Source organism: Paroedura picta, chromosome 18 (assembly GCF_049243985.1).
Source record: "Paroedura picta isolate Pp20150507F chromosome 18, Ppicta_v3.0, whole genome shotgun sequence".
In the NCBI taxonomy this organism is placed as follows: domain Eukaryota; kingdom Metazoa; phylum Chordata; class Lepidosauria; order Squamata; family Gekkonidae; genus Paroedura; species Paroedura picta.
The window spans coordinates 16,814,217-16,955,069 of NC_135386.1; the positions used below are offsets into that span (position 1 = coordinate 16,814,217).

General features: G+C 50.0%; 2 protein-coding genes and 1 long non-coding RNA gene across 13 annotated transcripts; 1 reads left to right on the plus strand and 2 right to left on the minus strand.

Annotated features, from left to right (window-relative positions):
• Positions 1 to 32,487: 32,487 nt before the first annotated feature.
• RGMA (repulsive guidance molecule BMP co-receptor a) lies at positions 32,488 to 55,638 on the plus strand. 3 transcript variants are annotated; one of them, XM_077317636.1, is made up of 4 exons: positions 32,488 to 32,640; positions 38,526 to 38,641; positions 50,360 to 50,871; positions 52,921 to 55,638. In XM_077317636.1, the coding sequence occupies exons 1-4, from the start codon at positions 32,627 to 32,629 to the stop codon at positions 53,596 to 53,598; spliced, it is 1,320 nt and encodes a 439-aa protein (XP_077173751.1). In that variant the 5' UTR covers positions 32,488 to 32,626; the 3' UTR covers positions 53,599 to 55,638. The 3 variants fall into 3 exon arrangements, with proteins under 3 accessions (XP_077173751.1, XP_077173753.1, XP_077173752.1); XM_077317637.1 differs by lacking the exon at positions 32,488 to 32,640 and adding an exon at positions 33,235 to 33,253; XM_077317638.1 differs by lacking the exon at positions 38,526 to 38,641 and having other exon boundaries at positions 32,523 to 32,640.
• Positions 55,639 to 60,937: 5,299 nt separating this feature from the next.
• Positions 60,938 to 104,584, minus strand: CHD2 (chromodomain helicase DNA binding protein 2). 9 transcript variants are annotated; one of them, XM_077318269.1, is made up of 39 exons: positions 103,554 to 104,584; positions 93,738 to 93,957; positions 93,108 to 93,194; positions 92,285 to 92,350; positions 90,229 to 90,287; positions 89,468 to 89,587; positions 88,653 to 88,802; positions 87,769 to 87,902; positions 86,997 to 87,222; positions 86,082 to 86,182; positions 85,235 to 85,279; positions 83,693 to 83,868; positions 82,924 to 83,048; positions 82,079 to 82,295; positions 81,161 to 81,250; positions 80,444 to 80,634; positions 79,670 to 79,858; positions 78,997 to 79,159; positions 78,739 to 78,891; positions 77,534 to 77,605; positions 76,709 to 76,858; positions 74,587 to 74,735; positions 74,402 to 74,498; positions 73,770 to 73,862; positions 73,277 to 73,450; positions 72,899 to 73,074; positions 72,272 to 72,313; positions 71,747 to 71,886; positions 70,858 to 70,996; positions 69,962 to 70,112; positions 69,349 to 69,471; positions 68,881 to 69,009; positions 67,651 to 67,788; positions 66,757 to 66,891; positions 66,382 to 66,560; positions 66,046 to 66,145; positions 65,372 to 65,582; positions 64,007 to 64,256; positions 60,938 to 63,685 (listed from the first exon to the last, which is right to left on the minus strand). In XM_077318269.1, the coding sequence occupies exons 1-39, from the start codon at positions 103,613 to 103,615 to the stop codon at positions 63,352 to 63,354; spliced, it is 5,556 nt and encodes a 1,851-aa protein (XP_077174384.1). In that variant the 5' UTR covers positions 103,616 to 104,584; the 3' UTR covers positions 60,938 to 63,351. The 9 variants fall into 9 exon arrangements, with proteins under 9 accessions (XP_077174384.1, XP_077174383.1, XP_077174391.1 ...); XM_077318268.1 differs by having other exon boundaries at positions 88,647 to 88,802; XM_077318276.1 differs by lacking the exon at positions 93,738 to 93,957 and having other exon boundaries at positions 88,647 to 88,802.
• A 2,052-nt stretch (positions 104,585 to 106,636) lies between these two features.
• Positions 106,637 to 120,615, minus strand: LOC143828138 (uncharacterized). Its single transcript, XR_013227521.1, has 5 exons — positions 120,202 to 120,615; positions 117,552 to 117,622; positions 116,695 to 116,765; positions 112,968 to 113,019; positions 106,637 to 106,979 (listed from the first exon to the last, which is right to left on the minus strand). It is a non-coding gene; the product is annotated as an uncharacterized LOC143828138 (long non-coding RNA).
• Positions 120,616 to 140,853: the final 20,238 nt, after the last annotated feature.

Genomic DNA, 140,853 nt, shown 5'->3' on the forward strand with positions numbered 1-140,853 from the left:
GAATTTCTTTCTTATTTCTGCCATTGGCCGTGGGCCTGGTAGAGCAGCTCTGTTTTACAGGCCCTACAGAATTTTTCCACGTCTTCAAGCCCCGGCCCCGGTTGAGACCAGTTTGACATCCCCAAGGTTCTTGAGCAGGTTCCGTTCACTCAATCTGAAGTCCCTTTGGAGGGTGTTTCACGTTCTCTTTTAGCAGCAAGATATATTGTGTGGAAACGTGGTTTGCAGGCATATTCAGCAGGACTGCAAGCATGAAAAAGTGAAACTGAGAGATTAATCAACTCAAATTTTAGTTGATTCACCAGTGAGGGAGCAACCTGAATGGGCGAGGGCAATGAAATCTGCAATTCATTATAAACCAGACTGCATTAAGGGCTCGCCTATTTAATCCGACAGATATGAACGACAGACAGACAGAGAGAAAGACCGATAGATCCATTTCCCATTTCATTTTGGACTCATGGATTACCATAATAGGAAATGGATTTGGGCAATAAATTCCTTCCTCCCAGAAATTGCAGTTTTTATGCTCCTCCTCTGCCAATTTTGACAATATGGAAATGTATCTTAATATATATCTTAATATATGTTTTATATTAATGAACTGGGGAGAAGACAAAAAAAAAAAAAAAGCTCATTTTAGGAGATACTCATGCCCCACCTGGAGGTTCAAAACCCTAGGCTTAATTTTAGCTGATAAAGACAGGAGGAAATCACGTTTGCCAATTGGAAAAACAGATCAAAACCAGACACCTCTCAGGGTTGTTGTGAGGATAAAATAAGGGGGGGGGGAGACTGTTGCGTGAGGCTCTTGGAAGCCCCCATTCAGGAGAAGAGAGGAGGCTTAAACAAAGACATAAATAAAACCCAGCACTCACACAGGGACAGAAAGAGGATCCCTCAGTCCCGGACCTCTGAAATAACAGTTGTCAGCTCGACAAATAAGTAATTCATGATGTGTGGGGTTTCCTTTTCCCCTGCTGGAGAAATATTATACTGCCACCGTACTCAAGGATGGCAGCCGGCCAGGGTCGCAGTTCGCTTTGCAAGCTTGTGCTTCCAGCTCGCCACCGTTGCTGAATCCTTAATTCCTGGTCAAGGCAACCTAATCAGCAATAAATTAATGCCAAGCAGAACCAAGACCCATATTGACAAAAGTGATGCAGCGAAGCCCCTGAAAATGCTGAGCCCTGCGGGAGCGGGTTTCGATTTGGTTTTTCAGCAAAACAGGCTCAAGAGGAGATGGGAAAGAGCTTGCATGCCTTGGAGGATTTGCAAGGAGGTTGTGGCTCTTTGGATACCCAAAGAAGATGTCGTATTTGGGAGACACGAACAATTCAGCAGCTTGGTTCGTGCAGCTTGCCAGTTACGAAGAGAGACCTGAATTTTCGTGGACCCCCTTGAAAATTCGTTGGTCAGTCTATGGGTGTTCGGCAGGTGGTTTAACTGTATTCCTTATTACATTACAATTGAAATCTGTGCATGCAGGTCCCCACACCACTCAGTTGAGGCCTGCTACCTTTCTGCATGACACCTTACAGTTGTGCCTTCTGGCATTGGGGAATAATATTTATCCCAGGCTAATTAATCCTGCGTCAAATATTTCTGCACGCGACTTCTAGGAAGGCTAGATGACGGGATTTGCCCTGGAACCATTGAAAGACGATGGAAAGGTTAAAAGGACGTGCTTTGTATGCAGTTGACAAGGAAACTGCTGGAGGACTGCCTCTGTGTGTAGTGTTTGCTCGTGATCTCTTACAGATAAGGGGGACCATTCTCCAGAGACGCCAGGCAAGCCACTGCCTGGGAAGCAGCACAATGAGTGGAGGAGAGATCCCCCCACAGGGAACTCAGTGTGCTGCCTGCAATTATCATCCAATTCGATTTGACTTTCTCCCGACGGGTTACACCGAAGTGGCTCACATCGTTCCCCCACATTATCCTCACAACAACCCTGTTGGGTCAGTTTCGTCCGAGGAGTGTGTGACTTGGCCCTGATTTCTTAGCAGAAAGGGATTTCGAGAAAGGTCAGTTTCCTAGCTTGTGGCCACATCCATTAAGATAGGAGGGGAAAGGCTGCGGACCCCCTCCAGAGCTCCTGTGATCCCCCAGGGGTCCATGGACCCCTGGATGGAAATCCCTGGGGCTCTCATCTCTCCCAGAACAGATAATTCTCCTATTTCTTATCAGGCTTAATGTCAAGAAACAAAATGAGAGCAGGGACTCATGCAGAGATGCTGAGGGCACTCTTTGATCCCAGAGCATTTTATTCTGTTGTGTGCTTGAGTGTGTGTTTTGCTAGTTCCCTGAAGTGCAGATGGACACCTGTTGTTATTCTGCACTTGGGATGGAAAATACTCCACACATGGTCAGAGATATCCTGGTCCTTTTAAAAAGGGCTTCATATGTTCCAGGGCTGAATCTCTGAACGGCAAGTCAAGGCTGGCACGTTAGGGGATGAGGCTCCCTATCCGTTGATTGATTTTGGTTTCCCCTGATAAGATTTTTTTAAAGCACAGTTTACTGCATTTCAGGGTCTGATTAGAGCTAGTCTCATAAAAACGGAACAGCTTTTATCAGCCATCACACGGCTTAGAGTCTGTAATTCCCTCAGCTTCCGCTCTTAACTGTTTCATTGCACACACCAAGTAAGCTAGAGAGGTTTTGAGCCAGAAATTATTTCCTCTGCTTCGGAGAGAATCATAAAGAGAAGAAGAAGAAGAGCTGTTGTTTTTTTTTTTCATGCCCTGCTTTCAACTATGCAAAGCAGCTTCCAATTGCCTTCCCTTCCTCTCCCCACAATAGACGCCCTGCAAGGCAGAGGGGGCTGAGAGAGAGCTCTTAGAGAATTGTGACTTCCCCAAGGTCACCCAGCGATGATTGTCCTAGCATCACCCAGAATCAAACCCCGTTCTCCAGTCTCTCCGCCCTTCTTAACCACACCACGCTGGCTCTCCTTCTTGTAATATTCAGTATAAGATTCACTCTAGATGCTCCCTCCCTGTCATGCATAGCCTCCACGAACCTCGGTGAGCTCTAGGCATCCGTCACATTGTGGCAGAAGCACTGACAGTCCTACCCTGGAGGAAATTCACAGCTCTGTGCCTGCGTAGGGGTTAGGTGACGGAGAAATTCATCCTGCGAAAAAATAACAGAGCTGGAGGGGGGGGGAGGAAATGGGAAATGTTTCTTTAATGGGGCCAGGTGATCTCGGCAACACAAAGATCAAATTACTTTCCCAACCCCTGGGGATACTTTTGGGAGAGCAGGGATGCTTGGAAGTTTATTGATAAGCAGGAGTCGCTTTCTCTGTGTTTCTTCTTACGGTTTTCATCTCTGAGTCGCTTCCCCTGTATTTATCTGAGCTGTCTGCTGGCAGGCAGCTCACCTCAGCGCCCTGTGGGTTTCTCAGCTCCCAGCCACAAAATGGGTCTTGATAACAGCAGTTCACACCGAACGTGGAATATTATTCCGCAGCTCTTCCTGGATCGTGGGGGAATGACATAAAGAAATTGCTCCTACACCCTGATTCTCCCTGGATTCTCTCCCCAAGAGAGGCCTGGTGGCTTATAGCCCTATCCTTTCTTCTCCTGCTTGATCCTTGAAACGACAATCCTTTGAGGTAGGCCAAGCAGAGAGTATGCAACTGGTCCAAGGTCATTCCACAAACTTTTGTTGCAGGGTGGGGATTTGAGTCCAGGTCTCCGAGATCGTAAACACATCTTATGATCACTGTACCACACTGGCTCTCAAAGAACTGTGAAATCCACACTGTAATAGGAACATTAGGAGAGCATCACAGAAAACAGCTGAACAGCCAGCGAGTCGAGCAGACTGTTTATTTCTTTATTTATTGGAGTTTGTGCTCAGGTTAGGGTTAGAAAAAGTATGGGTCACGGAGTGGAATTTTTAATTTTCCTGGATGTATTCGGCTTGGGAAAATGGGTGTGACATAGGTAGGAATGGCCAGGGAACATTTCAAGATTTCTTCCCATTGTAATACTTGAAAATATCCAAGACATGTATATATTTATATTGGGGTTTGTGTTCAGTTTAGATCAGGGAAAGTTTCAAGATTTCTTGCCATTACAATACATGTAAACATACAAAATAAATTCAGATTTATATTGGGGTTTGTGCTCAGCTTAGGTTTACGGTTAGCTAAGCTAAGGGTCAGGGAATGGACTTTTTGATTTTCCTGGATGTTTTCTGGCTGCACGAGTCGTTGTGACAAAATTAGGAATGGCCAGGGAACATTTCAAGATTTCTTTTTTTAATATTTTATTTATTTTTATTGTATATAAAGTGCTTACAAAAAGATGAAAGGGGGGAAAAAAACAACCAGCTAGCAAAATAATAGTTGATACATGTGAGAGTATAGTCTGTTATTATCTTTAAAAGTACATATTCAGTTCACATCGCATGTTAGTCCTAACCTAAAAGTTACTGCTGTCTTTCTTAGCAAAGTAATTGTTGATACATATGAGAATATAATCTGTTATTATCTTAAGTAATATATAGTCAGTTCCCATCGTATGTTGGCCCTATCCTAAAAGTTGCTGCTGTCTTTCCCAAGAAAGACCAGGTAATTACTCCACTATTTGTCACTTTCTTCAGGTGGTCGCAAAAGATGGAATTGTGCTCCTTTCCATGATGTATCTGCTGGCAGGACATGGAATTTTTGTGCTTCTTGATCCACCAAACTCAGCAGCATCGCCTGAAGCTTTTTGGGTGGAGTATTTCTTGCAGCCTTACTGTCAGAGCCCACAAAGATGTCTCTTGGTTGCTTTTTGCGTGCGGTCGCCTTTGAGTAGACTCTGTATACTTTGTCAATCCGAATTTCTACCTCCTCTAAGTAGTCTTGCAGGCTTTCGGTGATTTTCCTTCCTTAGGTCTGTTTTCCCAAATTCTTCCGAGACGCCTTTGATTTTTACACTCCTAGCTTTAGATTCTACTTCCAAGGCTTCAGGTCTATCTTCTACCACTCTCTCTCACTCCTGTTGATTAACTTCCAGACATTGGATTCTCATTTGGTGTGTTGCCAGCTGAGTTGTGTTTTCATCAGCTGTTTTTTTCAAACCGTCGATTCTCTCTGAGAGCTCTTTCTTGGTATCTTGTATTTCCTTTTCAACCTTTTTGACTACTTTCAGTATCTCTGAGTTGTCTTTGTATAACAAATGAAACATCTGTGCATTAGTTAAATTTTCCACTGCCGTAAACAGTCACAGATCACAGACGCATCTCACGAGAGTTCAGGTGATGAGAAATGATCAGTTAGTTGATGTCCGTATTCTGTCAACAACACCCGCTGATCTCTCCTTAACAAATTCTAAAGTTCTTTCTTTTGTTTGTTTTAACGAGTGTATTTATCTGGCTTGCCTCCCGTCCAAAGAAAGAATTCCCTTGTTAAATTGGTTAGGGGGGAAGAAGGGGGGCAGTGCCTGGCTTTAAGAAAGAGGAAAGCAAACAGAAAACTCACAGTCTTTGCATTGTTAATTCATCAGACTTCGGCTCTTAAGCTGTAAAGAGGTTATCTGGGAAGAATGCAGGATTTTATGCAGCTGGGCGTTTCAAGCTTGGAAATTTGTTTATGACAAGGACGCCATTATGGCCTTGAACACAGGCAGTGGTGATCCGGAGAACTTAGTCTCCATGGATCTGTAGGACCCTCAGGATGCCATTCCTGGTCCCTGGGGCGACGAGCGAGCGAGATTTGCGCATCCCGCTCAGGTCAGCCAGGTGCTTCTGCTCCTGGCCCTCTGCTTGGCTCAAGAGCTCGTTACAGAATGGACTAGCATGGCGCCATCTTTAGTCGTCTCCCCCATTTCAAGATTTCTTGCCATTGCAATACATGTAAATATACAAAAAATTGGCGTTTGTGCTCAACTTAGGGTTAGGGTTAGGGTTAGCTAAAGTATGGGTCAATGAGTGGACTTGGGTAAGTCATTTTGACTTAGTTAGGAATGGCCAGGGAATGTTTCAAGATTTCTCACCTTTGCAATACATTTAAATATACAAGAAAATATATAGATTTATATTGGGGTTTTTGCTCAGCTTAGGGTTAGGGATAGCTGATGTATGGTTCAGAGAATGGACTTTTAATGTTCCTGGATCTTTTAGGAATGGCCATGGAATGTATCAAGGTTTTTTTTAACATTGTATTACATGCAAATATACAATAGAAGAAGAGTTGGTTCTTATATGCCGCTTTTCCCTACCCGAAGGAGGCTCAAAGCGGCTTACAGTCGCCTTCCCATTCCTCTCTCCACAACTGACACCCTGTGGGGTGGGTGAGGCAGAGAGAGCCCTGATATCACTGCCCGGTCAGAACAGTTTTATCAGTGCCGTGGCAAGCCCAAAGTCACCCAGCTGGCTGCATGTGGGGGAGCGCAGAATCAAACCTGGCATGCCTGTTTAGAAGTCCGCACTCCTAACTACTACACCAAACTGGCTCTCTTTAAATTGTATATTCCATCTATTCAGAACATGTACAGTGTCCATTAATTTGTCATGGTACTGAACCATGAAGAAGCAAAGGAGAGAATGAAGAAATCAGATCAGTTGGCCTGTGTTTATTTTTTAAGAAACATGCTTGGGGTCACGATTGAGCATGGCCGTCCTGAATCCGGAGAACCATTTCCGATTCGTCACTCCTCCACGTGCAGGCAGTTGGGTGACTTTGAGCCATTAACAGTTCTCTCAGAGCTCTCTCGGCCCCACCTTCCTCACAGGGTGTCTGTTGTGGGGAGATGAAGAGAAAAATGTCTCCTTGAGACTCCTATGTGTAGAGAAAATACCAGCTTCTGTTCTTCTTCTATGTAATGGCAAGCCATCAGCCCTTGCAGCAGGCAGTATCTCATCACCCTGTGCTTTGAACTCTCTGCTAATTCAGTGGAAGCCCTTCAAGAACACAGCGTGAGCCACCCAGCTGACGTGTTACAGGTTAATTGCTCAAGATTCGGTTTTTATTTTGAACTCAGGGGAGGCCCGAGGCCAATCCTGGGCAGAGAAAGCGATTTCGATTAAGCCTGCTGAAAATGAATTCCGTGTTATCCCCCTTTATCGGCTCACCATAATCACCGACGGGAAGAAAATAAGGAAGCCGGCGGTGTACAATCGCCCTCATTCTGGCCCGAGAATTCCCTGCTGTTTTCCGACTGGCGGACATCCTTTGCCCGCAGAAAGAATGGGGTCGCCCACCCCTCTTTCTCTCGACCCTTTCCCCAGTATGCTGCTGCGGCCAAGCTGACCTCTGTCGACCCCCACATTGAGAGCAGGAAAGTAGAGAACAGGCAGGGAGGTTAGAGGGCTGAGCCACAAAAGCTGGGAGGGGGGAGGCAAAGAGCCACTCTCTGCTTTTGCGAATGGAATTGTGAAGAGGGGCAGGTGCCCAATGAGTTCATTTGTCCTGTGCAAATCCCCACGGTTATTCTTTCCCCCGAAATAAGGAGGAGGAAGCTTTTGTCTAGCTTTGTGCAGAGCTGACCCTCCCCCCCCCCCCGGCTTCTCATTCAGAAGGATCTCTGCTCTGGTCTTCGACATTTCCTAATAGGCCAGCTAAAATCTGCGGGCCACTGAGACCCCAAGGCCGGGCATGGGGGGGTGGGGATGTTCGGTTTCTGCAGTGCCACGCTTCCCAAGAACAGGACTAAAATGGTGTTGGTGAGCACGCAAGGGCAAGCAAACAAAATCAGGTCCGTCCTTCCCGTTCCAAAATAAAATCCCATCAATGAATCCTGAATGCATAGAGAAGTAGGGGCCATATTGGAGCATTCACTATATTGTTTGTATTGTGTTTTAAGCTAGAATCGTAGAATGATAGAGTGGGAAGGGGCCATGCAGGCCATCCAGCCCCACCCTCTGTTCATTGCAGGATCAGCCTCAAGCATCCAGGAGAAGGATCTGTCCAGCCGCTGCTTGGAGACAGCCAGTGAGGGGGAGCTCCCCACCTCCCCAGGCAGCCTATTCCACTGCTGAACTAGACTCCTAGAATCCTAGAGTGGGAAGGATGAAAACCTGGCAGCTCTACTTGAAACACAGCATGTGAGTTTCCTGTGCATTACTCATCCGTGGGACCACAGAGGCACATCAGAGCTGGATGCTCCCTTTGAATCTTTTGATTCAAGGAGGCCTTGGAGGGGACTCATGTGGAAGGGGAGAAGAGAAGACATCTTGGCCACCACCTCATTGTTTATGGACATGCCACCTGTCGCCTTCTCCTAGGCTCTGGCAGGCCTCAATTAGGATTCTGATCTGACAAGGGACTGGCTAAGAAGAGTGACAAGCCCTGGGGCCATTTTCTTAAAAATATGCAGTGTCTTTAGGGTTGGTGGGGACACATCTCAGGGGGGCTGCCTGGAACAATGGAATCCTTTTGTGATGTCACAGATTTTGGAAGCAGTGAGGCAAAAATGCTTGACCTTGGTGAGTGTCTCCTCACAGTAAGTGCTTTGGGGAGCGGAGGGCCTGCGGCACATAAAGGTAGCCCGGGGCAAATCTTAAGTGTTATTCACTGCCTCCCCTTAAAAGAGTACCCTGAAGAAGGGGGCAGCCACACAAGCCATGGCCTGGAAACCTGTTCCCTGCAAAACTACCAATACAGAATATAAGGACTAATTTGCAAGATTCAGTGGGGAAAACTCAATTTCCGTTTGCTTGGAAGAAACAAAATTGGCAGACAGAAAGACACAGACAGATGGTAGGTAGGTAGGTAGGAAGGCAGATCGGTAAATAGGTAGATTGATACATCAATACATAGATACAGCAGTGCTTCGATATATTGATACATCAATACTTCAATATATTGATACATTGATACATCAATACTTTGACACATCGATACATCAATGCTTTGATGGTAGAAAAGAGTAAGAGTCTTGTAGCACCTTAAAAACTAACCAAATTCATGGCAAATATACCTAAGTTATCTGAAGAAGAGAGCTGTGACTCACGAAAGCTCCAACCCAGCCAGAAATTTTGTGGGCGTTTAAGGTGCTATTGAACTTTCCTACTGCTGCAAACAGACAGACAGACAGACAGATGCTGTCAGCAGATGTAATTTTGCCAATACTAGGGAATTAATATTGAGAGAGAGGTAACTGGTAGCACACTAGGATCTGGGAGAGACAAGTTCAAATCCCTACTCTGCCATGGAAACCTTTTTGGGTGTACTCAGGCCAGCCACATACTCTCCAACGAGCCTACTTCACAGGGTTGTTGTGATGATGAAAAGGAGGGAGGAAGAACGATGCCAACCTGCTCGAAGTCCTCGGAGGAAGGATCAAATTGAAATCTGCTGAAATAAAGGAATAAGAGGGAAATCTATCCCAAAACAGGATGGCATTGAATTCGCTTTCAGAATTTACATTGTGTACTCAGACCCCAGGGGCACAGGAAGTTTTCCCATCCCCTGATGCTGGAATAGTTTAACAGGAGATGCCAGGGATTGAGCCTGGGACCTTCTGCATGCCAAGCAGATGCCCTCCCACGGAGCCAGGGCCCCTGTCCTCCCCTCCCCTAAGCAAGAGGCTATAGATTTGCATAATTTGAATAGCAGTCCCTACCAATCTCAGCATGGGCCTTGTTCACGCCTTGGGGAGTCCCTCTGCATCAGATCGGGAGCAAAATGAATCCACTCGACCAAGTCAAAACTTTCTCCCTTCTCCTTCCCCAGAAGGACATTTCTCATCTATGTCTGCGAAATGTCCCTCCATGCTGTTTGTTCTGGGAATCTGCGATGCGGGGTTTGGGGAAGTAAGGGAGGGGGGATTGTTTTCACAGCTCAGTCCCCCACCCACCCACCCACCCACCCCCCGCAGCTGGCATTTCCTCGGGCGATGATCAATTTCAGCCGAATTCAGCTGTTGGGGAAATAATGGATTCTTTCCAGCCGCCAACACAATTTGGGAGATTCCATTAAGAACGTATTAAATCAAGGCCCTCCACCCACCGTGCCTTCGCGATAATTAAATATCCGTGCGGATGCGTCGCAGTGAATCTTCCCCCGGTGATTTGCATGGTGGGTTTTTTTTTTGGGGGGGGGGAGAGGGGAGAATAATTATTCTGACACATAATTAGCTCTGCTGCCATGTGCTTCTCCTCAAAGGGAAGTGCAAATTTCTTCCTGGGATTCAACATCACGGATTAAGCGCTTAATTATTTGAGACACCCGGCTTATTAATAACATGGCGCTCTAGATTCAGGAGGGCCAGGCCTGTGAGATTTGCAGAAGATGTCTTCTATGACTCTTTAGTCTCCATTTTGTAGGGAAGAGTGTGTGTCCCCCCCCCTTTGCCTAAGACCAGATCTCTGGGTTGCCATCTCCAAGGTGTACGATTCCTGGAGGTTTGGGGGTGGAATGTGAGAAAAGTGGGGTTTAGGATGAGGCAGGATCTCGGCAAAGTCAACTGGAGGTCAGTTGTAATTCCAGGAGATCTCCAGGGCTCACATGGAGGTTGGCGACTGTCAAAACCCTAGTCTGGAAGTTGTCATGGGAACTTGGGCCTTGGCTAAGAGGCATTTCCAGGAGAAAAGAGGCGAGCGAAGAGAGAGCTATCTTCAAGGGCTGTGCTGTGTAGAGTATGATACAGTAGTCCAACTTGTGCACTCGGGAGCCCCTGATTTAAATCTCATAATTTCCAATGACTACCCGTGTGACCGAAGCTAGGTCGCTCTTTCTTAAAGATAAAACTGACAGCTACGGTCCCCCCTCCCCTCGAGCCATTTGTCTCTTCAAGTTTTCTAAAAAATAAAACGAGCCATAATCGCTTTGGAGTCACTCGGGATTTGGCCCTTGGCCTCCTCCTCTATTTCCCCCCACTCTACAGTGTCTCAAAATGTTTCTTGACATTTGTCTTCCCCCCGCGCAGTCCTATACGCAGCTCCCGCAGGCTGAGCATGCACGATGCTATGAGTTTAGGCCGGAGCAACTCTGCGTAGGATCACACTGTTCATTCGCCGTTCTGAAGGCTGACTGCCAAAGATGCTAAATTGTGCCTGCTACTTTGCTAGCTGAAAAGAAAAAAGCAGATCTTTCACCCATGGAAAAGATGTCTATTGAGTCTCTTTTATTCCAGGCGGGCCCAATGGGGAATGTGGGAGAAACATCCTAGAGAAAAGAGAGGCGCATGAAAGAGATCAAAACCAGACCCTTTTCAGGAGAGATTCTTTCCGGGGCCTATTCTTTGCCCGGGACGCCTTTGAACCCCGGCTGTAAAAATCTGTGAGAAAGCCGGCATCCCTGAGCCCCGGCACCAGCAGAGCCTGCCAAACGGCCCCGAGACGCCTGTTTGCTCACAAAGACGGCGAGGATGCTCAAGAATGCCCTCTTGCAAATCCAGTCTTTTGGGGAGATGCGGCTGTTTTCCAGTGTCCTTCCTTAGGCATCTGGGATGAGAAGGCCAACAAGTTGGTGAGAAAGGCAAGTACCGTGTCCAAGGGTGTTGCAAGAAGAATCCCAGGCCTCTGAGCACATAAATGGTGCGCCCAGCCCTTTGACTGGCTGTCTCTTCCTTTGAGCTCACAGCACTAAAAAAAAAAAAAAAAAAGTCATGGTTCATTATCCAGATTAATACCCTGGTCCACAGGCTTGCCGTTCATTCACAGCCTTTTCTCTCACTGAGCCAGGGGTCCCTATGCAATCCAGAGCAAAGTCCCCCCCCCCCTTCTCTCAACCCATTTACTTCAGCGGGCTAAGAGGAGGGGAACTTGGCATAAGATTGCGCTGCTCTGTCTGCTCCTTCCCGTTTTTCTCCCAACTTCCCTCCGAGTTGGCATCCTGGCTTTCTTCATTTTATGTTGGCATGTGCAAGATCTGCAGCGTGCATGAAGGAGCAGAATCTAAAGAATGTCCCACAGGGGGCATTAGAAGTGAAGTGTAATTTGCATAGTTAGATCAGGAATTTTGTTTTTCAAATTATCTCCTGCAGTGTCCTGATTGGCTCAGTGGGTTACTTCCTGCTCTTTGGAGCCCACTTCCTCCCTGCTTGCCTCCAGAACAGGGCTCTTCTGATGTTCTTATGTTCACTTCAGGCATTCCTCAGAAGATGCAGGCAAGATCAGACCTTTACACCCTGCCCTGAAGAATCCACTTCCTACCCTTTAATCTTTTAATATTCTGTACCATCCAGCCCATTGAAGAGTTCTGGCGAGGCTGAAAGCTTGCACAATTCTTAGGATCCATTTGGTGGGTTCTAGTAAAAAAAAGATTACATCTACATGGATTTCATTCTTGTTTTCCACTTCAGTTCACCTGGGAGCTCTATGGAGGAGGGAGATTCGAACCTGGATCTCCCAGATATGAGTTTGAAGCTCTAAACACTTTTCTTCGGTTCACCCCCTGCGTTATCCTGAACAACAAACCTGCAAACTGCAAACCATGGAAACGAAAGCAAAAAAGGAATAACAGAAATCAACATAAGATATAAAGGGGTCGGAGAAGGATAGGTAAAAAAATTAAAATTAGGGGAAGTATACATTTTGGGGGAAACAGCACTCCCCTCTGAACACAACAATGGTTTCTCACACTGTATTGATTGTTTAAAATATACTTTTTTTGGGGGGTGGAGTCATATTGGAGGTGCCCAGCAAATAAGGCCAGTTCTTATTCATATATTCCGGCACTACCCCTGAAATGCAGTTCTTTTTCTGGCATCCCGTGGATGGACTAATTCAGGAGAGGACAGGGTGTCACCTAGCAGCAGACCGTGAGATCATCGTACTTTGTTATGCAGAAAGGCCGAGAGATTTCCTTGACCTGCCGCAGAAAAAAGCAGGAGCAAACTGAGGCGAAGCCAAAGCCACCAGCACTGACAGGGTGGGATCAGAACGCCTGAGAACTCAAGACTTTCTCGCCCAACATGTTTGACATCAAATGAACACACTTGCCTGGCTGTGATCTGGTTTTGTTTTTTTTTATCACGTCCCGGAACTTACAGAAGAGAGTTTATCTTCATGGGACTTTTTGATTAGATTTCATCTTGCCTGTTTAGCCAGCGATACTCCCTTTCCACGTGCTGCACTCTCTTCTTCATGGAAACAAACAAAGTGCTTAATGCAATTACCCCTGGAATTTCCTACCGTGCCGGAAAGCGGGGAAGCTCAAGGCACAAAACGCAGTCAATTAAGCAAAGAAATTAATGATTGCCACAGTAAGGTAGCCCTGGCACGACAATTAGACAATTCGGTGGTGAGTCTTCAAAAGAGGAGAAGCCCGTAAATCCGGGGGGAAGCCCCACAGGACCTGCTTTCGAAGTATCCCTGAAACTCGAGCTCCTCTAGTGCAGTGGTTAGAGCAGGGGTAGTCAAACTGCGGCCCTCCAGATGTCCATGGACTACAATTCCCAGGAGCCCCTGCCAGCGAATGCTGGCAGGGGCTCCTGGGAATTGTAGTCCATGGACATCTGGAGGGCCGCAGTTTGACTACCCCTGAGTTAGAGCATCTAGCTACAATTTTGGAGACCCAGGTTCGAATCCTGACTCTGCCAGGGCAACCTTGGAACAGACGGTCTCTCTGCCTGGGCTACCTCGCAAGGTTGCGGTGAGAGTCTGAGGGGAGAAGGTGTAGCTATAGAGTTAGGTACAGTCTTGAAGAGCAGTGAGATTAAAATATCCTGGATCAAGGGATGTTTGTGAGATCTCTCACATGGAATCAGCATGCGTTCAGTTTAGATAGATCTAGAGTTAAAGGTCTGTGAGAGATTCCTGGACTTGGCCAAGACTATACCAGTTCTGTAGAAGTGTGGAAACAAGCAGAAAGAAGAAAGGGACAGTTTCCGATGAAGTTCATAATTCTAAAAGGGAGCTCTCTCCTAACTCAGCCCTTCCTGAGGGTCTGGGAGATTTTTCAGAGGACAGACATGGAAATTTGCCAACAGCTTCTTGAAGCGCCTTCCGCTGGTTGCCTAGCAAAGCCCAGAGCGCATTGTCTCCCATGCCATGGCTATCCCAGGAGAACTGTCCATCCGGCCAGTATGGGACTGAGCAAAGCCCAAGAGGCTCAGGAGACCTCCAGGCCACACCTTGAAGTTGGCGACTTCTGCTGATTGTCATAGGCAGTCCTGTGCCAGACATACAAGACTTAAAATGGTGGAAGGAAGGAAGGAAGGAAGGAAGGAAGGAAGGAAGGAAGGAAGGAAGGAAGGAAGGAAGGAAGGAAGGTAGGAAGGAAGGAAGGAAGGAAGGAAGGAAGGAAGGAAGGACATGGAGCACAAAAGTTGCTTTTAAAAGAATGAAAAATTGGTTCTCAAATGGCTGCTTTCTACCTTTTGTGCTTCCATGCTTGCAAGTCTCCAGGTATGCCTGGAATTGATCTCTGGGTGCTGTCGATTAATTCTTCCAGAGAACATGGCAATTTTGGAGGGTGTATGCGATGGCCTTGTCCCCTGTTGGGGTCCTGCCCTCCCCAACCTCCACTCTCCTCCTGCTCCCTCCTGAAATCTCCAGGAATTTCCCAATCTAGAGTTGGAAATGCTACCTGTGTGACCTCCCCCCTGCCCCAAGACCAAACCTTCTCAGTCTGTTTGGAATCCCCCGAGAACAAGACCTGTGGAATGTCCCAGCTGGGGTCTTCATTCCCCACAGGTGTGTGACATTTTATTCTGGCCTGGCAGAACTGTGCTACACTGGGGTGAAACATTCTACATGGAGAAGAGAGGTGGAGGGGCCTCCTCTGAGTAAACACCTGCAACTCCACCGAGCCCCAGGTGGGGGGGAACTGGCGGGTGGGACTAGGAAGCCACGTGGAGGGCAATCTCTACTGCTGAGAAGCCCTGAGACGTGAACGTCTGAAAAACAGTGGCCAAGCAAAGCCAGCCCAGCAGATTGGTTAAAGTCATAGGATCACAGAGTTGGAAGGATCCGTAGAGGCCATCTAGTCCAACCCCCCAGCTCAATGCAGAATCAGCCAGGAAGGAAGGAAGGAAGGAAGGAAGGAAGGAAGGAAGGAAGGAAGGAAGGAAGGAAGGAAGGAAGGAAGGAAGGAAGGAAGGACAGAACATGGAGCACAAAAGCTGCTTTTAGAAGAATGAAAAATTGGTTTTTATACCCTGACTTTCACCTCTGAATGTCTCTTTCCTTGAAAGCTGTAGCCATAGTAGCTGTGACTTGATGGGAAACAAATATTTCTTTCTGTAGTATGGAGAGGTATTTCTGGTGACACTTACTGGCCTATCCTTCCTTCCTTCCTTCTTTCTCCTTCTTTATTTCCTTTTCAGACCCAGTGCAAACAAGTGTATACTTCCCCTGCCAAAGCACAGTCCACAAAGTTGGGGGGACCCCCCTCTTGGTAGCAAAGGCTGCAAAGTGGCCTTCTTGACAACAGATCCGTCTCTTGTGCGCCTACGTTTGTTCTGCTGGGAACCGGACAGAGCCTTCCCATCACAAGCTCCCCCCCCCCATCATTCACCCGGCCAGGTGACAAGGAACTCTGCGTTTTACTGCTCGAGGAGGCAACAAAACAAAAAAATTCTCCTCCGAATGCGGGACACCAAAGAGAAGAGGACTCTTGTTTGTTCCTCCGGGTGAGAAGGGCGTCCGTTTCCCACCAGGGAGCCCCCTTCTTTGAGCTACAAGTGCCGGCCGCATCTGACATTTCAATAGGAAGGGGAAAGAAAAGGGGGGTGGAGAAGCAGGCCAAGCACAAAAAGACCAGAGAAAAGGGGAATTGCACAGAGAGAGACACACAAAAGTCCTGCCCAATTTCATGGGATTGGCACGTCCCTCCCGATGTGACATCTGGGAATCTGGAAAGTTCGCGGAAGATAAATCGGAGATAGGGGAGTCCTAAAAGAAGAATCCTTTCTCCCCCCTTCTTTGCAAAAGCGATGGGACATGTCAAAAGGGAAGGGCCTTCTTTCTAATAGGCTTTGCTTTATTTTGCTGCCTGCCTCACTTTACTTCCTGGAGTCGCTTTAGAGTCTTCTCTGCTTCTGCATTTTGTCCTCGCTGTATGGTGAGTTCGGCAGAGGGCCAAAGGTCACCCTGAGCACACAAAAAGTCCTTCCCCATCTGTAAAACTACAAACGCTGATGATTTGCTTCATAAATCTGTTGAAAGCAGCAAAGTAGCATTTTGTTATGCAAAGATAGGGGATGGATACAGGGATTGTATCACTTCTGGGCCAACCTGGCCATCTGTCCATTTCCAGGAGCAATTCAGAACTTGTGTTTAGGATCCGAAATGGCTTGGGAGCAGGGTGCTTAAAGGATGGTCTCCTCCCAAAGTGGGGAAGAAGGGATGTCACTTCTGGGTGATGCTCTAGGAATTTTCACCTAATCTCTGTGGTGATGACCATAAAGCCAGGAGAAAATGCCTAGTGAGTCTCTATGGAGGCCATTTTTTCCCACCCACTTCTCCACGGCAGCGATCAGGGGATGAGGTGGGAGTTCATCTGCATCAGGGGCAAACAGCAAGCCCAGTATTTGAGAAGATAAAATGGGGGGCGATAAAATAGTGGTCCCCGGGGGGTGACGAGAGAAAGGCTGGGATTTTGGAGAATGCACTAGCTAGATCAGGCATTCTCCACCAGGGCTTCATGAAACCTAGGGTTTCTTGATGGCCTTGGAAGGGTTTCTTGGGAGTTAATTAATTTAAATATATATTTTTTTAATTTTAAATGTTCATGTCAACATGCCTCCCCCCCATGGCCAATGATGGACCTAGTGGGGGTGGGGAGGGAAGGGGCCCCAGGTGGGCATGCGCACAAACCATGCTTGCTAACCACCTTGTGCACGATTGCGCCGCTTCTGGGGTTTCTGGAAGCCTGGAGAATATTTCAGGGGTTTCTTGATGGTAAGAAGATCGGGAAAGGCTGGGCTACTAAAGGCTTGCTCGTGGCTCATTTCGGCGGAGTGATTGGGACAGTCCGGACTGGCAGTAGCTTCAGAGCTTTCTTGACACAAGGAATTGGATGCTGGGAAGGGGGGCTCCGAAAGGCACCCAGAGGAGCAAAATAGCTCCGCTGCAGACATTGCAGGGTGGGCGTCTTCGGCAGCGTGCCTCTTGCAGGTTCATTGTGGTGCCAAATGACGTTGAGGGCTTAGCTGGATCAAGGAGCCTTCCTTGTTGACTCGAGGGCTTAACACGGTGGATGCCACGGCCTTCGACACACTCACTCAACAAGCCCTTGCAAACGGCCTGCTCAGCGTGCCAGGATCCGAGGCGAGGCAGCAGAGGGGGGCGTAGAGGAGGCGAGGGGGGATTCCCAAAGGGCAAAAAGGCTACAGTGCATGCAGCCCAGAAGGATGGAAGGAGGATTAGCTGGAGGAGAATCAAGGACAAATATTTGCCTTTGGGCTGTGCAAACTGGGATAGATTCAGGCGCTCCTTCACTCCACGCCAAGAGAGAGAGAAGAGCAGATATTTTACACCCTGCTTTTTACTACCCAAAGGAGTCTCAAAGCAGCTTACAATCGCCTTCCCTTCCTCTCCCCACAACAGACGCCCTGGGAGGGAGGTGGGGCTGAGAGAGCCCTGAGAGAACTGCTCTGTGGGGAATGCTTCATCAGGACTGTGACTAGCCCAAGGTCACCCAGCTGGCTGCGTGTGGAGGAGCAGGGAATCAAACCCGGCTTTCCAGATTAGAAGCCACTGATCTTTATCGATGACACCATGTTGGCTTACTACCCGAAGAAGAGGAAGAGGAAAGCTGTTTATTATAGCAGCCCAATTCCCCTGGAGAAAGTGGCAGATTGGGCTGGTGGATTTATGGGATCCTAACCCCACTGCCCTCCCTCCACTCTGCACATCCCCCCCCTGAAGAAAACTCCAGGATCCCCCAAAGATGGATTTGGCAACCCTATTCCCTGGGCACCTCCCTAGTGGGAATCAGGGAGGCAAAAATGGTGGGGATTTCCTACAGTTCCCCTCCAATAAAATGTGCTGGCTTCTTAAGCCTTGGCATCCGCCAAGTGAGCAGAAGAACTTGTTTGATGCACAGCCTCTCTCTCTCTCTCTCTCTCTCTCTCTCTTTCCCCCAGGCGAGGTGACACACACCATGTCGAGGAAGTCCGGGCGTGGAGTCTCTTCTGACCCCGGTGACACCCAAGGAGAGGCGAGCCGGACATCTGGCACCTTTGAAGTCGCAGTCTGTCGTGAGCCTTCTGCCCAAACCCCAAAATTCTTTTGTTGGCTGCACGATAGGGCAAGATCCGCCAGGGCCTGTCTCCCGCAACAGGGAGGCTTCCTCGGAAGGAATGAGGAGAAAGAGCAGGGAGGAGGGAGGAAGGTAGGTCTCTGCTGGCGTGCCGAGGAAACAAACAGGAGAGCCCCACCCAAAACAGGTCCAGCCACCTCCATCCTGGCAAAAACAGGTGTGTGTTAGCACACCTGCAGTCATTCAGTGATGGTTGCGTTATCTCGGTAGGTTTGGTCAAGAAGCTCTGGTTGATTGTGTTGAAATATGCCAGTGTGCATGCCTGGGCAGGTTATGAGGAGTGTCCTGCAGGGGGCGTTGGAGGAGATGTGCATTTGGCATAGCTGGGTGAGGAACTTCCTGGAATTTTTCAGATATTCTCCTCGGGTGTCCTGATTGGCTCGATGGGAGATGCCTCCTCCCTCTTTGCTCCCAGAACAGACCGCGTGAATGCAGAACAACAGTTAGACAGTTAGCTAGGGCTCTATATCTCTCCTCTTTCTTTGCTAAGTTGTTTCCCTTCTTAATACAAACTATTTTATTATTTCAAGCAGCCTGGTGCTTCACCCCTCTTTGAACATCTGTGAGTTCTTCCAGGTCAAACCTTAAATTCCTCCCCTCCCCTCCCCACACACACACACACACACACACAAAATGCAAATCAGAAAGCCTTCTTCCTGAGACTCAGATATCTGTCCTGACCTGGGAAGCCTCATCCTGTCAAATTTGGGAAACTTGGTCATAACAGCTGAAAAAGGGGTTTTCTTACAGGCCGAGAAATATTGCAGGGTAGATCAGCTGGCGTGTTATCTGCAGGTGTTTTACTCTGGTCCAGAATACCAGGGCAAGCTACATAGTGCAGGAGGGAAGCTGGGGGATCTCTCTCTCTCCACCTGCCAGCTGCATCGCCGAAATTAATTGCACATCAGAAGAACAGCAGCTCTCCGACGGCTAATCTCCCTGAGTTAGCCTCTATCAATCTTCCATGAGCCTATTAATAAACTATAATAGCAATATACAAAGAATAATTGTCCATCAGCTCAAGCCGAAGGATGGCAGCGCAATCAAAAAGACGGTGAATTATGGATCGGGGGGGGGGGGATGACAAACAAAGATGACGGCAAGCTCGGGAGACTTTGCCATGGCAGCATTTGGCTTCATGAACCGGCTGGCTGCAGCCTGCTATGCAAAGGAGGGGCTGAGCACCCACTGCTTGGAGACTAAATAGCTTCATTGAGAAGAGAAACAACTTCGTAAAGAGAGAGGAGAGAGAGAGTCCTAACAGTCTAACTGACAAATTGTTGTCCTGGAATTATATTTGACTGAGGCCTCGCCCCTCCCCAATCCCTCCGTTTCTTGGCTCCTCCCCTAAATCTCCAAAACTTCCCCAGAGTTGGCCACCCTGGATTTCCAAATGCAGAAATCTCCGTGGTCAGGTCAGACCATTCCCAGGCTGATTTGAAAGGTCTCAGGGCAAAAGGATGGGAGCCGGAAGAGGCTGAGCAAGGTGTCCAGGCTGCTAAAAATTATACTAAGGCAGTGATAGGCAACGTGGCACCCAGGGGCCCCACAGTCTCCACACATTTGCTTCTTGGTACTCAAAGCAATGAGCCAGTTCTGGCTTTCCTTCACCTTCAAAAGCTGCGGGGGACATCCATTCACAAATACCTCCCCCCCAATTATGGGAAGATGGTTGACTTGAGAAATAGGGATGCCAGTCTCCAGGTGGTACCTGGAGATCCCCTGGAATTAGAGCTCATCTCCCCAAAGGAGACCCAAAGCATCTTACAGCCTCACTTTCCCCATCCTCAATTTTACCCTCATGACAACCCTGTGAGGCAGGTTCCCCTGGTAGTGTGTGTCTGGCCCAAGGTCCCGCTGTGAGCTTCCATAGCAGAGTGGAGATTTGAACCTGGTTCTCCCAGCCATGTACCCACTAGACCACATTGTCAAGAGAACAGCCACTGTGCCATGTTCCCAGCCTCAATTCCTCGGATTTCGGAGTGATTCCCGAACACAGGATGAGCAGAAGGGGTGCAGGGTCTCCACCAGCGAGAGAGCGAACGACCGCCACCGCACATCCCTCCACCAGCCCATAATTTATTCCGCGCCCCAAATGCAATTTCATTTAATCAAGAGTTATCGTGCCTGCCCTCTCCTCTGACAGTAATTTTTGCTTCTGGGGTTTTAATGCGATATAAACAACCGCCCGGCAGCCACCCGAACGGAGAATTCCTGCAGATCTGCCCCCAAATATTCATATTGGCCTTTTCTGATTGCTTTGCTTGTTCAGGGGGCTCGATTGGGGGAAGGAATCTTTATTTCCAAAATGAAACGATGCTGTCTCAATTATTAGAAATATATGAGGCCTTCGGAAGGGGTGCCGCTGCTCAGCTTTTTAAATGTGGTTTGGAAAAAGACAGTCCTGCCACTGAGTCAACAAAACTGATCCCCAAACCTGGCATAAAGCAACAAGGAAAAAACTAATCAAGATTAAGGGTCATCTTTTCTGATCTGATCTGGTCAGAATTTAGGGTGAGGAAATTCCTCGAGATTTGGGGGCGGAGTCTGGAGAGGGCGGGGTTTAGAGAGGGGCGGGACCTCTGTGGAATACAATGCCACAGACTCCACCCTCTAAAGCAGCCATTTTCTCCAGGGGAACTAAGTTCTGCAGTAGGAAGATCTGTTGTCATTCTGGGGGATTTCCAGCTACCACAGGAAGGCTGGAAGCTCTGTCCAAAACCCCAGTCCTGAGAGACTACCGTGGAAAGGCCAAGCTGGGAGAGGGAAATGGGTGTCTGCTAAAGGGCCAAACAGAGACCCGAATGGCCAAAGAGTTGGAAAGAAGTGGGTGAGAAATCCAAAATGGCATCATCGTTAGAAAATTCAACTAGGGTCTGGGAGACCTGAGTTCGAATCCCCATTTTGGCATGGAAGCCATTTCTGGGGACTCTCCAGGTAGAAGATTCCAGGGAACCTATGAGCCAGAGATAACAGCTTCTGCCCCCATGTTCTACCCTCCAACAACCAGATGGCTTAACAGAAGCCCCTTTAAATGCTGATGCCTAATTGCCTGTTATAATGACCACGGTCCTTTATCAGCTTGCCTGATCAACACTGCAGCCCTCTAAGCCCTGGCCATCAACTGTGGCATCAGTGTCAGCGACAACCTGAAACTCAGCTAATGTGCATATATTTCCATATTGCAGCCAAGCAAACAGAAGGGCCATCCGTCAGTCACATTGGCAAGGTCAGCACAGTCCTCAGCAACAAGGGCCTCCACGGTGGGCTGTACCGAATTGTTATTGATCTTGTTTCTTGACCTTCGATGCTTCTGCATTCAGAGAAGCCGTGATTGGAAATTCTGACCCGTCAAGGGTCCCTGCTCAACAAAAGCAACTTGTTCAAGATGGACCATGCAGAGAGGGAAAGCAGCAGTCTTTGAAAAAATATCTTCCGAGGAATTCTCCGGCTCCGATGCAGGAAACATCTGGGCACGGTGTAAACACTCCCCCAAACTCACACCTCTTCGATGACCCCATGGCCAGAGAGTGCACCGCCAAAGCGACTGTCAAATGCACAGACGTGCGCTGGGGAAGCTTCGTGCCCCGTCAGCATCCCAGCATCCTGTTTGGATGATCTGGATTATCCTTCCGAAGGAAATCACTGCCTTTTTCCTTCACACCCTGCTGATGCTTCCAGAGATATTCCCGCGGTAATCCGGCTGATTGGGTAATTACAGGACAGGTTTGCAGGATATCCTCCGCATGGGGCAATGCCGTCTGCAGTGATTCAGTCTCCGAGATGCTAAGAATAGCACTTGGGTGTGACCCCGAGCCTACGCCAGCATCTCAGGCCAGTGCCCCAAATGCGTTCACTGGAGTTAGATTATCTTCCCTTGCCCCAGGACGGGCAATTAACGGCAATTTTCTGGCCTGCACCGCCTCTGAAATCATTACGCCTCAAAATCACCGGCATTGCAGAGCGGGAAAGGAAATTAATTTATTTGCCACAGTTTCATGAATCAACGGGGTGGAATTTGGGGGCGGGAGGGGCTGGTGCTGTTGCCTGCCCCGTGTGCAAATGGCACCTTTCCCCTTATAACTCCGCAACAAAAAAAGCACTGGAGGCAAAGAACCAGTAAATTGTGACACAACACTGTTATAATCTTGGAACACAACAGCAATGTAGCTCTTACTGGTCTTTTAAGAACAATACTGTTGAGGTACTCCTCTGCAGCCTTCTTCGGCAATCCCTCCTGCCCCTAACTGGAGCTGCTCCGTCAGCCCATCCAACATCCTGATTCCCACAGCAACTAGAATACCCGGAGAAGCCAGAGGATTTTGGAGCAGCCGATACGATGCGACCGGGTGGAGCCTGGCCTGTAGGTGTCTGTGAACAGGGAGGGAGCGTCTCTGCAGTTGCAGCTTTGCATGACTGGTTCAACCTGCTTGTTTGTCAACAAAGAGGCCACGATGCAAAAAGCCTTCTCCAAAGGAAGCCGGGGCCCTCAATGCCTTTGCTCTTTCAAGGGCCCTGAAAGATCACTGTGCCCAGATGGTCTTATGAAGCTGAGGCCTTCCTAAGAACATCCGAGGAGCCCTGCTGGATCAGACCAGGGGTCCATCTAGTCCAGCCTCCTGTTTCACACAGGGGCCAACCAAGTCCTCTGGAGGGTCAGGGTATTCTAAATGCTTATTAATAATGTTTTCTGTTTAAAAACATTAAAATAAATTATTATAATAATTATTGATTCATAGCCCATCCTTTCCCAGGGACTCGAGCCGGGTAACAATATTTTTAAAAACAACAGGACACTGTTTAGAAATGCTATATATTAAAAACAGAATAGTCCTAACAATTTCTGTCCTTGTAGCAGCAGGGAGAGGTATTTGAACAGGGAGGCCTGGCAGGATAAGCTTTGTTTTACAGGCCCCGAGGATCTGTCCAGGGTCCTGCAGGGCCCGGATCTCGCCCGATTCCACCAAGCCGGGGCCAGGGATGAAAAGGCCCTGGCCTGGTTGAAGCCAGTTTGATATCTTCGGAGCCAGGGATCATGCGCAGGTTTTTGCACTCTAGATCTTAAGTTCTTTGGGTAAATATATAAGAAGAAGGGAGCCTGTCGATACGGTTAAAAATTATCATTTGAAAAAAGGAGAGTTATCTTTCTGCCCTGAACTGGATAGCCTAGACTAGCCTGATCTTATCAGATTTGGGAACTTAAACAGCATCAGCCCTGCTTATTTATTTGGGTGGGAGACCTCCAAGCGATATTTTGCCTTGAAAACCCCCAATCGGCTGTACCTCGGCTGGGCTTTCCTCTGTCACCTTTCTCAGGTCTCATTGCTTTTACAGGATTCCTCTTCTGGATTCATCGATCTAATTTCAGGAATAAAGTGTGACCTTTTTTTTTTAAGGCAGAATATGAGATTTGCCTTCCCCCCCCCCCATAATCGACAGGGACGTCTGATGAGATTCCGGGGGCTTTCTGCAGATTAAACCTGCCTTTCTGGTTCTTAATAGTGCTCCATGGTGGTTCGGTGTTGCTCTGAGATGAAAATGTGTTGGGGGGAGGAGACCATCGGTATTTAACTGGGGGTCTTAATTTGAGCTTAAGGGGCTTCTTGACTATTTTCCCGCGGCCATTGTTCAGGGCTTGGCTCACAGCATGCTGGCTGCCAATTATGCGGCCTTGTCGATTCTAAGCACCCTCCTCATTTCATGCATCATTTACACTACAGCCTTCCATCTGTCATTTTGCAGCATGTGTGGCCAGGAGGAGCCCTGGGCAATGGCTCCCTTTCACTCTCTGCTTTTGCTTCAAGCTTCTAGTCCTCAAGGTGCTGGAGGGACCTGCAAGCCTGGCTCCACGGACTCCCACCAGGGCCGACTCCGTAACTCTGCACAGAACGCTCTAGAAGGTCAGTGGTGGTGGTGTGACCTTTGTAAAGGAACTGTGGCTCGTTGGGAGGGCCTCTGCTTGGCATGCAGACAGTCCCCGGTTCAATCCCTGGCATCTCCAGTTGAAGCAGGTGATGGGAAAGACTTCTGCCTGGAGAGCCACTGTCAGATTAGGGCAGCTGTGTGTGCTGGTGTGAGTGAGAGAATGAGAGACAGAGAGAGCATGAAAACATTACAGTTTGCCTTGGCTAGTGAGGATGATTTTTAGAGCCAGCATGGTGCAGTGGTTAAGAGCAGTGGACTCTAAAATGGAGAAAATGGAGAATACCTCCCAGGGCATCTGTTGTGAGCAGAAGAAGGCTCAAGGGGGTGGCAGGTGACAGTGGATGAGTGAGAGGGTTGTGAGTGTTCTGCATCGTGCAGGGGGTTGGACTAGATGACCCAGGAGGTCCCTCCCAACTCTGTGATTTTATGATTCTGAAAGGGGAGGCCATGGTAACTCCTTTGCATTGTGAAGAGCAGGGTATAAGAACCAGCTCTTCTTCTTGAGAGACATGGTGGTTAAAGCATTACAGGGGGAGATGCGTTGGAAGCTCCTGACTTCCCATCTTTGTGCCTCTCCCTCAAGTGCTGCTGATCCCTTCCCTTTTCTTTTGCATGCTCTGAAATCTGTACTTTATTTTATTTTGGCACCGGGTAGGCGGTTGTTTGCTGAACGGGGGATTTCACCCCCAAAGAGATGCCTCCTCAAAGCATCTTCTCGATTTCTATTAACACGACGAGACTATCTGCGATGGCTGTTAATGAGGAGCTTTTAAATACCACGGCACGTCCTGGTTCGTAAGGCCCCAGATTTGATCTCCCTGGGGGGGGGGGGGACTCCACGGAGAGCTTCGGTGCCTTCACCGGGTCAGCGAGCAAACATATCATTTGATAATTTAATTCATTCTTCGGATTAATGCGCGCCACCTCTTCGCCTCACCAAGATTGCGGCACGAGGAGGCCCTTAGAAGCCAGAGGCGATCTTTTTTGACACGATAGGGGCCTTGTTACCCACGGCACACGCTCTTTCGTCTTCCTGTCAACTCTGGCCGAACAGGGTCGGCAGGTTTCCGGAGCACTTTAAAGAACCTACCGCGCTTGTTTGTCCGGGAATGACAAGGTCTGTCAACCACAGGGGTGTGATGCCTGACAGCATATGCACTGAACAATTCAGGACATTTATTTTTCCCCCACCCCTTGAATTGTTTATGGCGTGTATTTGTTGGCGGAGTTTGAATGTGCAAAAGAGCAGAGCACCAGACTGCAAAGAAGGGAGGGGATGTGTGGAAGCAAGGTATCTGTGGGTTCCCAACCTTTACAGCCTATATTCTGGACTGATTCCCTCATTTCTGACCCTGACCCATGCTCTAGAGCAGGGGTAGTCAAACTGCGGCCCTCCAGATGTCCATGGACTACAATTCCCAGGAGCCCCCTGCCAGCGTTCGCTGGCAGGGGGCTCCTGGGAATTGTAGTCCATGGATATCTGGAGGGCCGCAGTTTGACTACCCCTGCTCTAGAACCCTGCTTTTGAATTTCCCTTTGGATTAGACACTGTGAGTGTGGTTCATGCACCATCTGGACTTTGAATGGCTATTCTGGCAAACCTGTGTCTTCCCACTGTAATCCAGGACATGTCGGTCCTCGTCGGTAATCTCTGGACCATCCATTCCCAGAAAGGAGTGCTATCCCTTTAAGGGTTTTTCAGGAAGTGACATCACAGCAGCACCAATGGCGGTTTTAAAAATTCTCCCACCAACCACCAGGGGCAGGAGAGCTCCACTCCCAGCAGGCAAATGGCAACCGTAGCCTGGCTTACTACCAGCGGGTATCACTTCCTACCACTAGCCCAACAAATCTCTGCCACAACGTCTTTGGCATGCAGGGCCACAAACCCAGGAGGCTAGAACAGGCGGACCTTGCTTGGGGTGATGAGTCCTTTCTAACAGCCTTGGTTTGAACGGAAGGAATGGCGCCGCTTTCTCAAAGGGGATGCTAATGACACTGCTTTGAGAAGGGGCGAGGGGACCCCCTTGGTGAAGCCATCGCAATTGACTGGGAAGCCGCTAAAAAGATGCCGCTCCGGTGGCTGAGTCAGTATAATGCACAACAGCTGTGCGCTCTGCCGTTCCCATATGCTTTGGCGGCTCCTAATTTGTGTTTTAATGGCGAGGAAATGACGGAGCACGACAGCCCAAATCAGTGAATGGGGCCCTGGCTGCCTTGTGCGGGGGAGCTTTGTGGGAGTCTCCTCGGCCCTCTCTGGGAGGGGTAGCGCTGTACACAATGACACGTTGTGCTTTTGCCAAGGTTGGTTTGGATGGATTCAAGAGGCAGGCCTGCTGGAAGCCAGGCTGGGGCCTTGTTGTTGAACCCTTGAACCCCTCTAAAATGTTAGATATTTTAACTCTGCATGCAAGGGGATTGGGGAGGGAAAGGGTTAAGAGAAGTCTTTCACTGGGGTACATTTGGCAGTGCCCCCACCTCACTGGCTGGATGCAGAGCTTCTCTGGCTGGTGCTGAGCCCGTGTTGTCGTTAAGAGTGTGGCCTCTGATCTGATTTAGACCAGACGGCCCAACAGAGCCTGCTAAGTGATCTTCAAAGCTGTTTAAAGGGCTCGCTGTCCCTTTAAAAGCCTCCCGCAAGCAACACGCTTGCCCCCAAGGCATTTAAAGGGATTGCAATCCCTTTAAACGCCTTTGGAACTTGTCTATATTCCGGATTTTTCAGGGCGGCCATTTCAGGGAGCTGAAATTTGAATCTAGCCTAGCCAACCATGGCAAAAGTACACTGTAGCATTGTGTATCCCTCCCAGCCTAACCCACTCCACAGGGTTGTTGTGGCGGGGATGCTGTGGAGCAGAAGAAGAGGATGCCAGGGAATGACGGGAAAATAACGATAAGGTATCGTTGCTTTTCCTGATCGGATATACCAAAAGCACACCCCTAGCTTCATACCTGGGTCTCTCAGAGCCCCTCCCCACCCTCTTAACAACCACACAACCCTTTGCACTGAAAGTTAAATCCGCGCAACTGAATGGGTTAAATTTCACCCCAGGAACCGATGCACAGTCTGTGCTCCTTTGTGCAGCACGCCGAAACGTTTGCTCGGAGCACCCGGCAGCGTTTAAATACAACGGAAGTGGGTAATTACAACTGAATTAGACGGGTCATGTTTGGAAGGTCAAAGTCATAACGATGGCGAGAAATGCAGTTGCTCATGCCAGCCTCAGCAATGGCTCATGCTCTCCTTCTCCCTCTTTATCCTCTTGCTAGAGGCACATTTTGCCTGGATTGTTTGCACCTGCAGCATGGTGTCTAGCGTCTGCTCCGCTGATATGCTCCTTTCCTCTTGTCACCCCGAGTGCGGACATGAGGGCGGGAGGCCACCTGGGCATAGGTCATGGCGGGATCAGAGTTGGGCATGGCCCCTGGCCCGAGACTCCGGTTGGTCTGTGTTTGCTTGTCCTGTTCCCCAAGGATGGGACCTGCACATGCTCCTTGGCCTCGTGACCCGAACTGAGTTAGGGTGACCAGTAGGAACGAAAAGCCGGTTGAATAAACCAATTACGATAACAAAACCAATTGAAAAAGGAAGGCAAGAGTGCCAAAAATTCAGCAGAGCCCTGTGCATGGCTCTGATAGCCACCCAAAAAAATCCCGTCAGCTGGCAGTGATTCAGACACATTCCAACTCATGAGGTGCGGGCACACCCTGACGAAAGGCACTGAACATTCTTGTCTCCTTTCGCATCCGTGGTGCCGCGTCTCTGTGGGCAGAGAGATGGCCGAGGGGGCTCGTTTGGCCCTAGACAGGGATTGACAACACTGCTGAGAATGTAAAAATGTGCTTCCCCCTCCTCATTAAATGGAGGTGCTGATGGGGTTCAGTGACAGAACACGCGTTTGACGTGCAGGAGGTCCCCGGTTCGATCCCTGGCTTCCCCAGTTGGAAGGAGCATGCCAGGGGATATGGGAAAGACTTCCACCTGAGACCCTGAAGAGCAGCTGCCAGTCTAGCAGATGATCCTGACCTCGATAGGCCAGGGCTGGTTCTTGGATGGGAGACCACCAAGAAAGGCTCTGCAGACGAAGGCAATGGCCAACTGCCTCTGCTTCTCAATTGCCTTGGAGTCTTGGATGGGAGACCACCAAGAAAGGCTCTGCAGACGAAGGCAATGGCCAACCATCTCCGCTTCACACTTGTTTTGAAAGCCTCTTGCTGGGGTCGCCAAAGGTCCTGGATGGGAGCCCACCAAGGAAGCCTCTGCAGAGGAAGGCAACGGCTAACCACAGCTTCTCACCTGCCTTGAAGATCCCTTTTTGTGACCCGCCCCTGCATCTCATAACAGCCATGTTGTGGTTGGCCCATCACCTGCGTCAAGAGTTTCAAAGGCGCCTACAGGCTCGAAAAGGCTGGAGACCCTGGTGCTTCCCACCCCCTGCAACCATGTGGCTGGAAATGAGCATCCAGTCGTTCACCCCAAAGGAAGGTTCCTGTGACATACGGAAGATCCAAACAATTAGCCCCACACCTGTGGCCATCAGCTTTTCCGCAGTACGCAAACAGTTATGGCACAGATCCTCCGAAAAGCCCTCCCGGGGGCACCAGCCTCACGTTCAAAAGGCACCTTGTTTTCCCAAGTAATGAGGGTTAAAGACGGCAGCCTTAATTTCTCAATCGCCTTGGCAACGCTAAACAGATCGGTGCGCCTCAGAGGGGGCCGGGTGCCACCTTGAATGTGTGTTAATTTGATTGAGCGCCAAGGATGTTAAGTCACCTGGAGGCGGGAGGCGAGGAACTGACAGGTTCCCCTTGGAGGACGTTAAACCACCTTTTCTATTTAATGCATGAGCTCAAACGGTGTTTCTTTTGGGCTGTTGTTATTCACTCCAGCCTGGGAGAACGCAAAAGGCCTCATGCTCCCTTTATGGATTTAATCAGCCAGAAGAACACAGTGGGAAAACTAGGCCTTCATCCTCACTCTCTCTCTCTCTCTCTCTCTCTCTCTCTCTCTCTCTCTCTCTCTCTTTCACCCGTAAGTCATCACCTGTATGGCTTGCCTTGGCAAAGTTTGAGGCTGAAAAGAAAGAGAGCAAGACAGCAAATCAACTTGTCCGTGCAGGTTGCGGCGTGTGTACCATACCCGGCGCATTTGTTTGCCGTGCGTGCATACCTATAGACAACAAGGGCGTTGTGGGATCCTTCGTAACATGGGTCATTCATAACGCCCACGCCTGTCAAAGTCACACTGGGTGTCTAGCGATAAGGGTGTGTGCCTTTACGAGTCTCGGTCTCTGTGTGCGCTCGGAATACCGGGGGTAAACAAGATAATTGTGGCAGACGGGTGAATTCGGTAGCATCGGTAGGAAAGGAATGTGTCCCTGTCCTTTCCCCCAACTCCTTTCAGCCCGATTGTTTCTCATCTACTAGGATGGGGGGAAAGTGTTTTCCATTTCAGCTGCGAATAGTCCATTTTAAATTCAGCGGGTCGCCCTGCTGGTCTGAAGCTGGACAAATTTTGAATCCGGGGGCACCTTGAAGGCCAACCGAGTGTTGTTCAAGGTGTAAGCTTTCGTGTGCGGGCCCACATCTTCAGATAAGTTCAGGTGGGTCGCCGTGTTGGTGTGAAGCAGCAGGAGAAAGTTGGAGTCCAGGGACAGGGTGGTATGAAAAGATCTCCTTCCATGAAAGGTCATGGCCATGCAACTCTGGCCAAGTAGAAGACCTTGAGCTGGGTTGCCCTCCTTATGCCAAGGCCTGAGCTGGGTTCATCTTCCCTCTGCTGGCATATGGGTCAGGGCAAATAGTCGCAAACAACACAGTCATGGTTAACAAACTATTGTCTGGTGTGAATCACCAGCTTTTGCTCAATCAGTAGTCGGTTTCTGTCTATAAAGTCCGCGGAACTGAGAGGGCGTGCCCTCCGACTGAGAACAGAGACAATTCATTTGTCGCCTTTATAAGCCTCATTAAATTGGGCAAGGTGAGGTGTTGTTTTTTGTGTTTCTTTTTGCTATCTTCTAGATCATTGAGATCTTTGTCCAAACCTACGTTTAAAAAAAAATATTCTCAATTTCCTCATCCGTTTCTAGCCCTTTATTTCTCTTTTGTATTTATTTAACCAGGGATTTCCTGTAACATATTCCTCAGGTGCTGTTTTGCTATCGACAAGCATACCGTGTCTTTTGTCTGATTGCTCTGGTCTTATTCTGTAATAAATTGGCCTTGTTGGGAAAGAATAATTGAAACAACTTCCTTACTATGTTTTCTCCAGAGGAAGGGACACTGCCTCTTCCTTCCTTCCTTCCTTCCTTCCTTCCTTCCTTGGATGGGATTTTTGTGGATTTAGTGCCGATTACATCTTGTGAGTCTACACAATCCCTGTATAAAATCAAAGTTATTTCAAATCGAAACAAGAGCGTTCAACCTTTTTAAAAAGCCTTATATCTTAAAATCATAAGCCAACAATGAATATCAATTATTAAAATAGACTGTAGGGTTGTCTTTACGGGGTCGGAAGGGGGGTCATTCCATCTAAAGTATAGCATCTCTGCTTTTCGGGAATCATAGAATCATAGAATCATAGAGTTGGAAGGGGCCACAGAGGGCATCTAGTCCAACCCCCTGCTCAACGCAGGATCAGCCCAGAGCATCCAAAAGCATCCAAGAAAAGTGTGTATCCAACAGAATCGGGCAGAGAGGCCCACAGAATTAGACGTTACTTCCGGCCTCAGCCTCAGGCCGGGTGGAACTATCCAAGGTACTGCAGGGCTATGGCAGATAATTCCATCATTACGGGGCCAGGATCGAAAAGGCCCTGGCTCTGGTTAAGGCAGTTTACCTCTTTAGGGACAGGGACCCTGAGCAGGTTTTTTCCGCCTGAGCACAGCATCCTACGGGGGAAGGTCCTGCAGAGGCCATGGTCCCAGAATGTTTTCTCCCTGCCCCAAAATACTGGGACTTGAGGGCATTCAGTGAACCTGGTGGGCAGTAGCTACAGGGCAGACACAAGGAAATAATTCTTTCCACAGTGAGTGCCTAAAACCCCACTGGGGTTTCCGTGCAAAAGACATTCAGAAGCAGCCAGACACAGCCTGTTCTCCGTAACCACTTTGGTATTTTCTACCTTAAATACTAACCGGGGCCAACCCGGTTAAAATTCATGAGAGATTATGAGATCACACTAACCTGCTTTTTTTAGGTCACAGGTAGAAGAAGAATTGTTTTTTCGTGCCCCTCTGTTTACTACCTGAAGGAGTCTCTAAAGCAGCTTACAATCACCTTCCTTCCTCTCCCCGCAGCAGACACCCTGAGAGGTGAGTGGGGCTGAGAGAGCTCTGAGAGAACTGGGGTTGGCCCAAGGTCACCCAACTGGCTGCGCGTGGAGGAGGAGTTGAGAATCGAACCCAGTCCTTCAGGTTAGCTTAAATAGTGTTAGGCACGCTCCTCTTCACCTGCAAATATTGAGGGGGGTGATAGTAGTAGAGACCTCCTTTACAAGGTTGTTGTGATGCCAGTCGGAATCTAGGCTTGGACTGGGGAGACCCGTTTGGGTAGTCCATGGGGAACCCAGGGCTTGTCACCTTCTGTCAGCCTACCCTACCTCACAGGGTTGTTGTATGGGAAATTGTTATGTGTAGAAGGCTTCACAGTATATTTGATATATTTTTTAATTGCGTTGCTCTCTGATTTTCACCCGTTTTTTCATGCTATGCGATATAATGATTCTCAGTCTTATTGGTCATTCAAGTCACCCTGTTTTTTTTTCCTGTCCTAGCCTGTGTTTTCAATGTTCTCTTATTTTAGCAGCGGTATCAACAACTGCTTGCTGGTCTATACTTTGGTTTCATGACTTAGATTTTATTATTTTAACCTTTGTATGATTTTTATGTTCTGAGCCAGGGAGGGGCGGCCTAGCAATTAGACAGACAGACAGATGAATAAACCTAAACCGTGAGCACCATCTCCCATATCGGTTCTGACGTATCCCCCAGCTTCTGCATCACAAATCTTCATTTCTCCCCTCTCTGTTTTCAAATCCCCAGCAGGGGCAGAGAAGAGGGTTAAACTGGCCCTGATTCTGGGCAGGGAGGTGTGACCCCCACCGCAAGAGCCTCTATATTCCCTTTTGTGAGGGGGGGGAGGTGAGTTTCTATCAGTGAGCAGGCATCAGGGATAGACCCCCCCTCTTTCTCCCGAGCTGCCTGCATCTTCCACCCCCCTGCCCCCCCCGCCCAAGAGCATCTAGGCGAGACCCCCGCCTGGCTCCTCTTGGCTGCTGGGGCTCCATCTACACTGGGAAGTGAAGCGGTCTCACCTCCCACCCACCCACCCACCACACACACAGACCCCCCCCCCCACTCTGGCAGCCGGGATTGGCTTTCTGCGGCTGCTCTGAGAGGGGAGGGGGTGTCGGAGGCGCTGCACGCTGAGTTGGGGGGGGAGCTGGAGCGAAGACCATTCCGCCACCCCCCCCCCCTCTTTTTCCGATCCAGGGAGAGCTGGGTTGCAGCCGCCTCCCGCCGTCTCCTCTCCCCCCAGGTGCAAACGCCCATGCAGCCGCACAGGTAAGCCCCCTGCCCAGGGGGGATTTTCCTCTCCTTGCAATAATGGTTTTGGGGAGGGCAGTTATTGGAGGAGGGGGGTCCGTTTACCCTGGGCAACTTTTAGAATTGCATGCAGCCCCTTCCCTTCCTTGATTGACTGGCCCTTGCAACCCCCTCCTGCCCAAGACACCTGTTCCGTCTCCCTGATTTGGATTTGCTTCCCCTCCCGCTCCCGTTTACACAGAGAACCTGTTGAGGATCTCGTGGCCACCTCCTCGCTGGCAATTTGACCCCCCCCCCGCTTCCTTGGGTGGCATCCCCCCTTGCACACAATGGGTTTACTCCCGAGTAAACTCAGCCCGCGCACAGATTGGCTTTTGATTTTTTTATTTTTCCCCCTTTTTGCACGTTTACTCGGCCGTAAATCCCAGCCTTTCAGCCGGGTTTACTCCCGAGTCGGCGCAAGACAGAGCTTGCTACCACAGCCTCATGAATGGCAGAGATTTGGGGGTCTGCTCCGCATCGTTCATCATGGTTTACTTCAAAGGAGGCACGCCGGATTAAAAGGCTGCTGGTCTGGGAGGCGTTCCTAGCGGGTGGACTTTCCTTCTGAACTCCTTGGTGTGTCTTACTTGTGAGTAAAACGTGCGCAGGATCAGGACCTGCGCAGGCCGTGATCCTAAGCATACTTCCTCGCGTGCAATTTGGGTTCCCTTGGATCTTGCTCTTAAGGGACTGCAACCTTAAGCCAATGTAATTGCCTTTAAAATATTAAATCAATACATAATTTTTTTCCTGCATCTCTCTTCCCCCCCCCCTCCAAACTCTTCCAAACGTGCTTGTCTGTCCAGCCAGCATACGAGGAAGACAGCCACTGTCTCCTCTTCAGGAAGGGAAAAAAATTAGACAGGGGGTGGATTTTATTTTTTCAACCCAGCTGTTTTGCTGCCTTCCCTTCCTCAAAATCCGGAGCTGAATTGTCAGTGCCAGTGCGTGATCTCCCATGCCAAATGTCACAGGCAGGTATCCCCCCCACACCCACCCACCCTAAATATGCTTTTCAGACATGCAAATCCCATTCATTCCACGGGTCATATGAAAGACAGCCCTACAAGTGTGGTTAAACCAGATTTTCTTCTCTCAACCTCCCCACACTCACTTTATTTCTGTGTGCTTGGTCGTGGTTAAGAGCAGCCCCTTCTGGATTCCCCGCTCCTCCACATGCAGCCAGCTGGGTGACCTTGGGCTAGTCACAGTTCTCCTAGAGCTGTTCTCACACAAACCCCACTAAGGTTTATTGCAAAACTCGGCCAAATCAATAGAATTTTTTCAAGGACATAGACACAATCAGTTCTTTGGGTGTTGTTGTTGTTGTTTTAATATTGTGTAAAGTTGAACAATGCACTAGACTGCAACTGATAAATCAGGTGGCGGAAGACAAATTTGTCCAGAAAACTTTTAGCGGGGGGGAAATGTAGGCGACTGACCCAATTGGTTTGCAGGAAATAACATCTAGGTGTGCTGGTGGGCTTGGGGGAAGCCGCCTGGCCTAACCCATAGCTTTCACCCATGGTAAATAATGCCATTGCAAGCCATTTGGCAATGTTTTTGGGCAGGGGTAGTCAAACTGTGGCCCTCCAGATGTCCATGGACTACAATTCCCAGAAGCCCCTGCCAGCATTCGCTGGCAGGGGCTTCTGGGAATTGTGGTCCATGGACATCTGGAGGGCCACAGTTTGACTACCCCTGATTTTGGGTTAGGATGAGTCACTGACCCACAAAATCCATCATGGATCTAACACACTTGCTTGTGGATTTTGCCCTGTCACATTTGCAATGTGCATTATTTAGCAAGTGGGGAAAGGCCAGTCTTGGAAACCAGCAGGTAAAGTTCTTCCTGGCCTTGGAGGAATGCGTTAACACCTGCTGATGCCCGAAAATCAAGAGAGAAGGGCAGTGTCGTGCAGTGGTTAGGTTGCTGAGCTAAACTCTGGGTGATCCGGGTTCGAATTCCCACTCTGTCATGGAAGCTCCCGGGGTGACTTCGGGCCAGGCGCACCCTTCCAGACTAAACTACCTCACAGAGTTGTTGTGGGGAGGATAAAATGGAAGAGAGGAGAACGGAGTTTGCCATCCTGAATCCCCATCTAAGTGAATGAATAAACAGGAGGCTGAGGGCCCTGGAACAAAAGACCCTCCGATCCAGCCATCCGATGTCTTCTGGGGAGCAAGGCAGATTACTCCTGTACATGGAGGCTCTATTTTAAGCTATCTTGGTCCCTCTGCGGTCACAGGTCACCAGCAGAGAATGGGGGCAAGGTTCCCAGACCCGGGCCGAGAAATAAAGGAACATTTTGGGATGGAGCCTGAGAAGGTTAGGGGCTTCAGTGGTGCTCAGTCCCTCCGAGTCCCCCCTCTAAAGCATCCCTTTTCTCCAGGGGGGGGGAGCTGATCTCCGTAGTCTGGAGATGAGCTCTCATTCCAGGGGCTCTCCAGGCCCCAGCTGGAGGCAACCCCAAACAAGGAATAGACAAGGGTCCCTGGCTCTGTTTTCGCCACCTGCAGGCCTCGGTCTGTCTTCTTCCCTTCAGCCGAGCCCTGCCGCTGTGGTGTGCGTTTGCCAGGCAGATGTGTTTGTTTGTGGTTCTCAGCCAGGAGGAGATGAAAGTTCCCTGTTGTTTGGACGTGAATCTTGATTGCTGCCTGTTTGAAGTAATTGCAGCCCAATCGCTTCGAGGTGGAATCAATTTCCCTAAATGGAGCTTTTAATGGGAAGCACGCAAAGGGGGCCATAATGGCATGTGTGGTTTAAGGAAGCAGCGTGCAGCTCCCCGCGTTGGCCGCACAGGTCCCCCCCCCACACACACAACGCCCCTGCCATAGTCTAGGAAAAACGCCATCTGCTGGGCATGAAGGAACTCCAGGCTGCATTGAATCTTGCAAGGAAAAATGCGCTGCATAGATTTGTGAGCCACAGAGGTGGGTAGCCGTGTTGGGCTGAAGCAAGTCTGAGTCCAGGGGCTCCTCAAAGACCAAGAAGAAGAAGAAGAAGAAGTAGATTTGGTCCTTATATGCCGTTTTCTCCACCGAAGGAGTCTCAAAGCGGCTTACATTTGCCTTCCATTTCCTCTCCCCTTAACAGACCCCCTGTGAGGGAGGTGAGGCGGAGAGAGCCCTGATATCATTAAAGAAGAAGAGTTGGTTCTTGTATGCCACTTTTCTCTACCCGAAGGAGTCTCAAAGCGGCTTCCAATCACCTTCCCTTTCCTCTCCCCACCACAGACACCCTGTGAGGTGGGTGAGGCTGAGAGAGCCCTGATATCACGGCAAGTGGGGAAGCGCAGAATCGAACCCGGCTCGCCAGATTAGAAGTCCGCGCTTTGAACCACTACACCAAGCTGGCTCTCTAGCTGGATTAGTGGACACCAGAGAAGTGAACTGTCTGGAATTGGGGGGGGGGAGGTGCTCGGAGCCGGCTCCGTAGGGAGGACGGAAGAGGCCCGGCTCCCTGCAGAGAACAAAATACGCAGAAGGAAGAATCTCAGCCAGCCCCCTGATGGATGGTTTGGGGCCCAGGCTGTGATGTGTGGCATTCATACCTCCTTTTGGGAGGTGTCTCCCGCAGGAGGGGAGAGAGAAACTCCATCTGCCAAAGTCTGTTTACAACCCAGGCATTGTTCCACCCCAAACGTCTAGGCGGTATTGTGAGGAGTGTTCCCCAACAGCTATGCTCCGTTGGCGGGGGTGGGACGGCCCCCGCTGAGGCTTTTTGGGCCGTTGCTAGGGACGGCCTTGGCCAATGCCTTCACTTTTCGGAGCCTGGTTCCTTCCAGGCTGATGCCTGTGTGAGTTTGGAAGAAATCAAAACCTCCCCATTTCCCTCGTCTCTGAGTTACCTGGCGATTTCCAAGAACTGCAGTGGAGCTCGACTACTGAGATCAGTTCCCCTGGAAGAGATGTCAACTGCAGAGGGCAGTCTTTATGGTAAACCATAGAGTCCAGGAGAAAGAAGTCCTAGAGTGGCCTCACCTCCCTGCGGAGCTGTCCCCTAGTTCTGCCCTCTCCAACGCTAAATTTCCAGCAGTTTCCAGAAATGTGCTTGGACACGAATGCTTATAGCTAGAAGAAAACTTTAGATTGCAAAAGGAGTGCAAAGGGAAGGTTGTTGGCTTGTCTCGTCTTCAGCCCACCAGAAATGTAGAATGAATTCTCTGGTCACACGTTAAGACCATGGGCGTTTCCCTTCACCCTGTGCCAAAGGGGAGAGGTTTCTAAAACACCCAGATCGAAAAGGGAACACGCATGGGCTAGCGTGGTGCAGTGGTTAAAAGCAGCAGCCTCTAATATGGACAAGCGGGTTTGATTCCCCGCTCCTCCACATGCAGTCAGCTGGGTGGCCTTGGGCCAGTCACAGCTCTCTCAGAGGTTTCCTCACAGAGCAGCTCTCTCAGAGATCTCTCAGCCCCAGCAACCTCACAGGGTGTCTGTTGTGGGGAGAGGAAAGGAAGGTGATTGGAAGCCACTTGGAGACTCTTTCCGGTGGTCTAAACCCCAAATCTGCTTCTTCACATTCCTGCAGATCAAGTTTAAAAATCACGGGGGACACGGAACTTGCAGAGTGTGTCTGCTTGTACCCCAAAAGAGAAGAACTCATGGGAGTCTGCCAGGGAACTGGGTGAGCCAGTGTGGACTGGAATTAGGATCTGCCTCCTTTGAGGTGCTAACCTGGGGCTCAGTGAGGTTCTCCTAGTTTCCCCCATCCCCGCCACACTTGCGGCCCAGTTCTGGGGCTCCTCAAAGCCTGAGCAATATTGCAGGGGCTTCTCCATGGTCATAAGGCTGTGCTAACCACTGAACTCATGCTGCCGCTCAAAATAGTTATGGGAATAATTTCCCGTTTGATCTTGCAGAGTGATGTTTCCACGGATTTTCAAATTATTTTGTTGTGGGGGGGGAGAAAATCAACAGGAAATTAACAACAACCAAAACTTGACACAGGGTGAATTTCCGTTGAGGGGTCCCCCAAAGAGGGGTCCACCCTGAAAAACCCCTTCCCTCCGTCATCCTCTTATGAAGTTTATCAGTGCGAGACTGTCTCTCTTCCTGCCATGCGCTTGGGGGGACACAGTTGGCTCGTTTGGAGCACTAAGCAGCCCTGAGAGCGCCATGGAACCTCCACGTCCAAGAACAGTATATCTGAGGGATCAGCATCACCAATCTACTTGGCTCAGGAGGGCTTGCCGGCGTCTTAAGCGTGCAGTGCCGCAAGCAGGATACATCCACAGGCCAATCCCCACTGGAGAAAACTGCTTTGTGGAAGGACGGCCACCTCTCGAGCAGGACGGCAGAGGCCAGGGTTGGCCCAGGGCCCCCCAGTTGCCGACCCCTGCCTTCCCCGCGGTAACCTTTCCCTGCCTCCTCCTCCAGCCCAGCCTCTCTGCGGCTCCAGCGTCTGGCACCCAGCTGCAGCCTGCTCCTCCTCCTCCTCCCTCCTTTGACGTTCCTGCAACCGGAGCAGTGCCTGGGCGGGGCAGGCGGGCCCTCTCTCCTGAGTGGCCAGGCGAGGAGCAGGTCTGCAGGCATTGGCAGGGGCCCGGCCATGATTGATGGCTCGGGCTGTTTTCTATCCAGAGGCGAGGCGGGTGGAATTCGGTGTGTGCTCTCAGAACCCCGCCGGAGTCCCCTGCAGCCGGATGCTTCCTCCTCCTCCTCCTCCTCCTCCTCCTCTTCCTCAGGGCCAGCCTGCCTCTGCCTCCTTCGGTGTCCTTTTGCCTTTGAGTCTCCTCTTCCTCGCAGCCGAATTGTCTGACCTCTCCTCCTCCTGACTCTTTTCCTTCTCTCTCTCTCCCTCTCTCTCTTTCTTTCTCTCTCTCTCTTCCTCTCTGTGTCTTGGCCCACCGCTCTAGGGAGAGGATAGTACTTAGAGGCGCAGCTGGATGGATGGTTATGGGGAGAGGGGCAAGAGGGGATGCCCTGGGCCTGCTCCGAGCCTTCTTCCTCTCCCTCTGCATCTTCCCACCAGGTAAGACCTGCGCGGACCTCGGGTCGGGTGGGGGATCTCGGTGGCGCTCTCCCCTCCGGACGCCTTTGGGAAGGTTCCTGGCCAGTCGGGTGGGATCTATTTGGCTCTCCGAGTGACAGGCGAGGGGAAAGCGCATCGGCCGGCCGTCAGGGGTAGGGGGAAAGGGGCTACGCTTATTCTCACCCGTTGAAAACTTCTAGTCCAGTGGTTCTTCGAGGTTTCTTTCTCTCCAGCCGTGGGGGGTATTTCCCTGCCCTTCCTGCCACTTTGGAGGGGCTTGTAACGTTTCAGAAAGGGGAAGGAGTGGAGGAGGCCAGGTGCGCCCTCTCCTTCTTGGAAGCTCATCCCAGACGGAACCAAGTTTGAGTCCAGGGGCTCCGTGAAGACCCCCACCGTTTTATTTGGGGCGAATGGCCTATGTGTACGTGCACACCAAAAATGTGCCCGCGCATGGAAGTTTCCAGCTTGAGGGAAACTTGGTGGGTCTTCCAGGTGCCCCCAGCCTACAACTTGGTCGTGCTGCTTCCGGCCAACGCGGAGACTCACCTGAATCGATCGGGCCACGAAAGCTCACACCTGGCATCAAACCCCGGTTGGTCTTCAAGGTGCCGCTGGAGTCCAACCTTCTCCTGCCGCTTTGGACCAACACGGCTGCCCAGCTGGCTCATTCCAGACAGGCCGGGCTTAGCAGTAGAGCAGAACCAGTAGACTTTGCCAGAATGAACGGCGTTAGTCTTTAAGGTTCTGCCGGGACCTGGTTTTACTTTGGGGGAGACTTCTTGAGCCAAATCGGTCCAATGGGCAGGTTGGAGCAGGGGTAGTCAAACTGCGGCCCTCCAGATGTCCATGGACTACAATTCCCAGGAGCCCCTGCCAGCAAACGCTGGCAGGGGCTCCTGGGAATTGTAGTCCATGGACATCTGGAGGGCCGCAGTTTGACTACCCCAGGGTTGGAGCATAACATCTCTGGGGACCAGCTCCGCATTTGGAGGGGGGGGGCGGGATACAAGATACCTCTTGACATCCACTTTCGGAGGAGTGTTGGCGGATCGCTGCCTTGCCTGCCCCAACCTGCCTCTGCTGCTTCCATCCTTGGCTTTGAAACGTCTTGCCAGATGTTCCTCTCGCTCGTCGCCCGTTTCAGGGCAAAAAAAAAAAATAAAAAAGGGAGGGGGGGGGATCTCCTGAAAATACAAGCATCGCCCTCCGCCTTCTCCAAACAGCCCCTGTCCTGGTTCAGTTCGGCTTCTTGGGCAATGCATCCCTTTCCTCTTGGCTGACTTTGCTCTTGCAGACCCCCCAACCCCTCGACCCCCGATTTTCTTTCTCCTCCGGCCCGCTTACAAACCAGGGTTTGTTTTTAGGGTGTCAAGAGCAGAGAGAGGGAGAGAGATTTTTCAGAATCACAGCTGAAAACGCCATCTGTTTCCAATGAGCCCCCCCCCCCCCCAACCCGGCCGCTCTTCACCATGTTTCTGGCCGATTCTCAGCATGGCAAATTCCTTCGAGCTCCCAGGGCTTGTTTTGGTTGGGGGAGGGGAGCGTAACTTCACACTGGGAGGGTTGTTCCTTCCCAAACTCTCCAGTTTCTTTACCTCTGCTCTCCCCCCGCCACCCTCCCTCCCTCGCTCCCCCCCCCTCCACTGGAGGCAGAAGGAGGAAAAGTCACCGAAATGATTAATGCGCCAGAAGTTAAATCTCCTAAAATGGTGTGTTCTGGGGAGGGGTGGGGGAGACTCTTATTTCATTTGAACCTTTTTGTCTTTTGCAAACGAGGGACCGGTCGCACCAAGGAAACCACGCAGCACCCTGTTTGAAGGAGGGAGAGGGAATCATTACACGCTTGCGGCATGCATCCCTTGCATCTACTGGGCATGCATCCCATGCGCCCTGACTCCAAGAGGGTTTCTGCAGCTCTTGGGCCTGTTCTTGAGAGCTTGCGTTAAAAAGCAAACCTTCCACCCCAGTGGCAGCTTGGCTCGGAAGGCCCGATCCGTTCTGCTGCTGAGTTTCTTTTATTCCTTTTAGAATTTTATACCACCCGTCCATACGGCTCTGGGCAGTTTACACAGAACATACAAAACGCGCTTGTTCGGTTGGTAAAGGGAAGCCTAATATCAGATCTTCGATTTGTGCAGCATGTTTGGATTTCCCAGACTCTTCCACAAGCCTGGGGGTCTTAAAACAGGGGATCAACCCCCTTCCTGCTTGCATGGAAACCCCAGGAGGTGATGAAGGGGGTTATGGGGGTGGTGGAGGTCTGTACACCCCAGTCGCCTCTTCGCTCTGCCGTTTCTGCCCTGCCCTTAACTCTTCCGAACGTTTTGTGCTTCAAAGCGACATCCATCGGCCACGTTTAGAACGTGGGCTGGTCCAAGGTGCGGAGTCCCACTTCCGCTACAGGCCAGGTAAATGCTTTCTAAAAACGCCACCGACATCTGCTCTTGCAAGGTATACTGCCTCTGCACATGCAGGTTCCACTGAAGACGGGTGCTTCCGTAGTAGGCCTGTTCTCCGTAAGGATGCCGGATGCTTTTCTTTTTTTTTTCACAAGCTGACGGGGCTGCAGGCCAACGTGCTCTCCGGCAATGGCTAATTTCAGATCATTCCTCTTTGCCTCTGCTCTGATTGGATGCCCCCCCAGTGCTATAACAGGGTGAGAACTGGGTTAATTTCTCTCCCAGCAGTTCAGGTTTGCTTTTAATTCTCTCCTCTCCCTCCGTAGCGTGGTGTAGTGGTTAAGAGCCTGTAATCTGGACAACCGGGCTTGATTCCCCTCTCCTCCTCCATTGGCAGCCAGCCGGGTGAGCTTGGGCCCGCAACGGTTCTCTTAGACGTGTTCTTGCCGTGCAGTTCTGTCAGAGCTCTCTCAGCCCCACCTACCTCACAGGGATGCCTGTTGCGGGGAGAGGAAGGGAAAAGGGCTCGTAAGCCTCTTTGGGACACCTGGTGGAAAGGGGGCTGTGAAAAAAACAACTCTTCTTCTTCTCAAGCCGAACAACCCTGCAGATGCTCCGGCCTTTCTCCACATGCATTTGTGCTTCCGCAGAAATATACTTTGGGTTGCGTTCTGGTCTCCCAGCCCAGATCCTGGGCGTATTTCTCCCGAGATAAAGCCCATTACATTCAGCAGGGCTGTATTTTCACCCATAAGACAGGCCGCCCCTGTACCTGGATAGCCCATATGCATTTTGCCCAGCTGGGAGGCCAGGCCGGTCCAACTTTCCAACCACGAGTTTGTTAAGCCGACGGAGTTGAAACTTCTCAGATCTGGCCTAAATCTGCCTCTGCCTGGAGGAGCTGGATTCAGGTGGGCGGCCGTGTTGGTCTGAAGCAGCAGGATAAAGACCAGGGAAATCTAGAAGACCCCCAAAGTTTATTCAAGGGGTAAGCTTTCATGTGCCGGCATGCTTCTCTGACTAGATTCAGCTGGGTTGCTGTGTTAGTCCTTCAAAAAGGACGTGGACAAAATGGAAAGGGTGCGGAGGAGAGTGACGGGGGTGATCGGGGGTCTAAGGACCAAGCCCTGTGAGGAATGGCAAAGGGACTTGGGCATGTACAGCCTGGAGAAGAGGAGGTTGAGAGGGGATGGGATGGCTGTCTTGGAGTATTTGAAAGGTTGTCACTTAGAGGAGGGCAGGGAAAGGTTCCTGTGGGCAGCAGAGGAAAGACCCCACAGTATCATGGGCTTCAGAGAAGTTCAGCCGTGGAATGGGCTGCCTAAGGAGGTGGGGAGCTCCCCCTCACTGGTGGTCTTCAGGCAGCAGCTGGACAAATCCTTCTCCGGGATGCTTGAGGCTGATCCTGCATGGAGCAGGGGGGGGGGACTAGATGGCCTGCGTGGCCCCTTCCCACTCTAGGATTCCTTGATTCTAATGAAGTTTGAGTCCAGGGGCACCATTAAGACCAACAAAGCTTTCTTCAGGGTGTAAGCTTTTATGTCCATGCACGCTTCCTTGGTATTATGCCGTGTGCTAATTTATTGCTCGCCCTCTGCCTGTATCTATGGACTAGCATTCCCATTCCGTTGCACCGGAAGAAAGCTGACACCTTGAATAACACTTGGCTAGCCTCAAAGGTGCCCCCCTCCCCACACTCAAACAGTGTCACTTCAAGGTGGGTCCTCCTCGGTCAAAACTTTGGGGCTGTGGACCTTCCTTGCCAATGGAGCTCTGTTGAAGGAGCTCGGGATCTTCTCTGAGGTGGGCCCTCGTTCCTCGCAGGGGCCCGCAAAGATCGGACGGTCACTCTGGCTGCCTGCGATTCACGGCAGGCGTCTCCCCTCAGCCACACGATCGGGAGCAGCTCTCCTGTCCGAGGCGTGTGGTTAATCCCGGATAAGAGCTGGCCGGGCAGGGGATGTTTTTATCAGATAAGTTGATAAATGGCTCGTGCCTCTTTGCCGGCAAAGCTCAGCTCCGCAGCCAAACTGAAAGGAGGGTTTTTAAAAAAGGTTTTTCCAGACACCTCCTCGGCTCTTACAAAAGGCCGCGCTTAGCTTGAGAGATTCCCCCAAATGCCGGAGAGATGGCAAAAGGGCCAGGGGGAAAGAATCGGTTTTGACTTTGGGTCTAGGGAGAGCAGACTCGGCAGCTCTGGGGGGCTCCTTGTTAAACCTGAGATGTTAGTCCTTTTTGGAGCGAATCTCAAAGGATTTCTAGAGCAATACCTTTCGCTGGGACCGAACTCTGCTAGGTGGAACCTCCATGCTCAGGGGCAGTGTACCTCTCCGTGTCAGCTGCTGGTGGTGGAAAGGCAACAGCTAGCTCCTGACAACTCAGAAGGGGTTTCAAAGCAAGAGATTTTTTTTGGGGGGGGGGTGTTGGCTGTCGCTTGTCTCTGCGTTTCGGCTCTCGGTGGGCTTCCACCCCAATATTCACCAAGGCCAATCCCAATTAGCTTCCAAGACGTGACAAGATTGGGCTAGCCTTGGTTATCCAGGTTGGGCCCCGTACCTGCAAAAGGCGGCAAACTTCTCCATCCCGTCCTACTCATGAGTCTTCAGAAGACACTGGTTGCTGTTGCTGGGAAAAGATTGCTGGCCCAGATCCAGCTTCTCTGACGTTCTGGTTAGGTTTGGAAACCTGGGTGGCATCAGCCACGGGGAAGGAGAAAGGGAGAGACAGGAATGAAAGGGGCAGCGGTAGGGATCGGGTGGTTGGTCAACACCGTTCAGCCAAGACGTCGACTGGGTCACCGGAAGGCCATGCAGTAGGGTAGGGTAGGAGTGGACAAACGGTGGCTCTCCAGATGTCCATGGACTATAATTCCCATGAGCCCTTGCCTGCTGGCAAGGGCTCATGGGAATTGTAGTCCATGGATGGGAATTGTAGTCCATGGATGTTTGGAGAGCCACAGTTTTGGCCACCCCTGCTGTAGGGCATCTAACATACTATTTACATACTATTTGCTGCTGTTCTTGGCATAGGGGAAAATGCCAAATCCAGGGACACGGGGCACTTCCCGGGCAACCGTGTCCAAAGGAGAACAGCACTGTAAGCTGCCTTGTGTCCCTCTGGGGAGGAGAAAGCAAGGTACAGATAAATCAATGCTGCTTGCGTGAAAAGGAAATGAAATTCTAGAGTGGGAGGGGAATTGTGTCCCCGTCACAGCAGAGCCGGCCTTCCCCTGCCCTTCTGCCTGCGCAAAGAGCCCGGAGACCCATTTTTTTCTTTCACGAGGACTGACTTTCCTCGTAAAAATTTTTTAAAAGGCCTTGCAACCTGTAATTGTCCAATATCGTAATTATAAGAGTGCAAATCCCATCATGTGGGTTGTTTAAGAAGGAAGGAAGGAAGGAAGGAAGGAAGGAAGGAAGGAAGGAAGGAAGGAAGGAAGGAAGGAAGGAAGGAAGGAAGGAAGGAAGGAAGGAAGTGGGGCTGTGAAAATTGTGACGGGTGTTTGATTGAAACGTGAACCATTTTTCTCCTCCCCAGAGATGACCAGTGTGAATACCTTTGTCCTTTCTTTCTGCAAAAAATGAAGCGGTCAGTTCAGCGATGCTGGCAGGGGCTCATGGTGATTGTAGTCCGTGGACATCTGGAAAGCACAGTTTGGCCACGCCTGCTCTCGGGTTTCTGAAGGACCCTCTTTTCCCGTGCATTCCTTCCTGGAGACTGAGATCACAGGGAGAGGCCCTCCCTTCTGTCCTGCCAGCCAAAGATGGGTGGACGAGACAGGGCCTTTCCATTATAGAACCACCTGCGCCAGGCCCCCTCCCTTTGGGCGTTTAGGGGACAGCTGAAGACACTTTTGTTTCTTAGGCAGCTAATAAGTGATTTTGGATGACCCAGGCTGGTTTGATCTCCTCATCTCTTGTAAGCTGAGCAGAGCTGGCCCTGCAGAGTCCCCGGAGGGGAGACCATCGAGGGATTCCCAGGTTGCTTCAAAGGCAGGCTGCAGCAGATGTCCTCTTGCTTTGGAAAACCCTACAGGGTCTCCATGCACTGCGGGGAGAAGGAAAGACGCAAGAAAGAGGTGGGAGGGAGGGTTCTTTGCAGTACAGGCGCTGGGAGAGAGGAGCGTCCCAGACCTGAACTGTTCTCATGACTTTTTGTCCGCGGGCTGGAGGGACCGTTCTCTGCCGATTCTCCACACCCATTCCTGGAATCATCGGCACCTCCAACGGAGAGGCTGCAACGTCTCTTGGCGGGGACTCAACTGGGCCGGGTCCAGAGGAGCATGCCTGGGGCCCTCTTCCAGGGTTCCTTTCGGGTTGGGACGAGTGTGAAAGGGATGGGGGGGAGGGGAGAGGCAGGGAGGGAGGGAGAGAGAGAGGGAGGGAGGGAGCCCGTGCACCCAGTCAGGTTTCGCCAGAGGTCCCAAGACCGAAATTCTAGTGGGGGAAGGGCTGTCCTTCTGCGTTGATGGATTCAGGGCTGAGCCGAAGGGAAAACATAGGACCACATTCGAACTGAAGGAAGAAGGTTATCGCTTCATAACAAAATGCTCCCCATTATCACTGACGGTGGGGAGGGAAGAGATTTGTGCATAATGAGTGTGAGAGGAAAGAGCCATAGTCCAGTCTAGCATGAAGAGCACAAGACAAGGTGCAAGAAATGTGAAAATAGGACTGTGGCGATGAGAAAGCCATGCGGCAAATGCGAGAAACATGCGCCGTAAGAGTGCGCAATCCGGCCGTATCCGTTGTCAGAGCTTCCCCTCCAGGTCAATGTGATTCCCCCCCTAATATCTCGCTTTCTGTTCTGGTGACGCAGTGCGGGACGCAAGGTGGCTGGTGGGTGCTCCCTGCCTCCTGGGATTTCCTCCAGGTCCCCCTGGTTTGGCCATTTCCCCGTCGAGATGCGCAGGGATTCGGAGGGGCCAAATGTCTGGGGAGCTGGTGTGTCTGCAGATTTAAGATTTGCAGGCGGAGCGAATGACTCAGGAACTGGGGGCTGCCAGGGGAAGCAGATGTGCAGTGATCCTAGGATTTTAGATTGTGGATTAGGGTTGCCAACCTCCTGGTGGAGGCTGGAGATCGGCCGGAATTACCAGCACTAAGATCAGCTGCTTTAGAGGGTGGGCACGGGTGTGGTCTTGCTGAGGTCCCTCCCCCCGCGACAGCCCCCAAATCTCCAGCCGTTCCCCAAGCCGGGGGTGGCAACCAGAGTCTCTGCTTTGGCCCTCCCCCAGTTCTGTTTCTGCTGTTCTGAAGAGGGAGAGGGGAAGGGACTGGCGGGAGTCAATTTTCCATCCTGGGTTTATGATTTCACTTCTTAGAGATATTTCTGTCCCCTCGGCTTTGAAGTCCACCTCTGGCAGACTTTGCTCCTAATTCCCCCAGCAGGCTCTCACCCCAGGGGGGTGGGGGTGGGGCAGTTCGGGGAGGGGGCTCCTGGCTTCTGAGCTTGGGGGACTTTGATGGACGGCTCTCAGGTGGTGCCCTCCATGAGAGGGTTGGGGGTAGGGAGAGGGGAGCATTTTGTTGGGGGAGGTGGAGCCCTCCTTCTTAGGGAGAGCAACCCCGGTGGAATTCCTTGGCGCGGGGAACAATTCGAACCAGGCTGGAATCTGTCAGGTGCAGCCTCTGGAAAAACCTAAGAACCGGCTTGTGAGTTTGGGTTGAGGTCCTCGTCTGGCTTACCAACCTCCAGAGGTGGGGCCTGGAGCTCTCTTGCAATTGCCGCCGACCCACCAAGTTTCATTCTGGGATCCGCTTTTGTGCCCAGGCACCCTCCTTCAGATAGAAGAATCCAAGTAGGATTCCTTCAGGCTTCACTCTGGAGCAAACCCCCGTGTCAATCCACGGCTGCCCTCCGCCCGTCCAGGGTCTTTTCTGCACCTTTTTAACCACCCTTTTTCCTCTGCTTTTTGGCTGCCAAGTCGCAGCTGACTTTTGGTGACCCCCAGCTGGGTTTTCAAGCCCCCACCCTCCAAAGCAGGCATTGTCCCCAGGGGGACGGATCCCTGCAGACTGGAGGACCTACAGCCGGATCAAAGATGCTTAAACACAAATATTGCACACTGGAAAAGTGCAGGGAGTCCCCCCTTCCCAATAAGCCCTTCGGGGTTTCTGCCTTATGAAAAGCTCTCTCATTTTTTCCTCCATCTCTCCCCCGTAAAGCCCATTCCCCACCGCCCCCCTGCCCCCCTGCCCTGCAGTAACCCCAGAGAGTTCTTTTCCAAAAAATAGAGGGGGATTTATTGCTCCATTCCCTTCTTTTCTCGCAGCCCCTCTGGAGGGCCTGTTGCATTGTCTTGCCTTTCCCCTTAGATTCTTCCCCTCTCCTCCCCTCTGCCTTTTATTCTTGTGGCTGCCCAAGCCGAATCAGTTTTATGGGACTCTCTGCTTTTATCATGCAAAAGGCAAGCATGATAATGGGGCTTTTATTTTTTGAGGGGGGTGGGGGGGCCCAGATTTGGGTTCCAATTAGCAGTTCAAAGGCGGGGACTTAATGGCTAACTTGGCTCGGCTCAGCTGGCCGCTCCCGGACCGGCCACCTGCCGGGACTCTTTTTGGCCTCGACTGGGACCTTCCGAAAGGGGGAATCCAACACCCCTCCGCTCCGTAGAGCCAGGGACACTCCCGAGAGCAACTCTGTGCATGTCCCTGACAGATCGATGCAACGTAATTGGGATTGATGCAACAGAACTGGAATCTCCTCTAGGATTGCCAAATTCCCTCGGGCGGCGGAGAGATGTGGGGGGAGGGTTGCTAGATCCAGGCTGGGAAACTCCCAGGAGATTTGGGGATGGATCCTGGGGAGGACAGAGATCTCACTGGGGTGCTGTGCTAGAGAGTCCGTTCTCCAAGGCAACCATGTCTTCCAGGGGATGGGTGGAAGGAAATAATACTTTAAACGGGGAATGGCTAGAATCTGGAGCTCACGGCCGGAGGATGGGGTGATGGCCACAGGAATAGACAAAAGGGGTGAGATGGATTCTTGGAGGACAAATCTATCAATGGCTACTAGCCATGGTGACTGAGAGGAACCTCCCCATTCAGTGGCACTAATCCCCTGAATCCTAGAGCCAGAAGGCGACATCAGGAAAGGCCTTGGCCTCCATGCCCTGTTGTTGTCCCTCCAGAGGAGCTGGCTGGCCAGTGGGTGAGACAGGATGCTGGACTAGATGGGCCCCTGGTCTGATCCATCCGGGCTCTTCTGAGGTTCTTTGGAAGGCCTCATCCTCTCTGCCTTGTTGTTCTTAGCTCTCCAGGGAAACCTTTTGGCTGCTTTGTGAGACAGGATGCTAGACTAGATGGACCACTAGTCTGATCTGGCCGGGCTCCTCTTCTTGTGTTCTTATCAGGGGAAGTCCTTGGCCGCTACACCCTGTTGCTGGCAGTCCAGACGAACTGGTTGGCCACTGGGTGAGGCAGGATGCTGGACTGGCTGGACCACTGCTCTGATCCCGCAGGGCTCTTCTGAGGTCCTTATCCTTGGAAAGGAGATTCCGCCTCGGAAGGGAGCTCTGCTCTCGCTTAGAAGGGCACGGAGGCGGACTGCATCCGTTCCTTTGTGAGCCAAGAAGCCCATTTCCACCTTCTCTTGTGCAGTTTTGTAAGGAAACGGGGTGTAACCAGAGAGGCGAGGTGAGCGAGGCAGCAAAGCTCAGAGCCCAAATGGTCCTTTTGCTTTGGCGCTGCTGCCCTGCTTTTTGACAAAAGAAGCAGGCTCTTCGTGCGCAAGGTCAAGGAGTTCAGATTTTTCCTTCCTCCGGGATAATTTTGGTGTTCGGCCACCTGCGGCCGCCGTACAGATGTCTCCCGGGCTGATGGAAAATGGATTAGGGGGGATGGAGTAAACGGAGCGTTCTTGGCTCCGGTGCAAAATGCGTTTCCCAGGCTGTGCCAAGAATATCCTGCTTGCGCAGGGTGTGTCGGCTTGTGGGTGGGGAGGGGGCGGACTTGATTTCCCAATATCCAAAATCTGGGACTGGATATCAGATAAGACTGAGCAAGGAGAGATTAGAATAAATCTTGGCTTCTCTGCACGGGCTCGGCGTAACTTGCAGTGGTGAGGGGGGGGGAGCAGACTGTGATTCCCCAGATGTCCATGGACTACAATTCCCATGAGCCCATGTTGGCTCATTGTAGTCCATGGACGTCTGGAAGGAGCACATTTTGCTCCTTCCCCCATTTTGTGTGCTCGTGAGTGGGTGGTTTTTGCGCCAGTCTGGTCTCTCTCAGTCGCACATGGACCTGTGAACTCTTCCCCCTGAGCATGGGGGTCTAGACGTGCTTCTATGGGACACCTGATGTTGGGAAATTAGCTTCATATGGAGACTCCTGCAAAGCAGCAAAGGAAGGTGGATTTTCCAAGAGCTGGTATCGGCCACATCTTCAGGGAAATGTCTCCCTCTAGAGGCCTCTTGGAGGAATTTGCACTTTCTGCCCTCACCTGCTAAATTCTATGTACAAAAATTTCTCCACGGGGGCATGGAGTACCTTGGACAGAGAGGCCTTGTGTTACGGGGTCATTGTTAACAAGCGATTCCACTGCTTGGTTGCTTTGAGATGGCGTTTCTGCATTGTGAGAGGCAGTGTGCTACAGCAGTTGGAGTGTCAAACCAAGAGTCTTGAGTTCAAATCCTTACTCTGGCATGGAAGCTTGCTGGGTGACATCGAACCAGTCACACGCTCAGCCTGACTTACCATACGGGGTTGTCGTGAGGATATCATGGAGAAGGGGAGAATAGCAGGAGCTGTTTGGGCCCAGGTTGGAGAGAAAGATGGAGTAGTGATGAAGTGAAGACATAAATAGCAAAAGAATCCTTGCTTCCCTTTAGGGCAGGGATAGTCATACAGTGCCCCTCCAGATGTCCATGGACTGCCAGGGGGCTCATGGGAATTGTAGTCCATGGACATCTGGAAGGCCGCAGTTTGACTACCCCTGTTTTCGGGCATGTTCAGAGAGGAATGTCCAGGAAGAGGTAGTGGAGACCACCTAAATAAAGTTTGAATCCAGGGCACCCTTAAAACCCACAAAGTTCAATTCTGGGTATAAGCTTTTGTATGCACGCCCACTTCTTCAGGTAGATTCAGGTGGGCTTCCATGTTGGTCTGAAGCAGAAGGACAAAGCTTGAGTCCAGGGGCACCTTGAAGACCAACAAGGCGCAAGCTTTCATGTGCAGGTGCCCTTCTTCAGATACACCGAGACCACCAAGGCAAGCTTTGGGAGAAAATCTTTCCTGAAATGAATATACGAAAAGCAAGGAATCATATACCACCTCTGTTTGATTTTCACGTTTGCCTTTCCGTTCTCTTCTTTTAGGGATGTCGCCGTGCAAAATCATGAAATGCAACTCTGAGTTTCTGGCCGCCACGTCGGGGCCTCACCACCTGGCTGCCGAGGAGACCCCCGAATTCTGCACGGCCTTGCGCACCTACGCCCACTGCACCCACCGGACGGCCCGCACCTGCCGAGGGGACCTGGCTTACCACTCCGCCGTCCACGGCATCGACGACCTCATGGCCCAGCACAACTGCTCCAAAGAGGGCCCCACGGCCCTGCCCCGCCTCCGCCCCCCGCCCCGGGGAGACAGCCAGGAGCGCTCGGACAGCCCGGAGATCTGCCATTACGAGAAGAGCTTCCACAAACACGCCCCCCCGCCCAACTACACCCACTGCGGGCTCTTCGGGGACCCCCACCTCCGGACGTTTTCGGACACGTTCCAGACGTGCAAAGTCCAGGGGGCGTGGCCTCTCATAGACAATAACTACCTGAACGTCCAGGTGACCAACACCCCCGTCTGGCCAGGATCCACAGCGACGGCCACCAGCCAGGTAAATCCACAGTGGACCTGCCTCAGGGCGTGGCCAGACTTCTTTCCTTCCAAATGCATTTTATTTTTAATTTGCTGCATGGAGACAAACCCCTCCAGACCCTCCGAAATCTCCTGGAGTCAACCCAGAGTCAGTGACCCTGCCCGTGTCGCCTTAGCCTTCCTAATAACACCTAGTTATCAAATAGTTCCTGATGTTCAGGAATACCAACCCAATGCAGTTTGTAACAATGAATGTGTTCCATTCGGCAGTCCCCACGGCTGCCTGGAAAGAGGGAAGATACTCAGCCAATTCATTGAAGTCAAGGATTCTCAGCCAGGGCCCCCTGTATCCCTGGGGCTTCATGAGAGTTCTCCAAGCTTTCCCCTCTTGCCTTAATAGACTCAGCCGCCAGTTATTCCCAGCATTGCTTCAAAAGCAGGAAACCAGTCACATGCATTGACCTAGGATTGGCATTCTCACATGGTCACCACACCTGGGAAAGGGGGCAGAACTAGATGCCCAGTCTAGCCTCAGATCTTGTCCTTTCTCTCCCCCCCCCCTCCTCAGCCCTCTTCGGGCATGGGAAGCTGGCATCACTTTTGGCCCAGTTTCAGGGCTCCTTGAAGCCCCCAAAATATTTCAGGACCTCCTCCATGGTCAAAAGGTTGGGCAAGGATGATTTAAATGAAGAGAGCTTTTAAACAGAGGCACACAACACAAGCCATGGAGAGCAGAGATGGGGGGTGCAGCTTTGAACTCCCAAGGCAGCCCATTGCAAAGTTTTAGGATTGTTGCTGAAATAGCCTGTAAAAGGGGGGGGGAGCTTGAAAAGGACAGGCACGAAGCTTGTCTTTGACATGGTAGATGGTGGATAGATGGAGAGGGTGGCTTCTCATGAAATACGGACACGCATCCGCACTACAGGCTTTAATAGTTGGCCAGAAATTTAATTTGGGCCCGGAACCAAACAGGGACCTAGCTGAGATACAACCGCTCCCATACAAGTGTTGGTGGCATCAGTTCTTAGTGGAAAGACAGGCTGCCACATTCTGAAGATTCTGGGTGGTCTTTCTGTGCCGCTCCAGGGAATAGCATCTTGCAGTAGTCTAGACTGGGCAGAAGACTTGGGGAGGGGCTGTCGGTCAGGAGGATGACCCTTGTGGCTAGGTTTCTAAGGAAGCTTATTTGGGGGGCTTAGTTGAATTATGTCCTCTCCCTAGAATGTGCATCCCTTTTGTATCTGGCTCCATCGAGCTTTTGCAGAAACCCAAAATAACAGGATGCCAGCCATGTCTGATTCGGTGTCATTTGCTTTGATCTTGCGGGATAGGATCTTGCTGGAAGCTCCCTTTAGGGAGAGTCTCTGGTTCCGAGGTGCTTTGCTTGCAGGAGGTCCCACGCTCAGTTCCTGGGATCTGCAGCTAGAAGGGTGTGGTAGTTGGCAGTGAAGAAAAGCTGAGACCCCAACGGGGCACTGCCGGACAATACTGAATTTGAGGGATCAGTGGTCTGCTTCCATAAAAAATGGCTTCATGTGTTCAGCCATCTCCTTTTGTTATCAGGAAATAGCAATGCTCTAGCACCAGGAGAGAGTGCGGGTTTGTGTGAGATTTCCTGGTTGTGCCTGACAACTAATAGGAATGTTTGGTGGGGGGAAGCAGCCCAATGGAAAAATTAAAAGGAAAATGCCTTGTCCACTGAGAGGAGGTTCTGACCATAGAGTTCCTGGTGGGTGATTACTAGAGCTACCTGGAAGTGACAGAGGTAGTTCTAGGAACTGCAAAGAAACTCTATGGTCAAAACTTCCTGCTAGTAGATGAGGCTCTATTTTTCTTCATAATTTTCCTCCCCAACAAGATTGTGCCCCCTCCTGTTTGCTCCAATTTGTGCCCGCCGGCCAGGTGAGCATCGACAGGTGAAGGCTACAATTACCCAGCAGTCTTCCAACACAAATTGAACAAAGCGGAATGCTAGTTGAGCGTAGGCTGTTGTCTGCATTTGAGAGCTCTTTGCAGTGCTATCCTGTCGTTTTCATACCATTTCCCCCCGCTTCCCTTGTCCCTGCAGCTCACAATCATCTTCAAGAGCTTCCAGGAGTGTGTGGACCAAAAGGTCTACCAGGCAGAGATGGATGAACTCCCAGCGGCCTTCACGGACGGCTCCCAGAACGGCGGCGAAAAGAACGGGGCCAACAGCCTGAAGATCACCGAGAAGGTGTCAGGGCAGCACGTTGAGATCCAAGCCAAGTACATTGGGACCACCATTGTGGTGAGACAGGTTGGCCGCTACCTCACCTTCGCTGTGCGGATGCCCGAGGAGGTGGTCAACGCCGTGGAGGACAGAGACAACCAGGGCCTCTACCTCTGCCTGCGGGGCTGCCCGCTCAACGAGCAGATAGACTTTGAGGCCGTCCGCTCGGCTGCACCGGCCACTGAAAGTCAGCCTCGCCAAAAGGGGCAGGCCTTCACCCATGAGACGGCCACGGCCAAGTGCCGGGAGAAGCTGCCGGTGGAGGACGTGTACTTCAAGTCCTGCGTCTTCGACCTCTTGACCACGGGGGACGTCAACTTCACGCTGGCCGCCTACTACGCCTTCGAGGACGTCAAGATGCTCCATTCCAACAAAGAGAAATTGCACTTGTACGGACAGCCCAGGAATGCGGCTCCCTCTCGGCTGACTGCTCCTCTTGTCCTTCTCCTGGCTGTGCTGGGATATTTGGGCCCCTTCTCGGCCATTTTCCTATAGGCCTTCACCTTGCAGAGGCAACTAAGAAACGGACCGCTGTCCTGGTACGAACTGAGCCATCGGGGAGCGGGCGGCCTCTCTGAGCGAGTCCTCGACCTCCTTGCTGCACAAAGGTTTTCTTCCACGGCGAAGAGTTTCCGTACGACTCCGACTCGCGTTTGCCGCGTTCTCGGTTTCCTCTTATCGCTAAGACTTATGGGAGGCCCTTTCCCTCCCTCGCGCTCCTTTGTCTGTGTTTCAGATGGTTGTGGTGATTGTGACTTTGGCATTTGTGTGAGCTGGGTCCTTGTCGGAGAGGCAGAGGGGACCAGCGTTGCTAGAAGGGAGCCGTGGTATCACAACCACGCAGGGCGTGTCGTCAAAAGCCCAGCTAGAAAGATCTCCCAGAGGTCTCCCTCTTGAGCAGTTCTTTATGTTGGATGCCCATGCTGTCTCCAACGCCTGCACCTGGGGAAATGCCTCACCCATGTTCCTCCTCCTCACGCATGCGGAGCATGCCCTTCCTTGTTTGTAGTGGTGGCTGATGCACCCCAAAGCATCAGTGCTCACCCTTGTGCAGCTGCAGGCAGCTGCCTGGTCAAAATTGGGGATGGCTCGTAGGTTGGGATCTGCCCTCTTCTCCCCTTTCCTATACTCCCATCGTCGGTCCTGGAATGAACGGGAGGAGGAGGAGGAGGAGATCCAGGTTTCCAGAATCTCTTGATCCCTCCTCTAGCAGGATGTTTGCTCTTTGGGTAAGAAAAGGGGGTATCTGGGGTTGCGGATAATGTTGGTTTCCCGCCTTCGTTGGGGGGTGGCCGTGAAAGAAACATAAAAGGGGGGGGGGGGACATGGCCAGCCTCAGTGCTGATTCACATCCAGGGATAACTGCAAAGTGAGAGTGGGTATCCCTAGGGATCTCCGGAAACTCTATTGTAAAATCATGAAGTTTCTGACAATTCCTAGAGCTACTCTTTATCCCTTCCACTTGTACCTGGAAGTGAGGGAGTGACATAAGCGACTCCACACGCCAGCTTCATGTCCTCGCCACCTGGCCCTCCCCTTATTGGCTGGCGGCAACAGGGATCTCCTTGACCTTTCCTGGATAGCAGATTTCGGCCTTGCCCAAGGGCACACTGCCCGCCTTCTGTCTGTAACCTCATTTTCCATCCTCTGGTTCTAACCTTTACCTCTCACGTTCATCCCAATACGCTCAGGATACTCTAGGCCAGTATTTCAGTGGTGTACGACAGGGGTAGTCAACCTGTGGTCCTCCAGATGTCCCTGGACTACAATTCCCATGAGCCCCTGCCAGCATTTGCCCTGGTGCACGCCACTTCTTTTAACTTTGACCTTGCACAGCAAATAGAGGTGGATTTTCTTCTGGGGTGGGGCATTGATGGAAACATGACGTCCCTTGACATGGGGCTTTTCCACATTCTCATTTCCCTTTTTGTGAAAATATAGATTTATTAAAAGCTTTCAAGCATTACATTAAAAATGAAAGAAAACAGGGGGAAAGTAAGGAACAATATGTAACTGAGGAGTGTTCCTGTTTCTTTGAGCTTTTTGGGGTGTGTTCTGCCCGTGTTTTGCTCCATCTACTTGTTGATTTGATATTACATTGCTTTATGTCTAGCATTGAAACCCGAAGTTTGGGCAATATGCCAGACAAGAAGTGATGTAATATTGAATCAACCACTAGTGGGAGCAAAACATACGTAGAATGGGGAAGCTCAGGGGTGGGATGAAGCAACAGGTATATATAAGCAAGGAAGATCAGAAGGCAGAAAAGCCCTTTGGCGTATAAACCAGAGCTGGTTAGGGCTACGGGAGACTATGGTGTACACTGTTTTCAAATTTATCACATGGGATTACTCTTAAGTGCTGCTATCCAATTTGTTTCCCCACATCTCTGTGTCCTACCTGGTGGACTGAGGCTCCAACCCCCCCAGCAGCCTGGCTTCTCTTCTCTACCCCTCATTTTCTTTCTACAGTATCCCCGCTGGGCCACTCAAATGCAATTCCATAGCCCAGGGGTAGTCAAACTGCGGCCCTCCAGATGTCCATGGACTACAATTCCCAGGAGCCCCCTGCCAGCAAATGCTGGCAGGGGGCTCCTGGGAATTGTAGTCCATGGACATCTGGAGGGCCGCAGTTTGACTACCCCTGCCATAGCCCTTGGTTGTAAATTATTATGTCTGTAATATAGAGAGGGACCTCCTGATGGTCTTGAGTGGCTGTACAGTACAGATAAAGAGGTGTGAGTTTTGTTTCAAGTGGTTGATGACAATATGTGTTTACTACTTTGCCCCACCCCGCCCCCTCTGGTTGATTTGCCAGGGATCTGTTGGTCGTCTCCTCTTTTCTATGGGTTGACATTTCTTTCGAAAGAGAGCACAAAACAGGGATCCCTCAACCACGTCGGCAAACTTGGGCTCGGATGGGGAGGTTGGGAGTTGGCAAGTTTGCTCACGAGGAGACTGGAGCTCCCAGGGCCTAGAAAACCACCGACTCTTTTCTTTGGGCAGAAGAGATCTCGTTGAGAAGACCCATCAGCCGGTTTGACGTCTGTCATTCCCGCATCTGCATGGTGCAGCTAGTGCAATTCTTTGGCCAACTGGACAGCGGAGTACTTGTTAGCAACAGAAATTGTGTTATTTGTTGAATCTTGCCTCCTCTGACTTGTTTAAAAACAGTGTTTCTGTGGGGTGACGGAGCTGTCCTTGTGTCTATCAGTGAAAAAATCCCTCCCGAGAGGAACAAGAGAATGGCCTGACCCAAATAATAACCCCTTCTGGCAGAGTTTAAATATGCAAGAAAGGGGCAGAGCACCAAGCTGCTTAAAAGAATAGTTGTATTTGTGGAGAGAGAGAGATTCCTAACTGTCTAACTGCTCTATTCTGTTCATTCATCTGTTGTGGAGGCAAGCAGGGAGGAAGCCTGCTCAAAGGAACAGGAAGTCTCCCGTGGAGCCAATCAGAACAGAGGAGATTATTTGAAAAATATCCAAAAGTTCCCATCCAAATATGCCAACTGCACATCTCCTCCGATGCCCCCTGCAGGATATTCTTCATAAGTTGTTGAATCATGCACACTGCGGATCTTGTGTATTCCAACAACCAACTGCCTCCACATTTGTGGAAAAATTGCTTTCATTTGCAAAAAAGACAGGTGAATCTAAACTCCCTCTTGGCTGCATTGAGACGGGCTGCTCAAGCGTATGGGTTCAAACTTGGGTCGATTCTCCAAGTCCCCCGTCACTTGAAAGAGGAGACAATGTCTACCGCGGGACGAAATTATACGTGCAGCTGGATCTTCTCAACAGATCCTTCTCTTTAGGACCTGCCCCGTTCTTCCAAGTCCCTCTTCTAGGCGTCGGGATAGCCCTGTTAGAATGATCCACGAATGGAGAAAGCACTTTATTTTGTAACATTCTGACTTACAGCAGAGCCAACGAAGACCCAGCAAATCCTTTCCACCTGTTTTTTGTGTGTGTGCGTGTGCGTGTGTGTGTGTAGAACTTCTGTGGGGGGGGGGTTACTGTACATACTGTAAATTATTTATTGATGAGAATTCAAGTAAAAAAACACATTTTTTTTGTTTCTTCCCAGCATTGTGGAAATGACTGTTTTTTCTGAGTGTGGAATCTTTAATCAGGCAAGTGAAGCAGTGTGTGCCTGGATTAAACCTCCCCCCACCCCACACACACACATGCATATCTATGCAACCTCTGCTTCCTTTGGAGACCTGCAAGGATGTCGTGGTTATCTGGGATCCCCGAATTTGCCACGGAAGCTCACGGGGCGACTCTCAGTCGGTCATTCTCTCTGGGCTGCAGTGAGAGCAAAATGGAAGACCTCCCCCAGCTTCGCCCCACCCCAAACAAATAATCCGTAGGAATTTCCCAACGCAGAGCTGGCCATCCCCTATAAGTAGGCTTTATGACACCTCCCTTCCAACTCTGATGATCAGCTCTGGGTTGGGAGAGAGCAAGCAATTTGGTAGGAGGGGTGGGTTAGATTTTGCCATCTGTGGTTTTTTGTTGGATGTCCTGTTTTTAATGGGGTTTTATCTGGGTTTTTTTATGATGGACCATTGTAACCCGCCACGGGCCGGCTTTGGGAGTGGCAGGGAATAAATCTAATAAATAATAATAATAATAATAATAATAATAATAATAATAATAATAATAATAATAATAATAATAATAATAATAATAATAAAATTGGGTGGAACCTGAGGGCAGTGAGGTTTGGGGAGGAGAACGAGACCTCCTCAAGATACAATCCACCCTCTAAATCCACCCTCTAAAGCAGGGGTAGTCAAACTGCAGCCCTCCAGAGGTCCATGGACTACAATTCCCAGAAGCCCCTGCCAGCGAATGGTGGCAGGGGCTTCTAGGAATTGTAGTCCATGGACATCTGGAGGGCCGCAGTTTGACTACCCCTGCTCTAAAGGAACCATTTTCTCCAGGGAAACTGATCTCTATCGTCTGGTGATCCCTTGTAATCCCAGGCGATCTCCAGGACCCACTTGGAGGTTAGCAGCTCTATTTATAACTGGGATAAAAAGACTCAGAGGTCGCCCTTCCTCCTCGTATCTGACAAAGGGAGTGCTGACTCTCGGAAGCTCATCTCCTGAGAATATTCTGGGCTTCTCAGGTGCTTCGGTGCGAGATGCACCCTTGGCCTGGTCCAGCAGGGCAGCTCTGGCGTTCGGATGGGGCCGGGCTGCAGCTATTCTGCCGCAGACCACCACGGCTTGCAACCTTTCCCCCCTCCTGGCGCTCCAGCCTTCCTGGGGCCTCTCCACAAAGCCGGCCAGCCGGCCCCTGCCAAGTCAGCAATGGCTGAATCAGTGTTTCCATCGTAAAACCGTCTCTTTGGGGAACACGTCCCAGCTGTGAAATTTCACTCCCGCCTGCGAGACCAGAGCTGCCTGGCTCCGGCCCTCTGCAGGTGTGGAAAAAGCCTTCTGGTTGGGGGCGGGAGAGGGGCTTTGCTCTGCCAGGAAAAATGCATTCCGCTCTTGCCCTTCGGTAAACCTGAGGGGAAGCCGAGGAACCAAACAACTCTTGAGGAATTGGAGGCCAGAGGCCAGAGGGGACGGTAGAGGCCGGAAGGTCAGGTTGCAAACTTCAGCTTCGGAAATTCCTGCAGTTTGGGGAGTGGGGGTGCCGCGAAGAGGTTTTCGACTGGCTTCGAGTGTGGATCCCACATGGAGAACCTGGAGTTGTGAATGCAACAGATGTCGTGCCTCCTTGTCAATGGCCCCTTTCTGTGGGAAGCCCCAAGATTGAACCACCTCTAAGGAAGGTAAAGAAGAGAGTTGTAGACCAGGGGCCAAGACCTTAATCCTGTGGGGCCCCCAAGCACCAAGGAGCCCGAGCATCCATGCTCCATCTATACCTTGCGGCTAAGAGCCATTGGTGGGCCTCTGCTCCTTTCGACCCTGGTTCTCGCATGTCCTGCTCCGTCTCTAACCGGTACTCCATGCTGGACTTGATACACACTTCAGTGATTCTCAAACCGTGGGCTGTGTGAAAGAATTTGAATCCATCCCATGGGTTGGAGCCAGCAAAAAAACCTTCACCAATAAAGGTGCAGACCTTGGTCCCGTTCCCCAATAAGACATGCTGCAGAGGGGCTTTTCAGGCTACAATAGGCCCTACAAAGAAATCTCTCCCTACTAATGGAGATGCTCTGATTTGATTGAAATTGCATCGCACAGATCTGCTTTACAGACCAATTTGTCATTAAACCAACAAAACAGAAAACTCCGTGAATTTCACACAAAATTTCACACACAGGGGACCAGTCAATAACAGATTCACGGCCCAGCTCATGTGCAGCTCCCCCGTTCCTCCTGGCCAGCTTCCAGTATGGTATAAATGCCAGATTGGAGAACCTTCTGAAATCCAGAGTTTAACTGGTATTACGTCCGCGGGGACCTTTTAAGTCCAACGTGTTTCGTTCTGGGTATAAGTTTGTGTGTCAAGGCAGGAGTGCCTGCCCATGGAAGTTTATACCCAAAAGGAAACTTTTTGGCTTCAAAGGTGCCCCTGGACTCAGACTTTGCTCTACCAACTTCAGACCACCTGAATCTACCAGAAGCAGCATGCATGTGCGCTTTCCCCTTGAAGATAAAACCTGGTTGGTCCCTCAAGGGTGCCCCTGGACTCAAAACGCTGTCCTCCTTCCCTCGTTTAATTCTCACAACAACCCTGTGAGGTAGCAGTGGGAAAGAGCAGGAAACCGGTAGCTCCCTGAAAGTGAACAACATTTAGTCTGTAAGACCAAATGCAGAAAGATCAAGATGGGCGGCCATGTTCGCCTGCCCATAGAAGCAGAAAAGAGCAAGAATCCGGGAACACCTTCAAGGCGAAAAATGACGGCAGAGGAGCTTTCGGGAGTCACTGCTCAGAGCTGCAACTCAAGAAAGCTCATCCCCTCTTGCACATTTTGGCACTGAGCAATTCATGAAACCTCCTACCTTGCCCCAATTTTTAGCCTTGAAGGTGCTCCTGGACTCCAGCGCTCTTCGACTGCTATGGACAGACTCACAGGAAGAAGAGTTGATTCTTATATGCCGCTTTTCCCTACCCGAAGGAGGCTCAAAGCAGCTTACAGTCGCCTTCCATTCCTCTCCCCACAACAGATACCCTGTGGGGTGGGTGAGGCTGAGAGAGCACTGATATCACTGCTCGGTCAGAACAGTTATATCAGTGCCGTGGCAAGCCCAAGGTCACCCAGCTGGTTGCATTTGGGGGAGCGCAGAATCGAACCCAGCATGCCAGATTAGAAGTCCACACTCCTAACCACTACACCAAACTGGCTCTCCAGAGGCAGGGCTGCCAGCCTTGACCTGTTAAGTAGGTTCAGGCAGGAGCGATGGGCCCAAGGTCACCCACTGCACTTTGTGGCTCTGGTTTCCCCACATCCAGCTCGGTGCTTTAACCCGCTCTGCCCCCCTGCCTCTCCCTTCTGAAGATCCGATGGAGTCACAGAGACGCTTGAGCTCTTTGTGGAGCAGCCAAACTCACTTTGGCCTGACAAGAGACCCGGAAAGGCCTTTTGACGCGAGGAGCCTGGCTGGGGTCTCTCTCCCCCACTCCGCCGGCCAAATAAAAGGAGCCTCAGACATTTTGTGAAAACATCCGCGTCACGTTTTTAATGTACAAGGATCAAACCATTTTACAATGTAGGAAAATTTAATACAGACTTCTATAAACAACGTATTTACATCAGAAATCACTAGAACAGTGGCCAAGTCTTTTTCACAAATATAAATTAATATTAATTACTGCTTTGTGTTTTTCTTTTTCCTCCCACCTCTTAAGTCAACAGTTTCCTTTCCCCCCCCTCCCGGAAGTCCATAACCTTGCAAGGAAAGGCCCTTTCGTTCTCCTGATTACTGGAGACGCTGCAAAGGATGGGCCCGAACGGGCCACGGAAGTGGGTCGTGGCCATTCCGCCCCCCCAACAAAGAACCCATTCGTAATGCAGCCAAAAGGGACACCAATTCAGCGTCTGTCCATTCTACAGCAAATGTTTACCTGGCTCCCGAGCAGAGCGCTTGACACCCTGTGTGGAAGGGAAGTGAGAAATAAAGAGCAGGCTGGTTTTGCTTGCAAAACTGCAAGCAATTAAGGGCTGGAAGGGGGGGGGTGGATGGAGGCGTGGCAAAATCGGCATACCGTGCGATGGGGGTCTAGCCACCTATTTTTAAAAGCGCGCAGCCCCTCTCTCGCTGTCCACCAACGCTCTTCCAGTTCGGATACTGGGTTTCCCTTAAACTGGTCCTCTCAGGACAAACCCTCCCCCCATTGAGTGCAAACGTTCAGGAAAGTCACAGGTTAACTTTACGCCCTTGCTGATCGCCCCATCTCCAAATCTCCAAAAAGAATCTCCAAATGTGTCCGGTGGGCTGTGAAGGCTGTGAAATACCTACCCCCCCCTTCTTTCTTCCTTCGAAGAATACCTTTCTCTCCAGCCCATCCATAACTGTGGAGCCACTGGATTGAAATGCAACCCAAGCTCCAGGTTAGCGGAGCTTTTCTCTGTAATACTGGGGTGTCCCTTAAACACGCGCAGAATCCCACGCAAAAACCCCGTTGCTAGCGACGACGTTATGGCACAGAAAAATCCTTCATGAAGACAGTGGCATTTCGGGAAGGGGAGAAACGTTTAGGATTCATTCACATTGTTTGCTGGCCACCCGGTCTGAAAATAAGTGGACCCTATAGTGTTTTATTCCTACTCTTGTAGCTTATTGGGATTACGGACCATACGAGAGTCCCCAGCCTCTCCCCCGGGCTGAGCCCTCTTAGAGAGACTCAGGGGATTTGAATTAACACTTTGGGAATTCGCCCAGCCGCAGCGTTACCAAGCGGTGCCACCCAGGAAGCAAAACACTGATTCTGGGGTTTGTTTCGGGCTGCTGACTGTTCCTTTTTTAGGAAAAGACAAGCCGGCACCTGCAGGTAGGGAGCGGGAGCCAGGTTTAAAACACAAGTTGAAGGAATGTCCCCTCTCACATTAATACACATCGTCTTGGCTTCCTGCTCGTCCCGCGCTTGGGAGACGGGCGGATGGAACACTCTGAAACGGCACGCAGATTCGATACGAGAGCCGACGGAGATCCTCCTGAGCAGACGTGTGTGATGTTTTCCCAGTGGTCGCTGATGGGCGGAGCATTCGCCACGGGCTTTCGCCTGACGGGTTGAGGAGTCTGCTCTGCTTGTGAGCCAAGCCACTCCCCCTTTTTGCAGTGCCCTACCGTCCCCTCTGGAGGGCGCCTGTGCTCCCACGGCCATCTTGAAACACTTCCAGGTCTGCCTTAGCAATCCGGGCTCTGCTTGGGGGACCGATCGGTGCTTTCTCTGCTGAGAAACTTTCTCTGTGTCACACATCTGGGTCAACCTTACAGCTGCCGTCAAGTGCAAATGCGGGGAGGGAATCGGGGGCACGAGAACCTCTGTCCGCAACCGCCGAAGCTTCCCCACGGAGCTGCGCTCCAGTGCCCAGTCCTGCCTCTCATCCAGAGCAGTGGCTTTAGCCCACATGTGGGGCCTCCTCTCTGCCGTTTATCGGGACCTCCCGCCGTGTACACTGCATCGTAACATGAAAATGGCACGAGGAACGGAGAGGCTGGAAGTCGAATGAGACGTCTGTAAGGTGAGGCATTCACACTACTCTTTTTGGCGCCGGTTATTCCAGGGATGGCCTTCTTCTCCAAGGCGCACGGTAATACTCAGGATTGGTTGTGACGGGCCATTGCCCCCAGTTCAGGCTTCCTCGCCCATTCCCCCCTCCCCCCAGCCCCTAATTCACAGGTTGAGCCTCTGAGGCCACAGTCCACATCCCCCCCCTCCGCCCCGCACGCTCACCCCGAATCCTAACTCCAAATTCGCAGGACTCCTGTCCCACCTGCATTGAAGCCACGGCTGCAAAAGTCTCCGGCGTTCACAGGAGAGTCCCTTCAATCTAGCGTTTGGGGGGGGGGAGAAACCCCCCAGTGGGCCCGCCCTTTCCCCAGGGTGTGAGGAAAGCAACTCCCGCTGTTTGCCCCGCAGGAATACGGGAGGAGAGATCAGGACTTCAATTCCCAAGTCCTGAACCATGGCCGGCTCTTTTGATCCTTCTTCAGACGCAAAGCCCAGCCCCACGGCGGCCTGTTTGGAGTCTCCCGGTCGGAGTCTGGTAAGCCCACAGGTGCCGTTTTCCTCGGAGCCAGTGTGGATCTCGCTCCTCTCCTCTCCTCCCCTGCCCTCTATGTTTTCCGGGCGCTCCAGTTATAATCCGGAGTGTTCTTCTGCTCTAAAGACCTCTCCAGGGGCGACCGGTGGTCCAGGGGCGACTTGGCGTCGTGGGGGGACTTCTGCGCCGGAGGGGAGCGAGGGTCCGAGACTTGGGAGTGCGGGAGGGGGAGCATCTGCTTGTAATCGGCCGCTTTGTCTGGGTGGAAGGACCGGTAATGATCCGAGGGGCCCTGGCCGTGGTACCCGATGGGCACCCGGTGGTCAGACATCCGCCTGAAGTCCTGCGGGTGGTAATTCGGGGCCCGGAACTCATCGGACCGCCGCCGCTTGGAATCATGGTGGTGTCTGGGTGGAAACAAGCACGGGAAAAGCGTTAAGTACGGTAGGAGAACCAGCCCCCCTCACCCATCACTTTCAGCTTGGGCTGCCCAACGGCCACTTATAGGGTCACCAGAAGAGCATACGAACGCACTTTAGGAGATTGGGAGGGGAAGCCAGGCCATATATCCTCCCAACAGGGCAACCCTCTTGAATCTATGTTGCACCCGAGCAAGACTTTGGTTCCCCTGAGAGGCAAGAGGGGGACACAGCCTCCCGGGAGGGGGCCTTTCAACCACTAAACATGCCCACTGGCCGGCCGAGGCCCTTGCGGGGGCAGACGCTTACCTCTCGTAATAATCCCGGTGCCCTCGGTGGTCTCGGTCGCTGTTGTAGGGCTCGTAGGGCCGCTTGCGGGACATGTTGTTCAGCCGGTAGTTCCCTGAGCTGCGGTGGGGCTCCCCGCGCAGCCGTCTGTCCCCGTAGTGGTGCTCCTTGTACCACTGCTGCTCGTACGGGTGGTGCCGCTCGACGCCCCACATCTGGCTGGCGTTGCCGCCGTAGTTGAATTTGCGGTCCCTCGGCCACTCGCCCCGGTCTGCACGAGAGGAGGGGACAAGCGGGGTAGCCACTGGACTCGAGATTACCCCCCGGCACCCCCATTACGATACGCCACGCCTTATGACAGTTCCTTTTGCTTGGCTCGCATCGGTTCTCCAATTGTATAATTCTAGCTCCGTTTCAGTGTTATTGGGTATCCTACCCCTTCGGTTCGAATGGCTCGCAGATGTTTTTCCTACATTGTCTCGCAAGCCAACTAGTCATTATGGGATGGCATGCCTTCGGCGGGTTTGTTTGCTCACACCGTTTGCCCGCTCTGTCATTCTACTACTTCCTCTTGGGTGTTTTATGCTCCCCGTTTGAATTGTTGTCTTTTGTTTTCCCTGCCTTGTCCTTCCATCTCTGCCACCTGCTTGGGCATTACATGAGGGTCTGCCCTACACTGTATTTGCTCGTTTTCTTAGTGGCTCTCTTACACGGTCTGATTGAAAGGCTTCCTACCTACCAAAATCTGCCCTGAGCTTCAGCAAGAGAGCTGCGCTGTAAAGAAATTCAATCGAACTAAAAGCAGCAGCGCCAATCTGTAAGGGCCGCCTGCGTCAGAGAGAAGAGGCACAGGCAGAAACCCCTCCGGTGAAGCTTCACAAGCCAGTTGCAGTGGGCTCCCAAAAACCTTCTCTATATTTCCATTGGCCTCCTCTAGGGATGGCTTTAACGCTTTCCCATTGGCTTTGCTCAATGGGAAGGCCCAACGTTTACCCACGGAGGCTCAGCTTGGACCTCATAGATCCAGTGACACTAAAGCCACTCCACGCTGTAAATTTTATCGCAATCTTCGTCACAGTTTGCTTCGAGCTGGGCTGAGCAGGTGTCCCGGATGCCCCGATGACTTTTTAGTAATTTTTTAAACTGAGGATAAGGACACCACTATTCCTTATAGCGTAGCCCAGGTATTTTTTATACAGCCATCAAGGTGTGGCGATCCCTGACTGGAGTAATGCGAAGACTTTGTATAAGTTTGTCTTCCACTATATTTGGTCATGCTCTAACTGAAAGTCTTCAGCCATCTGCCTCTTTTCTTTCACTTTTCCTGCTGGTCAATGAACCGTGAACAAACAAACAAATGAAGTGCATCCCCTGACACTCCCATACCTGCGTTACTGAAGTGCCTCTTATTCGGGTGGCTGTAATTGTCCCTCGGGTGCCCATGCATCTGGGCGTGGTGGGAGGGAGGTGGGTGGAGCTTCTGAGGATGAGGACCATGGGGCATCTGGGGAATCATGGCATCGCGGCCGGAGCCAGAAGGCTCCGGTCGGAAGAGCTTCTTCCCTCCCGTGGCCTCTTCTTTCTTCCTTTGCTCCTGCTGCAGCCGGACCGGGTTGGAAGCAAGGGGGAGAGGAGAAAAGTTAGCTGTGAATTTGATTGGACACTTAAAAATGGCCAGTGTTGGGCCTGGAGGGGTTGGAAGGGGAGGGGCCAAGGTGGGGGTGTGTCCACAGCTCTGCTTCCCAACCATGTTCTGCACCCTGGTGCCGCTTCTGGGGTTTCTCATTTCTCAATGGTAAAAGACCTGAGAAAGGCTCTGTAAGGAGGCTGCAGTAATAAAAAGCCATCTTCCAAAAGTCTAACTATCCAGTTCTGTCCTCTCCCCTCCCAAATTAGTTACTGGGAGAGAAAGAAGCCAGACATCTCCGAAGAAAACAGTAATCGATTGGTCCTTATTCGCGGTGAAATAATTCTTCCTAGCCTCATGACAACTTCTGGACCGTCACTCCCCCTCTCCTTTGCCAATCCCAGTCCCCTCCCATCCCAGTTTCCAAGCTCACCTCCTCTTCTTGGGACCGTTTCTTGTGGGCCATCTTATACAGCTTGTGCAGCTTCCTGGCGTCAAATTCCGTGAACTTGGACACAAAGATCCACAGGTTTCTGGAAGGAGGTAAAGAGTAGAGAGATGCCTTCACAGGAGAGGGGAACAAGTCTGGAACATCCTCTCTAACTCAGCTCTCCAGATTCGGGGAAGGGTGCAATACAAATGTCAAAATAAACCAACAGGTCAATAGCCATGAACGCAGAATCACACAGTCCCACCCGCAGAGCTCTGCCCTGGGACGTTTCCCAGGAGGCCACGGGCTAGGGTGGAGCGTGGGGGTGGGCAGTCTTACCTTCTCCACAGCTTAATGAGTTCCTGGTCGGAATAGGCTTTCAGGCACTCGGAGATGCGGTCGCCGATCTTGAGCAAGCAGCTCCGGGTGTGCTCCAGCTGCTCCTGGACGGTCAGCCCTTTGTCCGGCTTGTCCAGCTGCTTCAAGGCCTTCTTGACGGGCCGCATCCGCTCTTTGCACTAAGGAGAGGGGGGAGCAGAAGGAGAGGGTGGGACGGGGCTTTCCCCACCCCCTCCTGACCACTCATCTACCATGCCAGCCCCCAAAGCAAAAACAGCAAGTGGATTTTAAAGCCTGCCGTCGCTGAGCAGGCTCACTGCTGGGGAGGGAATTCAGGGGGGGATTTGTTACCCGCTGATTTATAAGAGAACTTACAATGCTGAACGTTTCCTGGTCCAAGTCGTCGTCTTCGTCCTCCCCAATTGGGACAGGCTCGCTCCCCGCGGTGATGTGGACGGGCCCCTGGACTCTTTTCCCTTTGCCGCTGCCCTTGGCCTCCCCGCCTTTCGCCTGCAGAAATAACAATGTGAGTTGGGCTGGGCTGGGGCTGGGTGAGATGACTGCAAGAGAATCGCAGTGGGGTCCTCGGAAAAACCCAAGCCCTTCTGTTCCCGAGGATCTGGCCCTCGGGGCTGCAAAAAGACACCATCCGACGTCTTTGACGTTGGCGGAGGCATCTCGCCTCTCTCCGTGGCTAGCAAATGTGGAGCGGAACGACTGGAAGCCATGAAAATCGGGACAATTCAAGCCGATTTCTCCCAGGATGTTTTTTTTACACTGACAACCAATAAAGTGGCTTTTCTATAACATCTCATGGTTTGCATGGGCTGCAAGGAAAATTCAAGCCCAACTTAGCCCAGCTAAGGTATAAATCTTTTAGTGTTCAGTGCTTAACTGGGAACTGATTTAGTTCCGTACCTTGGTTCATACTATTTTATCAGATAGTGATTTTAACTGTCTATGTGTACATAGTATGTATATTGTAATGGTCTTTGGCTATGAACCATAACATCTATGTGGTACGATATACGTGCCACATGATCCATAAATAAATGACCTCATGCCAGGAAGGAGGAAATGAGGCCAGAGGTCTCAGCTGTGCTGCAGAAATAGGAGAGTCCATATTGGTAAGTCTCCTAGACTCATTTTACCTCAGGATATACCAAATTCAGAAAGGCGTGTTTCTGGGGAGGGGGGTGAAATGCGGGACAATGTGTGACTCAGCCCCGAGTTAGGGACACCAAGGTCTCCACCGCAGGCCTCCGGTACCTTATTCTTGTCTTTCGTCTTCTTTTTCTCTTTCTCCCCTTCCTTTTCTTTCCGGCTTGCCGACTGCTTCTCTTTGTTTTCTTTATTCTCTTTCTTCTTCTGCTTCTTTTTCAAGGGGCTCCCGTCCAAACCGTCCTCCTGGCGAGAAGGGGGAAGGATCAGCGTCAACGCAGCCATGCCCTTTCATGCTTCCGCACGCTCGCAGCTGGACTACTGCGGCATCCTCCGCGTGGGGGCTGCCCTCGGAGACTATCTGGAAACTATTCCTGCTGGTTCACAACGCCCCCCCACACACACACACCTTGTGTGTTCCCGGGAACACATCTTGACAACTTTAAAACGACAACGCCAGCTGCCCTTTTGTTTCCGAGTTCAAATTGAGCCACTTTAATGCACTGAGGTTTAGTGATGTTCACCAGCTGAACGGCCTCATGTGGCTCTTTGACACACCCCTTGGGGCTTTCCTGAGCACCACTCTCCAATGGGCCACCTGCCCCATGTTTCCAGAAAATGGGCAAGGCCCTTGCCCAGTGGGGCTTGAGATGGCAGGTGGTCCCCGCCTTAAAAACAAATTGCAAACACCCCTGATTCTCTGGGGACGGAGCAGATTAGACAAGAAATCCCTTGGGAAAGAGCTATGGGCTAAAAGAAGCCACTTGAAACAGCCCCCAAGGGAGAACTGCTTCAAACAATTAAAGAACGTGGCTTCTCTCTCTCTCACCCACACACACAGGCCGATATGGTTTTCAGGCCAGGGGAGAGAAAATCCGTGTTCATTTGGACTCTGAAATTCAGTCACAGACGCCTGAGGGATAAATGCAGACTTGGCTATGAATGAAACTTTTTCGCGTATTTTGGAAAGCTCTTTTTGAGTGCCCGAAAAACTTTGCTTTGTATGAATGATCAATGGAGAAAAGTCATCTTGACAGAAGCAATCGCCTTGCTTTCCCTGGGAACACCTCGAGCAATAAACTGGAGCAAAAGACTTTGGGGCGCAGCATTTGCTGAAATTAGTATACCTCAAGCCGTTATTTGCAGAGGCATTTCTTTCGGCCTTCCTATAACGCTCTGGAGCCCACCCTGCAAAGCGGCAGCCCTTTTCTCCAGGGGGGAACTGATCTCTTTAGTCTGGAGATGGCTGCAATTCCGGGGGATCCCCAGGCCCCACCTGGAGGCTGGCCTCCCTGCCGAGCAGCCGCACATCCCAGCAGGCCTGCTAAGGTGACCTACCTTGACCTCACCCTCTTCGGAAGGGTTGTCCGAGTGCCGGGGGGAAGACACTTCGTTCCCGTGTTCGTCCTTCCCCTTGGGCGATTTGTTCTCTTTCCGGACACGCGGCTTCCTCTTCTTCAGTTTGCTCTACGGCACGAAGGCAATCCGGTTAGGGAGACAGGAAACGAGACCCGTGAGACGGTACGATTCACAGCCTCCAGTGCAAGAGCACAAGAAGCCCCCCAGACCACCCTCTCCCCTGGCCCGCCCTGTGATTGCTGGGACTCCTGCCCGCCCCTCTCTCTGAACTCCAAACCAGTGGGCCTGAGGTCGCCCCTGGCAGAGTGGGTGGCCCAAACTGACCCCCTGAGCCGAGTCCAGACCTCTAGGCCCCTCTCTCATTGGGGGACATCTCTCTGTACGGACGCTACCCTCCCTGAGCCCCATGCCAGAGGACCTGCACCGTCTCCGCTTGGCATCACTGACCTCTTCCGTTTCCTTCACGCCCTCCTTCTTCTCCAGGTCCTTCTTGAGCAATTTCAGCAAATAGTCTACGCGGGCCTGGAGCTGCTTCCCCTGCGGTTTCTTGTCCGGCTCGCCAGGTAAAATCTAGGAGGAAAGCAAATAGAGAAAGGCACGCCGGCCATTAGCCTGGCTCCGATCAGACGGCCACACCGAGGGCGTGCAGAGCGGGCACAGCTGGTCCCTTTTCTTTTTCCTGGCACTGTGGTGAGAGCACACGGGCAGCTTCTTTGAACGGATCAGGCCCTGCTTTTCACTGCCCTTCCAATTGCTTTCCCTTTCCTCTCCCCCCAGCAGAGAGAGCTTTTGACAGGACTGCTCTGTGAGAAAAGTGCTATCAGGACTGTGACTAGCCCAAGGACACCCAGCTGACTGCATGTGGAGGAGGAGCGGGGAATCAAACCCAGCTCACCGGATTAGAAGCTGCTGCTCTTAACCACGACGCCAGGCTTAATTATTAGCAGCACTGATTTCAACAAGGCAGAGGGGCAAAATCTCTCTGGGTTTCTGTGTTGTTTGGCCAGGGGACGGGATGCTGCTGGAAGGGGGAAATGGCGCGGGGTGGTCATTTTTGTACCTTGTCTGCTAATTTGAGCTCCGGGTCCAACTTGACCAACTCCCAGTTCCCGTAGCCGTGCTCGTAGACGCCCAGGAGCAAGCGGGCGTCGTCCTCCACACCCCACTCGACGTCGAAATGGGCCGCCTTGGCGCGGCAGGAGAGGCAGAACCTGAGGAAGCGATCCAAGAGCAGAGCTGCTGTGAAGGACGCTCTTACCTGGCGGTCCCGTCCTCGGTTTCCTTCCACAGCAGAATGGAAAGGACAGGTGGGTGGGTGAGTGGGTGGGCTGCATTGAGCAGGGGGTGGGACTAGCTGGCCTGCATGGCTCGTTCCAACTCGATGATTTTTCTTCTTCTCCCCAATTCCTGCTTCCCTGCCTCTAGTTTCTCCCCAGGAATTGCTTACACAATATGCAGTGCACCAAGATGCAAAGGTGGCCCTGGCACTTCTTAAAATTCCCTCCCTCCCTCCCTCTTGGTTACCCCCATCTTGGGCCGGTTTACACAGTCAGTAAAGCAGTAGTACATGAGATAAAAACCTGGTTTAAATTATATGGAACCCAATTTAATGCTGCTGCATCCATTTTGATTATTAAAGTCAGGTTGTAGCCAGCAGATGTTAGGGGGGAAGGGGAGAAAAAAGAGGACAGAAGGGTCAGGAGGGAGGGCCAATTCTGCTATAGCTTTTATCTAGCTCTTTATCTACCTAGCTGGCCTCAACCACAGGCCTGGCGGAAGAGCTCCGTCTTACAGGCCCTGCAGAACCTGGATTGTTCTGACAGGGACCCCAATGTCGCTTGGGAGCTCATTCCACCAGGCAGCCCAGCGTTAAGGCAATTCAAACTGTGTGTGTGTCTCTGCGTGAGTCTGTTTCTCCCCTCTGTCGTGCCCGTTTCCAAGGCCCCCTCGACTCACTTCTTCCTCTCCTCCAGGTCCGCCGTGATGGCCTGGTGGAGCATCGCAAATTCCTCTTCGTGTTGGATGATGGCCTTGACGTTCACCTGGACCCCGGAGATCTTGATGGTGGGGCCCCTCCGCTTCCCCGGCCCCTTGCCTGAAAAGGAGAACACACAAAAACACACAGAGAGCATGTTACAGGCACATCCATTCCAGCAAACCCCGGTGCAGGATCCGAACGTGTGTCTTGTAGGCCAGGGTTTCCAAGCGGTCCTGCCTGTGGTGTTTACCCCAGGGATTGCCACCAGGGATGCCAGTCTCCAGGCGGGGCCTGGGGATCCCCCAGAATGACCGCTCCTCTCCAGACTGCAGAGATCAGTCCCCCTGGAGAAAGAGGATGCTTTGGAGGGGGCGATTCTACGGCAGTGTACCTCACGAGGTCTTTGTCCTCCCCAGGCCCTGTCCCCAAATCTCCAGGGGTTTCTATAACAGGGCCTGGCAAACCTACATCTCCCACGAGTGGCCAGGAGAAAGCTGGTAACCGAAGTTGCCATTACGATGCCCCTGGTGCCCCAGCGCCCGACAACGCTTTTCCTGGAGCCCTCGGTCTTTAGAAAGTGCGCAAGAGTCTTTATCCAGCAAGGCTATCTAACAGACTGTACAGATTTCTTTTTTTAATGTTACTTTGGCATCAGCTGCTACTGCAGCACAAAGATCTTCAGATCTTCATTTTGTGGCTGCTTCTGCCTCTTGCGGCAGTCATTTTATGACTGGTCCGGCTTCCCACAGGACGCCATGTTGCGTCTCAAAGGTACTCACAGGCTCAAAGAGGTTGGGGACCCCAGGTCTGCGCCATGACACCCTTAGCACCCCCAAACCGCCTCCAACCCCCTCCGCTGGGCCTCACCTTCCGTCGGGTTCTCCTTCATCTGCTCCTCGTACTCTTGCATGGCCGAAATGCAGCTGTTGTGAAGAAGGTCTCCCAAGCGCTTCAGGTCGGCCACCGACTTGTCCACCAGCTCTGCGTCTCGAGCGATACACTCCAGCCTGAGGAGGCGGACGGGGGAATGGGGACAGCACACAAGAAAACAGGCCCTTAACACCCTCCGAAAGGGCACCATTTCAGTCCCGGGTCGCAGAATCTGCCTCAAAAGAAAGAGTGACATCTCTAACTCTCTGTCATTATTTCTTTTGTATGGTCTGACTGTGGGAACGGTCTCCGTGGGTCAAAAGAAACTCCAGCCAACTATAAACATCTCTGGCTCTTTGCTCCCCTTGCTACAGAGAGACTTCCAGCCTCCCAACGTGAATTGTCTCCAAACTACAGACACATTTAACTCGCAACCATCTGCCTGTCAAGAAACGCAGACTTCAGAAAACAAAGCAAGTCACCCGACTGGTTCTCGGGGGGAATAAATCTAACGGCACGTACCGTTCCAGGGGGACTCCGAACTTCTTATAGGCCTTGATAAACCTGAGGGGATGAAAAACAAAACAACGGCCAGGTGAGATCCGCATCCCAGCCTGACCAGGCCGAAGCAAAATTCTCACGGCCCGGGCAAAAATCACTTCGAGCGAATGGGACCGATTCCTTGCTGGCACTCCAAGCCAAGATCACCCTCTTTGAATGCTAGAATTCGTGTCTAGCTAGTGCCAGGTTGACGCATTTCCTTGCTTGCTGGTTCCCCCAACCCCTTTTCCTACTGTGACGTCAAAGCTACATTTTCAGGGTCATTTTTGGTTGCTTTGACCTCTTTGCTGCACTTCTCATGTTCCACGGTTTTTGTTAATTTTATTGCTTTCATTTACTGCATCTTAGCCTTGCCCTGGAAACAGGGGTGGCCAAACAGCGGCTCTCCCGATGCCCGGGGACTACAATTACCATGAGCCCCGCAGGGGCTCATGGTAATTGTAGTCCCCAGGCATCGGGAGAGCCACCGTTTGGCCACCCCTGCCCAAGCAGAAAGCATAAGGGGGAAAGGAAGACAGAAACCTGCCTGAGAACGTGGGATAAATCAATCCATACTAAATTATGGCCCTGCCCGCCGTCTCCACCAACCTCCTGATTTCGGTGTCCGTGAACCCTTCCACCATGTCCTTCCGGACGCTCCGGGGCCTCCCCCGGCGTTTGGGCCTCTTGTCATCATCTGAATCCTCCGTCTCGCTCTCGGAGGCCGAGGATCTCTGCAGCTTCCTCTTCATCTCAACGTCTGAATCGCTCTCGTTTGCCTGAGCCTGGAGGGAGGAGAGGGGTCAACGTCAGAAGAGCTAACGGAATCCTCAATGTCTCCCGATTGTTCCGGGAAGGCCATCAAGATGCCACGGTTTTTGGGGTCGGGGAGCGGGAGGGCTTTCCTGGGGAAGCTGAATCTGCACATTTGGTACTTTTCCGGGATATCCGTGGCACCGCAGCGCGTGCGCACGATCCTGGCCGTACCTTTTTAGCGGAGCTGCGGATTCTGGGGAGCATGTAGATCTCCTCCAGTTCCTTTTGCCGCTCCTCCTCCTCCACCTTCTTCCGCTGCGCCTCCGGGATGATCTCGTCCCAGTCCTTCTGGGATCTCTCTTCCAGCTCCCCTTCTTCCTCCTCCATCGTTGAGAAATTGGCCACCTGGAAGGAAAAAAAATCCCTCAGTTTGGGGGTTGCCCACTGAAAAAGCAACCCTGTTTATAGCCACTCCATCCAGGGGCTTTCTTATCTTCAAAGAGGGGCTGCTTTTCTTCTAAATTTGGGCTATATCATGCCTCCTCCCCTGAGCTTTCACAACAAACATCAACCAAGTCAATTATCCTCACTGTATTTCTCTCAAAGCTGTTTTAAAAGCCAGCTGGGATAGCCGCGACTCTAAGATCAGGCCCTTAATGACTGCTCCCTTTCCCTGGTCTGCTTGGAGAGAAATATAACCCCCCCCCTCTCCCCAGGGCGATACCTTGAACTGTGAGAGAAGCTCATCCGTGGCACTTGTGGACACTTCGTTCTCGTGTGTTTCAGCCATGCGCAAGATTTCGTCAATGTCCATTTCCTGAAAGCACAAGACGTGAGGTCAAACGTCACCAAAAAGGGATGATGGGGCAGAAATCTGTAGTAATCCATTTCCCGTCTGTGCCAGAGAGAACTCAGGAGAAGAGGCGATATGCTTCACAGCTACTGGACCAGAAGCCAGGTATGTGTGTGTGTGTGTGTGTGTGTGTGTGTGTGGTGTCCCCCCAAACTTCTGAAAACTGAAGAGGAGCTGTTTTTTCGTACCTCGCTTCCCACTCCCCAAAACAGTGTCAAAACAGCCTACAATCTCCTTCCCTTCCTCTCCCCATGACAGATACCCTGTTTAGAAGTGAGGCTGAGAGAGCTCCGAGAGAACTGTGCCTGGCCCATGTCCCCCAGAGCTGAACTTGCAGGAGGAGTGGGGAATCAAGCCCAGTTCACCAGGTAAGAGGCCGCCACTCTTAACCGTGACTCTGATACTGTTTTTAATGGTTATCTGCTGTGGTTCCCCCAATCAGTCAGAAAAGCAGAATACAGATTTTGGGAAGTTCTTTGTGGTCGGCTTCAGGAAAGGCCCACCTGCGGCTCTGATTCTTCCCCTTCCACTTCCTTGAAGAGGTCTTCGGCACCAAACTTCAAGATGGCCGTCAGCTCCTCCTTGTTGAAAGGGTTTGAGCTGCAATGACAAAAGCAGGAAGGGTTTTGTCTCATAGAGTTGCTCTAAATGAGGGAGCCTCCCAGCGTCCCCCGGTCGCTCTTCTTACTTGGAGCGTCCGGAGCTGTTGTCCAAGACAGTCCGGCCTGTGGTGTCCATGCGCTGTATCACTAGATGGTCCAACACCATCTTCTTCTTGGCTCTCTCGATGATCTCCTCTTCCACCGTCCCCTTGGTCACCAACCGGTAGATATTCACCTGTCGAGAAGGAGTGGAAATGAAGCTCAGGAACTTATGTATCTTTCCGTTCGTTGACAAAGCATGTCGCTCTAACCGGCCAACGGCTCTCCAAGGCCTCAGAACGAGATCTTTCCTAGCTGTGGGAGATCTTTTGAACCTTCAACGCTGGAAGAAAGGTCTCAGCCACAGAGCTACCCTGCAAGTGGATTCTTCAGAGCAGGGGTAGTCAAACTGCGGCCCTCCAGATGTCCATGGACTACAATTCCCAGGAGCCCCTGCCAGCGAATGCTGGCAGGGGCTCATGGGAATTGTAGTCCATGGACATCTGGAGGACCACAGGTTGACCACCCCCGCCATAGCACTTTTGAGGCCAGCAAATCACAGTTTGACTACCCCTGCTTCAGAGGGACACCCTACAGGGCTGTTTTCCGTCCACAACACTCAAACTTTGAAGGCAAAGAAGGAAGTTCTAACTCAGCCTCAGAGAATCTGGTCTATTATTGTAAGCCCCAAATCCAAAATTCCACCCAAGGCGGAATAGAGCGAGTGGTGGGCCCCCAAAATCTCGTGGGTGGGGAGGGAGGGGATCTCCTTTTCTGCTTCCTGTCTTGCCCCTGCAGTGACATCAGCCCCTCCCCCTTCCTTCCTCTCCCTCCCACCTTCTTCTCTTTCAAAATCCTTCTCGGATACTACAACTTTAGAAAAAAATCGATGGCGTGCTCTAAATTTTACTTCTCGTTTACATCCACGCCCCTGCCTTTCTCCTTGAAAGGGGACCTAAAGCAGCTCGCGTGCTTCTCCTTCCCTGCATTTTGCCTCCACAACAACCCTGCAGGGTAGGATCGGCTAAGAGTGGGTGACTAGGTCAAAGGCACCCAGCACGTTTCCATGGCAGACCAGGATATCAAACCTGGGTCACCCGGACCCTAGTCCCGGGTGACAACCACCAAAGGTTTGCTGGCATAATTAAGCGTCTTCCCCACACCCTTCCCTCCCCCACCTACCTTTTTCTGCTCCCCTTCCTCCATTTTCCAATTTGCTTTCTAAATAATCTCCTGAGCATCCGACTCCAACAGCTTCCCCGACACTCCCGCTCGGAGACTAACCGATGATCGGAACCCTGGCCTCTGTTTATTGGGGGTTGCCCAGCAACCCAATGACCAACCAGCATCTCACAACGGGGGGGGGGGGAGCCCGTGTGATGCCGTGGTTAGGACCGGGGGAGACCCGGGTTCAAATCGCGACTCACGCCATAAATAAATATTTTATTTAAATAGCGCCCTGTCCCTGCTGGCTCAAGGAGGTTAACCATGTTTTTAAAACGTTAGGAAGGAAATAATAAAACATTACGGCAGATTTTCTCAACCAGGGTTTCATGAAGCCCTAGGGCAGGGGTAGTCAAACTGTGGCCCTCCAGATGTCCATGGACTACAATTCCCATGAGCCCCTGCCAGCGAATGCTGGCAGGGGCTCATGGGAATTGTAGTCCATGGACATCTGGAGGGCCACAGTTTGACTACCCCTGTCCTAGGGTTTCTGGACAGCCCTGGACGGTGGGAGTTGATTTTAAAAATATTTTTAAAATTTGTTAAAACGTTTATCGTGAGACGACCCTAATTGGTCATGTTGACCTGCTACCGTCAACGTGAGATCTGGGAGACTCGAGTTCAAATCCCCGCTCTGCCAGTCAGTTCCTCCCACGGACCTTGTGAGGATAATAAAAATGGAGGAAGGGAGAATTACGTCAGCCCCACTGATTCCCGACTGGGCAGGAAGGTGGGCATAGATAAACAAAGTAAATAAATTAAATAAATAAAACTTGGTCCCAGAGATCTGCTTCAATAAGCTTCAGGCCTGTCCCCCTTTCCCAGAATCAAAATGCAACAGGCCTAAAGGCACAGCTAGACGATGCTTCAGAGGGGTGTCCATGTGGGGAGCATCCTCCAACGCAAATGGTGCACTGACGAGGAGACCGAGTTGGCTCTCCTCACCTGCTTCTTCTGCCCGATCCGGTGAGCCCGTGCTTGGGCCTGCAAGTCATTCTGGGGGTTCCAATCCGAGTCGAAGATCACCACCGTGTCCGCGGAGGCCAGATTGATCCCCAGGCCTCCGGCCCGCGTGGAGAGCAGGAAGCAGAAATCCTGAGCGTGGGAGGGAAAGGTTGCAGGTCAGTCATGCCACGGAAGCAGGAGGTGGATCAGTGACGCAAGACAGAGACACAAACCTCACCCCGAGACCTTCTACTCGGGATACCGGAATTGGGGCATGCCTGATCTTGGCTGCACAGTCGCCAACCTTCAGGGAGGAGCTGGAGATCTCCTGGAGTGACACTGGATCCCCAGACTAGAGGAAGTGGCTTATATCTCAAATGAAACTCTGGTGGTCTTAAAGGCGCCGCTGGATTCGAACTCTGCTCTTCCACAAACTTCCAAGGCTTAGGATTGCACTTGCCTGGCGGGCATTCCTGGCAAGGGGGGTTCTGTGCCAGCAGCTGTGGGCCACTGTGTGAGAGCCGGGAGAAGGACCTTCCTCCGTCTCATTTTTCGAGTGCCGAGTTCCAGTTCCACCATAAATAATTTACACAAGCAGGGCGCTCATCCCACGGACGGGACGTGCCTGATGCCCCCAAAGTGGCCGGATGCCAGGCCACCAGTGAACGAAGGACCAAGCGGAGGGAGTTTCTCGTCCCTGTTCTCCTGCTCTAGGCCTCAAGCCCTCCGGCCCCAAAAGCAATTTCAGAGGGGCCTCCCCTCGCGCCTGCCCTCTCCCCCGAGGCCGCTCCCTCCCCACCGGCCTTCCACAGCCGGACCCCGTACCTCCGAGCCGTCGGCATTGAAGTGATCCAACGCCTGCTTCCGGATCTCGCCTCGTATGGAGCCGTCCAAGCGCTGCGGAAGGGAGAGCGTAGCTAAGACACGCGCAAGCCCACCCCCCCTGTGCAAGACCGTTGCCCCCCACCCCGGAACCCCAGGTGCTCCTGCTTCACCGGCCACTCCAGTCCCCCACCCCCCGCCCCCGGATAGCTCGGGGCAAGTCAGTACTTTAAAAATAACAAGCCGATTAAAAATAACCCTGCTGCTGCCAGGGAACACAGCCTGGGCAGCGTCTCCATGCACCAGGTGACTACGCAGCTCCCGTTACAGTCCGGGTGCCAGGAAGGAGGACGGGACAACTGAAGAACTGGAGGCGTTTCCTTTCAAAAGGGACCATATAAACCAGGGGTAGTCAACCTGTGGTCCTCCAGAGGTCCGTGGACTACAATTCCCATGAGCCCCTGCCAGCGAATGCTGGCAGGGGCTCATGGGAATTGTAGTCCATGGACCTCTGGAGGACCACAGGTTGACTACCCCTGATATAGACTTAGCAGCCCAAATAGCCCATTCTAGCCTGAGCTTGTTAGAGCACAAAAGCTAAGCGGGGTCAGCCTTGGTTAGTCTTTGAATGGGGGACCACCAGGAAAATCTACTCAGAGGTGGTTAATGGCCAGCCTCCTCTGTATGTCTTTGGTCCTGACCTGGATGGCTCATCAGAGCATGGACGTTAAGCCGAGTCTGCCCTGGTTAGCACTGGGATGGGAGACCACCAAGACAGTCCAAGCTTGGTACACAGGAACAGGTGAGGACCCACCACCTCTGTCTGGCCTCCCCTCCAAGCACCAGCCCTGCTTAGCTGCCAACTGAGGGTGACCCCAGCAAGGGTGTTTCAAGGCAAGTGAGAAGCAAAGATGGTTGGCCATTGCCTTCCTCTGCAGAGCTTTCCTTGGTGGTCTCCCACCCAGGACTTATGGTGACTCCAACAAAGGGCGTCCAAGCCAAGTGAGAAGCAGAGGTGGTTGACCACGGCCTTCTTCTGCAGAGCCTTCCTTGGTGGCCTTCCTTCCAAGCACCGGCCCTGCTTGGCTTCTAAGAGCCATGCCGTGACATTCCACATCCTCCATGCCTGCCTTTAGCCAAACTCTATCATTAGGCAGATGATGGAGCTCCTCAGAGGATCGAAACAGGAGTGCCACTCCCGTCCTCACCTGGAAAGGGTAGTGCTTGATGGCCAGGTATTCAGCCAGGATGTCCAGCATCCGCACCATCTGGGAGAAGATGAGGACCCGGTTCCCTCTCTCCCGCAGCCTGGTCAGCAGCTTGTCCAAGAGGATGAGCTTCCCGCTGCTCCGGATCAGAGACTGAAGGAGAGGCGACCGTCATTTCCGGCACGGCTTCCCCTCCCGGAACCTCCCGGAACCGGGTTTCACAGGGCCCCCAGGAAGGCCCCACAATCCGTGACCCACCAAGAGCATCTCCTGGCTGTTCTCCCGCTCGTTGTCCTCAGGGGCCTTGATGAGGTAGCAGTGGTTGCAACACTTCTTCAGCTCCATGACGATGTTGAGAAAGCCGGACGTGCTGCCCCGGGTGCCCTTCGAAAGGGCCTTGTAATTCCGGGTCAGGATCCACCTGTGGGCAAAGCAAGGCCAGCTAGAAACCAGCCTCCAGCGATTTGCTGGCCTAAAAAGTGCTATGGCAGGGGTAGTCAAACTGCGGCCCTCCAGATGTCCATGGACTACAATTCCCACGAGCCCCTGCCAGCATTCCCTTATGGGGCTCATGGGAATTGTAGTCCATGGACATCTGGAGGACCACAGGTTGACTACCCCTGTGCTCTTGGACTCGGATAACGTTTTGAAAAAACTAATGCGAAGATGTGACAGGCAGCCTCCCTCCTTGGAGGGTGGATGAAGCTGCTAACTAGATGCTCCCATCACCGTGAATGCAGAGACGGAGGCTGATATGGAGGACCAAGGGGCTAGCGCAGCAAATCATACAGAGATACAGCGGGCAGACTCCTTGGGGGAATGGTTGGATGCCCAGGCGCCATCCATGAATGGGGTAGTTTGAGCACAAACTCAGGGAACAGCTACTTCACCACCACCCGAAAAAAAAAGAAACCCAGTTCCAGGCACTTACTTGTAATACTGTTTCTGCAGGGCAGACATCTCCACGCGCAGGATCTGTTCCACCTTGGCAGGGAGAGATTTCTCCACATCCTTCTTGACCCGGCGCAGGAGGAAGGGCTCCAGGACTTTGTGGAGGCTCTGGTAGCCGTTCTCCCGCCCTTTCCCATGGTCGTCTTCAAAATCTTCCCAGGACTCAAACCTGACGGCCAAGGAGGAAGCAGGGTCAGGAGTAGACAAGCTCAGAACGCAATGCTCTGCCACCCCGTTTGGTGCGGTGTAGGGGTCAGACTGCTAGACTAGGATCTGTAGGATCCAGATTTGAATCTTCAGCATGCCCTAGAGGCTTGCTGGGTGATCTGGGGCCAAACGCTCACCCTCAGCCTAACCAACCTCGCAAGGTTGATGTGAGGATAACACGGAGAGGGGAATGACGTAAGTCACTTTGGGCTCCCCTTGGAGAGAAACGCGGAGTGTAAACAAAGTGCCTACGTGATCCAGAAGTGAAATAGGCATGTCAGGGAACGGCACTCTGGCTTTTGGTACTGGCTTTTGGTGCCAGAACGGCACTCTGGCTCTATGGTAAAATTAGCTTCTAACTATAGAGTTTGCCCAAAAGCCAGAGCGTCACCCCCTCCCCAACATGCCTATGCCACTTCCAGGCCATGTAGGCATTCTTCCCTTTTTTGGGGGGGGGTGTTGTGGCCTGAAAGCTGGGGACCCCCACTCAGACTGGGGGGTCCGGCAACCCAACCTCCGTCGCAAACAAACCCGCAAGGAAGCTTACTTCTCGGGCATGATAAATTGCAGCAGAGACCAGAGCTCTTTCAAGGAATTCTGCAGGGGCGTCCCCGTGATGAGCAGCCGGTGGTTGGACTTGAAGTCGATCAACGTCTTGTACAGCAGGGAGTCATCGTTCTTCAAGCGATGCGCTTCGTCCACCCCCAGGAAGGCCCAGTTGATGCTTCCCAGGACAGCCTGAAGCCAGAACAGGAGACGCGCCACTGAGAGATGCCGTACCCTAGCATGGGGTCCAACCTTGTTGCCTTCACAGGCAGCTGCCAACTTTTCTGGCAAGAAATCCTTTGCACATGCTCAGTGCACGGGTCAGGTCGGGGTAGGCTCGACCTCTCTGTAGGGCAAAGGATTCCACGGTGGTCCAAACAGGCCACCGTACGCCATCACTTCCCCACTGCCCATCTGTTTTAAGGAAGACGGGGACGAGGAAAGCAAGCTAACCTGGTTGGAGGCTACCTGACTTTACTAGTCGAGGGATTCTTGTCCGGCATCCCAAAGGACCCTCCAAAAATGTCAGCAACTGCCAAAGGGCAACTTAGTAAACTAGCCCCAGATAGTAAACTAACCCCAGAGGGGCATCAACATTGCTGGGAATACTCCCAGCTGCTAAGTCAAGGATGGACGCCTGATATTTTCGTGCAGACATGAAACGGGGACCCGGACAGCCGTTAGGAGAGGAGAGCTGCATGCCTGGCCAACCACAAACCTTGTCTTTCAGGAGAATCTCATACGTCGTGATGAGCACGTTGAACTTCAGCCGTTTGGTCTGGGAGTGGACCCATTCGTATTCACGAATCTGTGGGAAAATGGACAGATAACATCCACACATTTTATCGCACAGGCCAGAACCTGTCGCGACTGCGTTATCTGAGTATTTGGAAACAAAGCCTGAACGCCTCTACTTGGCCATTTTCGTTAGAAGAAGAGTTGGCTTTTGCACCCTGCTTTTCACTGCCCGGTGGACTCTCCAAGGGGTTTACAATCCTTCCCACTTTTCCTGGTGCCTCTCCAGAAAACCCACTTGAGGCTTACTAGGGGGAAAGTAAAATCAAATACCATTTTTTTTTAAATTAATAAACTAAGAAGCTGTGAAACACACTGCGTGTGGCAAACTGGGGGAGATGCAGCAACACCATCAAGACAGCAAAGAAAAACTGGAGCTATATTAACCCGCATAAAGAAAACATTTTCTGGCGTGCTCAAAGTTCTTAGTTATTTTGCTTGCAGTGAACGCAAAATGTTTTGGCGTCACTGCCGTCTTCTTCTACAAGGCAAAGAAATAAGAACTCGAAGCAAGAAAGACGTTTCCTCGTTCGCATTTCCACAGAGATCCATTTTGTTCTTTCCTGTCTTTTCTTTGCTACCCTGCTGTCTTCCTAGCTCCAATTCTTCTTTCGGGCCTACATGAGGCAGAGCCGCCATGGTAGTAGTAAAGGCAGGGAGAGGGAGCAAGGATGTGGGTAGTGATGTCACTTCCGGGGCGTGGTCAGCTGACATCACTTCCAGGGCTCCTCAACATTCTGAAAATTTGTTCTACCCTGTGCCACGCACCCCCAGGGGCCGGGCGTTAAACTCCACCCCGTGTGGCCAGGTGACCCCGCCTTCCCAGTTCGGGACAACGCACCGTGTTCCGGCTCATCTGGTCTCCGATGTAGACCACCACGTTGATCTCGGGGGCCCAGATTTCGAACTCCCTCTGCCACGAGGTCAGGGTGGACAAGGGCACCACGATCAGAAAGGGGCCGTAGAGCTGATGCTGGTGGAAAAGGCAGGAGAGGAACGAGATGGTCTGGATGGTTTTTCCCAAGCCCATTTCGTCGGCGAGGATCACGCTGTTGTTCCTGGAAAGGGGGACAGTTGTAAGAAAAGCGCTCGTGGGTCGGGGCCGGGGCCCTCTTGCACCCAGAATCCCAGTTCTAATAACGGCTAGCCAGATGCCTCCAGGAAGCCTACAGACTTTGGCATCCAGGGGTACACTGCCTCTGAACATGGAGTCTCCTTTCAGCCTTCAGGGCTGCAATACTGATCAGTGAATCTGTTGAATTCTTTTTAAAGCCATCTGAGCCCCTCCTCCCAACTTGGGACAAGGAACTGTACAAGCAAATTACGGCTCTGCAAAAATATTCTCCCTTTTTTGCCCGGTAGAATATCCCAGCTATTGTTTTCATTGGCTGATCCTGGGAGCAGCAATCTGTAGAGACCAGTGGGCTGCACTGGGGGGAAAGGGGCAGGAAGGTTTTTCCAGAATTTCCTAACCCAGAGCTGGCAAACTGAGGGAGACGACACTAAAATGCATAGGAACAGATCCATGCAATAAAACCGTGTAGCCAAGCACCGCTGGGGGATGCCGGCCAAGCTGTTTCCACCAGCACAAAACCAGCCCAACACTCGGAGAATCTATGCTTTGTACTGAGTTCGAGTCACGCCACCTCCCCCATCCCCAGGCAAGGCAGCCTTTCCTTCACCTACTTGCACCAGGAGTGCGACAGCCAGTTGAGGCCTTCCAGCTGGTAATCCCGGAGCTCCAAATTCTCCCCACCGATATACGAGGGCTGCTTCTTCAGGGCAACAAACCGGGGCCTTTGCTTCAGCACCTGGAACGGCAAAACCCCCTCACGTTGGCTCAGCCACGACTGGGCGCCGGTCAACCCCTTGAGGCCCGCTTTGCCAAAATCTGGAGCAGGTCTGTTCTTTTCGGGATGTGTCCCGCTCAGCAGAGGAAAAAAATGATAGGGACTGGGTTTTGTCAAGGTGGCATATGGTCCTTATTTGATAATAATATGGAGCAATTGTCACCCTACATGTCCCCTGCAAACACCAATTTCCTGGTGATCCTTAGCCTCAAGGACGGGCGCCTGGTCTTGACCAGAGCCGGGGGCTTTTCAGCTGAGGCTGCAACCTGGTGGAATGAGGGCCCAGCTGAGAGACGGGCCTAAGGCGCTGTCAGAGTTCCACAGGGAAACGGCACTCTTCCACCAAGCCTATGGTTGAGACTTGGGTGCTCTCAAGTTTTATGGGCCTCCCTCCATCTCCTCTTCCCTCTATTTGACGCCCTTTCCAGTCTGGGATAGCTAGCAGAGGGCACAAAGGGGGTGGGTTTTTCAATTGTATCTTATCGTAATTTTATTATTGTTTTTATTGAATGTGTTTCATCATCGTTTTTCTCCTCCCTCCCGATTGCCCAGTGACGGTATTCCCGCCTCCCCAAAACCAGGCGAGAGTGTGGGAGCAGCCGGACCTTGCAGTCCCGAGTGGGCATGGTTTTGGAGTTGTTCCTGCTGTTGAAGCCGTCGATGCAGTGCTGGAACTTCTTGCCGATCAGGGCCGCGTCTTCCCAGCTGCAATCGGCGTAGGGGAGCCCCATCCACTTGCACAGGTATTCCGGCTCGTTGGAGGTGGATTTGCGGCTGTGGGCTGCAAAGGGGGAAGGGGGGAAAGGCGGTCAGGGCGTTACAAGCCTAGCACAAAATTTCCCGGATGCTTCCCAGAAACGCAGCATTCCACAAACGCCGGGCACAAGACGCCTAGGGCTACATCCGAATTTTGCTGTCTATTACATGACATTTAACAATGGCAGTTCACAATTCGCTTTCGCAGTTCGGTTTTGCACTGCGGGCAAGATGTCCCGGGTGCGGATGGAGCAGCCGATCGCAGCTGGACTCCCCCGCCCAGAAAATCCAGCTGCAAATGATCGCTGCTAAGAGCAAGAAAAATGCAACATCCAACCATGCGCCAGTACAGCAGCAGGTACATGCTTTGAGAGCACAAGGCCATGGGCTATTTCCCAGCAAGCTGCAGTGAAAAGACCTCAGGAATCAGGACCAAGACCTCTATCCTGTTCACCTCAACCTAGAGTGACTCTTGATCTAATTCAGGGAGGTCCACAAATACAGAATTTCTTCATTGTTCAAAGCTCATCGCTGTCAGGCACTGCCGGACTTGAACCAGAAGCCCTGAAACCTTCCTGGACCACTAAAGTAGCTGTTCAGAGGAGGGTGTGGCCAGCTGTCCCTGCCAGGAGAGGATGGCAAAAGTCCCGGAGCCTCCTGGGAAATCAGGTGATGCTGAAGGGCCAATAGGATGTGACCGAGGGACTTCAAAGGCCAGCCGGCTTTCTGATTTACTTCCGTTTTGGGAAGTCGTCCCTGGGAGACGCCGTCCACCTTGGCTTGGCTCTCTCAAGCTGCTCAACTGTGTCCAGTTTGCCCAAGCCACCTTGCAGCCTGAGAGCCCAGGGTGAAAACACACCTGCGTTCTAAAACTGGAGGTCACGGTGTGCGGCCCTCATACGTCATGCCAACCGCACGTTCAAGACCATCTCCCGCCTTGCTCAGAAAGCGGATTCATTTTCATTTGCAGTTTACCATTCAAAAACCCTGCAAGGTAGGCCAGCCGGATTGACCGACTGAGACCACCCATTTCTCAAAAGAGCATTTACTTGGCGACAGAGAGGAGGGGTAAGCCGGGGTCTTCCCAGGTCAAACACCGACAGCATCACCCGAAGGAGAATTTCTACCCTCTGTGGCTCTCCAGACGTCCGTGGACTACAAATCCCATGAGCCCCTGCCAGATGGCAGGGGCTCATGGGAGTTGTAGTCCACGGACGTCTGGAGAGCCATAGCTTGACCATCCCTGCTCTAGCCCCTTGACTCTGATGGATGCAAATGGGCAGAACTCCACAGAACAGTTCTAGCCGCACAACATCTGTTCTCCCCTAATGTGGGATCATTACAGTTCCTTGAAACTGATGGGGGAAAAAAAAAAGAAAAAGCCACCTTACCTGGGAATTCAGAGCCAGCTGTGGCTGATTTGCTTGTCTTTACAGCTAAGGGGCAATGTGGGAGAGGGGAGGGGAGAAAAACCCAAAGAAGGTCATTGTAGACATGCCAGGGACCACCAGAGAAAGCGTCGAATTATTCTGCAGCTTTCCCCATGCTCAAAAAAAGAGAGAGAGAGAGAGAGAGAGAGACCTTCATCTCACCCAGCCGCTCTTTCAAATTTACTGTTAAATGACAGTAACATGCTGGTTGCAATTAGCTGTGAATTTCCTGCATCCTGCAGGGGGTTGGACTAGATGACCCTGGAGGGCCTTTCCAACTCTAGGATCAATTCTGGGGGCATCTTGAAGATCAACTGAGTTTTACACAAGGAATACTCTTCCTTGCACAGGCACCTTTCACCAGATCCGAAGCAGTGTGCCTGCACGCAAAAACTTCTGGATGCGAACTTTTATTTCTGTAGGCCTCGGGGAGTCACAGGCCTCTTCACGCCTGCTGGGGTCCTCCAGGAATCACCCAAGCGATTTTTAGAAGGCTCCTCCACAGGTCAACTGTGACGTGAACCCACTCGAGGCCCTCAACCCAGCACTGGAATGCACCACCAAGTGTGCAGTTATGACAATCCCACAGTTTTCAAGCACCAGAGGAGGTTTGCCCTGGCCTGCCCCTGTCTGGCTCCCTTGGCGGCTTCCCTTCCAAATTCTAACCTGCTTAGCTTCTGAGATCTGATGGGATCGGACCGTCCGGAACAAGGCAAGGTGTTATTTCCCATCCCAGATTTCAAAACAACACAAAATCAAACAACCACCCCACTCCGCCCCAATGCCCTCGGTCTCCCCCCTCACTCACCAATCACCCTTTCCACGATCTGGTACTGCTTGTTCAATTCCGATGCCAGTTCTTGCTGGCAGTTAAAATACTCCACGTCTTCTGGGGAGACCTTTGCTAACCTGCCCAAGAAAGAGACAGGTGAGCAGGTGGGCAGCAGCTAGGGCCCTGAGCGGGAATCCCGGCCCACGATGTCACAGGTCTAAAAACCAACTTGGCTAAAGAATTTAAAGAGCGGGCTGAAAGCAGAGGAAAGTAGAGGTTTGTTTTGCAGAGAAGGCAGATTTTGGCTGTACGTGGTGGGGATGTATTAGAGCTAAGATGCACTGGGGGAAGGTGATGAAACGAATTCCGGTAAGTTTGGGAAAAGAGGTTCGTATGAAACCAGAGAGAGTTTTATTAATCTGTCTTCCTGAACTGGAAGGAGAAAGTCTATCTGTGGTCCTCCATGTGTTAAATGGCAGCAAGGATGAATTTTGCTCAAGTTTGGAAGAGTAAGAATCGACCCAGTTTGAATACCGGGGGCAACAGAGTGAAAGAAAATTATGCTTTGTTTAAACTGAGAACAAAAACATAGAGATTTGAGAGGAAATGATAAGGATGGAGGCATTAAATCCACTAGATTTTGCTGATAGGAATTAGGGTTGGGCTTGTCATTAAATATGCTTTTAAATCATCGTTTTATTTTTGTAAATTTTGCAATCTTGAATGGGTGACCTATTTGTTATTTTGAGGTGGATGGAATATTGCTCTTAATAAAATTAATTTGGCGGGGGGGATTTAAAGAGCTGGGGAAGGGTTGTACCCCGCTTTTGACTACTCAAAGGAGTCTCAAAGCAGCTTACAATCCCCTTCCCTTCCTCTCCCCACAACAGACAACTTGGGTGGGAGGCGAGCCTGAGAGAGCTCTGAGTGAACTTCTCCAGGGTGACGTACCACTGCTTGATCTCCTCCTCTTTCTTCTTGAAATTCTCCAGCTTCTTCAGGCCTTTGATTTTCTGCAGCTGCAAGGAGTCCTCGCTCTCCCACGTGCTGTGGATATAGGACCAGCCCTTCCACTTGATCAGGTACTGGACCTCCCCCTCCTCCTCCTTGGGGTCAAAATCGGCACAGGGGTCACCGCTGGCCTCTGTCGCGTAGACTGTGGTGGACGCCCCGGTGGCTGTCAAGAGGGGGTGGGGAGAAAGGGAGTGTCAATCAAGCAACAATTGTCACAGCAGCTTAAGCTGTGTTTCCAGAACAAGACAGGCAGTGGAATGGGCTTCCTTGGGAGGTGGTGGGTTCTCCATCTTTGGAGATTTTTAGACAGAGGCTGGAGAGCTATCTGACGGAGAGGCTGATTCTGAGAAGATTCAAGGGGGTGGCAGGTGACAATGGATGAGCAATAGGGCTGTGTGTGTCCTGCATAGTGCAGGGGGTTGGACTAGATGACCAAGGAGGCCCCTTCCAACTCTATGATTCTTTGAGATCCTGGCCACAGCAAAAATGTCCCCCAGGAAACACTTAGCCACTCTCCAAACCAGATCACCACCAGGGGATGCCTCCAAATAGAAAACTAGGGAGTAAAACTTTTCTCCTTGATGGTCTAGCTCTCTACCAGCAGGGAAATTGTCATGCACAGGGGCATCCACACCATCTGGAACGGTGTACAAACACATGTTTTGCTACTTTGTTTCCTTGCAAGAATTAATCCGGGCCAAGGCCTTACCTCCTTTCCGACTGATTCTTGCGTCCATCACTTTCTCGATGGTTTCGCTGTTGTCCGGCTGCTCCTCGGCCCCTTCGCCGGTCATCTCGATCAAGTCATCCGAGTCCGTCTCAAAATCGTCGTCCTCCTTGTAGCTGGGGGGGGGAGGACAGAGAAGAAACGGTGTGAAAGCTCTTCCCTCCTGACGAGCAAGCAAAGGTAAAAAAACCAGCCCTGCAGGTTGTTGGAGAGGGAAATGAGGCCTATTCATGCTTCCCGAGAAGAATCCCAATCGGCCCGTTGCCGTTACCAGAAATCTTAATAATACCTCATCCGTAAGGTTTTAGCCAGAACTTGAGAGGGGGGCAAACCACGGCAAAGACGTCATGAATTAAAGTAAGATTCAAGTCTAGTAACACCGTAAAGACCCAAAAAAGATTTCTGAGCCAAAAGCTTTTGAAAGTCCTTTTGTTCCCAGGGTTGCCAGCCTCCAGGTGGCGCCTGGAGATCTACTGATATTAGATCTCCAGATGTTCAAGATCAGATCCCAAGAGAGCTGCTCTGGATGGTGCGTTTTATCACATTACTCCCTGCTGAGGGACCCCCCCTGCCCCAAACTTCACTTTCTCCAGACTCTCTCCCACCCCCCAGCTCCAGGTATTTCCCATCCCAGAGTTGGCAACCTCGATTTGTCACAGAACAGACTCTGAGACCAGGGGGCACCTTGAAGACCAACGGAGTCTCATTCTGGGTCTAATCTTTTCTGTGCATCAATCAGACCCCTCAAGCAGCTCTCTGCAGAGGCAAACAAGACATTTTCTCTCATCTCATCTAAATAAATAAAATGACAGCAGGGTATGAAATCTGAATAAAGCCCCCAATTCGGGGCTTGCACCCACCAATACCTGACATTTTTGGCTGCTCGGCGCCGGGTCTGTCTTTTGGGGGTCTCATCGTCCTCATCGTCATCTTCGTCCTCTGACGTCTCCGTTTTCCTTCTCCTCTTCCCGCGCTGGGGCTTGTGGCCCTTCTTCCCCACCGCCTTGCCCAGAGCTCTGAAAGGAATCACAGATCTTATGCCAAGGAAGGGGGCAGAAGCCGAGGCCTCCGTGGCACAGAATTGGGAAGGGGGGCCCAGGGAAGATCTAAGGGCGGCCCACACCGGAAAGAGACTGGCCTCTCATGGAGGACTTAAGAGCTGCCACGTTGCTTATTGGTCATTAAGAGGTTTCTTCTGGCATCTTCAGGAGGAAAGGCAATGTGGTATAGCCTCATCCTAGCAGGTCTCAGAAGCTAAGCTTGGAGGGAAGGCTCTGCAGAGGAAGGCAATGGCCAGCCACCTCTGCTTCTCATTGGCCTTGGAGTCTTGGATGGGAGACCCCCAAGGAAGACCCTGCAGAGGAAGGCAATGGCCAGCCACCTCTGCTTCTCACTGGCCTTGGAGTCTTGGATGGGAGACCCCCAAGGAAGACCCTGCAGAGGAAGGCAATGGCCAACCAGCTCTGCTTCCTACTTGCCCTGAAAGCCCCTTGCTGGGGGCAACATAAGTCCACTGCAACTTGCATACATATCTTGCATCTCCAGCCAACATGGAAAAGTTTACCCAGAGAGGATTTTCTGCCTGCGTGGCATTAGGCTAGCTGGTCCGGCCGAGGGATCGGGGCCCGAGCCAGTGGCTGCGGCTACCCAAAGGGAGAGACCCACCCCGCGCCTTCCTCACCTCCTCAAGATGGGCCTGCGGGCTTTCACCTTCTTCTGCTCTGGCTCGCTTTCGGCGCTGGTGCCTTGGTCCTGCTCGTCTTCCCCGTCGTCGCCGGAGCCCTCCTGCTTCCATTTCTCCCTAGACCGAAAAGGGGAGCAGCAGGAACGGGCATCATTATCAACCCACACGGCTGGGCTTTGTCATCACAGCACAGATCTCCAACGGGCAGCAACGGCTCATCAGATCCGTGACCAGCCCGAGCTGTGTGGAAGGAGCCACCAAGTCTAAACTGACTTATAGCGACCCGTGGTGATGTGGTTTAGAGCAGCGGCCTCTAATTTGAAAAAAAAAACAGGTTTCATTCCCACTCCTCATGCAGCCAGCTAGGCGACCTTGGGCTAGTCACAGTCCTCTTAGGGCTGTTCACTTAGAGCTCTCTCGGCTTCTCTCTTTGCCTCCAGCCAGGCTAAAGGAGGAGTTGGCAGGGGGTAAAAAATTAAAAGTGGGTCCCACACCAGGGGCTAAAACTGCCAGAGCACGGCCACATAGACTGGAAAACCCACAACGGCCAGCTGACTCCGGCGATGGAAGCTTAAGACTACTCCACAGGGTTGTTGTGAGAACAAAATGGAGGAAAGAAGAGTGGTTCAAGGTGGAAGTCACGTCGGAAGCAGGACATTTCGAGCGTTCACAGGTGACCGGAGACCGTCTTAAAAGCAACCTGAGTCGTCTCAGAAATAAAACACAGACCTGAAGAGATATCCCCGACGCAGACTTACGTTTTTTTCGCCTGCTTTTGGCTTCTCCTTTTGGGGCTCTCGCTCTCGGACTCACTGGCCTTGAATCAAAGGAAAAGGGACAATCAAAGGGACTGGCGGAAGGCAGCCGGGGGGGGCTCTTCCACTCGCCACGCGCTCCTTTCCGCTGCAGCCGGGGAAGGACGTGGACGAGCTCCTGGAACGCTGCTCACCGGTGCCTCGCCAAGACGAACCTTCCAAGCAGCACCTGCGAAACCAGGTTTGAGCTACGGAAGCCAAGCTGGACACACACAGACGGTCCCGGACCCACAAACACACAGGCTCCGAAACGGCACAGGGGCTGCAGTGAGACGTTGCATAAGCCGTGGGGGAAATTATCGCAGAAAGACATGTGCTCAATCCCCAGACGTGCTCCTGATGGGAGACTCAAGCTCTTCTTCAGCACGGCAAATGGGTCTCCTTGGGCCGCCTCCTGGACAGAAAATGGCCCAGAGGGAAAGTCCGACGTCCCTCGGATGGCCAGCGGTGGTCCCGATCCATGACGGGGGTCCATAACTGGGGCCACTCACAAGAGCGCCCAACAGCTCCCATGGCAGATGCGGACCAAGCTCTGAGCTTCATGGGACCCCACAACTCCAGAATAAAAGGGGGTTCCCCACCCCCCAATCGCTTGGAAGGAAGGGGCAGGAAAACCCACAGGCTTTCTCAGCATGGGCCGAGGTCCGAGACCAAAAAAAAGCTGCTCAAGCCTTATGCAAAAGATTTACAGGCCCACAGTCTTCCTCCTGGACGGCTGATCCCCTGGTCACACGCCCCCTTCCAGGACAGAAGAGAGATCCTCAACCAGGGTTTTGTGCAACCCTGGGGTTTCTTGATAGCCCTGGACAGGTTTCCTGAATGCTTGGGCGTTGATTATATACATATATTTTAACCTGGAGAGGAGTCAGGAGGACAGAGTGGTTTTCTGCAAGGATTCCCTTCCTCCCAGGTTTCCTCTTGCCCGGGCAGCCCTTCCCGACCCTGGCGAAATATATTCTCAGGTCTCGCTAGGATTGCCAACCTCCTGGTGGTGCCTGGAGATCTCCCAAAGTTACAAGCAATCTCCAGGTTGTGCTGCTCATTTCCCCTGAACAGAATCACTGCTTTACACAGTTGGCTTTATGGCAGCTGAGACAGACGCTTCCTTGTTTTGCCCAGGCAAGGTACTAGATTCACAAAAATGAAACTAACCTCTTATTTAACAAGCGTTTTATTTTATGAGTGATTTCATGCACACTGTAAACATGGGAATAAACATGGCCGAGAGGTGTGGCCAGACGGTGTCACTTCCTATAAACTGGCTTTTAAAAAATTATTATAAAAAGCAAAACATACAAGGACAAGTGGGATTTTTTTAAGCAGCTAGGTTAAGGCCAAACATTTCTCTCCACAAAAACTATGAGACTCCTTCGGGGAGTGAAAAGCAGGGTATAAAAACTAACTCCTCCTCTTGTCCGGGAAGAAAGAGTGCGATGTTCGGTTGCCCAATAATCAACAACACATAACTCTTCAGATGTAGGCCCCTGGTTCTGCCAAAGTTTAGGTCCCACCTCTTGCTGAGGCTTTTGGAAATTTAAGATCAGGGAATGCGGCCTGCAGCAAAATGGCAGCCAAGGAAGGTGGGGATAGTCAGAAAATGAGGCTAATCATAAAACGTTGGGAGGCCCATTCCCTGACCTTAAAGACAGTGTTTTGGGGTTCTGTTCAAATGAGGTGCCAGAGAGCCATGACTGGCTCCTTGTTTTAGGTAAGAGTGTGAATGGACACCAAGATCACTGGCTTCACAGCGCCTTCTTTGACAAAATCATGTGTCCCACCAATACGGATCAGAGACAAGAGGGTGACTTTAGCTCCGAAATGGGTGCGCTTCTCCATAACTTAGCCATGAGAACTTCTAAGGGACAGTCCTTCCAAACCGGGTGCCTGACCCTAGGCACCTAAATCCATATATAGGCACCCAAGCATAAATGGACCCACTTTCTGAGGACTGGGTGCCGCTTATATTTAAAGGTGCTTGAATACAAATTTAGGTGCCTACCTTTGGATTTCCAACTTGGGCACTCTCTGTTTTACTCTGACCTTTCCTGAGTCTCAGTTTGTCCATCTGCAAAAAAACGGAAGGGGGAGGAAAACAAAAAAAAACAAAAAAACAGATATGGCTTACCCTCTTTTGAGATCGAGTTCAAGGGGGGAGGGGGAGAGCCCCAGGCGTGAAAGAAATCGATAAAATGAATAACCAGCCACCCCCCCACCCGGCCCCAACCAAGCCGTCCGGTGAAAACGACCACAACAAAAATGGGAGGGCTCCATTACCACGTCGCTTTTAACGGGGTCGGATGAAAAGGAAGGAAGGAAATGGCTCAGGCAGCTGATGAAAAACCCGGCTCATGCATTGGAATGGAGGGGAGTACTAACCATCTAAAAATGCAAAAGGAAATGGGGGAGAAAACGAAAAGACCAAACACACGTACACATTTTTGCATGCACGAAAAACACGGCCCCGTTGCACGGTCCCTTTGGATCCCAGAACGGTGCACTTCGGACAACCGATTCCCGGATGTCTTTTTCTTGCATTTTGCTAAATGGCACCAGACTCGAACGAGGCTGATGCTGCCCATTTCCAGTCAAGCAGAAGCCGATCACCCCTCCCACCCCACGGTACTTTGGCGACCTTATAGAATCATAGAGTTGGAAGGGGCCATACAGGCCATCTAGTCCAGGATCAGCCCAAAGCAGGGACTGGGCCCACTCCACCAGCAAAATGCAAATACTGACTTCTGCTTAAATGCATCAAGAGTGACAACAAATATGGCAGCCCTCGGAGTCTCCCCAATTTCACCTTCGGTACGGTTCGTCCTTACCTCGTCTTTAATATTGAAACGAGAGGGCTCTTGTCGGCTGCGGTTCGACCTCCTCACCCCATAAACGTCTGGATATTCTTCCCACATCTGCAAAAACAAGCCAGTCCTGAATTCTTTAACCATCCTCCATGCAAAGGTCTTAGGGGCTGCCCCACGTACATTGCATTCACACAACAGGCCTGCGAGGTAGGCCTTTATCCAACCAGCCCACTTATTTACTCCTCCCAGGAGAAAAAAAAGGAGGGGGGCATATAATATATACGAAGGGTGGCCAAGCTGTCACTCTCCAGATGTCTACGGACTACAGTTGCCATTAAACCCTGCCAGCACGGCCAATTGGCAAGGACTCATGGTAACTGTAGTCAGTGGACATCTAGAAAGCCACGATTTGGCCACACTTGTGTATCTTGGACAATGTGTCTCTCCTGTTTATGTGGACCATTTTGATGACAAAATCCTATGATTCTAAACTTTGAATAAAAGAGCTTTCTGTCGTCAACCGGACCAGGCCCGCTCTGCAGGGAGGGGTCGGTCTAGTCATTAAGCAAATTCTAAAAATGATCTGACTCAGAGTAAGAAAACGTCCCCTGGATGTTTGCAGGCCAGGTTGCCAGGATCCAACCGGCCTACCTTTTTGACGTCGGCTATCCTCTCTTTCTTGGACGCTGGCCTCTCTTTGGCTTCGGGGGGCGTCTGCTGAGATTTCGAGCCCGTCGACTCGCTCTCAGACTCTGAGGGGCTTTCAGTGGTCTCCGAGCTGCTGTGGGACTCACTCCCATGGTCAGTAGCCTGCTCGCTGTCGGACTGGCTCGCTGAGTCTGATCCGGAGGCCTCTTCGGATGCTGAGTGACTACGGAGAAAGACAGGAGTGGGTTCTCGCTGTCAACAACTAGGCCAGAGGGGACTACAATTCCCATGAGCCCCTGCCAGCTTCTGGACATCTGGACATCAGCATGGACAACTGGAGAGCCGCAGTCTGGCCACCCCTGCTACAAGCATTAAAAGGTCTGGATTGAAAACCGAATGGAGCTTTCCCATAACCCCACTGGGTCTAATTTTTGTTTGACTTTTAATTATTTCAGAAATTAATAGAAAAACAGCAGCGTATTCTCGAACAGGTGTGCTCACGACCCACCCACCAAAAAGAATAAGATCAGTGCACTTTTACAACATGCAGCCATGATGCGTTTTTGGAGGTGAGTGCTGGTTGGGGGGGTCAATATTCAAAGGCAATCTGTCTTTCCTGGCTCTTTTCCGGCTTTGATCTGCCCATTCCCCATTCTGGTGTAAGTTACCCTGCTCTGTCCCGAAATCCCAGAGGAAAAGGTGGAGAGCAGCTACCCAGAAGAGCTCCCATCCCCACGAGAAAGAAGCTAAATATCTCCTACAATAATTATAATTACAGCACTCAGATCCATCCCCCCGCCCCCTGCCCTTCTCTCTCCAACATCAAGCAATCCCATTTTAGACTGTTAATTATTTCATTTGCAATAAATGTTTGGCCTAAATCACACTTTGGCAAGCCCGCACGCGGGGCAGAACCGATGGTACTGAAACAGAACGAAAGGCACATTTTTTAAGAGGCTCGTCCGAGACACAAAGAGAAGGGGAAAGATGCAAGAGGAGATATTTCCCTCCGGAAACGGGCAGAGGGCAGCAGTGAAACGCACCTCTGGAAACAGAAGCCGGGCCAGAGGCACCCAGCCAAATGTCCAGGAGCCATTTTAAAACTCTCCTCTGCTGCGCATAATGTTCCACCATCTTATGACCCTCCTTCGGGTGTCACGTCCCTTGCAAAGAACAGCGGCAGGGGGGCACCCTAGTGCTGAAAGCAAGAGAAACGGGATCGATGGGGCTTTGGGAGGGGCAGCAGGGGGAGATACCCTCAAAGAAGACTGGAAATCCACTTTTTAAATAGCAGCTTTAAACAGAAATAAGACGGCCACTGTAATTCTGTCCCTCCTGCCCCATCCTTCCGGGGGGTTTCAGGTACCCAGAGAAAGCACGTCTGATCCTGCTGCTCTCGACCAGCATGCAGGGCATCTTCTGCAAATGAACCCGAGACGCCAGGAGTCTAAAAGCACTAAATTAAATTAACGCAGGTATCTTAGCATAAACAGAATGACTCCGATCAGCTGGTCTCTTGTTTATTTAACTCACGGTCACCCTGTCTTTCTCCAAAGCCGTTTATGCCATTCTCCGCTCCTCCATTTTAACCTCACAACAACCCTACAAAGCAGGCCAGGCGGAAATACGGTTGGCCAGGTACCCCCTGATCACAGGAAGAGGAGAGGAAACTCCTGGAGATTTGGGGATGGAGCCTGGGGAGGTTGGGGGCCTTAGGGGGGTCCAAAGCAGCCATCTTCTCCAGGGGAACTGATCTCTGTAGCTGGAGATGAGCTGTAATTCCACGGGATCCCCAGGCCCCACCTGGAGGCTGGCATCCCTTGGCTGAAAAAGTGTGACCAGCCCAAAGTCTAGTGAAACTCAAACAACGCACAGGTCTTTTGAAGCCCTAGTTTTTACTCCAATGATCAAGCATGCCTTATTTACAACTAGCATTGTGTGTCAGACTAGGATCTGAGAGACCCAGGTTCGAATCCTGGGGAACCTTGGGGGAAGCACACACGTGTAGCCTGCCCACCTCCCAGGGTTGTTGAGAAGATAAAAAGGAGGGGAGAACAATGCACCCTACTTTGTGTTGCCAATGGACAAGAAACCAATGGTATAAACAAGTTTTGTTTTTGTTTTTTGAAGGAGTCTTGGGAAATATGGCAGCCTGGAGCAAAGGGTTAAAAAAGCAAGGCCTCCAGGTTTTTAAAAATTTGTTTTTAATTAAAAAGGGGTCTCAGAGACCAGGGGGAGTCAAAAGGTGGCCCTCCAGATGTCCATGGACTACAATTCTCAGGAGCCCCCTGCCAGCATTCGCTGGCAGGGGGCTCCTGGGAATTGTAGTCCATGGACATCTGGAGGGCCGCAGTTTGACTACCCCTGTCAGAGACCCTTGCCTTGACCAGGGTTATGGGCAGGATCACGCAGAAGGCGAGGCAAAGGATACAAACAGCTCGGAGTCCCTAGCAGGGCGGAAGGCAAGATATAAACACAGCAAATCAACAGTTTAAAGCTGGAGAGCCGGGTCCCTTCACCTGACCAAGCCAGCCAGAAGCAGCTATCGGAAAGGCTTGTGAATTACGTTATTTCTGCAAACAAAGAAACAGACTCCAAAATGCGGTTATTTATTTATTTATTAGTTTATTTTAAATTGGTTCTCTCCCTCACTGGACACAAAAGCCAGCCTTGCAGTGAGTGAAAGCTCTAACAGAAAGGAGGCAAAAAATAGCCATGCAAATCAGCCCGGTGGCTACTCACAGGCGGTTCTTGACTCTAGGAAAGCGGGTGAGCGAAAATTAGGGGGGGGGAGCGGAAAGTGCACTTTTAAAGAGAACTGATCTTAGAGTGCGTTTCCGAAATTTGCTGCAGTTTTCACGCTGGTGAGCTGGTTGAACAATATTTGGTCCCGTGACTCTGCTGTCTTCCCCTCAGGGAGCCCTGTGGTCCAAGCGCAGATTTTCACCAGCCAGCTGTGTCTCTGCATGAGTCTCTGTTCTGGCCCCGCCTCATTTGAATCAGCCACAGGGTGAGCGGGGGGGGGGGGGGGAGTGGACAATTCTACAGGATCTCTACTATTGGCACGATGGGATTAATGACGTCCAAAGCGAGAGACAAAGAGGAGCTGTTCTCCTTCGGAAGAGGTTGCCGCTGTATACTCTCGGGCCTTCTCTCTTGACACAAAAGGCAGGATTGTTGAGACAATCCATTCTGGGAATTTGGAAATATTTTCAGAGGAAAGCGATGCTGGTCGTACAACAGCTGGATTTGCATTTGGCAGCACTGTGGAAACCAACAAGATTTTTGGGATGGGAGCTTTTGAGCTCCCTTCATCAGATACAAGCAGTGCTGGAGACCTTATACCCCAATCCAAAGGTGAGAAAGGTTTTGCAAAGAAAGGAGTCAGGACACAGAGGCATTGCATGCCCATTGTAGCTCTGTATCCCTCCCACCTTCTGCCTGGGATATAAAGGATATAAGGACTCTGAGATTTCCTTTCCAATTCGTATCTGATGAAGATACAGGCGGGGGTGGAACAAACTGCACCAGAGTAACCATCAAATCGGGAAATGTTGATTTTGAAGGCAGAGGGGCAGGAGGTCCCAAATGCCACTGAGCAAAGAAGATGCAAGGAAGGTTTTAGGGAGAGATCTAGGCCATCTATCCCATGCGACAGACTCAGGTGGGTCAGAAGCAGCAGAAAAACGTTGAGTCCAGAGGTACCTTTAAGCCCAACCATGTTTAATTCAGAGTATAAGCTTTTGGGTGTGTGCTGGCAGGGGCTCATGGTGACTGTAGTCCATGGAATATAGAGAGCCAGTTTGGCCCCTTCTGGCCTGGTTCAAGCCTGGGGAGTGATGATTCGAACCCAGGTCTCCCAGATCCTAGTCTGAGTCACTTCACGCATCAGAGGAAGCTGTCTAGACAAGAAGGTGTGGGGGAATCAACTTGTCAGGAGAGACTGTCCATTTGAAAACTAGCTCTGCTTAACTGGTGCCCAGCACAGGTGTTTGGCTTAAATGCCAGGGCCTCATCCGTGCTGGAAAAGAATGCCCCTGAGCATGCACAAAGTACCCTGCTCTCATCAAAGAAAGACTGTCCTCTCAGCTCCCTTTCACATGCACTTAACTGTTTCTGGGGAAAACATAAGCAGGGTTTTCAAGTATTAAAATGTGCCCAAAAACGGGGGGACTCACCGTTTTCACTTGAAAATATATACATATATTAAATATTAAATTACCCAGACTCCTCCACTCCTTATCCCATAAAGCCTACCCCGCAACCAAGAGGAGGGGCTTCCAAGCAGCCAATAGGAAATGCCTCCGTTTTGCACCTAATATGGACATTTCCGGGAGGGAGAGACAAGTAGGGGAGGGGATGCAAACCCAACCATGCAAAGGAGCTGGAATAAAACAAATCGCTTAAATCAACTATTGCTACTTTAAAGGTATTTCCAAATTGCTATTTCAAACCTCCTTTTAAATACCCCTACTGTTTAAGCGGTGATCAAGACTTAAAAAAAGAAAACAATTAGGCAAATGCTTGGGGGTTGTATAAACTGATCCTTCATCTCTTTGCCCTGAGAGGAAGACAAAAGCCAAATGTCTCTTGCTGAAAGAGAACAGCGAGAACAGATCGGAGAATCTGATTTGGAGGTTTGCAGCCCTGGGGAGGGAGGGGAGAAGAGGAGAATTTTTTTAAAGGGGCAGAACCCCGATTTCAGCATTTCGGGATCCTTACATCTCAAACAGGCAAAATGTGTTGTTGTGCCGGTCGGCTCTTGCACATTAATTCAATAAAAATCTGCCATAGCCAGTCACACAAAACACGTGTTTTGCTTTTCAAAGCCAGCCAGGGAGAGGGCTTGGAAGCTTTCTCCAAACCCGGCTGGAGATGTCAGCAAGCAGCAAGAAGAGGGGACCATCTGGGGATGAGTCAGAGGAGTTCGAGCGAACCAAAAATCTCCATCCAGCCATTCCAGTTCAAAGGCTCTTCCAGGACAGGACGTGGAGAGCCAGACGTTAAAAGGGCAGAGCCCTGGACCCAAATTTCCACAACGGGGCTCAGGTGCCAGGGAAGCTGGTCAGGTAGAAGCGTACCTAGGAGTGAAAGCATTGGGCTGTTTTCTTACGTACCAAATGTAGTTTGCTCTCAAATGTAGCCCAGTTTGGAAGGACCTTCCAGTTCAGTGAGAGTTATTCTGACTGGGGATTTTAGACATCTGAGCATTCAAACCAGCACATGGTCAAGGACTAGGGGAGATGAAACCTAACCTCGTTTACTGGGGAAATCAGAAATCGCTGCTATGTTTCAGCCATTTCCATCTTCAAGCCCAGAGGAGGGGGCCGCACTCCCCTAGATAAGCGTAATTTACGGCACAAATGCTTGGCGTGTGCCCCTCTGAGCACCGAAACCTGGCAGAGCACAGCATCCAAGCCAGCAAGATCGGAGTGAGTGGGGACTGACCCCAGACCCGTTAAAAGAATTAAACCCCTGGCCATCTTTGCGCAAACAGTGATTTGCGCTGGACACATGAGAAGACCTATGCTTGGCACCAGGGACGCTGCACCCCAAGGGTGGACGGATGCTTCAAAAGCGGCCGGCAGCACGCCAGCATTTGATGACTTTGCGAAAGCCTCGCATCGACAGGACTCCCTGAACCGGTTTGCATCCGTTTGCATTTTTTATTTTTAGAGAGCGAGAGATCAGGGGGAGAGACACGGCCCATGGCTCCAAAACCGGCTTTGCAGGCGCATAAAGCAGCCATGCTTTCTCACAAGGCCACCTCCGAGCCCTGCCTGTTTGTGGCTGGGAAAGCAGAAGCCGAGCCAGTGGGAGGCAAGAGTGGTGAGCGGCTCAGGGGGGAGGGCGGTCTGGGGCTGACGTCAGGAGCGGGGCCGGGCTTCGGCTGCCACGGAGCCCGGGGAGGTGACCCGCCTGTTACCAGGCGTGCCGACAGCCAACCAGATCCCGCAGCCAGCCCAGGATGACCTCTGAACTCCCCAGCAGCCACTTCCGGCAGTGGTGTTCCCGTCCACCCCACCCCCATGCACACTGCAATGCACTAGGTCTCTCGGCTATGCGGCACAAAGGAACAGCCATTTTGTGGCAAGCCGGGCTTGCAGTGAAAAAAACGCCAGGCCGCTTCTCCTTGTGGATCGCCACCCGCCTCTCCGTCTCCTTCCCCAAACGAGAGGCGTGCCTCCGAGCCATCGATGTGCAAAGCTCGTAGACTCAGCCAGACGGCTGCTTTCCTCGGCTCCCTCCCTCCCCTTGTCCATTGTTTCCAGCTAAAATCCTCCATGCAGAGTGCTGTTTCATAAAATGGCTGCCAGCAACATGTTTCGAGAGCAGAGTCTGCACCGGTCAGCTCCCACAGGCTGACGGGGTTCGAGGCAGAACAGCCCCACAAGAAAGCCCCCCGTTTACAAAGCTTTGCATCTGCCATGCGCCCCTCGTGTTTTGGATCTGGACAATGTGCTCTAATCTGTGGTGCACTGCAACAGCTAGAATCTTGCCGCATGTGCTTTTCCTGGGGGACACGTCTTGTTTATGTGCATCGCGCCACGTACACCCCCACCAACCCCGCGCATGAATGCCCCGACCCTGCAGAGTTGACTTAAAAGCATTTCACCAACCAATGTCCCGATCCTAACTTGATTTACCTTGGCGTAAATGTCACCAAACTAGAATGGGATTGCTGCCCCGGGAAAATCTGCTTTGTCGGATTTGGGTATGGACAGGAATGCAGCCAAACCTCATAGTGAGCCATACTAAAATCTACAGGTATGTAGGGATGGCTCTTCTGCAGCTGGAAACATCTGGCAAGGCCTGGTTCAGGAAATGTCATGTTGGCCTTCTCCCTACAGGCCTTCATGTGACACGTTAAGGATAGATTCGGCCAAAGAAACATTTAAATTAGGTTTTAAGATGGATTTCTGTTCTGTATTGCAGGCCTCACAGACAGCTTTAATATTGGGAAAAGAGCTGTTTTTTTGTACCGCACTTTTCATGACCTGAAAGATTCTCTGGCTTCCAATCGCCTGCCCTTCCTCTCCCCAAAACTCGCTGTGAGGCAGGCGAGGTTGAGAGAGCATGGAGAGAACTGGGACTGGCCCACGGTCACCCAGCCGGTGGGGAGTCCAACCTGGTTCTCCAGATTACAGGCCACTGCCCTTAACCATTCTCCAAGTTGGCGCTCTGCTTGAACTCTAGTACGTGTATTTTAAGTCATAACCTTACAGCAGAGGTGGCCAAATGTCCATGGACTACAATTCCCATGAGCCCCTGCCAGTATGCAGATGCTCTCCACCGCAGAGAGCCAGTGTGGCCACCACTTGCCCCTTGGTGAAGACCTCACATAACCCACTTGGTTTCATTTTAATCACAACCCAAATCTTGACAGATGTTGTTAGGGAAGGCGCCAGCATAGAAGCTGGTTCTCAGAATCCACACCGGTGGTCTTTGAAAGGTTCACAATAGGCTAGAGTCCAGCGCTTTGAATCTTTGGTCCTTATGGAAGCCTTCAGAGCTGGGAGACCTGTGACTCCTGGAGCGTGTGGATGCTATCCCGTGCCGAGAGGACACCAAAGCGTGCAGATTTTACCCCATTCCAGTGCATCTGAAGCCTGGAGAACAGTTGGCTACCCATAACATCTCACTAGTCAAGTATTAACCCAACTTCTCCAGCTGAAGAGCAAAGAGTCAAGGCTGTGTTTTCATCCCAAGAGGATCAAAATGTATTATTTGCAAAGAAACTGACTTCCTTTTGAGGTTTATATTGTGGCGCCCTTAAGAATGGGAAACATTTGGGGTGGTCAAAGGACTGTGTGATTTCTCAGAATGACAGCAAGGCCCACACGCCCTTCATCTCCATTTTACACACCTCCCGCCCCCACAGACGGGCACACCTCCTAATCCAGAGAGGACCTGATGTCATAGACTGATGACGTGCTTCCTCCTCAATCAGGAAGTGAGAGGCAGTCAGAAGTCTAGCACCTCTCCCTGCTGGGCCCACCAGGAAACAAACAAAAAAAAGAGCATATTTTAGGACCTTCAGGACCTCGGAAAAGAAGCTTCAAAGATACAGCTGCTCAGAGCATTCGGTTTCCCACAGTACATGTGACTGAGGCCTGCCAGCAATCAATATATTTGGATGAAAAATAGCAAGAAGGGGGTGGGGATAGAGGGACAAGGAACCAGTATTTTATTTTCTTGTAAAGGCTGCTTGCAGATTGGCTGGCTCTGAACATATGATCCGTTACCCAGAAAGCAGGAGTTCACCTGTGGAGGTTATGCAAATAATTTACCCAAGAGGGGGGGGGAAAAGGGGGGGGGAGAATCTCAGAAGAGATTGTCTCTAATCTTAATTCTGATACAACTCAAATCTCCAGCCTTTGCAGGAAATCTGCAGCCTGGTGGGCCTCAGATTCTCCTTCTTCATCTTATCACTTTAAAGAAAATATATGCTTTCTTCTATCACTAATATATGTGGAGCTGAACGATTCATCTCAAGATAAACTTTCTACCAAGTCAATTGTTTTAATTTTTTGTCACATCGTTTCCAGGAGGGGCCATAGTCATAACAAGCATTGTCTTATGCTTGTTTCCTTTGTGTGTCAATAGCATTGATCCCCTCTCCCCACCCCATCAATTGCAGCTAAATCTGTTTAGCTTTTGGATTAGATTCACTCCCAGGACAAAATTCCAAATTTGCTCCGTCCAGAAATCACGTTCAAATCTTAGCCTGCTCTCGAGAGTTTATCTGCCAGGATGTCATTTTCAACACCTGTCTCTTTAATGGGTTAAGTCCGGCTATAAAAAAAGATTTCATTCATTCATCTGCCACAAGCACAGGTTGCTGGCTAAGTTAGCTTCAGAATGAGAAGCTCAAAAGGTTCCAGGATTACAGGTACTCAAAAAAGAAAAAAGGATTTAATAAAAAGAGCGAGAAATCAATGTTGCAGGAGTCATATTTTCGATTTAGCATGTGTTGCTAAATTTGTTTTTTTGTTTTTTGTTTTTTTTTAAATAGCAGCACAAAATAAAAGTTGCGTTTGGAGTTCTACTTCTCCTCACCCCAGACCGAGAAAAATATCAACGATCCAAACAATGTGAACATCAGGATTCAAAAGAGTTCCCAGCAGAGATGACTTCTTTTTAAATAAACCAACCACTATCAGGAGGAAAATGTGGTTAAAGTGTATCGAAATACCCTAAAAATAACTAAAACAGTATCAAAGTCCGAGACGCCAAAGCCAAGCCTCAAGCGATGGGGATCAACCCGACAAGCACTTTTCCTGTTTTTATTTTTAAATGATTTTTTTTCATTCATCTAACTTCTGCGGGGTCTTATTTACTATCGTACTGAGCCGGCAGGCTTCTGCATGGCCTTCAAGTTGGAAGTTTAGACTTCAGAAATTCTTCCAAGACAAAAAAAAAAAATTGCCTTCTACATGAAATGGTGCAATGCAGCAGCCGCTTAAAAAGCAAGGTCATTTTTCACAGCACAAAAGCCCTCCAAAACCAGGAAATCCACAAGCTGAAACCCACTGACAAGGGAGAAATAATAGGGCCAGCACAGGAGGAAAGGTGCATTCCCTTTTCATCTGTGCCATGGGGCCTCCAAGCCACAACCCAACTTTCCGAAAATTGCTATTAAAAATCAGGGTGTGGCATCTGTGAAATCTCAAGGTCACTCCTTAAGCGGAGAATCAAAAGCACCCAAAGATCTAAATTTTGATTCTGTAGGGCTGGGACCCCGAAGCTGTCAAGAGGTAAACAGTGTGATCAGGTTAAGCAAAAGAGGGGAAAAAAATAAAAGTTGAGAGGGCATACCTCGATGCGTTGCTGGGGAGCGAACCCTCCTCTCCGTGGCTTTTGTCCCTGTTTCTCATCATCTTTGAATTCTCAAAATGTGGAGGGCAAAGGCGACGAGCCCCCGCGTGTGCTTTGAAGTCCTGCGCCCAGGTATTTACTGTCAAAAGTTGAAAGAAAGGTAAAGTCCCGCCGGGATGCCTTCGGATCGCACGACGACGAAAAAAGAAGAGAGTCCGGACGTTGCAATGGGATTTGTTACAATAATGCAAAAGCACGGAGGGGGAGAAATTAAGATTGCAAAATTACATTTTTCTCCCCCTAATAATTTAAAAAAAAAATCAGCCCTGGGGAACGCGGTGCAAACTTTCCCGAAGTGGCCGGCGGAGCCGCTAGGCTCGCTCTTTCATGGCGTCATTCGGGATCGTGCAGATCGCTCGGCAGACCAGGCTCCGCAAAAGGGTCCCCGAAAATCCGTTTTTGGGGGGAAATGAAAAAAAAAAATCCAGGCGCCCACCGGTCTCCTCGCAGCCCCCGCGCCGGGCGAGTTCCGGTCAAGGAGGGACTCATCGGCTGCCAAAAGGACGGAGCGCGGCTGCTTCCCAAAACAATGAAAAAATAACAATCAGAAGGCGTCTTTTTCTTCTTTTCGCCCCAAAACAGAGGCGAGGGGCGCGCGGCGTCCCCAAAGGGGTCCGGCCGGAGGCGGAAGGGCAAGATCCGCGGGCGAAAAGCTCCCACTAGGCGAGCAGCGCACAAACATGGAGGTGCGCCATGGCTTCCAAGCTGGGGAAAAACAACGACCCGGGCAGGCGGGCGGAGGGGAAGGAGACCCCCGCGGGCTGCCTCTCCGCCACGATGCCCCCTCCGCGGGGCCGGGAGCCGCAGGAGCCCCCCGATCCTGCCCCAAAGTTGGGCAAAGTTGCGCCCAAGTGGCGGCGGCGGCCAGCGAGGAGAGGCGAGGCGAGGCAAGGGCGGCTCAGCGCGCTCTCCAAGGCACAGCCGCCATGGAGAGCTTCCTTCCCAGCTCTGAGCTCTGCCTTTGATTGACACTCTCTCCATTTACCCCACAACTCAGGTGATGTGCCATAGACCCACCCCTTCATTTCCACCCAAAAAAAAAGAAAAGCCACCACGGGAGAGAGGGAGCCTCCACCCTAAAGGCAAGGGGACCCCCCAAGCCTGGCCATCCATGGCCACCCCAGTCTGGCGAGGGGGCAGCTTAACCCCATCCCAGCCAAGAAAGGGGGAGGATGGGCTTCTTTTGTTGTAAAAGGGGTGGCCTGGTCCTGTCCTTGACCTGGAAGGACTTCCTCTGTGGACAGGAAGTGGCGAGGCAGAGAGCCATTTTGAAGCCGTGGACGTCCAGGCTGGGCTGCCCCAGGTTACCCCGACAGGGCTCTGCAGGGGCAGCCGAGCCCACCACCCAAGGGTGGTTTCCGGGAAGGAAATGAGGACGGATCTTCTTTCTAGTAGCCGTTGAGGGGCAAGCGGCCGCGAGACCTGCCCTTTCGAAGCGCCATTGACGTGGAAAAAGAGAGGGCGGCTAGCCCTGCCAAGCTCCACGGCGCCTCCCTAGTGGCTCCACTTGGAAGCGGCCAATCGGGTAAGTGGAAATCCGATTCGTTGGTTACAGAAGTGGCTGCAAAACTGGATCCATCGTGGCGTCACGTCCGTTTTCTTAACATGGCAGATCTCAGATAGTCGATAACCAAGACTCCACGAGGGTTCACATTTTAGGTGCGTTCCATTTCCAACAGCGTTCTGAGCACCAATGATGGTGGATCAGTGACCCCTTCAGAACTTCAGTAGAGAAGTGTGCCCAGTAGCTCACCACTGAGCATGACCAATACCTAGATATGAGGATGTCCACCATGACCCCTTGGCATTCTTATTGCGTCTGGAGTCCATTGTGTCCAAAGAGACACAGTACCTTCTAACCAAAGTTCTACCAGCACAAGCCATAACCTGTTGTGTTTCTCCACCTTCGGTCCAGCCCATATGCAATTTACACTACCCATTCTCAAAGGAACCAGTCAAGAGTTGCTTAGTTTGAGAATCACACACAGTGGCATCAAGCAACAGGTCACCCCTTGGGTATAGGCCCTAGATGTCCAAATTAGGGGCACCACAGTTGTTAGTGAAGAATCCCAGGTCCAACGCATTCCACTAGCCCAAGCTTTGGATACCTTGTCTAGACCCAAGTCACCATTTTAAACAATCAACAGAGGGACTTTGTTAAGAGTGAGCAGGTAGGTTAAGATTTATCTCAAAACCATGACCACACAAATCAATGAAAGCAACATCATTCAACAGCAACATGGCCTCTTGAGTAAACTTCTACTCCCCCCCCCCCAGTAATCCTCCACATCTCCATGCCAGGATTTAACTGGATCTCCTGTCCAAAAATGATGTATCCATCAACCTACATTGGTTGGCCAAGGAGCTGCATGGCATTTCAGAGATGAAATGGCAAAACGCAACTCAAGGAAATACCTACAATTCTTTAATCATTTATATCGGCAGAAGGAGGCAAAAGATCAACCTCATCATTTTAACCAGTAACATGTACATCAGTACAAAAAGACCATGGATGTCTTGAACATTTGTACAAAAGCAACCCATTCAATACCTTGGTAGGTATGAACCAAGTTACCAGGCCCAAATTATTTCATGGGAAAATGTTCACAGAAGGAGCACCATGAAACAGTAAGGAAGTCAGTCTAATTCAAAGGAATGTTGAAAGGAATGGGTTCCATTTGAAGGTTAGGTGAATATCCAGCAAACTGGAGCCCATCAATAGAAGACTCGAAAACACAAGGTGTTATGAGGTGTTATTTCCACTGAGGAAATTTAACCTGTACCATTCTGAGGTCGCTGCAGAGGTTTGGAAGTATTTTGTCTTCACAGCGACCACCATTTTAAGTCAGCCAGAGATGTGACCAGACACACAAACTCTGGTAACTGACCAGACAGCACACAAAACAAAATCCCAACCAAGTATATAAATAGTCCGCAAACATTTCTCCTGTCAAAACCATCAACAGTAGGTATTGAAACATTAATAATCATTCAGCCTGAAAGATGACAAATGAGAATAAAAATGTTTTTTAAAAAATCCTTTTATTTAAATCATTTGAGATTGAATTGCATTTCTGCCAACAGACAGGGCCCAAAACATGTTCGGGCCCCCCCCCCCCAAATATGTTGTATTAATACAAGACTCAAAACATTAACTAAAAAAAAACATTTGTGAGATGGCTGTAAGGCCCAGTCTTCTTTTTGGTTTAGCAAACAGCCGTAGTCCATTCTAAAGAGCCCCCTGTCTCGGATGGATATGCTCAGCAACCATGTATTAGTTCATTTTCTCAACCTCTCAATCAGGGGAGCTGCCATCTTGATTTGGAACTCGTAGTCTCCCTTTGAGATTCTTCCTTTGTCTGGACTCTTGATAAAAAAATTAAAAGAAATATACTGTTGGAATACATGTGATTTTTAGCCTTGAACCAAGCAGCCAATACCGAGTTGCCACATCGAAGCAAATTGTTTTAAAAGAATACAGCAATCTCAAAATTAGATGGGTCAAAACTGGTATAATTCATGGCCAAGTCATTAACCATCTTTTCAGAATCACTATGGTGCATATGGAGGATATCATGCCTTTTAATATAAAAATTCTACTTTGAATCGCCACTGAAGACAAAGGAAAAGGTGAGCTTTAGCCACAACTTTTAAAACCACAATTTACAGCTAAATTGGAATTAACCAACTAGGGCCAGGTCTTTTCAATATCTGCATAGGAAGAAACTCTGAAGTTGAACTCTTAATGAAATTGGTAGACACATTTCAATAATTTCCTTGAAATTATTTCAAAACAGATCACGAAAGCACTAACTAGATAAGGTAAATAAATTAATTCATCACTATACAAATGCCTAAAGGGCAATTACAGACCAGTCTAGGAAAACTCCAGAACACATTACTTTATCCCTAACCATAGATACAAAAGTAGTACATGTAATCCAAGTGGGAATTTCAAAGAATGCCAAAACACCCTCTCAACTACCAGCAAAGGGACCCCAAGGGATTCTGAGGACAGGTCTTGCTCAGATTTGGCAGAAGTGGGACTGTTCATATATGGATGAAATTTGTTTCAGTCTGATTTCTGGTCATCTAAATCTTTTAATGAATCTCTTTGTTCTATTTTGATTCCTGTTAACGTAGAATGCAGTGGCAGAACAGGAGATACTCTGCATGCAGTAGGGAATCCATAGGGAAAGCCAGTTAAACCTTAAAAGTTGCCTGTACTTCGGCATCCTTTCCAAAGCATTCCTCATTACCTGAGTGCTGCCGTCACTCAGCTTCAATTCCATGTGGACCTTCAGCCTAAGGCAACTGTTTGCTTTAGTCAAAATCTGTTTTTTCCAGCCCTTCTGACACCAGTCCCTTCTTTCCTACATAGCCCTTTACAGAACCTATCCACTTGAATGGATGAGCCAACCATTTTAAACAGCCAAGGCACAGCCAAATATGGCTCTTGGTGGATGAAATCAAGAAGATTTGGAAGATGCTTATTAAGTGCTTATGCTATCATATCCCATGGCACTGTATGGCCAAGCGTAACGCTAATTCTCCACTGGTTTATGAAATCAGATCAGCACAGACTCTTCTCCCAAGGTCACAAAACAGGTTAATTAACCCATAAACAATGAAAAAGATCTGGAAAGGTCAAGAAGTGACTGCCACATGCAAACCCTGCTGTGAGTGAACCTATTATCACCAACTTGAGGTTTTGAAATGTACTCATTGGACTCATTGAAATGAGCAATGTCTGGGATAGGGCAATCCATGTGTACACTTAAAAACAATCAACTAAATGTTTATGCGCTTACATGTTTGTAAGCACATATTTGTAGCTCACCCTTCTCGCTGAGACTCAAGGTGGATTACTGAACATAAAACAGTGCCATCGATCCTTGAGAGTTTATTTAGAAAGCATTTTGCCATTTACCCACTATGGCAACAGGTTGAGGCATCAAGAAACCAGGCCACAGCCAGACTGCTAACATGAAGCCATAAGCAAGAATTAAGCCATCAGGCTTAAGGGCAAGGGTGGATGATGTCTATGGATGGCTCAGCTCATAAGAATGGTATCTACAGATTATATCCTTATATTGTTAACTATCTAGTCTCTATATTTAGTTATTGTGTCTTCTTGCACAACGATTTTAAGCTCTTTTCTCCTAGGATCCTTGAAGAGACCGACTCAAATCTCCATCTCCATGTAACGAAGGAGCTTTTAAATGTTTCCATATTATTTCAAAGCAGTCATTTCACTAACAGGAAGACATAACTTTAGCCAATAATCATCATGCCGTGATTCGGTCCAGTAATTGGACATCTAGCAGAATGAACTTGACTTGACTGGTGGTTCCCATGGCTGGTCAAGAAAAACTGATGAAAAACTATTGACTTGAAAGGCTACCCAAATATTTTTTTGAAATTCACTTTTGAAAGACAGCTCACTAACTGGCAACTCCAAGAACAGCAATTCAAGTGGTTTCGTTCAAAAAACCACACTAAACAAATCTAAATTTATGTTGTTGCAATCAACAACCAAACATCAGGCTGGTTATAGAACCTAACCTATTTAACTGATACTTTGTTCTGATCTACTGATGGGTCCTTATATCGTCTTCTAAAGCAAAACAAAACAAAACAAAATCCCCTACAAAAAACAGTTTTCCCCAACTTCTTGCTTGAAGTACAGCAAAGTGGGCAAGGTCAGAAGCCTACACTCAAAACCAGAACCGTTGAATTTAAGATTCCTGCATAAATACAATGAAGCAATGAACATATGGCTTCACTTTGCAGGAAAAAGAAAAAGGAGCAAGCAGACAGCCGTGAGTTCCCCAACATGGAACAATCCAAAGAAATTCTAAAGAAAAACATGTAGCGTATAATATAGAAGATCTTTAGAAACAAATGAAGGCTCTTTTAAGAGACCTTGCTGTGGCTCAATTAGTTCAATTACAAAAATTAGAGGTTAAGTACTTCAGAGCCTCTCTAAGAGACCTTTGTTCCCTTATCCCCATGAGTTGTGCTTAAGTAAAGAGAAGAGGGCAGCTCTGGTTTTGAATGCAACATCAGCTCCCTGAGAAGGGAAGCTACTTTCAGAAATAGATGGGGACTCAGTTTTTATATATTTGTCCCACGTATATTCAGGACCCTTCTCACAAAAGAATGCTGACTAGAGAAAAGTTCTTCAACCAAGGTCCCTTTGCTCTGCCAGGGGTCCCCAAACCTTTTGAGCCTGTGGGGGAACCTTTGGAACAGAGTGACAACATGGCTGCAGCCAGAGCCAAGCACACACCTCAAGGAAAGTGTAGAGGAAGAAGAGGGGTAATTTAAACAGTACACTGGGATAGGCGGAGAGATAGAATAAGAACAGTCCTGTGGTGGCAGCTGCATTTTAACTGATTAGCTGAATAAAGCCACAGGTGATCACAGAATTTCGGGACACTATCTGGCATAGTGAGTTTTTCACATCTGGCTACACCTCAAACCCCAGCTCTGTGATTCCTAGGAGATGGCTGGCGGTCCTAAGCTGTAAGTGGCTTGATTAGCACCTTTCAAAAAGTTGGCAATTTTCTTTGAGGAAAATTCAAGGTTCGGTTTCAATGCCTGCCCTTGGTACCAACGCCACTGTAATTAATATGACATATTATAAAAGCTGCTGTCGGACCAAGTTAAATAGGGAACACAAGCACATAGGCGAAGGCTGAGCACACGTGTAGAGTCCCAAGAAGAAAGGCATATAGACTGTTTTTTGTGATGGTTAGAAGGAGGACGATCCACGAACCGACCAAGGAACAGTTAAAAGGGCGAGCGCAAGCGATAAAGCCTCGTCAAGCAGGACTCTGAAGAGGTGGCATATAAGTATTCTAAGCAAATAAAGGGATAGGATGACTTAAGAGCCGTGCTCTTAAATTCTATTGTAGGAAATCCTGCATATCTTTAAAAAGCCGAGGTTTTCTCAGTTACCTACAGATTTTCTCTTGCAGATAGCTCTCTAGATTTAACCCTATTGGTCACAGAAAAACATAAGGCATGTTCTGTGACATACTTTTAATTAATGTAAGCAGTTAGGAGATCCCATAGGCCTGGCCAGTGCTCCGTGTGAGCCACCCTTATAATATGTCCTAGAGTCCACAGGAGCTCAGCAGACACAATGTGTAAAGGATGTTTGAAGCCTGCTGGTCTAGAAAGAAAATTACTGGAACATGATATTCTTATTTCATAGCAACCAGAACTGGATAGAACGTTCAGAGGGGAACAATATTAGAATGGTGCAGCAAGAACAACAACAAGGAGTCTTGTGGCACCTTAACTGAAAGATTTTATTGTGACACAATAAATGAGTTATTTTTGTGGTCACGGGATTCCTTCTTCTCTGGATCAAGGTCACAGGTCTATGTCCACTTTGGTAACAGAAAGGGCCTTTATGACGAAATGTAAGAGCATTCAAATCAGAAAGCGTTTTACACTTTGAACTTGCAACTTTTGTTGAGCAACTCTACTGCGCTGACATCAATGGATCATCATTAAAATAAACATTAAATAAACACATTTAAGACAGTAATATGCTTAATACAGGCATTGTCCTCGTAATCCCCCAAAAGTTATAGATTTCGGGTCTATAATGCATGGAGGGAAGGGAGAACTTTAATAAATGCCTTGCCATGCAGAGCAAGCTTAGAAAGATATAAAGCCTGCATGCTGCAATTAAGCCAGAGACCATCAAGAGCTTCTGTGCAGAAGCTAACTTAAAAATTACTCCAGTTAGCGAGTTGTCTGTTCAATCTGTGCAACTCCAAGGAGCCTAGGAACAGTCATCTACATATGGACTTGGGGCAATTATGAGTCTGCTAGGCTTCTTCTTGGAGTGATCCACTTCATTTGGGGAAAAAAATGCTTCACCACAGCTCTAGATGTGTGTAGCAGTGTACCTTCAAAAATTGGAAAACTCTTACATCCTAGAACAGTAGTACCTTTGTAAAATTACAAACTTTAGACAAGACAAAAGGAAAAAGGAAGCAGTGCATGAACTTTGTATAAACGTCAATACCTTTCTATTTACCACATCACCAATTTTTTAAGAGTGACTTTGGTATACCAGTCGCCATGAAATGGTTACTTACAAATGGTACAAAAAGTACTCTAGACTTTTTAAAAGAGATTGTACTTTGAGAACTCTGGACTCCATACATCTCAAGAAACTGTTAATACAGAGCTTGACAGATCCCATAAGGCAAGTCTCCATGGCACCTAGAAATGTTACTGTCTTACATAGTATTCTCAATCATGAGTACATTGTAGCATGTCTCAGTAATTCTCAGTAGAATTACACAGGGTTGAATCCCATCCTTTTTCCAATGGTGGTCAAAGGGAGGAAGATGCCCCCCTTGGCCACTAAGAAGGCTATTTGGGACCAGAGGACCCATACAGACAAAAACCATGTAAAATGGGGCCTGTAATAGCATGAGGAATTGGCCAAGATCAAGCAAAAAAGCTGGATGGATTCAACCCAAACTTACTTGCCATTTCACGGCAGAACATTCTGGCGTATGACAGAAATAAGTATACAAAGTTCTTGTCCGTGATCATTTCTACACAAACTTAACTTATACTGTTCAGTGGTGGTAGCTGGTAGCTCTTTGTGGTGATGATGACCATGATTCCCCATCTATTTATGCAATGCAAAACTTCAGTGAAGAAGTTAGCATCTGTTTTATATGGCAGAAATAATTAGAAAATGTAGCCATTGCAACCCTGCTTCCTAAACGAGCTTGACTCTGGGCCTGGCTTTTCAATCCAAAGAACATTTATGGAGGCTTGCTTCCTCTTCCATGAGCTATTTGGCTGATTGATGGTGTTAATTAATTTAGCTATTCAAATAGTTTTGGACAGACTTCTGATCATCAACAGCTTCAGCGTGCCTCTTAAGTAGGACGTGGATGACAACCTGGGTGTTAAATTAATGCATACCTGAACTGCTACAAATCCCTTGGGTTTATACACATCAGCAGAAGCAAGTAATCCAAGCTGCTTCCAGGCTGCAGGTGCGAGAAATCACATGTATGAATGGCTCCCCAAACTAAACTTTCCAACACACATGAAACAAGAGGAAGACCTGGTCAGAAGTAGTCAGACATGTGATTTTCCTAACTGCAGCCTGGAGTACTTCAACCCAAGTAAAGCTCTGCCATTTAATTCCATTGAAATTTATCCTGAATGAATGGCTCACTGCAAATATTTTAATTGGGTCGGCATCATCGTTGACTTTTTGGAAACTTGTTCAATGAAAAAATGCCTCAATGCACATTTATGGATACACACAAGTCACGTGCAAACAGACTTAAGACAGCAACTTACCATTGCTTCAGCCAGCCTCAGGTATTTCATACATTCGGTCCATCGATGTTATCTGCAGGAAAAGTTTCATATGCTATTCAATGAGTCAGCTTAAATTCCACCAATTTAAATCCCACCATTGTTTACTCAAACTGTTTTCAACAATCTCGATTTCGTTACATTCAAGACTGCAGCCTAAATTTGATATAACATTGTCATCCGCATGATGATCCAAGTGGAAAACATAATCCAAGATTCTCTGACACTACCAGTTAATAACTGGATGGGCGTGGTAATCTAAGACTTGGAACTTTAACTTCTATTATAAATGTCCTTATCTAACATGAAAATGTTTCAAGCCCTCATTTTTCTGGAAGCAAATCATTAGACCCATGACCACTCTATTGGTGCATCATTAGACTGCTTAGACCAAAGGGCCCTCATAGCTTTACTGCTTCCATTTTTAATCACCCCTTCTTAAAAACCAATCTGCTTTGTATGGGAAAGTACAACCGTAGGTACTTGATGATGTAGAGCTAAAAGAGCCCATAAAAAGTGTACTTCAGAGAACCTGATCAGATGTTAACTTGTACAGGCTTGTCCTGCAATTCCTCCTCCAGGAATAAAAGGTAAACTCTATTTAACTCAATTCCTAAACCAAGGTGTCCCCCCCCCAAAAAAAAAATTATGCATGGGCAACACTGCAGTCACCAACCAACTGCTCTTGTAAGTGAGCAGGGCCTAGGTACATCTTTTGCCCAACGTTTCTAGTTGGCTATTGGACTGGCTGTGTTGATTTTACAAATGCCGATTTGGCAGTGGCAGCTATCACAAGGATCTTCGTTTTGTGCCTGAAGCAAAGTTGGGGGTATCATTTTGTGGCTGGCTCCATCTCCTGTAGCACCCATTCTGTGGCTACACCCTCCACACCATGCCAGAATCCCAAAGGTGCTCACAGGCTCGAAAAGGATGGGGACCCCTGTCCTAAATAGTATATTGCATAAAAAGGAATCATTAGCTACCCCTACACAATCACCCGACAGACTAATCATTTGAACCAAATTCAACTGCAGATTAGGAAACTAGTAACAAATCTTATTTATGATTTTAAGTATATAGGTCCCTGCCTCATTTTTGTTTTAATGTGAGTCCTATTAAGCATCATTATCTGATAATATTATTATTTTAGGTAGATACATATATACTGGATATGCTCAACCAATGACTGAGCCAGTGTCATCTGTGTCCAATATACTGCAGTATTGTTAAGACCCAAATTTCTTTACCCGCATGCAACGCTCAAAGCGATGCACACACTAGCACATCTATTACTTCTGGAGTCTATATGCTGCCAAGAGTCAGCTAATGTATAATTCAGGAGCACGCCAAAATCAACACGCAGCTTGCTGCATGGATGGGATTCCATTGCAATCCACATTCAAATATGAGGCACGCCTATGCCAGAGCATGCTGCTCCTGAAGAATGTTCAGGAAGGAATTCTCATGGGACTTATGGTCAGGACACAACGCGGCAACTTTAGTTGACAAATTAACGGGATCGTATTTAGAACTCGAATATTTTACTTTTCAAAAGTAGAACCTGAACTAATGAACGAAAAGACCAGAAGAGTGTTGCTTGGAATACATTTTAATATGATCTTTTCAACCTTGCTATGTGGCTCATCTCTTTGATAAATGGCCAAATAGATCCTGAAAGCAGAATTTTTTCCAAAAGGGAGGCTACAGACACTAGGATTTTATTGTTACCATTCTGGAGAAGGTAGTATATTGAAAAAGGTACCAATACCACATGCCTGGGTAAATTAAGGTATTTTATGCAGAACTAAAACTCAAATGTTGTGGATTCCAAATAAATTATCAGAAGTCCCACAGACATAAGCATGTTTGATTTCATAAACTAATAATTCGTTCTTCACCAATATTCCTGGATGCTATTTAACTGCTGAATTACACAAAAAAGCAGTTTACACTATGGCCAAGTTCCTAAATCCATGTGCTTTTCAAGGCTATCTCAGGTACTGTGGGAATCTTCTAGAATCTTATAAAAGGATTTGTTCAAGCACTGAAGTTATCTGCAATTTCCATGACTCCAACTGAGCCGAAACCAATTCATCTAGTCTTGTACTTCTTTCCTGCATTTTAACCATGTACTCTCCTAAAATCTACTAGAATACTCACTAGAAACAGTGCATGAAATTTTAAAAAACAGAATGGTTTAACCATTTTAAAGCAAGGAAAAAGATATGCAATTCCCACCTTAATAGCAGAAGCACTTCCCTTAATTTTGCAAGAGTACCAGTCATGTCATAAACTTAAATTAACCAGGAAGTAAGACCAACAGTGCAATCCTATGAAGAATTACATCCCTTTCAAAGCCGATAGGTGTAATTCACCATAAGATTTCAGTGAATTCAAAGACAGATCAACGTGGGCAGCCTTGTTATTCTGTCTATGGCAATAGAAAAGAGCAAGAGTCCAACAGCCCCTGAAACTCTACCGTAATTCTGGCAGGTTACACACTTCCGTAAGTCTTTGCTCACTTCCTCAGATACCATCCTACTATCTGAAGACAAGAGTAGTGACTCATGCAAATTCCTACCATGCCATATATTATGTTAGTCTTTAAGGTTTTACTGAACATGAAGATTTACTTCTGAATAAATATACTAGTCATGATCTACCAATGGGTCTTAATTCTTAGCCTTTGGTAAATGGTGACTTTCACTGGCTTCATATATTTAACAGGTTAAAAGATTGTCATATCATTTACTTAACAATGCTGCAAGTTAGATGAAATCTCTCAAGCATTCATTCATTCATAAAAGATGTGTTGTATGTTGACAACAGTTTTTGACACCAGTGAATAGTAAATATACTTTACTTGCATTGTGGCAATGTTTATTAAAACCCGGTGCTGGTAAATTCTAACATACTAATGGCAAAGTGATTTCTGTGAAAAGAAACACTGCTGTTTGCTAAAGGTTCAATCAAACGCTGGTGGTTTTCACCAAGTTGCTGAATTGTAAACAGGTTTGTTGACTTTGAATCCAGTTAAGACTTGAAATCCAAATTATGCATTCACTGTGTGCACACCCATTCCATTTAAGATACTCCTACTGTGTAACATATTCAAACTCTTCAATTACAGTCTTGAATTAGGCAAGAAAGAATATCGTCACGACAACAAAAGAGAACATCTGGATGATCTTCCAGTGTATATATGTAACTGGTAATGCAAACAGAAAAAAATTCTGAAGGTGCCCATCACAGATCTAGGACAGCACAATGTTTTAGAATAAGAGGTATAAACTGGGAGTATCTTTGTAACATCTCAGTTCAAACTGGAACGCTGAGGTGAACTTGGACTTAGTAAAGTCCCTGTCACTCAGCTCCAGACTCCCACATTCACCCTTCCTTAAAGCCCCTGGGTATAGAGTACTGAGTTAATCTAGAAAGGTCCAATAGGCACAAATGCTGGACATTAAACATTACTTTTTGTTCACTTAGTTTTAGTTCTAATGCTAAAAATGAATACTGGCACACCCCTACTTAATCACTTTAAAGCAATACATCAAATCAAAGGCTGGCAAAGTGTTAGGATTAATACGCCAGGACCTCTGCAATTATAAATAGAAAGTAAGATTCTATTAAAAGCTTATGGGCTGTGACGAAGGGGACAGTCACAGCATCTGTGGTATCCGAGGAGTTGAGCAGAAGTAAAACGTACCTGAAACAATTCACAGGATTCTGCATTTCCTCTTCCAGCGCTATATGGAACCTCCAGTTAGCAGAATCAATCTTTAAAAAGAAAACATGAGTTTGTTTAAAAATATATATTTTACCTAAGAAAAAAGGCATTAATTGCAATTTTGAGCTACAACTCAGCTTATTATCAGTTTTACATTTATGACTAATTATCTAAATCCAAAGAATTCAATTAGCTTACGTACAGAAAGACCTACTATTTACAAAGGTATGGACAAGTCCCTAGCCCTCAAATCATTGTGTAGACATTTAAGCAAGCATGATGTAAGTGTCTAAAAGTTACACTGCGCATGTAAGCCTGCCTACCTCTTATTTCTCAGTGCAAACTGTTGTTTTTTCTTACACCAAGACATGAATATGCATTTTAATTTTACATATTGATCATAAAAAATTATTTGGACGTAATTCCCTCTTTCTTTCTCTTTCTCTATTTTGCTTATCTAATATGTTCACAATAGCTGCCTGAGATTATGACCCATTGTAAGAAGAAGTACACCCTTCAAACTCCACTGAGGTCAATGGGGTTTAGAAGGTCATAACTCCAATGTAAGCCATTTAATGCAGAAATACGTTCCACTGAAATCAACAGGACCTTTTTTCTAAACCAATATATTTATGAGGGTATTGGTTTTCAAAAATAATTTAGATGCATGCTCATTTATAAGTTTAGCAATAAACTAAATTATGAAAAATAGGGTTGCCTTTAGTTTGAACAGGAGGTCTAGCATTCCTTTTATTTGGGGAAACTGTGTAAAATGGAAGGCAAGCTACACACTGGAGACAGACAACACACTAACGTGAATTTTAAATTCTTCTCACCTATTGAGAATAGATTCTATAGTTCAGCAGAAAGCCATCAGTTATCGCAGGAATAAACATTCAGCAAATACCTAAATAAAAGAAAATGTCTTTAGATAAACATTTCTGTTCAGTATTTACAAAGTGGTGAGTTCAATAAGCACCGATAAGATAAAGATAATGTTGACTGTATTTCTACGTTAAGGATTTTCGGAAACAATTTGTTTCCAGCCAGACACTATAAGCTTTTTCATCTACTTAGCTTAGTTTCACAGCCTCATTAGCGAAAACACTGCATAGATATCACACTATGGATACATAATTCAAAACCAATATTAGCGCCAGTCACACCAGTCACACATCACTGATGGCAAAATAGTTTTATATTGATTTCAGCCCTCTTTTCTTGCAGTGGATTATAAATTGGTAACTTTATCCCTAACAGGCTTTAGCCAAGTTAATATTTCCATCTGTTTCAGAATAAATTGAAGTCCATACCGAAAACATTTGAAGTCTTATAAAATGACAGTAAGGATAACAGCCATTATTTTAAATAACTTTCTCTGCAGTGCCCTTTTCTGGAAGGCCAGTATTGGCTCCAACTGATTATACGGGCAGTAAGGTCCAAAGCCTTTGAAAAATAAATTTACAAGCATGCTAAAAATACGGCAGGATCCAGTTCTATGCTAGAACTTTCTTCAACAGTTTACTCCTCATGTCACTCAAGATCCAAAATATCATAAGCATTAACCCCAGATGGAATATGAAAATTTTAGAACTTGGACTAATTAGTAAGATCAAGCTATTGGACAAAAATGAATAGGCTTTCCACGTAGAAATGTCAGTTAAAGATGTACCTTGCAAAATCTGGGCATCTGAAAATTACTCTGAATGTCAAATGGCTAACTTCAACAAACCAAGGAAAAAATCAAGTGCCAAAGATTCCATCTCAAGTTTTCTTGCAAATTCGAGGCATTTTAGAAGGGTGAATACCAAATGTACCTTACAATCAAAATGCCAAATACAAGGATATGGAAGACGGGCAGTAACACTTTAATAATGCCCTCTGTTTGTTCTAACTACTTATTTTTATGTCAGCACAGCCCATTTTAACTGTATTTGCTTTTACCGTGGATTCCTGTTCTAATAGAGAAGTGCAACCAACCTTTTAACGGGAATGTAAAAAATGTTTGTATATTTAAAGAAGTCCATAATACCTAATTTATCTGAAGCCCAAAACACATTACCATTCCCCTTTTCCCATTAAAACACACTCAAAAATTCATTTTTAGAGATTCTTTTATTTTTAAAACAAATGCTCTATCAACTTTTTCCCCTGCAGTCTACTTCCTTATAACTGGTTTGGAAGGAGTTAAAAGCCAACACCCCACATTCAAAAAACAAGTTTTTTTTATATCTGAGAAAAGACGGACAGAAATGGCGTCTTTTGTTCTTACAAAAAGTAGACATGTTTGTTTCTCCCTTTCAGTTGAAGGAAGAACCATCAGCACCCATAAAGTATTCAGGACTTTGACAGACATATAGGGAATCAGTGTACTTTTCATTTCTCCCGGTGAATATTTTTGGGGAGAGGGTGCAGTCTCAATTCGCTGCAGATCCCCACCTTGTCAAAAACGCTGCATTGAATTTATTTATTTATTTTACAAAATTACTGTCTTCAAAGATGCCAGTCCTTCGGAATCCAATCTAGTATGGGGTTTACCAAAAACCCACACTAAAATCTTAGGGTCTCCATTAGGGGAGAAGTTTCCTTTATGGCGGGGGTATCGTAAGCTTCTCCCCCTCCCCCAAATACTGCTGCAAAAGATGGAGAGGGGGAGAAGAAAAACTCTGCAGTTCCAATGGCGGCTGGGGCTTGACGTTCATCCTTCAACGTTATGCTCACCTCCTCCATCAGGAGTCCTTGCCCCATACCTCTGGGGGGGCTCTTCCAATGGGGGACAGCAATGTTTTAACACCCCGCACAAGGCAGCCGGAGAGAAGCCCAAGGACGGCTATGGCGGAATCCCTCTTTTGGCCGCCTCCAACCTTGAAGGGCAGGTCCTGTCCTTTTGCCAGGGGCCCCCCTCCTTGCTACCCCACCCCTTTCCAACCCAAATCGGGGGCACCCCACCACCTCCAAGCTTTCGGGGACCCCTGAAGCCCCCAACTTGCCCAAAGGGCATGAGCAGCCTCGCTATCTTCCTTCCCCATCTCCCTCTCAGAATCGGGTCCAGGTTCGCCCCCCTGCCCAGTTCGGAGGGGGGAACCACCCAAGGTTGCCCCCCCTTTAAGTGGGGAGCTTCTTCTCCCCTGATCAAAAGAGAGAATCTGCCTGTGTTGGCTGTGGGGGGAGTTTTTGCTTTTCTCCCACCTTGAATGTCAGATTCCCCCCCCCCAAAAAAAAGCCCCACCCTGTTAGTTCGACATCCAGCTGGATCTGGGCTCGGGGCTCCCCTCCGACCCCCAGGAAGGGCAAGGGGGCTTCGCAACTGACCAGGAGGGCCGTTCGGGGGGGGGGGTCTGGGTCTCTCCCTCTCCCTCCCCCCCCCCCCGGCGGCTCCAAGGACATCTTGTTTTCCTCCTCAAGGACAAAGAGACAATGGCGGCCAGTGGGCTGGGCAGGCAGGGAAGCGGCGCCCGGGGGGCGAAGGGGACGAGAGATACTCACCCTCCTCGGCCGAGGGACGAGAGGCGGGCGGAGGCGACCTCGGCCGCCCGGGAAGGGCGCGGGGCGGCGGGCAAGGAGCCCGGCCAGCCCCGCGGAGTCTCCGGCGTCGTCCTGAGGGGCGCGGGAGACCCTCCTCAGCCCCCCCGGGCCCGGCCGCAGCCCCCGCGTCGGCAGCGGCCGCCTGAGGCCGGGCGGGCTGGTGTGAGGGGCGAGCGGCGTCGGCGGGGCGGAGGAGCGCGGGCGTCGAGCTGCTGCCTGCCCGGCCATCTTGCGCCGTGTGTGTGCGGGTGAGGGAAGGGAAGCCTCTGCCCGTCTCCGCCGTCGCTGAGCGAAGCCTTCCTCCCCTCCCCTCCCCCATCCGCGCCCCTACCCAGCAGCACAAAATGGCCGCCCTCAGACGACGCCGCTGCAGAGGGAGGGAGGGAGGGAGCGCGCGCCGGCTCCCCCAGCGCGGCGCGCGCCCGGATCCGCCACTGCGCCTGCGCCCGCGGCTCTCCCCGATTGGCCCGTCGTTCTTCTCGCCCCGATTGGCCGCGCCGGCTTTGCCCCGTCAGGCGGGGACGCGTCGCTATTGGTTCGTCGTCTCGCTCCTTGGTTGTGTGTGTGTGCGTGTGTTTTTTTTAACCCCACCCCAACGGGTGTCGCTGGCTCGCGCGAGCCGCAGCTGGCTCGCCTTCTGATTGGCTGCGCTCTCTCTCGTGCTCCTGCCACCTCCTCCTCTCCCCCAGATGACGAAAGGCTCTCTCGCGCCGCGGCCGAGCGAAATGTTTGTGCGGAAGGGAGGGGGGGGGAACGGCTCTTCTGATTGGCCAGAAGAAATTGGCGCGCGCTGCGCGGGATGATAAATTCAAGGGCCCGCCAACTTTTGCGTGTCAGTTGCAGACCCTATAAGGTCGTGAGCATGAGCCCCTAAGCCGTGTGTGGACAAACTGTGGCTCTGCAGATTTCTGTGGATTACCTTAGCATGAGCCAGCCATGGTCATCTAAAGGCCCACAATATGGCCTCCTGGCCCTAGTGCAAGGGCGCCATAGCCTAGATGTCCATGGACTACAATTCCCAGGAGCCCCTGCCAGCGAATGCTGGCAGGGGCTCCTGGGAATTGTAGTCCATGGACATCTGGAGGGCCGCAGTTTGACTACCCCTGGCCTAGACGGTACTCCTCACAACAGTCACCACACGCCTTCACAGTTTTCCACACTGAGCATTTGGCGCCTGGTGCCTCACATGCACTACTCAATCCCCCAATCTTGGCAATGTTTTTAGACATTGGTTCGCTGAAAGGAAACGTCACCAAAGGATCCGCTGGCTCGACAGGATCAAAGCCGATACAAGGATGCCCGTGAACCAACTAAAAGAAGCGGTCATTGGCAGAAACATGGCGAAAACTTTCCTATAGAATTGCCAAGGGTCAGACATGACTGAACAGATAACCTCATCATCAGCACCACACTACTAGTCATGCCTCCACAGTTCAGCACATGGAGCATGTGGCTCTTGGGGCCTCACACCTGGTACTCATTCACCCAACGTTGGTGATGGTTGCGCCACCACAGAAGTCCCACAGAAACTCCTTCGCCTTCATCGCCTACTGTTTTTAGACGTTTGTTCCTCACAGAAGCCACTGCACAACTAATCATACCTTCACAGGTCACCACATCAAGTATGTGGCATCTTGTTCCCTCACACCTCCTACTGATGATCTAGACCATCATAGTGGTGGCAGTATCTTTGCTTTCCTCGCCCAATGTTTTTAGACATTTGTTCTTCACGTAAATCAATGACTCCATCACTCAGTGCCACGTGTGCGCTTCACTGTTTCACACACAGAGCCGCCACAAAGATCGTGGACAATTTTCTCTTTTCAGAAAAAAGTAACACAGAAACATGCTCACTTTTGTGATCTACAGCTTTAAAAATCACCAGCTCTTAAAAAAAAAATTAACACTTTTATAAAAGCAAGGACGCCTCCATATTTCACCACATCCATAGCCACATGTACTTCTCCTTATGCCACCTCAGCGGTGGCCACAAGAATGGCACACCATGCTCAGCAGCAAACCATCTTCTATGTGACAAAAAAATCAAGATGTCCTTTCATATTATTAACCTATGGTTTTAGACGTCAACTGTTCTTCACAGGACTCAGTGGATATCTAGATGACCCTGTGATTCTATGACTCCTTCACATTTCAATACAACCAGTGGTTGGCATCTTGATTAGCCATATGTACTCCTCATTGTCCCATCTCAGGCATGGCCACAAGTGTAGCACGTCATCCTCAGGAGAACAGCCACTGGTCTGATGCCACCAAAGAAACCCTTCAACTTTCCACAATCCTCTGCCCATACTAATGTCATCCATACCACAGATGTGACCTAGCTAGATGGAGCCAATTTGTCACTCTTGGGATGCCCAGCAAGAAAGTTTCACAGAAGTTTAATTGTCTCCAGTTTGAATATTTAACCTAGTTTGCCTGAAACAATCATTAAGTTGAAGCTTCTCTTTTAAAATAATAGGGTTGAATCACAAGGATCTCTTTTCATAGGCATGACCAGAGTCGTCATCTTGGCCTGCCAAAACCTCTACGCAACCTCAAGTCAAGTCAAATTTTATTTATGATCATTCAGACCAAAGTTCAAATACACAATCAAAAATTGGATGAATGAATGAATACAAAAAGAAATGTTTGAGTACAAAAAGGGTGTATATCCTTTGAAGGGAGACTTTGATATTGGTCTATAATTGGCTGGATTAAGTTGGCTCTTCCAACATGTAGAGGCCTTGGCCTCTACATCATTTTGTGGCTGATCTCTCACTAAGCTCTGTTGGGGATACTGTTATTGTATTTCCTACGTTGGCAAGGGACTGGACTACATGACAGATTCGAGATTCTATAAAGAAAAGCTACGTTGGACAAAGGAGAGTGCAAAAAGAACGCAATCGTGTCACGTGGAGTGTTGACTTTTGATATATCTCTGTTTTTATTTTTCAGCCTGGTCATGCATTCTGTAAACCTAGGCTTAAAGGAAAGCCCCGAAAAGTCATTTGCCTCCAAGACCTGATCTCCTTTACATAGTTGGGAATTAGAACACTTTGTAGCATTTTGCAATACCTGCATCCAACCCCCTTTCTAGACAACTAGATTTGGATAAAACAGCCAATACCTGTTGCTTCTTGCTTATATTCGTTGTATTTTTGACGAAGAACCAAAGGAGTTCTTGCATTTACTTTCCCCACCCCCACCCCATGGAGCTGTTGACACCTGATGTTATTCCCCAGACCTCTCCAAGGGGGATTATTTTGAGCCTGTTTTATGGGCAAGCCGTACCTAATTACCCACAGCTTAATTGCTCCTTGCTGATTTCTCCTCTTGGTCATATGGTCTGTCTCCAGATCCATCTGATTTGCACTCTCAACACCAACCCCACGCCAGGATTGTCAGCTCATGGCTACAGAATCATGGTTCCCAACGAGAAAGTCATCTGAGGAAGGAGGGAAGAGGGAGGACATTTCAGACTTTTATGCCCCATACAATACTAAACGGCCTTTAATGGCACAATAAAGAAGTGAAGAGTTGTTGGAATTCTGCAGAGAACACTTCCCCCCTGCAAAACTCTGCTTCCATTGCCGAGAAATTTCCTCTTTTGCCATGCTTTACTTCACTTTCATTCTTTATTGTCTTTGTACGTTCAGACAGAGTAATGCAGAACGCAGACAGCTGTGTGCCGATGGGGGATGGGGTGGAACATACTCCTTTGCGCAAGTTGCCCTTTCCACATCACTCCCATGGAGCTGAGCTGTGCAGTACCAGAGTTTCCACATCCAGTTGTTTTTCAGAAAATTTGGAATCAGGTCAAGGGAAGTACGGAAGACTGATCTGTCGCCTGCAAGCGGGGTGGAAAAATTCCTCTCTCGCTCTCAGCCTCCAAGCTATAAAAGGCCTGGTGTGTTTGCAAAACATCAGTGCCACTGAAATGGTTCTAGCTTCCCCGCACCATTTGGTGTTGGGTTTCTCGGCAGGGGATATATGTTTGCAGCAGGGGGGTGGGGGAGAGGGGGAAGAAGCTGCTTTTGTGTCAGTCCTCTGCCTCAGAGGACTGGGGCTCCCTGGGGAGATGAGCTTCCTTGTGAAAGATTCAAATGGGTAGCTGTGTTGGTCTGCAGTAGCACAATTAAATTAGAGTCTGATTTTTTCGTTGTGAAAGTAATCATTCAGCTGCCGAAAAGCTCAAATTTGGAATCCACAAGAACACAGAGTTGACTAATTTCGGGGCAGCCCCCAGTTATTGCATGCAAAAGCATATTCCCTTCTTGTCTGGCATCAGATGTGAGCTGTGACCCAAGTCACACTCAAAGCACAAAATAAGCAAAAGGGCTTGTATTATTGCGTTAATTGAAATCAAAGTGTTATGGGACAGTTTTCGGCATTCCTTCTGCTGCTGCTTTGAGTGCAGAGGTCTCCCTCGTCGTACTTTTCTTTGCCCTGGCCTCTGGTGGCTGAAGCTTCCCCTTTTGTGAGCCCCTGCAGATCTTTCAGGGGCCTTTGAAAGAAAAGAGAACTCACATGCCACTGTGGTGGTAAAGCTAGAGAGTTTTGTCCGCTTTGAATGCAACTGACTTATTGCTGTAGTTTAAAATCTCTAGCCCGCTTGAATCAAATGTACTTGACATACTCATGTTAATAAAAAAAAAAGGACAATTCACAGATTACTGGTGCCTCTGTAGGAAAAGGTTGTGTTTTTCTAAATCCTCCAAAAGCCCCGAGTTTCACAGGTCTGCCCAAAGTCAAATGAACCCCTGCATTTTAGACATGGAATTTTGATCAGCCCAGTGCCAGTTGAAAAAGAGGGCATCATTGGCCACTGTGGCTCTTGAAGAATGGTCCCTTTCAGATCACTGACTTCCACGTGAAATAGGGAACGCTTATTCCAGAATCACAGCTCCTTAGAATTGCTCATCGGAGTTCCTTGGAACAAAATGACTATCTAGCAAGCAGTGTGATACAGAATCTTATGTGGGGGAAAACCACAGCAAAAGTCAGCCCTGATTTCATAACATTGTATCTTCACACAGTTACACAGGTCAGAGGGGGGAGGGATCCTTTATTTCTAACATGAAGAATCTTCTCAGTGGCCAGAAAACCGCCTTGTTCTATAAATTGAGGCCCAAAGTACCTATGATTCATGATTTCCAAAGCTTAAAAAAGTGAAGCTCCTGTGACTCATGTCACATGTAGCTGGAGGCTAAGCCAAAAGCAGCGCTCAAGACATGGAAAGATAAGCATGTCCCTGAGGTCATTTCCACATTGAGTGTTTGGTTTAGCTTTGTGCTGACAGGAAGGGGAGGAAAGGGAATCACAGTGGTGCCTTCATGTGCACCTTCCGACTGTCCCCCAATCCTCCTCTGAACATTCCTAAGCCTGCTTCACTACTGTCTTCATAGAAGGCTCCATTGGGTGCTATTTGTATGGGAAAACCCAAATACTGTCCCAGGCCCAACCAAATCTGAGCCATTTTTCCTGTCCCAGTCTTCTGCAGCCAACATCTCCCTGGCCTGGGTCACAGTTTAGTGGTTGTGTGGCCAAGCATTCTCCTGACAGGAGTTGGACAACTTGGCTCTCTCCTCCCGAACCGCCTCTCCTGTGTGTGTGTGTGTGTGTGTGTGTTCTCTGCTGTGCTGTGAGAAAAAGATTGCTGAGAGTCATTTTCAGGGTTGGGGCCTCAAAAAAGAAACATTTAGGCCTGCTCCCCTGGCCCTGTAAAAATGGCCTGAGATCAGGGTTGGCTGTTACCATACTTATCTGTAGTGTGAATTGCCCTGCTGTCACTTTGTGCCTTTAACATATGATTTAGCTAATGATTTAGCTGTGATGTTTGGGGTTTGAGGGGAGCCCTCCTTTCTTTTTTATTTGCCGGCTGTTTTTCGGCATGAGACATTGGTTTCTTCTAATGCCAGTCAACGATCTTGGAACTCTAAAACTGTGGGTTTTAGGGGGTTTCTTTTAATAAAAAGATTTATTTTTGAATTGGTAATTGACACATGAGCACATATAGCTGCCTTATGCTGGATCTTGACCAATGGAAATGCTGAGGATTGAACCTTCTGCATGCCAGCCAGATGACCAGTGAGTCATGGGCCCTCCCTAAATCACTATAACCTTCTAATCCTAAAAAGCAAAGCTGAAGATCAACTTTTAGAAATGTGGTGACAACGGAGGGGCAGCTGTGGGGGACAAATGTAGGGAGACCAATGTGGAAGGCCCAGATGTCCCTTCATTTAATTGGTAGCTTAAACAGCAATGAGAAACCTCCCCAATATTCATCACTACTATACGCAGGGAATTTAAAACAGAGGTTGAGAGAGCTGCTTTTTGTGGCTCCATCTCATAGCATGGCTTATAATGTTTTATTTTTAAGCCAGCATTTTCAAATTTGCCATCAACTGTGCAAGTCCTCAGCATCGACCGGGATCAGGGGTTTCATGATACTGACCTACACAATTAGAAATGTATCTGAGTCCAGGACTTTAACAGGATGAAGCCACAGAAAAAGGGTCCCTGCTGAGCTACCGTGACTAGAAGAGAAGAAATGTGGTCAGGGGCAGGAAACATATATTTCCTCCTTCGACAGACACACCCTCGTCAGTTCAGTTTAAATGTACCCGTCGCAAACTAAATCATATGTTATTCTGAGATGCTTCTCAGATATGAGCCAGTTTCTCAGTCCTCTTCACCCCTGCAGGCTTTCAACAAACAGGTAGAACAGGTCACACCCAGGAGCTGGTGAGAAGTTGCAAAGGCGAGTTAAAACCAGATCCTTCAACAAAACTTAGCTTAGGAATCAAGCTAATCCGGCTGCTTCTACATAGAGCTTTTTCTCCATGTTGGCTTTCAAACTGAGGTGTTTTTCTTCTCCGAATATCCACATGATCATGCGCTCTAACCATCCTCGTTTTAGGTTTCCCCCGTCCTCAATACACTCTTTCCAAAACTGCTGCAGTCCAATATTTTTTTTTGAAAGAATGCAATCCAAGTGCACTAGAGAGCATGGTGCACACTGGGCTGTTCTTCAAAGGTCGTCCCCACCTCGGGACCATTTTCTTGCCACCAGCCCTTTGCATGCGCCGTTTCCCACAGGATTTTCCTGCCCTCAGAGGGTTCTTAAAAAAAATGGCTATTGCTATAGCACTATTAGATCTATTACCACTAACCTACAGTATTTGCTGGCGTATAAGACTACTTTTCCCCCCTGAAAAACATGCCTCCAAGTGGGGGAGTCATCCTATACGCCGGGTGCACTTCAGTTGGGATAGACTTAGCTGCCCATAGTGGCCCATAGTACTCTATTTTGAGTGGAAATGTTGGGGGGTTGTCTTATACGTCCAGTCGTCTTATACGCCGGCAAATATGGTATTCAAAAATTGTAATCGAAAGGTTATAGCGCTATAGCACATACACAAAACAAAACCAAGGGGAGGTGGTGGGCTAGAATTAGCACCCTTCTGAGAGCCAATGAAGAGTAGGTGTGGAAGGGGAAAGTCCAAAGAAAAGACTGAGAAAGGTGTACAGATACTTCCACCTATGGTGAGGTGGCTGAAGATGGGGAATGAAGGAAGCACTGTCCCAGCTATCTGCCTCCAGAAGTCCAGTTCAGAGTCCGTCTCACAACAGTGGAAATGTACCTGTAATGTGTCATCAGGCAGACCCACTCTTGTCTCTGCAGACCTTCTGGAGTTCCTCGAAGACTTAAACATATTTCAGGGGTTCCTCCATGGTCAAAAGGTTCGAGCTTGTGGTCCGAGCTTACGGTGCAATTGACTGATGCGCGTCTAGATCCCGTCTGCCAGATCTGGTCAGAGACCTTTGCTACCTATAAATATCCCTTGCCAAAACCAGAAAGGAGTTACCTTGCTATAAACACCCATGTCGCGACTAGCAAAGCAAACTTCAGAGCAGGGGTTTCCCAACCTTATGGGGACTGTGCACGCGTTTGGAATTCTGACACAGAGTAGTGTGCAGAGCCACAAAATGGTTGCCACAGCTTCACTTTCAGTCACACAGGGACGATCTTGTGCTTCCGTGGTGGACACCGGCCAAGCGACTGATCAAGTCCGCCATGGTTTGTAAAAACGTTTAGCAGGAGCCGTGGCTTTAGAGATCCCTGCTCAGTTGGATGTGTAACTTCCACGGGGGACACTGCAAGACATAGAAACTCCAAGGACCCAGAAGAAATGCAGAGCCCGAATCTACGTTCCGGCCAAACAACATCGCAGGAGGGCAGAAATCCTCGTGTGCAGAGAAGAAACTAGCTTGCCTGAATTTGAAAGCTATCGAAAAGCTCTGGGATTACAGGAACCTTCTTGACCTAAATGACTTCTGCAGCTGCGCCCTCTAATTATAGCCCTCCGAATGTATCTACCGATTCCTCTCTGTCCCTTTCCCCAGCCAATTTAGCCTTTGCAAAAGGCATGATGCCACATCCGTGCACACATACACCCCGCCCCCACCTTCACCACCTCCAGGGACAGAATAGCGCCCTAGTTACAGGCCTACCAACGGCTCTGAGCAAACACAAATTCATTGTCTTGGGAAAAGAAGCAGAGAGCGGGGTAGATCCGTGGCTCCAGAAACGCGAAGGCACTGGAATCTTTCAGCTCTTTGCTAATGATCTGAGCTCATGGTGCAACTGGATGGAGACCCCCCCCCCAAATAACCTCCCCATCTATACAAGTCAGAACAGAAGGAAGGAAGGAAGGAAGGAAGGAAGGAAGGAAGGAAGGAAGGAAGGAAGGAAGGAAGGAAGGAAGGAAGGAAGGAAGGAACAGGCACAGGGAGAAGGAAGGGAGGGAGGGATGGAGGGAGGCTATAAACGATATAGTTTGTTGGTTTTGCTTTGCTCTTTTTGTCAATTTTCTTACCACAACAGGGAATATTTAATGTAACATTTAAGGGAGGAGAGATGAAACCTAAAACAGAGATGGGGGGGGGGGGGAGACGAGAGGAGAGAAGGAATTCCCGAGACTGCATCATCTCTTATGATGTCCAAAACATGGATGCATGAACAGAAGAGGAACAGTTCAAAGTTACTTTGTTTTAAAGAATTGTTGGTACGTTTCTTTGTGGCATTCTGTTTGTGTGTCGTAACATACAAGAAGAGACAAGTAAGCCAGTACTGTAATGCTTCATATATGTATACAATTGTTGTTTGTAAGGAAGAGTGCAGAGTCCTCTCATCCTTTCTCTCCTTCTCTCTCTGCTTTAACAAAACGGCAGTCCTTGCAAACTTTCTTAGTAATGTGGACCTCAAGTCCAAATTTACTCGGCCTGTTGACCTATTGATTTTACTGTCATGTGAGTTTTGACCCTGATGTCTTTGGCAGCCACAGAACTCCGCATTTCACGCTTGACTCTTTTATAACCGTTCCTGGAGGCAGTCAAGCAAAAATGTACTTAATAAAGAGATGGCTTGGTGTAGTGGTTACGAGCTTCTAATCGGGAGAGCCAAGTTTGATTTCCCACTCCTCCTCCACGTGCGGCCACCTGGATGACTTTGGGCTAGTCACAGTCCTGATAGAACTGTCCTCACAGAGGGGAGAGTAAGGGAAGGCGATTGGAAGCCGCTTTTGCACTCCTTTGGTTAGCGAAAATGGCAAATGCCTATGACCCAGTTTCAGAGGATTTGTGACCTGCCACTTATGGATCAGAAATATCTCAGGGTGCCGCCCTAGAGACCCGTGGCTTGAGTGCTTGGGTATACAAAGGCTAAAACAGAATAAAGATTCCATGTCACAAAAGTTAACAAAATTTTATATTAAAATACAATGCAGCTAGTAGCACTCTCTTTCCTCCAGATTCACCCAGGTCTTCCTCATTTTGGTCTCCCTCCATGAAAATTTAGCCATGGCAGCGGAGGAATAAAAAGGTAAAGGTAAAGGTATCCCCTGTGCAAGCACCGAGTCATGTCTGACCCTTGGGGTGACGCCCTCCAGCGTTTTCATGGCAGACTCAATACGGGGTGGTTTGCCAGTGCCTTCCCCAGTCATCACCGTTTACCCCCCAGCAGCAAGCTGGGTACTCATTTTACCGACCTCGGAAGGATGGAAGGCTGAGTCAACCTTGAGCCGGCTGCTGGGATTGAACTCCCAACCTCATGGGCAAAGCTTTCAGACGGCTGCCTTATCACTCTGCGCCACAAGAGGCTCTTAGCGGAGGAATATTTCTTTTAAATAAATGTATAATAAATAACTAAGCAATGCCTGGTCAGTTGGAATTCCAGGGGGTCTCCAGCCGGCACCTGGAGCCTGGAAACCGCAGCGCCTGGCTGTATCCCCTTCTGCAGCCCGAACCCAGAAAAGGAGAGGATTTTTAAATAGAAATTGCAAACTCTCCCAGCGCTACTCAAGGGGGGACCACGGGAATAGGACTAATGCTCATTGCTGACTGGGCTTTTGCAAGACCGAGCCTGTTTCCTTTAGCAATGAGGCTTGGCTTGCACAAGAGAATCTGCATTTGGGGTGGGGGGGGGGTAGGCAGGCCCTCGCAGGAGGAAGCTGCCCTGCCTTCTGCATACCAAGAGTGGTTGCCAGGCAACAGTGAAAGGGATCCGAGCACCGTGCCTCTCCCATCATGCGCTGCGCGGCATGCCTGGCTAACAATCCCTGCCACGCTGGCAAGCACATGGAAATGTACTGCTGTCTCCCCCTCCCCCCTCCCCACCGCGGCTCCATTTCTAACCTCCGTGACACCAGTTTTGGGCAAGGAAAGATATTATGTGTGTGAATCTCTCTCTCACGGGCTCTAGTTTGGGATTATAACTGCAGAGGGTACATATTATATATGTGTGTGTGTGTGTGTACATATGCACAAACACCCCCCCCCCTGATGCACACACACAAATGCATTCTGGCCTTCCGGCCCGAGAAACCACCTAACGGCTCACGGATTAAACATCGTCCCACCCCTCAGAAGACCTGAACTTGTGAAAGAGGCGGTTTGAATGTCATGTAATGTCATTCATTTCAGTGTTCATTTTTGCCGTAGGTTTTATTGTCTTGTTTTCGTCTGATGTTACCGGCCCGGAGTCAACGGAGAAGGGCGGGAAATAATAATCAATTTATTAAAATAATTAATAATATACGGGCTTTTAGGGGAAAAAAAAGAACAGTGCATAAAGCATTCATTCATTGAACCCATGCACGTGAGTTGGTTTGGATTTACAGTCGGTACTGGGTGACCCTCCCCTCAGGGGGTTTGTGTGCCTGGCTTGCAGATCCCTTAAGTGTGACTGAGCAGTGACCCTTTGAAAAACCACACAGGCTTTTAAAGAAAGGGGTCTGTTACGATGGTGTGGCGAGCAATATAAATGGTTTCTTCTAACCTTCATCCTGCGAGACACGCCCCCTTGCCTACCTTGCAGAGTTGTTGGGAGGATAAAAAAAGAGTACAGCAAAAAACTGTGCGGAGAAAAGAAACCGATATGCACAGCTTCTCCTCTGAGGTTATTCGACTGAATAGGGAAGAGTCAAATTCTCCGCCTTTCTGCCACCCTCCCCAAGAAACATTCTTTGTTTTTCTTGGCAGGTTTTAATCAGCGTTCCCTTTCTAAAGGTCAGAGCGTTTTAGCAGAGAGGCAGACAACAGAGTGTCCCTCCCTGGATTGGCCACGAGTTCTTGCTGAAATATTAACCTCAGATACATTAATTGGGCCCTGGGTTTCTTAGGAATTGCTGTGCCATGAGCTAAAAAAATACGTTTGGAATCCAGTTTATTTGCTGAATTTTAGTCTGCCGGTGGGTGCAAACAGAGCTTTCCTAAGAATTGCATTTGCTCTGTGTTCTTTCGACAGCTGCATCATTGGGATGCCAAGCTCCAGGCGGGGCCTGGAATTCTCCCAGTTTGGCTCTCCACACTACAGTGGCCAGTTCCCCTGGCCTCAGAGGATTGACATGACATCCTGGATGAGATTCCCTCCTCTCCCCAAATTCTGCCCCCCCCCTCAAGTTCTGTGCTGGAATTTGGAAGTTCCCAGCTCAGAGCTGCAGCACGGTACCTAGTGTGCACCCAAGAATCTTCTTCCCCAAGCATGGCACCTCTGACATATCTGTCTGTCCATCTAAGTATCGATCTGCCTTACAAAATTCACACGCAGAGAAATCCAGTCATGTTGGCTTATCAAAGGAAGCAAGGTAAAATCCTTACAGGGCAGCAAACAAACAATCAAACAAAAAAACTCCCTGTTGAAATGGGAGGGCCCCTTTACAAAGCTGCTCAAAACAGCAGAAAATGTTTCGCAACGTTGTCAAACCGGTCTCAGGCCAGGAGCAAAGTACAGAACCGGTTTGAAAAAGATGACCCCCCTGAATTGAAAGTGGAAGTCAAAATGCTTACCTTTTTCTTCCTCTTCCCATAACAGACACCCTGTGAGGGAGGTGTAATAATAATTATTATTTATTTTTCTCCCCCCTCCCTTCCTCAAGGCTAAGGGAAAGATCACCCCTAAATACATTCAATACAGTTCAATTAAAAATTTAAACCATAATTTCCATGACGGGAGGCGGAGAGAACGGTGACCAGCCCAAAGTCCCCCAGCTAGCTGCACGGGGAGGAGGAGTGGGGAATCGAACCCGGTTCTGTGGATGAGATGCCACCACTCTTAGCCACAACACCACGCCGGCTCTCAAGAGGATAAGCTGGCCTGGAACAGAGCAGAGGGGAAATACCTGGGGGCAGAAAAGCCACTCCGCACCTTCAGAGAAGCCGTGCCTCTCGAAAATATATACCCCAAACATCCTGTCATCCTCTAAGGTGGTGCTGGACTTTCATCAAATGGTTTCTTCTACTGAATGAGACCTTTGGGACCTGACCCAGATAACCAGGCCTGCCAGATCTTGGAAGCTAAACCGGATCTGCCAGGGCTTGTATTTGACAGGGAATATTAGGGTCGTGACAGGGAGGCAGGCAATGGGAGGCCACCTCAGAACATTTCTTGCCTGGCTGCCAGACGATCTTACAATCATCTGGCTATGTTACACGAATAAATAACAGAGCCTTGCTCCATCAAAATCAATCTCGTCTTCTCAGACCGGCACCTGGAGATCTTTCACGTCACCTATTTGCTCCCTGATCTATTTTTAACTGGAGATGCTGGGGGACATTGAACTTGGGACCTTCGGCATGCCAAGCAGTGGCTCTTCCACTGAACCACAGCTGCCCACGTTCTACTCGGGTGTTGACTTATATCGCTGACCCTCACCTTCTCATAAACCCTCGGAGTTGGAGAAGAGCAACGGACTTAAAAGAGACAGTCTAGCAATGGATGACTCCCCTCCCCCTCCACTGCGTTGAAAGAGGCAATTGTGTGGTTAATGAACCACCGAAAAGCAGCCAGCCAAAGGGTGACTCACCGTCCCTATCTGGCCTTCCCCCACCCTGTGGCTCTCTCTGCCATTGAAACGGAGACAGAGCGATTGATTCATCACGTCACTGCTGAAGTCCAGCCCTGCATTTCAACTGGGCCATCATAAACATGCTTGACTGCCCAGCCTGAGAGATCAAATCCAGGGGCGTAGCCCCGTTGAACAAAATTTGAGCCTGGGGGGGGGGGCAGGGGGGCACCTTGAAGACCATCCGAGCTTCCCTCTAGGTGTGAGCTTTCGAATAGGAATTACTGGAGTAATCATATAAAGGGAGAGTTAATGAGCAGGAAATGAGTCAGCATAGGCAGCATAGAAAGACAAAGTCTGAGTCCAGGGGCACCTTGAAGACCGGCTGAGTTTGATTCTGGGTCTACACTTTAGTCAAAGTCTGCCTGCCCACGAAACCTTATGCCCCTGCGGCTTCTAACCAGCATGGCCACCCCCCTGAACCTTCCTAGAGAGAGTAAGCCCTGAGGCCCAGGGGTGGCCAAGCTGTGGCCCTTGCCAGCACTGCCTCATGGTTATTGTAGTCCACAGACATCTGGAGAGCCGCCGTTTGGCCCCCCTGGCCAACACCTGAGTCATCCGGCCCTGGCCAAAGCTGGCCGGGCAGGAGGAGCACCCATATGCTTTAGTTGCTTTCCTATTATTATTATTATTATTATTATTATTATTATTATTATTATTATTATTATTATTATTATTATTATTATTATTATTGTTATTATTATTTTGCAAAATAAATCCGCTCCGGCCGCCTCTCTATCCACGCACGGCATTTTGCTCCCTGCCCGCCACGCCTCCCTCTTGCCCTCCGATGATGTCATCCCAAAACGGCTGCCATGGGAACCGCTCTGCAATCTGCATTGCGGCATTCCGGCCTCTGCGGCATTTCGGGCCTGCCGGAGAAGCAGCTGCTGCCACCTGGTGGCCAGCGTGGGAGAAGCCACTTAGCCGCGCCTCGCCCTTCTCCTGCGGATGCGCATTTCGCAGCCTTTTGGGGTGGTCTCCTCCCCGAGATGGTCGGCTTTTATCCCTGGAAGCCACTCTCCCGCCCCTCACCCCCAAAAACAAACTTCTGCAATGCACCATGTAGGGATGCTAGCCTCCAGGTGGGACCTGGGGATCCCCTGGAATTATAGCTCATCTCCAGACTGAAGAGATCCGTTCCCCTGAGGGATATGGACTCCGAGTCCGCAGATTCCCAAATCCTGCCCGTTCTCGGCTCCACCCCACCAAGTCTTTGTGTGTTTTCCAACTCAGAGCTGGCGCCCCGCATATTAGCTGGCTTCAAGGCTGAAAGGAAAGGCAGGAAGCATATTAACAATGTAAGCTGTACAGCCAAGGAGGCACCCACAAAGCTAACTTGTACCGAATCAGACCAGAGTCTGTATTGCCTGTCAGACTGGCAGCAGCGCTCCAGGTCTTTCACACCACCCTCCCCTAAACTGGACACGCCGGGGATAGAACCGGGAGCCTTCTGCATGCCAAGCAGCTGCTCTGCCACTGAGCCATGGCCCCTCTCCTACAACGTGACAGGGAGGGAATTTTCTCTCCAGTTCCTCAGAAGTGGGGAATTTGGGCTGGGGAGTGAGCTGGGTAATTCCCCATCCCTGGCAGCTACATGAGCCAGCGTGGTGTCATGATTAAGAGCAGCAGACTCCAATCTGGAGAACCGGATTGGATTCCCCACTCCTCTACATGCAGCCAGCGGGGCAACCTTGGGCCAATCACAATTCTCTCAGAACTGTCCTTGTAGAACAGTTCTCTCAGGGCTCTCTCAGCCTCGCAGGGTGTCTGTAGTGTGGAGAGGAAAGCAAAACTGTTTGCAAGCTGCTTGAGGACTCCTTTGGGTCGTGAAAAGTAGGGTTTAACAATCCAGCTCATCTCCTTTTTCTTCTTCTATAGCCAAGGTTTCTTGGCCTGAAGGGAGAACAGGTGTGACCTATCAGGTCATTCGCAACAAAGTGTGGGGGGGGGGCATTGTCAGAGTCCTAATTTGGAGCGCTGAGTGCTCAGATCTCATTAGGGATGCTTAACTTCCATGATCTGACACGATCGTGCCAGCAGCCTGGCCAATCTGGGGCTAAGCGCATGGTTTCCAATCCACCCGTGGGTTATTTCCAGCAGCCACGGCCGGTGATCCTGTTGAACTCGACCTGAGGAATGTGGCAGGGGTTGACATATTTGCTCTCCCGTGTCCTCTCCCTGCTGTGGAATCCACTCCGCTCCCTGGTCTGTCGAGCTGCTCCACGAATTAAGAAGGACGGTGCCCAGAACACAGTCGAAGAAGACACACCTTGGACAAATGCGACACGGTGCCCATGAGATCCCATTTATGGCATCTTCTCCTTGTCGCTAGGACTGAACTCTGCCAAGGGGTGCAGCACCAAGCTGCTCAAAGCACCGAGAACAGGAACAGCGTTGTAAACAAGAGAGGAAATCAGATCAGCTTGAAAGGGCCGGAATATAATGGCAGAAGGCTGGGCCAGAAAGCTGGGCCTTAGTCCTTGTGGGTCGGCTCTGGGCCTGGTTCTGGAAGCAGAGGGGAGGTGCAGGAGTACGAGATCTGCCGATGGAGGCTCAGGTTTCATTTGTGACTCTACAGCAGGGGTAGTCAAACTGCGGCCCTCCAGATGTCCATGGACTACAATTCCCAGAAGCCCCTGCCAGCGAATGCTGGCAGGGGCTTCTGGGAATTGTAGTCCATGGACATCTGGAGGGCCGCAGTTTGACTACCCCTGCTCTACAGAGCTTGAACTGGCTTCGGCTGGGTTCGCCTGCTGAGACACCTCCTTGAAGAAGGACGGGCAGGACTGCCGCGATCCAGCTTTGCGCCTGCTGCCGTCACGGTGCACTGTTCTCGTGGAGCAGTTCTCTCTCGGCTCTCTCGGCTCCACAAACCTCACAGGATGTCTCCTGCAGGGAGAGGAAGGGAAAGGGGGTTGTAAGCAGCTTTAGGATGCCTTCAAGAAGTGAAACGTGTTCTTTAAAGGGGGAAATAAAACAGGCCTTCTTCTTCCTACCAGGGCCCCCGGGACGTATTTCTGGACAGGCAGAAATAAACCGGCAAAGCTCTCCCCCTCTACCCCCCTCCCCCATCATTGCACCTGCATTCTGGCAAAGGCGTTTTTGCTAATAGCAGAGGGATAGGCAGCTTGCTAGAAAGGAAATTATTCCATGGGCACTTCTTTGTCCTTCTGCTGCCTTTAATGCGCATGCATGCTTTGGGACTCAGAGGTGCAGGGAAAGAGTCATGGCGTCACAGTTAGAGTGTCCCATTGAAAACGAAATCTCACTGGCCGAGTCAGATGGCCCACGCAGGCCTCTCTGAAAGGAGGAGAAAAGAGGTCTGTCCTCTAGTGGCTGAACGTGTCATCGCAAGAACAAAAAGTCAATCGCCAGCAAGCAAAAGATTGCATGACAATACGTGAGCTTTCAAGAATTTAGTAGGGATGCCAGCCTCAAGGTGGGACCTGGGGATCCCCCAGAATTCCAGCTTCTCTCCAGACTCCTCCTCGACACACAGCCAGCTGGGTGACCTTGGGCTAGTCACAGTCTTGATAGTGCTGTTCTCACAGAGCAGTTTCTCAGAGCTCTCTCAGCCCCACTTATCTCACAGGGTGTCTCTTGTGGGGAGCAGAAGGGAAGGCCATTGGAAGCCCCTTTGAGACTCCTTCAGGCAGTGAAAAGCGAGGTGGAAAAACCAATTTCTCTTCTCTTCTTCGACAGTTTCTCCCTCCCACGTGTGCCAGCGACTAGGTGAAATTCACCACCGATTTGAGAAACAGACCGGTTTTGAAACTTGAGGAGAGGTGTTTGTTATTCAAGGCAAACTTAGAATGACAAACAGTTTAAAAACTGTAGATACCAGTATTTATATGTTTACATAAACACCTTTGGCCTTTACTCAAACACCAAAAAGACAAAAATAACAAACCCTGCAAGAGACAGACACGTCACAATCACATAACAAAACACAAGAACAACATAACAAAGCCAATAGAGTTCCCAGGGATTCCTAGAGCGACCCTACATCACTTCCCAGTTCTCCCCCCACCCCTTCTCAGAAGTGACAGAATGACGAGGCTGATGTGGCTACTTGGAAGAACAAATTCTCCCCTTGTCACTTTGAGTCTTCTGCTCGAATCCAGGCCACAGTGACAACAGGAACTGGGGTAGGGTTATCACTGCCACAACCTGGGCCATGGGGGGGCTTCCCAGCATCACGGGGGTCCCACAGGTTCTGTGCTGGCCAGGGCCCTACATTAAAGGGTCAGTCTGCCCGAGGCTCTACCTTTCCTTTGTGTGCATCCGGAATTCCCTCTCACTTTTGGTGGCCAAAGTTTCAGAATTCTCTACATTCAGAGCCAAGACCTCCTGTCCTTCCTGTGAGCACATGGACGGCGAGGGGGCGGGAGACAGTGGCTTGTTCTTCAGCGTTGGCTCATGCACAGATTTTGCGCATAAGAATCTTGACGTTTTGATCCCCCCAGGGTGCTTAAAACCAGACTGGACTTGGGCGTGAACCTGGGGCCACCTTCCAGTTCGCAGAGCGGAATCATTTAGCTGTAGAAGGGGATCACCTGAAGCTAAGCCAGGCCAGTCAGATCTCGGAAACTAAGGTGGGGTCACTACTTGGAGGGGAGACCACCAAGGGAGGCTCTGCAGACGAAAGCCAGGGCAGCCCACCTCTGCTGCTCACCAGCCTTGAAAGCCCCTTGTTGGGGCCACCTTGTTGATTGTGGATCTGACGGCCTTTTGGTAAAGAAAATGAAGGCAACCTTCTGACTGGTCATACAGTGATGAGGGATCAGCTCTAATTCTGCATCTTGGTCTATCCTGGTCCAAGTCTTTGGTTCTGACCAGGCAGAGAACACGGCCTGTTTCTCCTCTGGAAAGTCGTTTTGGATAAGCTCTCACAGAAGCCAAGTTTATGTTATAGCTGGAGTCGAAGTGTCCTCATCTCAGGGCAGGAGGAAAAAGGGAAGAAGTGTTTGTCACTACTGCTTATGTAAACAATTGGAGGTGTTGGGGGGGGGGGAAGCACGAGAGCAGCTTTTTGGCCGTTTATGATGGGCTGGCCAGAGGGCTGCAGGTGACATGGGGGAGGGAGGCCCCAGGTTATTGGCCTGACTCATAAAGGCATCATCTCTCCCAACCCCCAAGGAAAGGGTATTTAACACTATGTAGTCCTCTGCACAGATTTGGGAGCTTCTCTGTGTCTCTATTAGTTCTGCAGTAAAAATATTTTTAAAAGGTTTTTCTCTGGGTGTGATTAATTGGGGGCTAGGCAAAGGAACCCTGATTAGATCCTTTGGTGATCAGATTGACCTGCAACTACTAGGGATGCCAGCCTCCAGGCAGGACCTGGGGACCCCCTGGAATTATCGCTCATCTCCAGGCGACAGAGATCCACTCCCCCGGAGAAAATGGCTGCTTTGGAGGGCGGGCTCCACCGAGGTCCCTCCCTGTCCCAAATCCCGCCCACTCCTGACTCCACCCCCAAAGTCTCCAGGCCTTTCCCGATCCCCCTTTTAGCAGTGCCTTGCCCCATCCAGTAGATATTTCACCTGTACAGAGGCCAGCTCTTGACTGTTAGATAGAAGGATGACGTGCCTTGCTTCTGTTATGGGGCACGGTGGCATACATGGGGGCTTTCTCAGGAGCCCCCTGGCCATGCGCCAGCCAGCCACAGGCTTCCTTAGCTGCAACAAGTCCACGAAATCACATGCCGCCCCCCCTGCCCCCCCCAGAGAATGGGTTGCAGTTGGAGTTCCTCCCAGCAGAGGGCAGTGGCCACTCGGCGTTCTCAAGCGGACGCCAACCTATGCGGGCCCAACCTGCCGTTTCTGCTTAAGAACATTAAAAATCTGCAATGCTGAAACGAAACAGTCGCCTGGAGAGCGATCCGCTGTGAAAAGGCCAAGCGTGTGGAGCCGGGCAGGCAGCCTTCACCTCCCCTGTCCTGTTGAAGCCAGGCGTTTGTTCCTGACCGATGTGCGGCTCGTTGGGGCTCTAACTCTGGCACTTGCTCTGTGTGAGACAAGGGTGCTTGGGCAGCAGGATCCTGGCAAGGACCGCTGGAACTGTCAAGGGCCACAGATGCCCTCATTTGACCCTTCTGCCCCAGCTTCTGGTCACCAAGCTGGCTGGAGTCCACAACAAACCCATTTCAGTGTTGGGTTTATCCCTGGGTGCTCCGCTGCATCTGCATGAGAACGCTTGCACAGCCAGTCTGGCCTGAAACTCAGAGAATTTCTCCAACATGCAATAAGAAGATGGAGAGAAGCTCCTTCCGTTGGCCTGTCGAGCCCCTCTTGTGCTGAAAAGGGGAAGGACTTCATGGCCAGGGGATGCAGCGATGGCCAGAAGCAGGTGTGGGTAAAGTGCCGTCAAGGCACTGCTGACGGATGGTGACCACAGCAAGTGAGAGGCCGAGGTGGCTGGCCATTGCCTGCCTCTGCAGAGCCATCCTTGGTGGTCTCCCACAAAGGTACCAGTCCTGCTAAGCTTCGGATTTCTGGTGACCCCAGCAAGGGGCTTCTAAGGCAAGCGAGGAGCGGAGGTGGCTGGCCACTGCCTTCTGCCGCACAGCCTTCCTAGGTGGTCTCCCTTTCAAGTACTCACCGGGGCTGACCCTGCTTCACTTCAGAGATCTGAAGGGTTTGCTCTGGACCTTGCCTTCCCTCCTGGCCAGGAGCAGAGATCACTTTGCGGGTGGGTGGGTTGCACAGTATGGATTTCAACCTGAGTCTCCCTGACTCTACAGCACTGCATGACGCCGTGCTTAATTTTTTAAAAATTTGCATAAAAGGGAGGGCTATACCACCAAGGGTGGGCTATACCACCACCCAGAACGGCACACACTGGGACCGCAGTTAAACCAACTTCCCAAAGGCGCTGGTTTCTGCTCCTTTGCATTCTTAGAAAAAAAAACACATCCGTTTGTCACTTCTGCAGGCAGATGCCCTTTGAGCAGAGTCCGGCCTGACGCAGGACGCACAACCCCTGAAGGTGAAATACTTCCAGCAGTGCTGCACAGGCCTCCCGCCTGACGCTTCTCCCCAAGGAAGCCGGCACAACGCAGGAACCGCCAACAGCTGCTTCAAAGCTCTGGGGAAACCAAGCCACGAGACATTTGATGCATTATGGAGCATGCTGACCGTGGCGGGAAGCGTAACGACGAAGACGGTGCCTTGGCAACCTCCGCGACCTGAATGGCTGCCTGTTTTGT

Excerpts from the sequence above, each read along its gene's own strand:
- RGMA (XM_077317636.1), top strand. Across the intron at positions 38,642-50,359 it reads CCTCTGCATCTTCCCACCAG|GGATGTCGCCGTGCAAAATC; the intron begins GTAAGACCTGCG and ends CTCTTCTTTTAG. Across the intron at positions 50,872-52,920 it reads CAGCGACGGCCACCAGCCAG|CTCACAATCATCTTCAAGAG; the intron begins GTAAATCCACAG and ends TTGTCCCTGCAG.
- CHD2 (XM_077318268.1), bottom strand. The coding sequence starts at position 103,615 with ATGATGAGAAACAGGGACAAAAGCCACGGAGAGGAGGGTTCGCTCCCC. Across the intron at positions 83,049-83,692 it reads TGCCCACTCGGGACTGCAAG|GTGCTGAAGCAAAGGCCCCG; the intron begins GTCCGGCTGCTC and ends TTGCCGTTCCAG. Across the intron at positions 64,257-65,371 it reads GAGGCACTTCAGTAACGCAG|ACCGGGGCGAGTGGCCGAGG; the intron begins GTATGGGAGTGT and ends CCTCTCGTGCAG.